At 45.0% G+C, this 121,896-nt stretch overlaps 2 protein-coding genes and 1 non-coding gene across 4 annotated transcripts; all 3 read left to right on the forward strand.

The window, feature by feature from the left end:
• Positions 1–37,164: 37,164 nt before the first annotated feature.
• FAM180A (family with sequence similarity 180 member A) lies at positions 37,165–56,312 on the forward strand. The gene is made up of 3 exons (XM_010374633.2): positions 37,165–37,506; positions 49,083–49,183; positions 51,626–56,312. The coding sequence occupies exons 1-3, from the start codon at positions 37,431–37,433 to the stop codon at positions 51,968–51,970; spliced, it is 522 nt and encodes a 173-aa protein (XP_010372935.1). The 5' UTR covers positions 37,165–37,430; the 3' UTR covers positions 51,971–56,312.
• A 1,406-nt stretch (positions 56,313–57,718) lies between these two features.
• SLC13A4 (solute carrier family 13 member 4) lies at positions 57,719–104,395 on the forward strand. 2 transcript variants are annotated; one of them, XM_010374634.2, is made up of 16 exons: positions 57,719–58,506; positions 64,398–64,526; positions 77,849–77,985; positions 80,113–80,285; positions 80,712–80,766; positions 83,382–83,421; positions 84,505–84,585; positions 87,065–87,249; positions 90,493–90,612; positions 91,734–91,835; positions 93,545–93,646; positions 94,335–94,432; positions 94,647–94,771; positions 99,967–100,128; positions 101,389–101,526; positions 103,940–104,395. In XM_010374634.2, exons 1-16 carry the CDS (start codon positions 58,408–58,410, stop codon positions 104,075–104,077), a joined length of 1,884 nt encoding a protein of 627 aa, XP_010372936.1. In that variant the 5' UTR covers positions 57,719–58,407; the 3' UTR covers positions 104,078–104,395. The 2 variants fall into 2 exon arrangements, with proteins under 2 accessions (XP_010372936.1, XP_010372937.1); XM_010374635.2 differs by having other exon boundaries at positions 83,385–83,421.
• A 15,975-nt stretch (positions 104,396–120,370) lies between these two features.
• LOC115898412 lies at positions 120,371–120,474 on the forward strand. Its single transcript, XR_004058150.1, has one exon. It is a non-coding gene; the product is annotated as a U6 spliceosomal RNA (small nuclear RNA).
• Positions 120,475–121,896: the final 1,422 nt, after the last annotated feature.

A 121,896-nucleotide genomic window follows, 5' to 3' on the forward strand; every position in this document is an offset into this window, starting at 1 on the left:
TATGGTTTGTTCTTATGTCTGAGATACCACAAACACAGGCAAATTTATGAATTAATATCTATGACAACCACGGCTATTTAAGCCATTGGAGCAACAAAGCCTCTTGACCTGGGCTGTCACTCTCTGGGTTAAAATGAAGAAGTTGAGGCATCTGTCTAGTCCTTCATGGATGCCTACTGTTGATTTACCCTACTCATAGACTTGTGTACCACTTCTTCCTTCTCCTGCTCCTCCACCTTCTTTCTTCTTCTTTTCTTTCTCTTCCTCCTCTTCCTCCATCCTCTCTTCTTCTTCCTCCTCTTCTCTTTCTCCTCCTCTTCCTTCCTTCTAGCTAAGCTACTGCTGTGGTTTTTTCTATATTCCCAGCCAGGTGTCCCAAGGTACCAGAGACAAAGGAGAGAGCAAAGGAGGGGCTGGGGAGGCTGGAGTCCTCTTCCACCTTCCTCCCCACTCCATTGCACTCTTTTGCTTTCCTCACCTGCCTAAGTCCTATTCATTCTTAAGATTCAAGAAAGTTGTCACCTCCTTCAAGAAGACTTCTCTGACTCCTCTCCACAGCATTGAGTGCCTGTCATTATATTCCTTCTTCAGTTTCCTGTGCCTGTTTTCAAAGCATTAATCGCCCTGTACTATCACTGTCTTCTGCGTGTCCACTTTCTCCTAAACTGTAAGCTCTTGAAGGCTAGGGGTGCACTTCCTTCATTTGAATCCTTAAAGACTAGAATGTATCACCTGGCACACAGTAGGTGCTCAGCAAACATGCAACACATAAATGATGAGGTGGGAGAGAGGAAATCTGACCAACCAGTGCTTAGGAGGCAACAGAGTGCAAGCCTTTCCTTCTGCCATCAGTTAGCCAATGCAGGAGGCTAATTAGGGAAGCCTAGGAAGCACTTGGGTTGTCCATGAGATGTGAGTTCTGCTAGCAAACCTTTAAGTGGATCATCTTAACCATCCATTCCACAGACAGTTAGGCATGACCAGGAGGAGAACAATCGCATGCTATGTTTTCCCATAAAGCACCTGAGACATAGAAGCTGTACCCACAGGGGCTGAAGGAGCTCGGAGGCAAGCGAGCAGCAGTGTGACTCACGAGGGGGGCCCCTCTGGAAAGATGAGTCTCAAAGAAAGGAAGTTCAAGAGCTGGTTTGTTGCAGAAGTAGCGGGAAGAGGGGACAGGACTAATGGCAAGGTGGCTAGGACCAGCCCCTTACAGGGGTAGGAATGAGCCTCTCTCTTTCCCTACCACCTTTCTTCTCCTTCCCCCCTACCACTATCCTGAGACTACAAGGCTGTAAGCTAGAGGGGAAAGATTGTGCAATAAAGCCCAAATTATGATAGTGGTAGTGAGAATACAGCAGGAGAAGGAGGAAGACCAAGCAGACCTGAGTCAGGGAGGAAGGAATTGTGTGAGCAGAGGTGGAGAATTCAGATCCTCTCCAGACTGTACAGACCCTGAGTAACCGCAAAACAATAAGGTCGCATGGGTAGAGAGCCATCGAGGGGAAAACAGAAGTGGCAATGGGGAGGTATTGTGTGTTCTTAAGTAAGGACATAACAAAAGCAGTGCTTTGATAAGAACAACTTGACAGAGAGATGCAGGGTGGTTAGAACAAGGCCTCTCCTCTTAGGAGGCTGATAGACTGATCGAGGATTCTTCACGCAAGCTGTTACAGTGGTAGGGGTTAGAATAAGAGTTAAAGCAAATGTTTTACTTTTAAGGAAGAAATCATAACTGCCTGGAGGACAGATTCGATATAAGGTGTGATGTGTAAGGAAGAGTTATCATAGAGGATTCCAAGGTTTCTATGACTTGACTGAAAAACCAGAAGTTCCTTTGGTGGGAACTGGGTAATAGAGGAAGAAAGCTGGGATTTGGGATGGGAAGATAATTAAGGAGGTTAATTAATGAGACTAGTGAGACTATGGGGAGAAGCACATTGAGGTGAAGGCAGAATCATCTACAGGAAACACCCTCATGTGGTTCTTTACTTGGAGAAAGGAACCTCGCATGACTCTCTTTAAGGTCAACCATAATGGACTCCCTAATAACATGAGTACAGCATGCTGTCACATTTTAACTCAATGATGACTTTTATTTTATGTGAATTTTTTTTTTTTTTTTTTTTTTTGAGATGGAGTCTTGCTCTGTCACCCAGGCTAGAAGGCAGTGGTGCAATCTCAGCTCACTGCAACCTCTACTGCCCAGGTTCAAGCAATTCTCCTGCCTCAGCCTCCCGAGTAGCTGGGATTACAAGCACGTGTCACCATGCTCGGCTAATTTTTGTATTTTTAGTAGAGATGGGTTTCACCATGTTAGCCAGGCTGGTTTCGATCCCCTGACCTCAGGTGATCCGCCCACCTCAGCCACCTAAAGAGCTAGGATTACAGGCGTGAGCCACTGTGCCCAGCCTATATTATGTGATTTTTAAGACCATTGCATATAAACTCAGAAAAGGTTTGAAAGTTCGCTGCTTTAGCCTCTCAGGCAGTTCCCTACTCACCAATTTGCAAGCAGGTCTGTGTTTGCCTTTTGGCCCTCCCATAATTATGTGTGTATTTGTTTGTACATCTCATATCATACCACTGTTAGGACCTTGACCTTTGAATTCTGTTTCAATCAGGTGCCCAAACTTCATAGAAATTACATCTTTTCTTTCATGGAAGACCAATGCTTTCAAATTGCCTTACTTGGAAGGAAAAAGCAGCTCAGGCTAGAAATATTCTTCCAGAAACACACTCCCTGTCCCAAACCAAGTCAACATGGAGAGGGAGTCCCTGGAAAGCCCAGGGCCCAGGAGAGGTGGAGTAGAGATGGGGGCTATTTTTAGGCCGTGATGTGGGCTCCTCGCGGCCACTGGCATCACAGGATGAAGGAGTGCTGGCCCACTGGACTGTGTTCCTCAGCCCACACTCCAGGAGCTGCTGGCTGGTCATAGGTTATTTTCTGCAAGGAAAAACGCACTGTCCAGATGAATGGTGGGTCTGTCTAGGACTTGCTAAAAAAGGTCTTGGTGTATTTAAAATGAAATCCTGGCTCAGGGACTAAAGAGCTTCACTGGCAGGTCTTCCTGGTCTCTTCGCCCTCATAATCCCCCACTCTCCTCCTTCCCTGTCCCCCAGCACCTTCTCTCATCATCCTCTCTCCTACCCTTCAATATCCCACCAGAACAGGGGATGGGAAAGGAAGGAAGTAGGGGATGGTGAGGGGGAAGAGACCAGGCAGACCTGCCAGGGAAGACTGCCTTGGCAAGAAAAGAAGGGGGACAGCCACTAGAGCTCCACGTGACTCTACTCAATGGACAGCAGGAGCAGCTGCAGCCCATAAGACACAGGATCCCTGCCAATCTTCCCGTGGCTACGGAACGGATGGGACCAGGTTTACTAACATTTGCTCTAATCGTACCCAAATGTTCCCTGGTCTCACATCACATCCTAGATTCTGAAATCTAGGATGGAGTGTGGGCCTGAGCCTCTCTGAGGATGCCTGATGTCTTGACCCGGGTCCAATCATCTCCCAAAAGGGCAGCTAAGGGTCCTCTTGCCCAAAATGGTAGGCATCCAGCAGTCTACCTTATATAATGTGTCTCTTAGGAGGCTTCCCCCAAGTATCTTAGCATTTATTTATGTATCCCTGACTAAAACCCTATTTGGTTTTGCACGTTTGCAAACTTTATATAAACAGAGTCACCGGGTTTACGTTAGTTTGCAAATTGCTTCTTCTACTCAGCATTGTTGGTGAGATTTTTTTCCCAGGTTAATGCATGAACTGTAATTCATTTATTTTTCACTGTATGTAGCACAATGTATGTATTCATTTTCTCCTGTGTGGACATTTGTGTTGTTCCCAGTTTTTCTGTTATTAGCAACAATTCTGCTATGAAAATTCTCGTGCATCTCTCCTGGTGCTCATTTGGGAGAGTTTCTCTAGGGTGTAATAGTGAAATGTCTGGGTCATGCAGTTGTTTTGCAGCTTTCACTTTTCTAGATAATGCCCATTTTTTCCCAAAAGTAATTTTACAGATTTACACTTCCACTAGTAGCACTTTGCTCCTCACCTTTGGTATTGTCTGAATTACTGATTTTTGCCAGGTAGGTGGTATAAAATAGCACCTCTGCTTTGTTTTAATTTGCATTCTCCCAATTAATAATAAAGTTGAACATTTTTTCATATTCCTTTATTCATTTATGTTTCCTCTTCTGTAATGTTCCTATTCACATCTGTCTTTTCTATTTGCACATCATGTGCTCTACCTTTTTCTTAACAATTTTTAGGGGTTATTTGTATATTCTGGGTGATAATTTTTTGTTCATCTGTGATACAAATATCTTCTCCCTCTTTGGAGCATTTATTTCCACTCTTTTTATAGGGTCTTGCGGTAGTTCTTAATTAGGGTAGCAACATTTATCAGTCTTTTCCTGGATGGCTTGTATGGTTGTATCATGTTTAAGAAATCCTTTCTTACCTTGAGGTCTTAAAGATGTTCTGTCTTTTCCAAAAGGCTTAAAGTATATTTTTCCTTTGACTTTTGGGTCCTTAATCAGTCTAGAATTAATTGTTGTGCTTGGTGTGCTATAGGACTTCAGTTTCATTTCTCTCCCATGTGGATAATTATTACATAGTTTAGCGCTTCCCCACTTCTCTTAATGCTTTTTTTGTCATCTATCCAGTTTCCAAATACGCTTAGGTCTGTACCTGCCTCTCTATTTTGTTCCAATGGTGTTTTTGTCTATCCTTGCACTAATACCCTACTGTCGTAAATACTATTGCTTTATAATGAGACTTAATAGCTCGTAGGCAAATTCCTGCACTCTGTCCTTTTTTCTTCTAGACTGTGTTGGCTGTTCTTGGACCTTTGCTCTTCCACATAAACGTTAGAATCAGCTTGCCAACTACCATGAAAACCCATGTTGGTATTTTTATTGGAAATACTTTAAATCTAGAGCTCAAAGTTGGAAAAATGGACACAATTTCTAAGACTGTGAACTCTCCATTTATTTATGTCCTCTTTACAGACTTTCAGTAAAGTTGGACAAGTTTACCAGTGTAGATTTCACACATTTTTATTAGATTGATTTCTAGGTACCTTACATTTTTATTGCTGTTGTAAATGATAGGTTTATCTAATTAAATTTTCCAAATGTTACTGGTGTATAAAAATGCAATTGACTTGTTTATATTGGGCTTATAGTTGACAAACTTGCCAAACTCTCATTAATTCTAACAAATTTTCTATATTTCTATGCAAAAATCATATCATCTATGAATAACAAGTTTTGTGTCTGCTTTTCTAGTCCTTACACTTTGTAAACCTTTTTTTTTTTTTTTTTTTTGCTTTATTATAGACTAAGAAGTGGTGAAAGCAGAAGCCCTTGACTTTCTTTTTTAAATTTTTAACTTCTTTCTAATTTTATTTTTTTATTGAGGTAAAATACACATGTGAAATTTATCATCTTTATCATTTTTAACTGTACAGTTCAGTGGTAATAAATTTATATTCTCAGCTGAGCAAGGTGGCTCATGCCTGTAATCCCAGTACTTTGAGAGGCTGAGGTAGGTGGATCACTTGAGGTCAGGAGTTCCAGACCAGCCTGACCAACATGGTGAAACCCTGTCTCTACTAAAAATATAAAAATTAGCTGGCCGTGGTGGTGCGTACCTATAATTCCAGCTACTCGGGAGGCTGAGGCAGAAGAATCTCTTGAACTCAGGAGGTGGAGGTTGCAGTGAGCCAAGATCACACCACTACACTCCAGCTTGGGGCAACAGAGCAAGACTCCATCTATAAATAAATAAATAAATATTTTCCCCCCTTTATCTCCCTACCCTCCTCTTCCCAGCCTCTGGTAACCACCAATCTATACTCTAGCTTCATGGGATCTACTTTTTTAGCTTCTGCATATGAGAACACGCAATATTTGTCTTTCTGTGCCTGATTTATTTCACTTAATATAATGACCTCCAGTTCCATCCACGTTGATGCAGATGACAGGATTTCATATGTGTGTGTATATATATATATACACACACACACACATATATATCCACATTCTCTTTATCCACTCATCCATTAATGGACACTTAGGTTGATTCCATATCTTGGCTATTGTGAATAGTGCTGCAATAAACATGGGAGTGCCAATATATCTTCAATATATTGATTTCCTTTCTTTTGGATATATACCCAGTAGTGGATTTTGATGGTTGTTCTAATTTTGGTTTTTTGAGAAACCTCTATTCAGTTTTCCATAGTGGCTGCACTAAGTTACATTTTCACCAACAGTGTTCCTCTTTCTCCCCATCCTTGCCAGTGTCTGTTATTCCATCTTTTTTTTTTTTTTTTTTTTTTTTTTTTTTTTTTTTTTTTTGAGACGGAGTCTCGCTCTGTCGCCCAGGCTGGAGTGCAGTGGTCAGTTCTCAGCTCACTGCAAGCTCCGCCTCCCGGGTTCACGCCGTTCTCCTGCCTCAGCCTCCCGAGTAGCTGGGACTACAGGCGCCCGCCACTTCGCCCGGCTAGTTTTTTGTATTTTTAGTAGAGACGGGGTTTCACCATGTTAGCCAGGATGGTCTCGATCTCCTGACCTCGTGATCTGCCCGTCTCGGCCTCCCAAAGTGCTGGGATTACAGGCTTGAGCCACCGCGCCCGGCCTTCCATCTTTTTTCTAAAAGCCATTTTAACTGGGGTGAGACAATATCTCTTCATGGTTTTTATTTCATTTCTCCAATAATTAGTGATGTCAAGCATTTTTTCACATACCTGTTTGGTCATGACATGTCTTCTTTAGATAAATGACTGTTCAGATATTTTGCCCATTTTAAAATCAGATTATTTGGGGTTTTTTTTTTTTTTTTTTTTTTTTTTTTTTGCAATTGGGTTGTTTGAGTTCCTTATATGTTCTTGTTATGAATCCCTTGTCAGATCGACAGTTTGCAAATATTTCCCCATGTTCTCTGGGTTCTCTCTTTACTTTGTTGATTGTTTCCTTTTCTGTGCAGAAGCTTTGTAGCTTGATGTAATCCCAAGTGTCTATTTTTATTTTGGTCGCCTGTGCTTTTGAGGTCTTACACACAAAAAAATCTTTCCCCAGGATCAATGTCCTGGAGCATTTCTCCAATGTATTCTTCTAGTGGTTCCATGGTTTCAGGTCTTAAAGTCTTAAATCCATTTTGATTTTTGGGTATGGTAAGAGACAGGGGTCTAGTGTCATTCTTCTGCATATAGTTATGCAGTTTTCCCAGCCACATTTATTGAAAAGACTGTCCTTTCGCCATTGTATGTTCTTGGTGCCTTTGTCAAAAATGAGTTGGCTATAAATGCATGGATTTATATTTGGATTCTCTTTTCTGTTCCATTAGCGTATGTGTCTGTTTTTATGCCAGTACCACACTGTTTTGATTACTAGAGCTTTGTAGTATATTTTGAAATTAGGTAGCGTGATACCTCTAGCTTTGCTCTTTTTGCTCAGGATTGTTTTGGCTATTTAGGGTCTTTTGTAGGAACTCTTGTCTTATTCCTGCTTTTTCTGTTTCATCATTAAGTATAGTGTTTGTTATAAGTTATTTTATGTATACAGATGTCCTTTACCAGGTTCATGCAGGGTTTTTTAATTCCTGGTTTTCTAAAAGTCCTTTTCATAAATTGATATTTTATTGAACAGTTTTCTGCTTTTTTTGAGAGAATGCCATGTGGATTTTTTCATTTGACTTGTGAATATGGTCAATTATGTCAGATTTCAAGTGGTGAATCAGTCTTCCGTTTCTGGGATAAGCCTCTTTCCAATGTAGTCATGATTGATTGTCTTTTATATGTAAATATTATTTGTTCAGTTTGGTAATATTTTGTTTAGGATGTTCACATCTAGGTTCTTGAGTATGATCAGCCTATAATTTTCCTTTCTCATATTGTACCTATTTGCTTTTGGTATGGAAATTTTTTTACTAGCTTCATCAACACAGTGGGAAGCATTTCCTCTACTCTATTCTCTGCATGGGCTTGTGTAATATTTTAGTAACCTGTTTCTTGAAGTCTGATAAAACCTTCTTCTAAAACTATCTAGGCTGGCAATTTTTTAATGGAAAGATTAGTTATACTAGTCTTATGTATTTAATGATTATGGAAGTATTCAAATTTTCTTTTAATTTTAAATCAGCTTTAATAAATAAATCAGCTTTACTATTTTCCTGTTAATTTGGCTATTTATGCTGTTTCTGCTTTATTGGCGTAAATTTGTTTACAGTAGTCTCTTATGATTGTTATAATCTCTGTGGCATCTGCTACCTGTTCCTTTTTTTATTCCTAATATTGACTTTCTGTCGTCTCTCTTTAGGTCTTTATCAATACTGCCAGAAGTTTGTTAATGTTATTACTCATATCAAAGAACTAATTATTTGTTTTAATCATTTTTATTTTATATTTTAGTCTATATTTGTTTACTGTTTCATTAGTTTCTCCTCAAGTCTTTATTGTTTTCCTCATTCTATTTTCTTCGGGTTATTTTAATGTTCTTTTACTAACATCTTAAATCAGATGCTCAGTTCCTTGAGTTTTAGCCATTCTTATTTTATAATATAAGCATTTAAGGCTATAAATTTCCCTCCAAATGCCATTCTAGTTGCATCTCACAAATTTAGATATGTAGTATTTTATTATTTTACAAATAAAAGTATTTTATTTTACACAAAACAACACATAGTCCATGATTTATTTTAAAATGAGTTTTCAATCCTAGCACTTTGGGAGGCCAAACAACGTGGATCTTTTGAGCCCAGGAGTTCAAGACCAGCCTGAGCAACATGATGAAACTCTGTCTCTACAGAAAATACAAAAATTAGCCAGGTGTTGTGGTATGCACTGGTAGTCCCAGTTACTCAGGAGGCTGAGGTGGGAGGATTACATGAGCCCAAGTAGGTCAAGGCTGCAGTGAACTGTGATCATGTCACTGCACTCCAGCCTGGGCAACAGAGTAAGAGACCCCATCTCAAAAAAAATAAAAATAAAAATAAAAATAAAAAAAGAGAGAGCTTTCAAGTAACTACCAACTTACTAACTAGGTCAAGAAACAGAATATTGCCTGTACCCTAGAAAATCCCTGAGTGTTCCTCTCACTCACTATACCCTGCCACCCTTCACAAAGCCAACCATTATCCTGAATTTAATGATTATCTTTCCCCTTTTTTTTATAGGTTTTTTGTTTTTTGTTTTTGAGATAGAGTCTCCCTCTGTCACCCAAGCTGTAGTGCAGTGGCACAATCTCAGTTCACTGCAACCTCTGCCTCCCAGGTTCAAGCCATTCTCCTCCCTTGTCTCCCAAGTAGCTGGGATTACAGGCACATGCCACCACGACTGGCCAATTTTTGTATTTTTAGTAGGGATGGGGTTTCTCCTTGTTGGCCAGGCTGGTCTCGAACTCCGGACCACAAGTGATCTGCCTGCCTTGGCCTCCCAAAGTGCTGGCATTATAGGCGTGAGCCACTGTGCCCCACCTGGAATAAGATTGTTAAATTAGATACAAAACTGATTCATGTGCTGTGTGCTGCTAGAAACTAAAACCATAATGTCTGATTATCTTTCCTACCAGACAGAAATTATTTGCATCTCTACTGCAAAGGTCAGCAAGTTAACATGTAACTTCACAGAGTCAGGGCCTTTAATAAGTGATAGAAGGCAAGTCAAATAAACACATTCCCCTAGATACTTAAAGAACCCTGAGGGGGACTGGGGGAAGTAACTCATGCCTGTAATCCCAGCACTTTAGGAGGAGAAGGCAGATGGATCACTTAAGGTCAGGAGTTCAAGACCAGCCTGGCCAACATGGAGAAACCCCATCTCTACTAAAAATACAAAAAATTAGCTGGGTGTGATGGCGGGCACTGGTAATCCCAGCTACTCAGGAGGCTGAGACAGGAGAATCACTTGAACCCAGGAGGCAGAGTCTGCAGTGAGCTGAGATCACACCACTGCACTCCAGCCTGGGCCACAGCAATCTCAAAAAAAAAAAAAACCCTAAAGGGATTAAACACCACTCCAACATGACACTGAAAGAAACAAGGCCCTTCTTTTGCCTTATGTCCAAATCTGAGATAATTTTTTCTTAACAGCCAAATCCCTGTCTGCTGAAATGAACCACAGCAGGAATGGTACCACATGACTCTGGCCTGGCCACATTCTATGTCACAACTTTCCTAACCTAGTCTTCTCAGCTTCTCCACCAACTATTGGGTGTTGGAATATCCTCAAGGCTCCCCCTCAAAGTAGGCAGCAAAGTCTACCATTTTGTGGCCGCCACGTTTGTCCCTGCTCATGCCAAGGAAGTGAAAGCTGGTCTACAGAGAAAAAGCAGCAGAGATCAAATATGAAAAAGAGAGCAAAGAGTCCAGGTGACCAAGTGAGCGAGAGAAAAAAGTGAGGATGAAATAACCTCTTGAATAGGTTTTTGAAGGTTTTGCACTCACTTCCTGGTTCCAGGCCTTCATGTAGCTCCGGCTGTAGTTCTTGGCCTTGAGTTTTGTGTGATACTCCAGGACTCTTCCAATAAATTCCCTTTTATGCTTAAAGGAAGTTAAATGAACTTTAAAAACAAACAAGTCCGGGCGAAGTGGCTCATGCCTGTAATCCCAGCACTTTGAGAGGCCAAGGAGGGCAGATCACTTGAGGCCAGGAGTTCGAGACCAGCCTGGCCAACATGGCAAAACCCTGTCTCTACTAAAAATCAAAAAAATTAGCCAGGCATGGTAGCACACACCTGTAATCCCAGCTACTAGGGAGGCTGATGCACGAGAATCGCGTGTACCCAGAAGGCAGAGGTTGCAGTGAGCCGAGATTGTGCCACTGCACTCCAGCCTCAGGGACAAAAACAAACAAGAATAAGCCACCATTTGAAAGCCCAGAGAAGTCAAGACAGAGAACAACGAGAGTTATCTTTCTGATCAACATAGCTCCACAGGTCCAGGTGCAAGACCCCCTTGATATGTCAGAAAACATCAGTTCTGATGAGTTTCCTGTTAACCAAGGGTAAGGCTACTCTGCTATGCAGGAAGTGCCACACAGTACACAGTTAATTAGGACTTGCTTTGAGCCAAGAACTCCACTGGGCTGAGCTCATGAATTTATTTACACAACACACGTGGTAGATCCAGGAACACAGTCACATTTCTTTCCTCTTTATTATGCATTCATCCAGGTTACTGGTGGTGTCTAACAGCCTGTGGCGTGTCCTCCATTGCTTCTATGGATATAAAGCAAGCCAACTACATCTGCACAGCTTGTTAGCTTTATCAGGTCAATCCAGAGGGGTGCAATTATGAAATTAAAACACCCACATTTTAAGTGGATATTTTTCACTTTTATATTGAATATATTTTTAAATATTCAAGCTTCCAATACTAAACACTAGGATAGCTCTAGAAAGACCCAAGGAAAAGGAAAAGGGACCCGCAGGGAGGCGGTGGTAAATAAATGGGAGGTGGCTGCCGATGGGAGGGCTTTTGCGAGGAAGAGGAGGAGGGGCAGAGATAACATAAATTGAACCTGATACTACTAGAACAAACAAGGGAAAGACAGATTTTACCAATTGTTTATCCTGCATAAATCTTTTTAAAATTATCCTGATGCATGTGACAGCAAATAAGAAACAAGAACGAGGCCTTTACGAAAAAGCTTTTTAGAATGTGTGAAATAACAAAAAGCTCTAGTTTTCCATCTCAGCTCTTTTGTGCAATCACATCAAAGAGAAGCTCAGCAGGCCCGAGGGCCACTGCTGCTTCTAATTAAGGCCCCAAGGTAAGGCCTTAGGGGGCACATTAGGGGGCATCATCCCAGCAAAACATAAATTCTACCTCTGTCTTTAGCAGCAGAAGGCCGATCTGGGCTCAGTACGCCGTGTTTGTTCTCAGCTTGCATTAGAAGTGGCAGGCCGCACCTGCCTTCCAGACACCCTACAAGCAAGTTTATTCTGACACTGATTCTCTTGTTCAAACAACTCAAAGCATGGCTAACAGATGGTAAACAGAGGAGGAAGGAGGAGCCAGGCATTCTTCCACTTTGTGTGTACTTTCGTGTGTGTGTGGATGAGGGGTGTTGTACCTAAAAGTTACTGTTTCTTTCCTTTTCAAAAATGAGACCTCATCCATCACACAGGTGTCAACTCTGAAATTTTGGGGGCTGGTAGAGGGCCTTATTTCTGTCATATGTTTCAAAGAGAGTGGTTCTCCAACTGGAGTGATCATTAGCCTCACCTGGTGGGCTTGTTAAAAATTCAGATTTCCAGCCACACCCTAGAGTTTCTGATTCAAGAGATTCAAGAATCAGCATTTCTGACAATTTCCCAGGTGATGCTGGTGCTGCTAGTTCAGGGACCACACTTTGAGTATCATGGTTCTCAGACAATAAAGAGATACAGAAAAGGCAAAGAAACATCAGCTAGCCCTCCAATCCAGCCTTTTTGATTTTTTGAGACACAGCTGGTAGACAAAAAAGAAACAGCTGTGTTTGGACGCGGGCAGATATGCACAAGGGCAAGTCAATGGCAGGCAGAGGAGAGCGCTAAAAATGATGAGCACATGTGCAATGATTTGTTATGAGGCGTGGGATTCACGTTTGCTGCAGGAGGAGGGGCTGTGGGCCCTCTTCAGTCCAGCCAAGCTTCCTATACTTTCAAGGCTCTAGTTGGGGTCCTAGCTCTGCATTTCCTCCCTGGCCTATTATAGAAGCTTTGTGTGCCTGACACCCCTGCTCCTCCCTGTCCCCTCCTATCTCCCCGAGTTGAAAAAACCCAGCTGGTGGAGAAGGAGCTTCCTCAGCTTGGTTCCTAGGGAAGAAGAGCTGAGAGTCAGCACATTCCAGGTTCTGTTGTTTTAGGCCTGAGCTACAGGACACTGTCTCCAGCCCCGTTCCCAGCCTCGCATCCCTCACACCCGGTTAATTCTACCAGAGGATTAGGGCTTATTGTTAATTACAGGGGTTGGGAGTATCTGTTCCTAAGGTCTTTGAGGGGATCTGTCAGACAGAGGGAAACATGAACACAGTATTCAGTTTTCATGTGGTTTGTCCTTCCTTGCTGATGCAGCCTTTCCACCTGGTCCCCAGTGAGATAGTACAGGCTGAACTAATGAAATAGCTGAGGCTCCTGGTCCCATCATACAAGTATGAGTCACCAGCAGGACCAACTACTTAATGTTCAGGGTCCAGTACAAAATGAAAAGCCAGGGCTCCTTGTTCCAAATGTGTTATGAATTTCAAGACAGCAACAGCAGAACACTAAATTGAGCACAGGGTTCTGTGTATGGGGCCCTGTGTGACTTCACTGGTCACAGGCCTATGGAACTGGATCTGTCATGGGATTGTCTGTGAGTGTATAGACTACAAATCTCCTTGTTTAGGCTGGGATGCTGCCCCCAGTGGGGTAGAGGGACCCTCTCTGTAGTAGGCCCTCTAGAAGGAATGGAAAGAGGAGTGAAGCCAGACAAACAGAAAATGCAGTCCTAGACCTCAGAGAGCTAGCTCTCTGTTGATCTGGGAGGTAGACAGACACTGTCGCTAAAAAATAGGTTTTTGGAACAACTTCATATGGACAAGATGACATGGTTGACCATTCATACATCTTACTCTGCTTATGGGCACATTTCCAGTGCGGTTATCCAGGAAAGGTAAACACAAGAGACCCTTCACTGTCAAGGGCAGGGGAGGTAAAGCTGAAGTAAGGAAGCTCCAGCACCTTCTATGTGATTGCTGCATTTTGTGGTCTGTTTCTGGAAGCCTCAGACAATATTCAGAATTCTTATGTGCAAATCAGGGAGTTGAAATAACTGACCTCTAGGTCTCCCTCAGCTCTGTTAACATGTGCCCAGCCTTCTCTACAACAAAGTTCCAGGCATCTGTGACACAGCAAACTATTCTAAACATTGGTAGCTTAAAATCAATGTTAAGGATAAATATATATGAATATAATAAAACCACCATTTTATTATATCTCACGATTTTGTGAATTAGGAATTCACACAGGGCTCAGCCATTCAATTTTTCTGTTCCATATGGTATCAACAAAAGTCATTTGATAGTGGATGGGCTAAGCTGGAGGGCCCAAGATGGACTCACTCATGTCTTCCACTTTGATGCCTTGATGGGGATGGCTGGGAGGCTGAGCTCAGCTGGCACCAATATGTAACCTTTTAAGCATGTGAACTCTAAGTAGTAAACTTCTTGCATGGTCATTCAGGGTTCTCAGCAAGGATTCCAAGGAACCCAGTGGAGAGTTTCAACCCCAGCCATGGAAATTTCAGAATGCCACTTCCACTGCATTTTACTGGTCAAGAAAAAAGCCAGCACAGATTCAAGCAAAGAAAAATTGGACTCCACCTCTCAACGTGAGGAGTTGCAAAGGATTTATTTGTGGCCATTATTGGATCCATTATTAATGTGGCTCATACAAGAAAGAAGAGAAGGAGCTCAAACCAGCATACCTGTGGTCAAAGAAAAAGCCTAGACTCAATATTAAAATATTAGTAGATAAATACACATTTGATGTTTTAAGTTAAAATATTTAAAATATACAGGGGTCATATTTTTGTACTGATTCCTCAACTTTTTCCCCCTTATTTTGACCTATCACTTGACTCAATTGTATGGAATAAAAATCTCTAAATTTTTTTGAAAAAATTCAAGAACTTAGATCCATGACAATACCTTATTTGTCTTTAAGGATTCAAAGCACAGAGTGTGTTTACTAATTCAGTACATACAAACAAACAAAAACGAGGTGCCCACTTTTCTTTGCTCCAGAGCTTCTGGCAACAACCCCTGTGGTTTGTCCTGTGGATTCTTGGTGCTAACTTGCCTTTGTTGTGGGCCATTTTCACCTCTTTCTTCCACTGTCACCTTAGCTGCCTGCCATTTTCCAGGGCGCACTTTGGCCACGTTTCTCCAACACAGAGGCTCCTTTCCTCTGCCTGCTTCTAGATTAAGCTGGGAGATGCTTCTTATGCCATACTTTCAAGGAAAACCAATGTTTTCCTTACGTGGATATCGAAATGCTGGCCATCTGCTAACCCCTCTCATGAAGTCATCCTTGCTCAGGCCCCTGAGAGTTTCCCTAATGATGCATCCCCAGGTGCCATCATCCCCTCATCTCCTACAGACCTTACCAATGCCCATCAGACCCTGCACCTCAGTGGTCCTGGCATCCTTTGTTGCCATAGTAACCATCTCTGGGCTTCCACACACCCTTTCTCATGCCCAGAGTCCCTTCTCCAATGGTCTCTGGCAAAACAGAGTCTATAGTTTTCAACGATTCTTCCCCATTAAGCCTTTTACTGCTCATGCCACCCATAGCTGGCCTTTGCTCACTGAATCCCAGCACTCCTTCACCCTCTCTTTACACCGTCTCTCTCCTGCAGCCCCTGCATCATCTTAGAACTGCTCCTACCTTCCATGCCTGTGTGTCTGGCCACTCCCCACTGCAAAGCAGAGCCTTTGAGAGCACAGATCATGGTTAATGCATGTGTGTGTGTGTCTCATACAGCATAGAAAACAGGACTGGGCTTCACAGTCTATGCTCTAAAGAGGCGTACTGAAATTAAATGTCTAAAAAAGGTACATAACTGGTGCCAGGTGCTGAACTCGGCACTTTATAGTACATGAACTCTTCATTTTCACCTCATACCACTATGGCCTCCTCTCATGTCCCAGTTTAACAAAATTCCACAACAGGAAAGAATTTCGATGTCCCACATAGTTAATTATAATGAGATTTTTTTAACTTTTATTTTTAGATTCAGGGGGTACGTGGGCAGGTTTGTTACCTGGGATATAATGCGATTTGGAATCTGGTACAAACACAGCTCAGAATGCCAAATAAAGGCATAAACATCATGAGGTGGGGTCAGTGGCACAACTTGTTGGCAGGTGAGCTTGGGCTTACGTGGCTCAGACTCCAGGCAGAGAGAATATTCTAGCCCAGAGAAGCCTCAGCCCTAAGAACCAGGCATTTGTGTGTGGTGGGGGGTGAGAAAGAGGTTTCCTGTTCTCGAGGAGAGGAACCATGGTAGGATTTGTGAGGAATGAAGCCGTGGAAGGGAGGGGTGGATCCCAAATCCCACACCCTCAAAAAAGTCAGACTTTAATTCTTATAATATTTTACAAAAATTGGAACCAGTGAGGAAAAGAATAAGCCACAGAAATTCATTCTTGGCTCTTGTCAGACAATGGAGCCCCAAACCATGATCTTAAAATCTGTTTGCTATTGAACAGGCAATTGGAAGACTAAAAGGCACTGACATGTCTGGGGGCTCCTGGCTCAGCTGCCAACTGGAGGGTTGGAACGGTTGCCAGCAGCCTGCTCTGGTACACTCTGTCCCACTCTGTCCCTGCCCAAGTCCACTGCAGTAATTAGCTCTGCTCATTAGTTTCAAGTAAATAATCTCCTTGTCACAGCTGGGATCCTTTATCAGAGCAGTGGACATTAGGGTTTACAGAAGCAAAATGAATTTTTTTCCCTGGAATTCCCTGGAACACTAAATCATGACCCAGTAATCTGAATGAGGCAAGGAAACTTCTGAAGACGTCTAAAATTTCCGAAGAATGGGTCTGCTTAAAAGGTAGAAGAGTTGGGTATTTAAAACAAACAGCCAAAATACAATAGCCACTGCCACGCTTAGAAGTGGATGTTGATTTTTTTTCAATTCAGTTTAATGGCTCAGATCATCAAAATGCACAAAGTATTTGTTAAGGGCTGATACTGAGGTAGTCCTGACCCCAAGAAAGCCTCCAGTCTAGGCAGAGGGAGAATGACAAGTAAATTGATCTAAATGCACTAATGGCATTCTTGCACTAATAATGCATGCAAACAGCAGAATGCACAGAGGGAGGGCGCTTGAAGCCAGCCTTGTTCTTCAGTGATGGCCTCCCAGAGATGTGGCGCTGTTTTGAGAAAGATGAGGAGTGGCAGCCAGGAGTGCCTCTACAAGAAGGCTTCCACGGACAAGGCACGGGCTGGATTCTGAGGTTTTTGAAACAACTGGCAAAATACATTTCCTTATCCTTTTGTCCCTTGGTATCACGTCATTATGCCCACTTTGAAGAAGGGGAAAGTGAGAACAGAAACTTCAGCTCTGCCCCTGGATGACCTGTGCAGTTGGGGCTCAGGGGACAGCTCTGACATTGTGGGGCAGGACCCCTGCCAGCTTCAGGAAGAGCCTCATGGTGACAGGGCATCTCATCCCTGGCCCTTTAAGCTCTGCCCTCCATGTCCCCACCCTAAAGATTGCAGGGGCATCTGCAGCACCCTTAGTCATTGCCAGAGAGGATGCCCAGTCTGCTCACAAGCCTGCATGGGCCACAGCTCAACACCAAATGCCAATCTCCTTCCAGTGTGGCAGAGGCTCACTCTGGAGTTTAACACAGGGTTGCCCAAGAGCAGAAAGGAAACATTGGTAATTCAAGGGCAAGAGGGATATGTTTTCTGGTAAGACTGATTGGAAATTACAAGATGGGAAGACAAGGTGAAGAGGTAAATAATTGTGTGGGGGTTAAGAGGATGAGCTTTGGAATCAAATAGTGCTAGTTTTCGGTCTCAGCCCTGCCACTTCCTAACTGCATAGGAATGTTCCTTGACTTCCCTGAACCTCAGTTTCCTTATCTATAAAGTGGGTGTAATGATAGTACTTACCCCAGGGGGTTGTTATGAGAATTAAATGCAGTAATATGTGTAGCCACTCCATGCTGGGTCTGGCACACAGAGTCTTTCGATGAATATTACCCACTGTTTTTTCTGTCCATTTACATCCCCCATATCAATGCATAGAATACCCAGATCCACCAAATTTACCCGAGTCCTCTGGTTAGTTGCCTTCATTTGGTCATTTTGGAGATAGCCAATGATATTTTTACACTAGTATTTTTTTATTTTTTAACCAGAAAATGAAAAAATACTTTCTAGTAGCAAAGAAGAGTTTCTAGGAAGATGAGTGCTAGAGACAAACAATGGTGTCCAAGTTCTCATGTCCTTTCCTGCAGGAGGGGCTTATGTAGTGAAACTTTGACTAACTGGTACCCATCTCATGCCCTCGGGCACACTTAGTGATATGTGATGTCCCAGAAAGGATAATCCCTGTGAACAGCCTGGCTGAACCACAGTATCCCACGTCCTGGGATGAGCTGAAGTAGAGATGAGAAGGCCTTCACCATTTGTTCATTTGGACTAATTTATGTCACTTGTTCTTTGATTAGCAGCTCTTACGTTCCAAGTGTTGCTTTAGAGACCACTGCCCTCACCAGGGACAACAGAGGCAGAGCCACCGAATAGGCTGCCCTTTCATTAGGAAATTGACACTCTCCATCCACAGCTGTGGTCACAATCGGCAAACTCTACTTATTGACAACTGGATAAAGGCCAGCCTGACCTCCCTATGAAAGAGACAATCCGGGATTTTTACTTCTGTCTTGCAGAGCAGGAAACAATCGTGCTTGTTGGATGCCATTCCACTTGACAAGGAAAGAAACTAGGGCTTGCCCCCTGGTTTTCTGATTCTAAAATCCTTATTGTCACTGAATCAGGTACTTTTGTCACATGGAGGGGGAAAGCTGCACATCCTTTGCCCTTTAAAACCTAGCGGACACATTTCAAGGACAGTTGGCAACAGGCTATGGTCCTGGAACCTCTAAGCTTTATTCATGCCATGATCTAGAGAATTTCGCACTAGTTTCATCATGCTCCAAATTCTGCTGTTACCTGAATTAGAAACATTCAGTCAGCTGGACCAATAGAGCAGAGGGGAAACGCTGGGACTCAGAGAACTTCTAGGAGGACAGAGACAACATGATTCTTTCTCAATGGAAAACTGCATGAGTGGCTCCAGCCAGTCTCCCACTTCTTCCATTTTCCTGAACTATCCAGATCCTTCTACTTCTGGGCTTCCCTTATATTCTCGCTGTATGTGATCAACCTCTCCGTCACTCAGCACCTATAAAAATTACCTGTCCTAGGATCCAATAACGTCAAGACTCTGCTTTCAGCCAAATGTGGGGTTAGAAAAACTCCAACGAACAATTTTATTCTAAAAGGATAATAATATGTTGTGTTTCTCCAGAATATTTGCTCTTTTTTTTTTTTAAGAGAAGGTCAAGGACCGGGCACAGTGGCTCAAGCCTGTAATCCGCAGCATTTTGGGAGGCCAAGGTGGGTGGATCACGAGGTCAGGAGATCAAGACCATCTGGCTAACATGGTAAAACCCCGTCTCTACTAAAACTACAAAAAAAGTAGCCGAGCGTGGTGGCACACGCCTGTAATCCCAGCTACTCGGGAAGTTGAGGCAGGAGAATCGCTTGAATCTGGGAGGCGGAGGTTGCAGTGAGCAGAGATCACACCACTGCACTCCAGCCTGGGCAACAGCAAGACTCCGTCTCATAAATAAATAAACAAACAAACAAACAAATAAAAGAGAAGGTCATTAACCTTAAGACTTAATGGCAGAACTTTAGACATTACAACAGCTAGTGGGGCAGGCAGTACTTCACAGCAAGGGACTCTCTCACCACACATGGGAGGCTGTTGTAAATTTCCTTTCTCCCACTGTCCAGTATGGTCAGCCCTAGTCCCTATTTTTCCTCTGAAATCAAAATCTCATCCAGCTGCTGGGAAGACAGAACAACGCTGCCAACTGATTATTATTCAAGAACAAAGCAGACCATTTATTTTAGCAGGTTCAGAGCCATTATCTCCCCAGGACACGAGCTACAGCGTGTGCCGGCTCTATCTACCCGAATTGCCTTCTGTCCTCAAATCCTTAAAGAGGGTACTGCTCCTCTTGCTGGAGCAAGACAATAGGGAACAGGAGAACGAAATTTCTTACAGCAATGACCTATGAAACTTCTCTCTCCTTCCTTTGCTGCCTGGGCTTCTCAAAGACAACAGGATTTCCTGACTTTTCAAGAAACTGCAGACGGATGAGAAAAGGTGTGAGAGAAGCAGGCTTGGACAGGCATCTTCTATTTGAAATAAGGCAGAAGGCTGAGCATGGTGGCTCACACCTATAACACCAGCACTTTGGGGGGCCGAGGCAGGAGGATCACTTGAGCCCAGGAGCTTGAGACCAGCCTGGGCAACATGGTGAGACCTCCTCTCTATAAAAAAATAGCCAGGCGTGGTGGCGCACGCATATAATTTCAGCTACTCAGGAGGCTGAGGTGGGAGGATCACTTGAGTTCGGGAGGTTGAGGCCTCATTGAGCCATGATTGCACCACACTGCACTTCATCCTGGGCAACAGAACAAGATGCTGTCTCAAAAAAAGAAAGAAAGAGAGAGAGAGAGAGAGAGAGAAAGGAAGGAAGGGAGGAAGGGAGGGAGGGAGGGAGGGAGGGAGGGAGGGAGGGAGGAAGGAAGGAAGGAAGGAAGGAAGGAAGGAAGGAAGGAAGGAAGGGAAGAAGGAAGGAAAGAAAAGAAAAGAAGAGAAAAAATATGGCAGCTCAACACCATCAACCTCACTACTCACTACCATCATCAAGGATTCGGGCTTCTTTTCTTTTTTTGGGGGGGGGGGGTGGGGGGGGCAATGGAGTCTTGCTCTGTCTTCAGGCTGGAGTACAGTGGCACCATCTCAGTTCACTGCAACCTCAGCCTCCCAGGTTCAGCATTTCTCCTGCCTCGGCCTCCCAAGTAGCTAGGACTACAGGCACCACACCACCATGCCCAGTTAATTTTTGCATTTTTAGTAGAGACGGGGTTTCAGCATGTTGGCTTCTTTGAGAGTCTCAAGAAAGAATTGCCAGATAAAACACAGGATGCCCAGTTAAATCTGAATTTCAGATGAACAGTAAATAATTTTTCAGTATATAAGTATATCCCATGCAATATTTGGGATATACTTATACTAAGCAGTCATTCATTGTTCATTTGAAATTTTAATTTAACTGAGTATCCTGTATTTTTATGTGCTAAATCTGGCAACACTATCACATCATATTTCTGCCCAATCTCCATCCCTCCCCAATAGCTGGCTCTGCCCCCACTGGTCCCATACTGGTCACCGGAAGAGCAGCAGAATTCCTTTGTTACAGATGATGATTTGGAGGGGTCCATACCGTAAACACACAGGAATGATATAGATCTGCATTCAGCATTGAACAGCATCAGAGAGAAACCTCACCTGGAGTCACCTCCTGTCTGGCTGCTTCAGACCTTCTTGCCTAAGGTCACACTGAACACCTGAAAAATCAATACATTCATTTTATGCTCTTAAACAGGGACCGTTTTTTCCACAGGAGATAGTGATGTTTTTGAGAGCGGTCTCCCACTTGCGTACAGAGAAGTTTATGGAAAACACCCATCTGTCTAAGCCTCATCTGAAAATTGCACATTTACGCCAAATTCCTGAAGTCCTCCCTGTTCTAAATTCTCTGAGTCCGTGCACCCCCTGGCTCCCCAACCACGGTGCTGCCCAGGCCTGCTCAGTCCCAGGCCACCCAGGGGTCCCACTCCTACCCCAGCTCCTTCTCTCATGGGGGTCCCCGTAGCAAACTGCTTCCCAGCTCTTCCTAAAGCATCTAACACTTCTCTACCTTCCCAGCCTTGCCCTCCCATTCAGAAGATGGGTTCTGCTTGGAGACCCTCACTGCAGTTGGGACCTCAAGTCTTCTCGTCCTCCCCTGGCCATGGTTTATCTCCTACTTCACCAGGAGCAACCAGTTAATATTAACACTCATTATCCCTGATAAGTAGTCACTTATCGGAATTTAGGCTGAAAAGAAATCACACGAATTCTGACGCAGTAAAGGCCAACATGTGGGCTTTACGCTGAGTCCTTTATGCACTTGGTAAAATTCACTTTTAAAGTAACACAAGCCCAAGACCACCCAGTCGTGCTTCTTTTTTCTTTTTCTTTTTCTAGACGGAGTCTCACTGTGTTGCCCAGGCTGGAGTGCAGTGGCATGATCTCGGCTCACTGCAACCTCTGCCTCCCGGGTTCAAGCGATTCTTCTGCCTCAGTCTCGCGAGAAGCCAGGACTACAGGCAAGTACCACCAGGCCCGGCTAATTTTTGTATTTTTAGTAGAGACGGGGTTTCACCATATTGGCCAGGTTGGTCTTGAACTCCTGACCTTGTAATCCACCCGCCTCGGCCTCCCATAGTGCTGGGCTTACAGGCGTGAGCCACCACGTCCCGCCCCAGCCGTGCTTCTAACACGATTATTCTTCCCTCTCACTGCCAAATCTTTACTCATTTTTTTGTATTGATTGCTGTTTTAACTGTGTTCTCTTTCCAAACAATTTGTCCATTTGAATTAATCGACCAGTAAAGTTCATGAAAAGTCAGTCCATCCTTTTATTCTTTTTTCTTTCTTTCTTTCTTTCTTTTTGAGACGGAGTCTCACTCTGTCGCCCAGGCTGGAGTGCAGTGGCGCCATCTGGGCTCACTGCAAGCTCCGCCTCCCGGATTCACGCCTTTCTCCTGCCTCAGCCTCCCGAGTAGCTGGGACTACAGGCGCCCGCCACCGCACCTGGCTAATTTTTTGTATTTTTAGTGGAGACGGGGTTTCGTCGTATTAGCCAGGATGGTCTCGGTCTCCTGAGCTTGTGGTCCGCCTGCCTCAGCCTCCCAAAGTGCTGGGATTACAGGCATGAGCCACCGCGCCCGGCCCCCTTTTATTCTTAAACTGATTCTCTGGTAAGATCTATCTAACTGATAGCTTGTATTTTTTTCTCTCACTCAGTCTCTTCCATTTTTGTTCTGCTCAAAGTACACCCACCCTTTCAAGATTCACTGGAATTTACATTTTGTAATCTAGCATACAAGGTCCTCTGAAGACACTTTGTTTTTCTTTTAAAGAAATGAAGACTCTACCCTCTGAAGCATTTCATCTTCTAGAAAACAGACACAAAATTATTTAGTCATTTCCCTAAAGTCAACATTGGTGAAAATTTCTGGGATTAAGAAAAACAGTATGATAGGATTTGGTGGTAGAGAGGTTGCCTTTTATATTTTACTTGTGACTTTTCCCAGTGCCAAAATTCTATGACTCTATGATCAATATTCTCCCATGGCTCTCATGGCTGCTAATGGTTGTGTTTGGGGGACTTTTTCTTCTAACTGTAAGAGTCTCGAAGCTTAACATTCCAAAGTGCTGGCTACATCCCCGGTGGGGGGAAAAAAAATTCCTACCAGGTAGTACCTATTTCTATTGTTTTATCAGAATGAAAAGAAGCCACATAATTAAGCCTGGACCCCAGGGAATACAGCTCAAAAAGATGCCTTCTGTGGTGCCATGACAGTGGATGACAAAGTAGATAAACAGCAGTCCTTCCTGTCCCCCATATAGAAGGCCATATGAGTCGAGTCATACTGCCGCATCTCCTGCCAGGCTACCCCCGGCCAATGTGCTTATACAATACTGGATAATAGTGAGTGAAAGTTTACATCCCGGCCGGGCGCAGTGGCTCAAGCCTGTAATCCCAGCACTTTGGGAGGCCGAGATGGGCGGATCACGAGGTCAGGAGATCGGGACCATCCTGGCTAACACGGGGAAACCCCGTCTCTACTAAAAAATACAAAAATCTAGCCGGACGAGGTGGCGGGCGCCTGTAGTCCCAGCTACTCGGGAAGCTGAGGCAGGAGAATGGCGTAAACCCGGGAGGCGGAGCTTGCAGTGAGCTGAGATCCGGCCACTGCACTCCAGCCCGGGCGACAGAGCCAGACTCTGTCTCAAAGAAAAAAAGAAAGTTTACATCCCAGGGTCTCCCAGTGAGTCTGTCCTTTCGTTCATTCATGCAAACCCATCAATTGCATCTCTCACATGTCAGGTACTATGCAAGACACAGGAAACATGAAGGTCAATAAAACCCTGTCTGGACCCTCAAAGAACTGCAGACTGATGCATGAGACAGATCCACAAATAATAATGCATCTCAATGTATCTTTCAGTGTTGAACTAAAAGAGTGGGCTCTCTGTCGCAGCAACTCTCAACCAGGACCAATTTTGTGCCCCCCACCCCCGCCCCGGGACGTTTAGCAGTGTCTGCAGACATTTTTGATTGACACAGCTGGGGTGAGGGATGCTACTGGCTTCTAGTGGGTAGAAGCCAGGGATGCTATTAAACATCCTGCAGTGCATAGGACGGTCCCCCGCAACAAGGAATTATCTAGCCCCAGAAGTCGACAGTGCTGAAGTTGAGAACCCTCGTCTAGTGGGATGAAATATGATGTAGTCAGCTCTATCTGGTCATCTCTGGAATTTGGGCTGACTTGATCACTTTTGTTCTTTTCATAGTTGTGTCATTGATCGGCTTTTGCCCCTAAGCAAGTTACTTCACCTCACTTGACTTAAGTTTCCTCATCTATAAAATAGAGTTAGAGTCTCTGATCTCTAAATCCAATCTAGCCTAAGAAGCTATCGTTTTCTTGGGCCAATATTTATGCTTTCACTGAACCCTGCTTCTGAGAAGAGATGCCTTAACCAAAGGCTGTTTACTCCACTCCAGGTCAAGGAGATAAACTAGTTTCGTGTGTTGATCTGGAGTCTCACTCAGGAAGGGCAAGCGCGACCTCTGCCCTGCCCGAGGACCCTGAGTCTTTGGAGTTTTCTCATCAGTAAACAGGAACTACTTAACTGCTCTGCCTCCCTGTGTCCGGAGGAAACCTTTGAGTCAATGAAGACATGGAAAATTACCCGGATGCTGTTCCTGTGACTAGGTCCAAACCACAAATGCCACTTTTCTCCCTTTGGAGGGCCCGTGGCAAGGACAGGGTGGGGAGACACTGTGCTGTTCCTGTGGTGTAGGCTGGTGGGCTGGGCTGGGGAGGGGTAGTGTCTCTTTATATGTCTTTGGGACTGCCTTAGGGAGGACCTTCGTCATTTCTCTCCCTGAGGACAAAAAACTTCGATTCTTAGCCACATATTTTAGGCTCTGGGGACTGGGTGGGGATCTGGTGCCCTCAAATTCTCATTCTCTCTCTCTCTTTCCCCCGCCGTGGCTTCAGGCTTAGTCACCAAACAGAAAGAGCTTTTCTGAGCCAGCCGGCTGGAGGACAAGAGCAGCTACAGAGACCAGTGGAAGCCAGGTCCGCACAGGACGGGAGGCACTCCTGCCTGGGCCTGAATAGAGGCCTCTTCAGAGGCTGCGGCGGTGCTGCTGTAACCAGAAAGGCAGAAAAAGGGAGACTGTGGCAGGGCTGGAGACGAGGGCAGGGCTGGTCTCGGCAGCAACACTGAGTTTGGTGTTACTGGGCTTTCTGTCTTGGCAGAAATGCATCAAGGACTGCAAATGGAGTATCTTTGTGTCCTCTCCCCTACTGGACCAGTGCCCCCTGAGGTAGAAGATCCTGTGTGTGATGAACAAATGAACTGCTGTTAAAAAGAAAAAAAAAGAAGAAGGAAAGAAAAGAAAAAAAAAACCACAACCCAGAGACATTAAGTAACATGCCCAAGTTATTTAAACTGCTAGTCAAGGGGAACTTCTATCAAATTTGCTTCACTGAACTTATCAACAATAAAAGTTCCAAATCAGACAAATATTTCCCACTGTAGATGTTTTCATTGCTTGGGATTTGGGGTTTTTTTCTGGAGGCAGCAGGGTTGATAAGATTTGTATTAAGTAAAATGTGCAAATCTTAAGTACACTGCTTAATAACTTTTATATACATATATACCCAAGAATCATGTTCCCAGATGAAGATATAAAATGTTCCCATCATTCTAGAAAGTGTCCTCGAACCCTGTTTCAGTCGATAGCCACTTCAAGAAATAACCAGGTTTTTTTCTACTTCTGTCACCATAGATTAGTTTTGCCTGTTCTTGAACTTCTTATTATCAACCTAATATTGTTTTCTTCAATATAACGTACTTGGGGTTCATTCACGTTGTGTCAGTAATTTGTCCTTTTTGATTGCTGTGTAGTATTTCACTGTATAAATATACCACATTCTTTTTATCCATTCTTCTGCTGATGGATATTTGGGTTATTTTCAGTTTTGGTTATTATAATATATTTATCCTAAAGATATGAATTGGATAGGGATAATTTTGTGTTAATTTGTCTCAAAACATGTGCCTATTTTAATTCCCCTTCAAACAAACTCTAATAAAAGTCATCCTCCCAAGCTCCCAGAAGTTGAGATAGAAAGAAGTGTTTATTAGATGACCTCAAAGATCCTTTCAGACATGAAGTCCTCTAATCCAACGTCTTCTCTAAGAGCTGCTGTTAAGCACCTACTTGCATGAATTCTAACATTTTCTCTGAACTGTATAATACAGAGAGTGGTTATTTCCATGTAGAAACAACCCCTGCATCTACAAATTCACCGACAAAGACTAGAGAACTTATTCAAGCAAAAAAAACATACTCCTATCACTTCACCAGATGGCACCTATTTCCAAATGAAAGACGTTCTCCTGTTCTGCGCACTGGAAGCAACTTGGGAGTGACCGGAAGAAATGGTGGAATATAAATAAATATAGCTACTGCATTTCAATCCTCTTTTTCCTCCGTGGAAAACAACAGTGGTTTCTTTCTTGAGATAGGTGGGAAAGAATGAAGCTCACAATGGACTATTCACCAGGCCTCCAAAGCATTTCTCAGAATTTTCAGATCCTGCAGTGAATTCCTGCCACCCATTGTATTCAGATTTTCAGTTCATCTAATGCTAACTCTAATGAGTCTATTCCACACCTGGTGAGCTGAACTGCAGTGCACACTGCATCACACCATCCAGCTTCTATTTAACCCAGACAAAGGCTCTTTTATACTCTTCCTGGACATGAAAATAAAAGATTGGAAACAATCATTTAAAATGATATATTTATTTTTTTTTAAAAAAAAACCTTTTCCTTAAGATTTATTCAACACATATTCATTCAGCCACAAGGACTGAACTCCCCAAAGTCGGAATTACCACTATTGTAGTACCTAACATCTTGCATGGTGTCTAAAAAAGGAAAATTCAGAAGAAAATTTGCACAATGGCCCACGATGGCTGTAGTCAGACATGTAGGTAATAAAACCTAGGCCTATAAACTAAAGTTGACTTCTTGATGTGTAACTGGAGTTTGTTACACACTTCACTGACAGGTAGTGGTTATAAACCTGTTTATCAGCTGTAGAACAAAGACAGGATGCAAAGAGTTGCCCTCCACCAGACCCTAAGGCACCTAACCTTTCTCCTACACACTCCACCATATATTTACCTTATCTGAAATGGACAGTGTCACCGAGTACCAATCAGAATCACAAGAATTCAACTACTGCTTCCCTCCTTTCTCCCACCTTCTGTGACATGCCTATCCCCCATTAGGAAATGTATCTATACTGTGCCTCCTGTAACCTACTTAGGGACACATTCTTAGTCTAGACTGAGTCTGTGTTCCTGGGCTTCCATCTTCAAGTGTGGCTCAGAATAAATCTAACAGTGATTTCTCTAAGTTCTAGTGCCTGTTATTTCACTTTTCAGCCAATGATGTATACCATCCAAACACTGAAGTCCTACCCTCATCACACCTAAGACTGCAACAAAAAAATATTATGGGCAGGGCGGTGAGGCACACAGATTCCATCCCATTCCCTTTCTGTCTTCTCTTATCCCTCTTGGCTCAGCCCTGATCTCTCTTCTGCTCTCCCCTCCTCTTCTATCCCTCTTCCTACTTAGTCTCCTGTCTGCCAATCTCCAAGGCTCTTTATGAGTTCACAGAATAAAGAAAAGGGGGTGGGGGAGTGGGGAGAGGACACACAGATGTAGCTGTTACAACTAAACAGCCTTTATACTCAAGCCATTCAGATTCCTGTATCCCGCCTTTAAGTACTATTTGTTCCTCACCTTACCCCACATATACCCCAGGAAGACCTTATCTGCACTCCAGCAGGCCTAATGCACCATTATTTTCCCCAGCTCCTTCACATCAAGACCCGAACCTCCTTCATCCCACCCACTTAGCTTTACCAAGGTAGGGAATGAAATTCCTCCCTGGGATCCTAACGATCAGTGATAGTCCCTGAGCTGCCAATCTCTCATCCTCACAACAGGCAGGGGTGGTGCTTGTCTGTCATTATACTTGACTCCTTTCCCTTCCTTTCCCTAAGCTGGTCTCGCCCTTTTCTTAAAATGGCAACACCGTGTAGAACCAGCTCCTGACAGCCTCACCCACCCCAATCAGCCCCGGCCAGCCAGGGCTCTGGAGGCGTCATCTGAAAACCAGGGTATTTTTTTCTAACCTCTCCCCGCCCTCCACCCACCTCTTGTTCTTTCAAGAACAAATTCTTTCCCCGGCATTTCTAAATTAAGAGGAAAAGAAAAGGAGTTTCTTCCATTTTCGTCGTGGATGAAAATAAGCCAGTTGTCAGTTATTTACCCAAAATCTGATTCCGAAATGACCCAGTCTGAGACTAGATTTAAATTTTAAAGGCAAACCTAAAAAGAGATTCTGAGATATTTTTTTAAAATTCACCAAAAGTGGCCAGGAGGTGAATTTGCTAAGCTGTGGTTATTGGCAAGAAGAACTGCAAAGACAGGAAATTCTCTGCATAACTAGCCCGTCTTCCCGAAGCCAGCCGGGAGCAGGAACAGGAGCTTCCAACTCCTCCCTGACTATTTCCCCTGAGTCTCTAGTCCAGGCACCCACTGGCTCTGGGCACAAGCCCACCAGCCTCTTACTGCAAATCGCAGCATATGTTCACATCCATTCATCAAATCCCATTTGGCACGAGTTGAGGCAAGAAGGTGGGATTAACTTGCAGAGACACCAACCACTCCTTCACTAAAGGCTGCATGATGTCCTCTCCTTCTATGTAATCCAGCCAGACAGCAGCCAAGATGCCCACCCCAGGGAACTTTCCATTCTGGAAAATTCCTTCTGGAATCACCTCCCGTTCCTCTGCCCCACCAACTCCACCTCTCTGACCCAACTCCCACCACACACAGACACAGTGTATTAGTCAGGGCAGGCTGGGTGCTGCAACAAACATCCCCAACATCTCAGTGAATTAACACAGAGGGTTTATTTGTCTCTCCTGTTTAACATTTGAGCAAATATTGCTATGATTTTGAGGGTTTTTTCCAAATTATACTTCTAGACTTCAAGGTCTTAATTTTTTGAGGAACTCTGACTTATCCATGTTCATGTAACAGAGATGTCCCTCTTTATAGTTTGCAGTGTAAAGAGCATACTTCAGGCAGGTCCCAGATGCAAGATTCGAGCCTTCAAAAGCTAGTAGCAGCTGGACATCCTATATTTTTATTTAATTCTATATTTTACAACATTCCAACTCCTTTGCTTTTATATATCCAAAGATACTTACCTTTGGTAAGTAAGTAGGTAAGATAGGTAGGAAATGGGAAGAAAAAATGCAAAGGAAATGAGAAGTCAGAGAGGGATCAAAACTTACTCAGTCCTATCCAGCTCTGCCAACAACAGTAGCAGGCTGGTAGCTGGGCATGTAGTCAAGATAGGCAATACTCCCTGGAAACCACAGTAGTGACCCTCCAGGGCTAGTAGTCAAGCAACTATGCTAAAGATCCAAGCTCCTTTCCACAAGGACTCTTTCAGCTACTCCCCTGGGTGAGCAGACCCCAAGAGACCTGGATCAGGATGGGGTTGAGCAAGTACCTCATGGATCCGGAACCATTTTTCCCTTCTCTCCTGCCTCAGTCAGGTGGATTTATCAGCTCCCCCTGTCCATCTATCCATCAGTCTACCCACCTCAAACCTCCCAGTAACTTCATTCTGGGAATCCAGTTGCCTGTCTGTGCCACTGGCCACAGTTGGAGCCAGCCTGATGCCCATTCACAACAGATCTCCCTAGTTCCGAATCTCAGGGGAGGGTGTACATGCCTCTAGGAGATTGTGTTCCTGTTCACAATGATGCCCTCTTTCCATGCGGTGGAAGAAGTATACATCCCTGCCCTGCTGGACTCAGAAACAGCCCTGTGACTTACTTTAGCCATTAAAATAGGTTGGGGGCAGGGGAGATGGAAATGTGGAATGTGTGTCACTTCTGAGCAAAAATTATGAGAGCCAGAGCGTGGTTTACTTGACCCTTTTTCCCTCTGTCATCATGACCAAGCAGTGCTTCATATAGAAGCTGCTGCATTAGCCCAAGTCCCAGAATGAGGACAACATGGAGGAAAGCCATAGCCAACCCAGGATGAATACGTTGCATGCATGAGAAATAAACCTCTACTGATACTTGCTGTAAGCTCTTGGAACCTCGGGGTTATTCGTTAAAGTGGTAGAAGCTTGTAGGTCCTGACTGATGAAGTGAATGCCCTGCCCTCCCCTCCCAGAATGCTCTGGGACTCCCCGTGTACATCACACCACCTTCTCCTCAGAGCTTTTCACACCCAAAGAGACTTCTCAAAGAAATCATTTTGCGTCTTTTCTCCAGGTCTGCTGTCTGCCTTCTTTAGCAAATAAGGAAGTCTCCACATCTGCCCTGGCACGCCCTTCTAGTTTGGCCTCTATAGAAACTGATCACAGTTCCTTTTGCTAATGAAGGAAAAAACTGTAATCTCTGAGGGCACTGCCACCACCTATGTTTGTCCTGCTGTGGTTTGTGCATGGTAGACACCAGTGGATGTTTGTTATCTGAAGAGAACAGGGTAATTTTGAGGAAGAAATTGGTAGCATCATTAGTAAAGTTTAAACCCTGAGAGGTGGGTGGGACCATCTCGAATGTGTTCCATCTAAATCTCTACCCATACTGTGTCCCTGTTTTAGCAACTTCCCTCAAACCCCTCCCCGCCAAAAAAAAAAAAAAAAAAAAAAAGAAGCACCTGTCAGCAAAGGGTGTAACTCAGTTATTTTTAAACTGAAAATACAAAGATCCAAGGCTTTGGGACAGGTCAAATAAAACTGCAATTTTTATCTCCCTGTCCTCCCCTAGACAAAGCACTTGCATTTGGAGTGGACATTACACAGGCATTCGGTCTATGCAAAGCCCAGAAGCTGAACTGATTGCACTGCAGATGCTTTAGGGACACCTAAACACGCCTTCAGAGGCTCCACCAGGGCAGTTGGTGTTTGCATCAGAGGAAAGACCTGGCCCACTTTGCTCAATTGGTCCGTCCATTGGTGATCCAGCATTTACTTTCCTGAATCACTGGTCTGGCTAGCGGGGCTGCAGCAATAACTCGATATTCAAGCCTTACATAGACAGAGGAACTGAATTGCCCCAATGATTCTTTGATCTGGCACAGAACCTGCTATACACAGTGGACTCCACATTGCAGGTGGATGTTCCGGCCTGGCCCGGCAGAGGCGTGCACGTATCACCGAGACATTTGTGCTGGCAACCCTTGAGGGCCGGATGACTTTTCTGCTTTGGAGGCTGGCACCATAATTACAGCTGTGTTTGTGTTGTCATACCCAATTACCTCACTTACAGCCTTAAAATAGAATCAAGCCAAAGGTGCTGGCTGCACAGACCAAGAGGGAGGCTTCACAGGACTCAGAACCTGGGACTCAGCCAGAGGGGAGGGCTTGAAGCTAGACACAAGCGTCCTAATTGTTAAAAACCCAGGACTCCTTTTCCTCTCCTCGTGAGGGAAACAGAACAGTGCCGCAAGACTGCAAATGAATGAACAGGAGCATGATGGAGACAGAACTCCAGGCTCATCTTGTTTCTAGTTTGGAAACATTCATTTACCCATGAATGAAGTCAACCAAAGAGGGGATCTTAGATGTCCTGTTAGCTGAGGGAGAAAACCCAGAAGAGTTCTGTCCCTGTGTCTGTATGTCCCTCCAATGACGGAAATACTCCAATCCACAAGTGACTCTTCTCTCCAAAAGAATTTCTGTTGTTTGCCATCCCCAGAGCTGCAGGCCACAGCAGAGAACCCAGTGCAGAAGAGAGCCCTCCAATTACAGAGAAAGATCCATTCCCCAGGCGGTCAGGGAAAGAACAGCCGCTTATCTCCAAGGGTAAGGAGGAAGCAAGCCTCTGTAGAAACCAAGTCATAGCAATGCCCAGCACTTGCCTCACTCTCAAGCTTTCTCCACAGAAACTGTAAGCCCCTCTCCTGAGCTCTCCATCTAGACTGGGGACACTTCTCAATTTTTTTTTCTTTTTTTGGAGACAGTCTCACTCTGTCTCTCAGGCTTGAATGCAGTGGTGGGAACACAGCTCACTGCAGCCTCCATCTCCCAGACTCAAGCGATCCTCTCCACTCAGCCTCCCAAGTAGCTAGAACCACAGGCATATGCCACCACACCCTGCTAATTTTTTTTATGTTTTGTAGAGAAGAGGTCTCACTATATTGCCCAAGCTGGTCTCAAACTCCTGGGCTCAAGCGATCCTCCCGCCTTGGCCTCCCAAAGTGCTAGGATCGTAGGCTTGAGCCACCACCTCTGGCCAGAACTTCTTGTCTGCTCCCTCTCTCCCACTCCATCTCCTCCTCTCAGACATCTGCACATTTCTGATTTTATGTCCTCAATCTTTCTCAAATCCATTTCTTCTCTCCTTACCACTGGTTCCTGCCCTGATTCAGGTCTTTATCATCTGTCCCTGGAGCTTGGCATCTTCTTGACTGGTCTCTGCCCTGTCAAATCCACCCTCCACGGCACAGCCAACCATAAAGCCGAGCCCCCCCACCCACCTGCTGGGACTCTCCAGGACTCCCAGTGACCAGTAGGGTGCAGTGCACATGTTAGCCCATGACTCCACCAGGCCCTCCCCTCCCAGCCCACCAGCCAGCCTCCCACTGCTTCCTGGATCCTACCTGATCTTCCAGCAAGGCCAAACGGCATGAGGTTCTGCACCTACATCGGGTTGTCTCTCCCCTCAGTGCTGTTTTTCAGGCTGCCTACTCCCTCATCATTCCTTCTCCCACAACCTAGTGAAATCCAATGCATTTCTAAACACTTAATTCAGATTTCAACCCCTCCAAGAAGCCTTCCCTGACACCTCTCTCCCGCTCATTTTCTACATGAGAATCCTCCAGCATTAAATACAACATCATGTGTTCTGGATATCTGCAGAGGAGTCTATTTCCCCCATTGTTATGAAGATTCTTGACAGCAGGGGATATATCTTATTTGATGTGGTGTATATCCACTGCTGGCACAGACGAGATTTTCAAAACCCAGATGAATGAATGCATGAATGAACGAGTAAAGGACAAACGAAGGGGTATTGACTGAGCCATTTTGTGTTAGAGCCCCAGAGAGAGCAGACTCTTCTCCCACATTACCATGAGAAGGGCCCAGACCAGAATTCCCTCCAATGCATTGCACTTCCCATGTCTAGGAGCCAGAGCCACTTTATTGGTTTTTCTTGGGTTTTGTTTGTTTGTTTGTTTGTTCTTTGTTGTGGTGATGGTTTTTTGTTTATTTGTTTGTTTCTGAGAGGAGTTTTGCTCTTGTTGCCAGGCTGGAGTGCAATGGCACGATCTTGGCTCACTGCAACCTCCACCTCCTGGGTTCAAGCGATTTGCTTGCCTCAGCCTCTCAAGTAGCTGGGGTTACAGGTGCCTGCCAACCACGCCCAGCTAAGTTTTTGTATTTTTAGTAGAGACAGGGTTGCACCATGTTGTCCAGGCTGGTCTCGAACTCCTGACCTCAGATGATCCACTTGCCCTGGCCTCCCAAAGTGCTGGGGTTACAGGTGTGAGCCACCGTGCCCGGCCTGGTTTTCTGATCTTCATCTCAGCCCCTGCTAGGCAGCATATGGGAGTGTCTACCATACAGTAGCTGTGTGACCCTCGTTACTTATCCTTTCTAAGCTTCAGGTTGCCATATGTTAAACGGACTCTATTTTAGTATCTACCGAATAGAATTCCTGTGAAAACTGAATGAGATAAAATGAGATGTGTAATCAGAACTCAGTAAATGGTAGAGGTACCTAAGCTGGAAAATTGACTGAGAAATACAGGTAGGCATAGTGGGAGTTCAGAGTGAAGATGTATTGGACAACTATTGTCTTCAGTAGAACATCTCCCCCCAAAGCCATAAAGTATTCCTTACATAGTCATTAGCTCTCGGAAGCTCCACTGTCATGATTTTAGTGCTCTGCTACAAAAGGCAGTGTTATCCATTTCCTTACCAGTCTCAACCAGTGCACTCAGGATTGCAGCGGGAGCAAGAAAAACATGGGGAGAGAAAAAAATCAGTACTGTATACTAGGCCAGGCCTTCCCAAGACTTCAATCAGGCCCCTTGAGAAGCTGTAAATGTTCGTCTCCTGGTGCCAAGGTGTAGTGGTGAGAGAGAAGGCCTGGCTCATCATCTTAGGAAATGAAATTATTTACAAACACATTCATTTCCAGCCCAAATCCAAAGGCTAATCCTCACCCCAGTTCAGTAATTAGGAGGTGACAGTTTGGAGATTTGAGCCTACAGATTCGAAAAGTCTGGGACTGGAGGTCAAGAGCGTGATTTCTGTTCCTGGATTCCCCATGGCCTCACAAGCCACATCCATCTTCCTCACTCACAAGAGTGTCGGCAGGAGACCAGGGAGGCCTGAATCTCCTTGGCTTCAGCGTCAATCAACAAGTTTTCAGTGGGCAACTGCAGGGTGCTTGCTACCCCGTGCTAGGTCCTTTGGGCAATCCTTGCAGATTTACAAAGTACAAAAAGAAAACATTACACCAGAAGCAAAGATAGTTAGAGCCAGTAAGACTAATCTGGTGAGTAGAGGCCATTGTGTGCTGGAGCCAGCTCTTACGGACTTCCTGAGAGCCATTGTTAATATTTCAGAAATTTTGCAAGCCACTTGTTAAATTATCAGTAGTTTGAAATCAGCCATGAGTATTTTCACCAGAGTATTTGTAGTGGCAGGCACTACAAATCAAGGTTTCTCCCCACCCCTCCAGAACTGGTTTACCAGCACTCCAATAAGGAGTTCCCAAAACATAAGGCTTTAAGGCAGGTGAGGGGAGTGGTTTTGCATGCGGGCTATGAAATCACATAGACCTAGGTTAAAAATCCCAGCTCTACGAGCTGGATGACCTGGGACAAATTACTAAACCCCTCCGAGCCTGTTTCTTCGTGTGTATAGAGCTCACATGTATTCAACGCTTACTATGTACCAGATATTATTCCCAACATTTATACATATTAATGTATTGATTCCTTGAAACAACCCTATGAAGAAGAAATTATTGTTATCCCCATTCTATAGATGGAGAAAATCAAGCCCAAGAGAGATTCGGGAACTCCGCCAATATCACACAGCTAGTCAGGGGCACAGTTGGGATACAAAGACAGGCATCTTGCCCCAGAGCCTGCCCTCTCACCTTCTAGCTCCTCACTGCCCGATACAGAAGCCACTGGCTGCATGGAGCTATCACGTACTTGAAACAGGGCTGGTGTGACTTGAGAAGTGCTGTAAGTGTGAAATACACATTAGATTTCAAAGACCTCATGTAAAAAAATATATAAAATATCTTGCTAATACTGTATCACTTACTTGTAGAAATGATAGTATCTTGGATATATTGAATTAAATGAAAGGTATTATTAGTATTCATTGTACTTGTTTCTTCTTAATTTTTTTCTTTTTTTTTATTTTTATTTTTTTGAGATGGAGTTTCACTCTTGTCACCCAGGCTAGAGTGCAGTGGCATGATCTCACCTCACCACAACATTCACCTCCCAGGCTCAAGAGACTCTCCTGCCTCAGCCTCCCAAGTAGCTGGGATTACAGGTGTGCACCACCATGCCCAGCTAATTTTTGTATTTTTAGGAGAGACGAGGTTTCACCATGTTGGCCAGGCTGGTCACGAACTCCTGACCTCAGGTGAATCGCCCATCTCGGCCTCCCAAAGTGCTGGGATTACAGGCGTGAGCCTCCACGCCCAGCCTCTTTTTACTTTTTTTAATATGAGTTGTAGAAAATGTTAAGTGACGTTTGTGATTCACACTATATTTCTGTTGGAGGGTGCTGCTGGCTAGTGCCCTAACCTCCTAGTTCAGTGGATGCATTAAATCAGTTAATACAAGGAGTACACCTAGCACGCTGCCTGAAACAAATTTAGCACCTAATAGCTATTATTAATATTAGTGAGAGGACTGGTTTTCAAATGTTGTAGTCCAGTAATTTTTTCCCAAAAAAAAAAGAAAAAAAAAAAGGTTTTTCTAAATTTTTTTAAGAGAAAAGTTCTACTCTGTCACCCAGGCTGGAATAGAGCGTTATGATCATAGCTCACTGCAGCCTTGAACTCCTGGGCCTAAACAATCCCTCTGCCTCAGCCACCTGAGTAACTAGGACTACAGGCACATGCCACCACACCCAGCTAATTTTGTTAATTTTTTGTAGAGACAGGGTCTATTTTCCCTAGGTTGGTCTTGAACTTCTGGCCTCAAGCAATTCCCCCACTTCAGCCTCCCAAAGTGTTGGGATTACAGGCGTGAACCACCATGCCTGGCTCGCAAACAACTTCTTATAACAGATTAAAGAGGAGCTTTTGCAGCAGCGTAGAGCTTCGAGGAGCCCTCTCCAGGAGCCCATTCACCCTGGGCACCACCTCCACAAACTGGAAAACCCACAGGATGGCATAATCTTTAAGTTTCCTTCAAGCTTTAGTGTTCCCTATCATTCCAGAGAAGTTGAGAAAGTGGTATGGGAAAGAATTAAGGTGTTCATGGCAGTATATTACAATGATTATGGAAAAACATTCCCATTTTGCTTGCAAAAATCAAAGTGGCCTGGTCCCAGGTCTAGGCACAGCCCAGAAATGGGAGCATCACCAATGCGAATTGGGGGTCACCTGTGGGCTCCTGGATCATTACCTATACACGTTCGCACGGACAATAGCAATTCACCATGTCACCTCTCCACTTCAGCTGGGTCACAACCTGCCAACTCCCCACCCACCCAGAACCTGGGAAGACCAGACACAGGCTCTAGGCAGGCGCCAATGTCCTAGTCTAGCTCGAGGGCTGGGCAACAGTGACACTCAGTCCAGGCACCACAACGATTTTGCTGTCCTGAAGGCAACTTAGGCTCAACCAGCCCTGGTGTCTGCCAGGCAGGCTCCCAACTCTGCCTCCAGCCCTCGCCCCTGGCTCTGGTATCGTATGTGTGGAAGGGGAGAGCAGCCAAGTCTTCGCCGGGCTCTCTAACAAGTTCCGCGGGTCTGTTTGTTAAAGAAAAAATTCCAGTGGGTGCATCCAACACATGGAACTCAAGTACAGAAATTATATTTATCCGCCCCACTGCCAAGGAGATCACATGCCCCGTGAGTCACTCCAGATGTGCTCAAAAACAGAGTCTCTCTGTGGAAGCCCAGTCCCCCAATCCCAGAGAGAGTCAAATGAAGAGAGGTACTGACTCCTGTCCCACCCAGGACGCAGCCTTCAGCCTCCAGCCTTCTGAGGCAGAGTAGGCATTTCTGCACGTCTGCAAAAGGAAGGGAGGGAAGCACTCCATCATCTCGTTGGGAAGAACAGCGTGGGCATACCTGCAGCTACTGGGGTTCCATTGGGCTTGAGGGTCGATTTGTCACCTTTTGAAGGACAAGATGCATTGGAAGATGTTGCTGCTTCTGCTGTTGTATTACAATGCTCAGGCTTCTATGTGCCACAGGTGGAGCAAGGGTGAGTTGCTTTTTATTCATTTGTTTGTTTGATGCTCATTATTCTTTTTTAAATGCAATTCAAAATTTGGAGGGAAGTACCTTAGAAGCCCCGCACTCTCCTTTTATCTAATCTCTGTCAATTGCTTGATGCTTCTTGACATGTTCCCCCTTCTTAGAGGGTGATGGGGAAATGACACTGGAAAAAAATCAAAGCCCCTGGGGGAACTAGGTCGAGGTGGAGAACCCAGAGAGCATCCCTTTCTGGTATCCCAGAGAGAACTCATTTCCTCGACTGCCCCCACCACCTGCAGCAGTTGGGCCAGACCGTCTGGAGAGCAGGTGCTGAGGTCTGCTGCTAAAATGATGGAGTGATGGGGGCTGGGATGCCAAAGGCCTGCTCCCTGGGGGAACGAGAGCAGAAGATCTACAGGACGTTGCCTCCTCACCAGGAGGGGATGCATCTCTGCAGCCAGAGGTGGGCAGGTGAGGAGAGCAACCTTTCAGCCTCCGCCGCACCCACCGGCCCCACCACCTCCTCACAAAGGAAGGGGCCCCAGAAAAGGCTGTTCTGTCATCACTGACTTCCTCCCTCTCAGGATGTAGTTCCTCCTAGCTGGATGGCATCTTTTCTCCATTTCCCTGGGACTGGCTCTGCTTGGTAGACACCGGGAGCACCTCGAGCCCGAGTTTATCACTGTTAGGAAAGGAGGTACCCACAGCACTGCCCACTCTTCACCAATATGAATGGAAATCTTTCCACTGCCTAAAGTCAACTGAGTTCACTCTCCCAGAAAAAACTGCAACAAGAATGGGCTCCTTCAAGTGAGGCCAGTAGGTGTTTCTAGAGATGCAAAATTGGAAGGCAACTGGCATGGTGGCATGGATGCACCTCCTGCTTGCTTCTCAAGGACCGTGTCAGGGAAGGAAGGAGTGGCCAGAGTGGGGATAGAGCAGCGCGAGAGAAGGATCTGAAATGGGAGGGAAACAAAAGCTACTGGACTTATGCTGGGTTTTATTTCCTCACGGTTCAACCTGATATTAGAGACTTAATCTCTAACAGGGATATAAGTCTTTTGAGCTGAGCTGTGAAGTGATCATTGCCCAGAAACAAATAATACAGCATTCTTCATTTTTCCCATAACAACATTGCATACACACGCACATGCACATGTACACCCCTCCCTTTTCCTTTTTTAATGTTTAATGTTTAATTTATGTGGGTACATAGTAGTTGTTTATATTTCTGAGGTCTATTAGATGTTTTGATACAGGCATGCAGTTTATAATAATCACATCATGGAAGATGGGGTATCCATCCCCTCAAGCATTTATCCTTCGTGTTACAAACAATCCAATGATACTCTTTTATTATTTTTATTTGTTATTTCTTTACTTATTTATTTATTTTTGAGATGGAGTCTCAGGCTGGAGTGCAGTGGTGCAATCTCAGTTCACTGCAACCTCTGTCTCCCAGGTTCAAGCAATTCTCCTGCCTCAGCCTCCGGAGTAGCTGAGATTACAGGCACCCACCACCACACGTGGCTAATTTTTGTATTTTTAGCAGAGATGGGGTTTCACCATGTTGGCCAGGCTGGTCTCAAACTCCTGACCTCAAGTGATCCGCCCACCTCAGCCTCCCAAAGTGCTGGTATTATAGGTGTGAGCCACAGTGCCCGGCTCTCTTTTAGTTCTTTTTAAATGTACAATTAAATTATTATTGACTATAGTCACTCTGTTGTCACACCTCCCTGTTAGTAATGTGCACAAACTTTGAGGTAGCACTTGGAAGTAAAGAGCAAAGAGATCTTGGAGCTGGGTTCTGTCGCTCCCCTCTTTGTCACACTGGAGATTTGTTTATTAAACGGGATAATAATGCCCACTCTTCCTAATGCACAGGCTGTTACAAAGCCAAAAGGGATCATCTGATTTGCAATATGGCTTATAAACATAACAGCCACATCATGAGCTATTCTGCAAGGGACCTGATTTAAATTCCACCTCTATTTGGCAGTGTGATCTCAGACAAGTCTCTTAACCTCTCTGAGCTTTAGTTGACTAACAGGTGACATTAACATCCATCACATCAATAAAACTCACCCTCATGGTGTTACTGTGAGGGTCATATTCAAAAATATAGCTGAAAATGCTTTGTAAATGACAAAGCACAATATAAATATTAGCTATTGCCTGCCCATTTTTGAAAAATAAAAATTTTTCATTAAAGGAAGTTTGAGGCTCTTAACAGGGGAATCTAGCAACATTCTGGGAGCAGCTTCTCTGGACCATGTCCTTCCACAACGGGGAAGGTCTTTCCACAGTGAGTTCACGATCCACTGACTCAAAGCCAGCCCATCTGATATCGAGGCCACTATGAGGCAGCAGATGTGACGTGCTAGATTAATGGCTCAAGTCAGCGCTCAGAGTCAACAAACGATATGGAGTCCCTCCAACCATCATCAAATGTCTTCCATGTAGCTGATTTTTATTTTTTCATTTTTAACATTTTCTTCTAATTATAAAAGAAATACACAGTTCTTGCCATCTTTTTTTTAAGACGGAATAGGAGTCACACCCAAATGAATAACAGTTTTTCCAAATGTATTATTCTTTCACCTTCATCCTTCCCCGCACCCTACCTCCAGCCTCAATTCAAAGTACTCCCTTTGGAAAGTCTTAGGGCAATGTCTTCCTGAGATTTTCCTCTTCCACCCCCTGCCCTTCAGACCCCGCCCCACCGCTACCCCATGTCCATCCTCCTACCCTCCTGCTCCAACACGTAGAAATGTAGACGTAAACCCACAGGCAATATGCACCCTGCTGTTAGGACTGTCTTTTTCCTACCATCCTCCCAGCCTTTCCCTAAGCGCTCTCTAGGATTCCACCCTGGGAGGCAGCTTTCCATGCCAGGATCCAGGATCACCCATTCCAGCCCCACCAGCTTGATGAAGACCAAATGACTCACCTGTGGCCAAGCCAGGAAAGCCACATCTACACACACACACACACACACACACACACACACACACACAAACACACACACAGGTGGCCCACGTCCCAGCACATACCAGGTCCTGCCAGGGCACTACTGGAAGGGGGAGGACTAGCCATACTTGAGAAACAAATATGCATCTATTAAGGAATATGAATATCTATGCTTTTGTTGAATACACACAAATTATTTTTTAAGTAGTTTAATAGAGCAGCCCTTCCATTTTTTTGATGGAAATTATGTCATTTTCAGGTGTCCATTTTAGGATTGTGTGTGTCCTCAGTCATGAATGTTCCATGAGGGAAAGGCCTGTGGTCAGTACTCAGTAAGTACTCACTGACTGCCGGGCATGGTGGTGCACACCTGTAATTCCAGTGACTCAGGGGGCTGAGAGGCCAAGAGTTCGAGACCATCCTGGAAACATAGTGGGACCCCCCCCAACCTATGTCTTAAAAAATTAAAATTAAAACAAATTAGCTGGGTGTAGCAGCATATGCCTGTAGTCCCAGCTACTGAGAAAGTTAAGGTGGTAGGATCACTTAATGCCAGGAAATGAAGGTGGTAGGATCACTTAGGCCCAGGAGGTCAAGGATGCAGAGAGCTATGATTGAGCCACTTCACTCCAGCCTGGATGACAGAGCAAGACCCTGTGTCCAAAAAGAAAATTGTTTTAAGTATTAACTGCCCAGGTGCCCCATGCAGAGCCATCTTCTCACTCCACAGTAACTCCATGAGGCAGGTGCTATCCTGGCCATTTACAGGTAAGAAAACTGGAGAGTGAGGCAAGAAGTGAAGTGCCCCAGTTCCCCCAGCTGCAAGGGCAGGGTTGAAGTTGATCCCCGAGGTCCATCTGCTGTCAGAGTGCCCCGTGCTCATTCGTCCGCTCTGCATATTTCTCCATCCCCATGGGCCACTCACCTGCTCCCGGCAACCCCAAGCTCCCCCTACATGGTGGAGCTTTCCAGCCAAGAGGAGCTGGCTGCCAGAGCCCTCTCAGGAGCTCTCCCAGAGGATCCCCACGCACAGGGACGAGACCCTGGCTTGCTCAGAATAGCATTGTGTTTACAGAGGGCTGGTCCAGGAGCCAAAAAGTAAATGACATCCATCAGATCTGGCAAAAGATCTTTTACAAACGAGAGCTTTTTCTTTCCACACCCACTGTCCTTTCCATCGAGTTGCTTCAACTGATTCATTAAAAATACAGTTGTAGTTTGGCTTGAGATGGTCTGCAGCTTGAATCCTTTCCAACAAGCTATTTGCCACAAATACTACACACAGTTCCGGGGAAAGCATGATTAGCCTGAATACTGTGCTACTGAACATATCGGAGGGATGGGAGGAAAGAAGAAAGAGACTTTTAACCCAGATTACAGAAAGTCAAAGAGAAGGTCGGGCTGCCCAACAAAGGCAGGCTACTCCACTGGAGTGCCTCTGGCTGTTTGTCTAGGCAAGAAAGTTTTGAAGGGCTAAGGTGTGGAGGAGGTAGGGGACAGCACTCACTGAGATCAATGAAAAAATAGCTTCTTCCGGGCCCAAACAGGGACTCCTCAGGGATAAGGGGAGGGTGTGGTGGAGACAGAAGTCAACATCTACTTTCTGATCATTAGCCAAGACCGAGAATCACAAATAAACTCTAGATTCACCCTATTAGAAAAGGAAAGATTTTGTAAGGCACTCTATTTGAAAAGAATAGAGCTTAGTGAACAGGGCAGGTAATGTGTTCCTATGGGATTATTTATTCTTTTGATGAACAGGAAGGGGCATGATGCTAGGCACTGGGAGTACAACAGTGAACAAAATAGACAAAATCCCATACCCTCTAGTGAGAGGAAACAGGCAACAAATATATTTATATTTTAAAATATGTGATTTGTTGGATGATAATAAAGTAGGGACAGAGGCTAGAGAGTCCAGAGGGTTGTAATTTTAAATAGAGTCATCACAAAGAGCTTTTTTCTCCAGCCACATTCAGGTGCACAGGGGCAGGTGTGGAATGGGTAGAGCTGGATTGTGCTTTTGCCAAGCGATTGCAAAGGAACAATAAAGGGCCAGGCGCGGTGACTCACACCTGTAATCCCAGCACTTTGGGAGGTTGAGGCAGGAGGATCACTTAAGGTCAGGAGTTCGAGACCAGCCTGGCCAGCATGATAAACAACCCGTCTCCACTGGAGAAAAAAAAAAAAAATTAGCCGGGCATGGTGGCACCTGTAGTTCCAACTACTCAGGAGGCTGAGGCACAAGAATCGCTTAAACCTGGGAGCCAAGATTGTACCACTGCCCTCCAGCATGGGCAACAGAGCAAGACTCTTGTCTCCAAAAAAAAAAGAGGAACAATGAGGGAGAAAAGGAGAATCAAAGCAGGAGAGTGATCCTAAAAGTAGTCCTTTTACCTTGCATATCACATTATTACAAGTCAAAGTCAGAGTTTTGAAAAATATGTGTGATCCATTTAAGAATACATTTTCTACCAAATGCATAGGCATTCCTTCATTCATCACTAACTACCATTTATCCTTTCTGGCATTATTCAGAACTGAAGAATGCCCAGTCTCTGGGCAGAGGTACCTACAAAAAAGAGAATTGTTCACTTATCAGTGAGATTGGGTTTTGCAGCCTTGGAGATCTGGATTTTAATCCCAGCCCTACCTCACATAAGTTGGATGGCCTAGGGCAATTTTCTTAACCTCCAAGTTTCTTCATCTATAAAATGGAAAGTTCATATTTACCTCACGAGGTACCTATGGACAGCACAAGGCACACAGTGGGTGCCCCTGAGCTATTGCATTATTATATCTGAGCTCCACATGTTAAGAGCTTTAGTCTAAGCTCCAGAGGTATCTCTCAGCAGAAGACGTAGACAGAACACGCTATAACACATGAATCATGAACTCTGGATCCAGCTCCCGGACTAACTCAGTCCATGTGGCATGACCTTTAGCAAGTGAGTCACTTGTTCTATGCTGGTTGGTCCCATGTGTCCTAGATGCTCATTTGGGCAGGGAATCGAGGAGGAACTGAGCAGCGCTTGGTTTCCCCACCCCATGGCCAGCCTGGGCAGCCAACTTCCACGCAAGTTGACCATTGAATCTCAGGGCCCTTAGGACAGACACACTGAGTGGCCCTCATGGACACATTCACATCCTGAAGAAACGCCTGGACAGTGGACTGGGCGGGGAGCATTGAATGGAGAAGAAAGTAAACAAATGGGCCCAATTGTACACAAGCAAAAGATGCACAAAGTCCGTGCTTCTAACATACATGTCACACCAACCTTCTTGTCTGAGGTTCAGTGCTCAGGCAGCACCTGGGAGGCGTGGGATCCTCCTGCCAGTCTCTGATCTCCCCATCCCACTCTTAGAGGGGATGCCATTGCTAATGGGCATCCAGGGAGGAGCACTCAGGCCTCCCTCCCATCAGCCTTGCGAAGGCTGGGCTGCCCAGAGCACTTTACTCACAGGGAGCAGGGAGCAGGGAGCTGAACTTTAAGCGACCTCCGTAAGTTTGAGGGATGGAGCAGAAGGAAAAGGAAGAAAAACCAGCAAAGCCCTGAAGAGTCTCCACGGCTGTTGTTTTGGTTTGGTTTTATCACTACCTGGTTTATGTTTTCTTAAATCATTCCAAAACGTATCCTGAGACTGCACCTAGAGCACTGCATTACACACACAGAGAGGTGAGGCAGAGGCTGCACACAGCCCATTCGCTCCCTCCCAGGGCCTGGCAACCCTGATGAAACTTTTCAGGGTGGTGTGCAGCAAGATGCAAAACATGTGGCCTGGATAAAGAAAGATAGAGATAGAGAAGGAAAACAACCCTGTACAGTGGGGTTCCCAGGAAAGTCTTCCGGCGGAAACAGGATTTTCTAAAATGTAGGAGCAAGTCTAGTTTCCAGCTTTGCACATATACATCTTGGAGTTTGCCAGCCCTTGTTTCAGCCATCAGCATTTCTGGTGGGGTCCAGCCTTTGTCATTATGGACAAGAACATCTTGGAGTGACTGTACATTGTGAAATTTGACCTCTGTGTTTTGACATTGATCAGATAGAGCTATTTCTCACCCACCACCTCCAGCCTCTCCAGTGGAGATTCCCTCTAGGTCTTGCCTCACACAGGGAGTCAGATCTGGGCGGCTGCTGAACCACTGAGATGTCTGCCCTAGAGCTGGCTGCACTCCAGCAGCCTAAGGGGCACAACCTTCCCTACCCCTGCCCAATGCAGAAGGTCAAAGCAGCCATAGAAATGCAAGGGGCAGCACTGCTAGGGCTGGTGGACCAGCACAGGGGTGGGGGTGAGGAAGGGAGGGAGAGAGACCCATCTTTAAGATTCCTGTACTTCCCACACATACATTCTGATTTTTTGCTTTTTAAATGGATTGGTAGGACCTCTTTCTTAGCTTCTAGATATTGATCCTTATCAGTTACATTCATTGGAAATGCTTTCTCCCATTTGCTTGGCTTTTTCTTTTTCTTTTTTTTTTTTTTTCTTTTTTTTTTTTGAGACAGGGTCTCATTCTGTCACCCAGGCTGGCATACAGTAGCTAATCACAGCTCACTGCAGCCTTGACCTCCCAGGCCCAATTGATCCTCCTGCCTCAGTCTCCCAAGTAGCTGGGACCACAAGCATGTGCCACCATGCCCAGCTAATTTTTTTTATTTTTAGTAGAGACGGGTCTCACTTTGTTGCCCAGGCTGGTCTCAAATTCCTGGGTTCAAGTTATCCACCCGCCTCAGCTTCCCAAAGTCCTGAGATTACAAGTGTGAGCTGCCGCGCCTGGTACAAACTTACATCGTAAAGCAATAGCCATTCCCCTTGCCTGAAGGCTGAAGCTATTTCTAAGTCTCCACCAAACTATGTTATTATTCAGTAGGATACCAAGAGCTATTGGAAATGACAGAGTTTCCATTATCAAGCTCAGCTTTGAATCAGGAAGTATTTTCTTCTTGGCTGTTTGAGAACTAGGGGTCCACCTGGGGTGAGCATGTTAAAGGCATGTTGCTGTTCGCAGGGCAACAATTGAGTGAAGAAAGTCCAGGTCTAAGATCATGAATAACTTCCAGGCAGGCAGCCACAGGCTGGCTGTGATTACAGGGAAAAGAAAGGGCTCCACGCCCTGACATTCCCTCCCTATCGCCTTCATCTGCTGGGACTGAGGGGTTTTTTTTTTTGTTTTGTTTTGTTTGTGTGTTTTTTTTAAGGGAACAATACCTTTAATTTGGCAATAAGAGATAAATTCTAGCAGAATTAAAGAAGTAAAGTGGCTCTTAGATCCTATCCTAAGAAGGGGGTTTCATCCACCCCCTTTCTTCCTGGCGGGAAGAAAAGAAGAGCATGAAGAAAGAAACAGGCACACCTTGACCTAAGACCAACTCATCTCATACCAAGGAGAAAGCAGAGACAAAGCCCATGCCCTCTCTGTGCCTGCACTCCTCACCTCCAAGAACGTGATGACCTTGGTCTCTTCAGTTGGCCTTGTAAGGCCCCATCAGATAGGCAAGAACTCTGAATTGTTTTATGGTAGAAGGACACCATCGGCCTGTGATGTGGATAACACAGATCTGGCTGCCTACTGGAGCCTGGGAGCTGGAAAAAGTCCCAGTGCCTACGTTTCACTCCCAGAGATGCCCACAGATTGGCCTGGGGTGTGGTCTTGGGTATTCGGGTTTCTAAAAGTGCCCAGATGAATCGAATGTCTAGTCAAGGCTCAGAAGCACCAGTCTAACCAGAGAGCGGCCACACAGCCTAGGGTCAGCGTCTTCCACACAATTTCAGGTCAAGCTCACTCACTAGGACAGTGGTTCTCAACCTTGGCTGTCATTAGAAGCACTTAGGAAGCTTTACGAAATCATAATGTGTTCATTGCACTCTGATTCAGTTAAATCAGAACTCTGGAGCCAGGTTCAAGAAACCACTTTGGTGACTCTAACAGTGTGAACTAGTGGCGTCACAGACACCTCACTCTCCTGCGTTCCACCTGACACTACAGGCACTGGCAGTGGATGAACAGGGGCAAAGGCTTCCTCAAGCCATGAAATCTATGATTCTGTGGGAAACTGGCTCTTTTTTGGCAGAGTATAAACTCTGCTGAAATGCCGGGCTAGTGAATACTGCCATGGAGCTGATGGCTTCTTCCCCGAGCATGGTCTGGCAAAACAGAGCTGGTCACTCTGCTGGCCGAGGCGACCATTAGTGCAGGGATTTGGTCATCAACAGCTATGCCTGGCACACAGTCCAGATGCCTGCCAGGCTCTGCCACGGGTACAGAAATATTAAACTATATGGATCCCAGTCCTTGAGGAACTTGTGGTATCGATCATAAATGAGTTACTAAGAAAGTAATTTACAGCAATACTATGATACATCCATCAGGCTTTTCTGGGACATGGGAGATCCCCACCAGTGAGCTTTACAGAAAAGTTCCTCTAAGTTAAAGATGTTTCCTTTTTTTTTTTTTTTTTATCACTTCTGATGGAAATCCTTCTAAAATGATTTCCATCCTTCTCTGCCTTTTTTTTTTCCTTTTTTTTTTTTTTTTTTTTTTTTGAGATAGAGTCTCACTCTGTCGCCAGGCTGGAATGCAGTGTGGCACAATCTCGGTTCACTGCAAGCTCCACCTCCCGGGTTCAAGCAATTCTCCTGCCTCAGCCTCCCAAGTAGCTGGGATTACAGGCACACACCACCATGTCCAGCTAATTTTTGTATTTTTAGTAGAGATGGGGTTTCACCATGTTGATCAGGATGGTCTCAAACTCCTGTCTCATGTGATCTGCCCACCTCGGCCTCTCAAAGTACTGGGATTATAGGCGTGAGCCACCGTGCCCAGCCTGCCTTCTTTAACTGCGTACACTGAACATAATTTGACCTTTTCTCAGTGGCTTAAGGGCACTATTATCAACTAGCAGAGCTGCCATGTATGATTAAGCAAAATATGCCTGTACAACTTCAGGGGGTGCCAACACCTTATAGTCTCGATTTTTACCGTTATTTCCCCAGTTTTCTGGTAGATCACAATCAAGTGTCTTAAAGAAGCTGTACCTTTTTTATCAGCTGGCGGAGGGCTTGCCGATCATTTCTGCACAGTGCCTGCTCCCCAGAGGGGCCGTGGAGGTGACCAGGGCTATTTGCTCCTAGCCTGACCTGGTCCTGGAGAACTGCAATTTATAATGATCTTTCCTGTACCCTCTGATGTTCTGTCTTCTCCCTCACTTGACCCCAGCCAGTGCCTAATTCTTGCTGTCCTGTGCACCTCTAGTGGTCATTCATCTTCCTCCAGTTACCACTTCTGCATGCAACCACTGGGGAACAGCACTGTCAAGTCACTGACTTTATACTAAATGTATTCCTAAATCAGCCAGCCTTGGCTGGGCGCAGTAGCTCATGCTTATAATCCCTGCACTTTGGGAGGCTGAGGCAGGCAGATCACTTGAGGTCAGGAGTTCAAGACTAGCCCGGTCAACATGGTGAAATTCTGTCTCTACTAAAAATGCAACAATTAGCCGGGCATGGTGGCACGCACCTGTAATCCTAGCTACTTGGGAGGCTAAGGCAGGAGAATCACTTGAACCCAGGAGGTAGAGGTTGCAGTGAGTCGAGATTGTGCCACTGCACTCCAGCCTGGGTGACAGAACAAGACTCCATCTCAAACAAACAAAAAAAAGAAATCAGTCAGCCCTTGGGGAAAGCTCTGAGCTTGACCCCACAATGATGCCCTAGATCCAAGGGCCAGGGTCTTGTGCACTCTCTTCCTTTATTTTGTCACCTGTGTTCAGATTCTTGGCAGCTGTATTTTGGATGAGCCTGAGGTAGCCAGAAGCCTGATCTTCTGATTTAAAAGGGCATAAACCAGCACTTCATAGTGATAACATGCTAAGATGTGTGCAGTGCTATCAGGGAACAGTGTTTTCAGCGAACTCACTTATTGACTTTGGAGCTTTTTGTTTGCTCATCATTTCTGCTTTGCTTTATTTTGCTTTGGTTTAATATAAATTCCCTAAGGCATGTGTATCCCTAGGCATATAGATTTTACAAAACTTTCTCAGATGGTTCTTCCTTTTTCTCTTTCCTTTTCTTTTCTCGTTTTCTCAGATGGTTCTGATGAGCAGCCAGTTTTTCAGCCACTGGTCTGACATGCCTGAGAGCTTTCTGGGCCACACCAGGGGGGTGTGTCACCTCTCTCCTCACTCTGTGTCCACCATCACTGTCAAGTCAGTCCTTTTTTTTTTTTTTACGTGGAGTCTCGCTCTGTTGCCCAGGCTGGAGTACAATGGCGCAGTCTCGGCTCACTACATCCTCCACCCCCCATGTTAAAACAATTCTCCTGCCCCAGCCTTCCAAGTAGCTGCAATTACAGGCACCTGCCACCGCATCTGGCTATTTTTTTGTAATTTTAGTAGAGACAGGGTTGCACCATGTTGACCAGGCTGGTCTCGAACTCCTGACCTCAGGTGTTCCACCCGCCTCGGCCTCCCAAAGTGCTGGGATTACAGGCATGAGCCACCAAGCCTGGCCAAGTCAGTCCATTTTTAAGACTCCCTGACTACCCTGCAGGTGGATCAGAGGGAAAAGGTCTGGGCACACACAGCAGCCAGGAACTCACTGTTTTCTTTCTTTCAGCCGTGCTCTTCCCTGCTGCCCACCGGCCAAAGAGGTCCTCATCACTGCCTTTGAACCCAGTCCTGCAGACCTCCCTGGAGGAGGTGGAGCTGCTCTTCGAGGTAGGCAGAGGGGAACGTGCTCAATCCACGTCACCCAAAAGGCACTGCACTCTCTCTCTCTTTTTTGGAAAAGGAGAAGTGACCTGAGCCCCTGACCATGAGTGACCCCTGCTGTGGTAGGGAATAGCCTAATTTGTAGAGGTCACAGAATCTTGCTCATTCATAAAGTATTCCTCATGCCTCCTGTCTTTCCCACATGCTATAACAGAGAATGATGGCGTTAGGAGTTCAGTTCAGTTTAAATTAAAATTAGATTTGACCCATAGGCATCAATCCTGGTGCCCAGGCAGAAGAATGTGGCAAAATTCCCAAGCAAAGGCCCTGAGGCAGGACTTGCCAGGAAATGCCAAGCCGTTGTCTGGGTGCAGCCATGTCTCCAAGGCCCTGCATGCTGTGACAGCAGTGCTGTCTGGATGAGTTGCCAGCCCAGCTGGGTTTCTGGAAGCCACGGACCACCCTACCGGCTGTCTTCCACTACCTCTCACCTTGCATCACTGAGACCCCACTCCTCCTCCAAACCACAGGGTCAGTTTCCCAAGACCGCCCAGATTGTCTCAGTGTTATGATTCCAGGCTCGAGATCTGAGCTTTAGTCCTGGCTCTGTCACCCGTCTGCTGTGCCACCTTGCATAAGCCATAGTTTCTCTCTGGGCCTGACTCTCCTCATCTGTTAAATGAGAGAATTCAACTATGCTGTCCAAAATTCCCTTCCAGCTGTGACATCCTCTGACTCCATGCACTAGGACTGTCTGGTTAAGAAAGAGACAGCTGGGCCAGGTGTGGTGGCTCATGCTTGTAATCCCAGCACTTTGGGAGGCCGAAGCAGGTGGATCAACTGAGGTCAGGAGTTCGAGACCAGCCTGGCCACCATGGTGAAACCCCATGTCTACCAAAAATACAAAAATTAGCCAGGTGTGGTGGCGTGCACCTGTAATCCCAGCTACTTGGGAGGCTGAGGCAGGAGAATCACTTGAACCTGGCAGGTGGAGGTTGCAGTGATCTTAGATCATGCCACTACACTCTAGCCTGGGTGACAAAGCGAGACTCCATCTTAAAAAAAATAAAATAAAATAAGAGATAACTTGCTGTAGCCATGTAGTTAAGTCAGGGGAGAGATTTCAAATTCTGCCTTGGGAACCAGACTGGGAAATGCAGAGTCTTTGCCTAGTCTTGAACATGGGAGTCATACAAAGAGATCTATATTTCAGAAAGCTCATAGACAGTGTCATGGAGGATAAATTAGGGCAGGGGAAGACAGAGACAGAGAGAAGAGTTAGGATTTGGAGTCATTCCGTCCCTACTGTGAGCCTGGCACTACGCAGGGAAGTGCATGGCAGACCCAGCTCCTACGCTTAGTGGGCAGGTGAGAGACAAGGGCAAATCTCTGTATCCCAATTGATTCCTAACACAATCCTCTGCATCCTTCAAACTCTGAACATTTTTCCAGAGGTCTTATAGTAAATATAAAGAAACTAGAGCTATACCCAAATAAATAGATTGTTTGCCAAGGATGTACTTCTTGACTTTTCCAAAAGCTGCCAAGAAGAATCAGTTAGAACATCAGTCATTTGGCTCCGCGTAGTGGCTCATGCCTGTCATCCCAGCACTTTGGGAGGTCGAGGCTGGGGGATCATCTGAGGTCAGGAGTTTTCGAGACCAGCCGGACCAACATGGTGAAACCCCATCTCTACTAAAAATACGAAAAACTAGCTGGGCATGGTGGTGGGCGCCTGTGATCCCGGCTACCTGGGAAGCTGAGACAGGAGAATCGCTTGAACCCAGGAGGTGGAGGTTGCAGTGAGCTGAGATCGTGCCACTGCATTCCAGCCTGAGTGACAGAGTGAGACTCCATCTCAAAAAAAAAAAAAGAAATCAGTAATTTTATGACCTTTATGTCTGAACTCTTTTTTGAAAGCTGGTTTAACACAGAAGAGAAACAGGAAGGGACCAACAGCCCGATCCAGTCACACCTTGTCTTTGAACAGAAAAACCAAGCTAATGCAGAAAGTCTCCCAGCTTCTGCCTTAAACTTATCCGAAATAGTTGATGCTTTAGATGATCTTTGTTGGGTGGGAGAAAGAAAGGGAAGAAGGAATTTACCCAGGACACTGGAAACTATAATTAGTCCCTTAAATACTGGTTTTGAACCAGGTACTGTATTAGCTCTGTCCATATTTGTCTTATTTACCTCTCACAATACCCCAGTGAAGTAGATGCTGTTACTAATTATTTACACAGAGAAGGAAAGTGAGCCTCGGAGAAGTTAAGTAACTTGTCCAAGGTCACACAGCAAGTGAGAAAGTCAGAACTGGAACTCAGGTCTCTTGGGTTCCAAAGCTCTTCTGGCAGCTGCCTCCCTAAGGGAAGGTGCGTGATAATGAATACAACTGTGTCCTCATCAATGCCCCACTTCATATTTTTGCACATTCACTTTTCTCACCAGTTCCTGCTGGCCGAACTTGAGATCAGCCCTGACCTGCAGATCTCCATCAAGGACGAGGAGCTGGCCTCCTTGCGGAAGGCCTCGGACTTCCGCACCGTCTGCAACAATGTCATCCCCAAGAGCATCCCAGACATCCGCCGGCTCAGCGCCAGCCTCTCCAGCCACCCTGGCATCCTCAAGAAAGAAGACTTTGAAAGGACAGTGCTGACCCTAGCCTATGTGGCCTACCGCACAGCCCTGTCCCACGGCTATCAGAAGGACATCTGGGCGCAGTCCCTCGTTAGCCTCTTCCAGGCCCTGAGGCATGACTTGATGCGCTCCTCACAGCCGGGAGTACCTCCCTGAGAGACTGGCCCACACCAGGACCTCGGAGCAGGGATCAGCACAGTAATCCAGAAAGTCTTCATTCTCTACTCCATTTACAGAGACCAGCAACAAAACACGTACCGCTGACACAGAGCAGCAGAGATCAAACAGAGTAACCCCGATGCTCTTTTCTCCTTGTAGTTTCCTGGAAGACACATCTGATTCATGCCATCATGTGACCTGGAAGGGCTGGAGTGGTAATTCAAGATGCCTCCATGGGCAGAATGGGTTGCCTGTGGCAGGCAGAAGTCCAATATGCTTCAACCCAGAGCACCCGCCACACACACTCACAAGTGAGGACAGGCCAGGCACAGCAGCTCATGCCTGTAATCCCAGCACTTCGGGAGGCTGAGATGGGAGGATTATTTGAGGTCAGGAGTTCAAGACCAATCTGGGCAACACAGTGAAAACCCATCTCTACTAAAATCACAAAAGTCAGCCAGACACAGTGGCGCATGCCTGTAATCCTGGCTACTCAGTAGGCTGAGGCAGGAGAATCATTCGAACCGAGGAGGTAGAGGTTGCAGTGAGCTGAGATCGTGCCACTGCACTCCAGCCTGGGGAACAAAGTGAGACTCTGTCTCAAGAAAAAAAAAATTAAAAAAAGAGTGAGGAATGAGCTAAAGGAGACATCATGGCAGGAAGATGGGGGACAGATTCCTCGGTCCTAAGGGACTAGGGTGCTGGGATGAATGAACATTTTTCCAGAGGTTCTATAGTAAATATAAAGAAACTAGAGCTATACCCAAATAAATATATTATTTGCCAAGGATATACTTCTTGACTTTTCCAAAAGCTGCCAAGAAGAATCCATTAGAAAATCAGTAATTTTATGACCTTTCTGTCTGAACTCTTCTTTTTTGAAAGCTGGCTTAACGCAGAAGAGAAACAGGAAGGGGCCAACAGCCTGATCCAGTCACACCTTGTCTTTGAACAGAAAAACCAAGCTAATGCAGAAAGAGTCTCCCAACGAACAAGGTGGCATGAAGGCCTGTGCCTGTCTGTCTTCATGTGAAAATAATTTAGCATCATCAGAGCACTAAATGCTCCAAATAAAAATGATTTTCAGAAGACAGAATTCTACCCTTTCAAATGCCAAAACTTTCCTTTTAGAGATATTGACTCGATATCTATTTAAACTATACGTACATATCACCTTAAGCTGTTGTTTAGTGTAAGATCATCATTTAAACATTCTTGTGTGTGTGTGTGTGTGTGTGATATGAGAGAGATGGAGTCTCGCTCTGTCGTCCTGGCTGGAGTGCAGTGGCATTATCTCGGCTCACTGCAACATCTGCCTCCTGGGTTCAAGTGATTCTTCTGCCTCAGCCTCCCGAGTAGCTGGGACTATAGGCGTGCACCACCACACCTGGCTAATTTTTGTATTTTTAGTAGAGACAGTTTTTTGCCATGTTGGCCAGGCTAGTCTCGAACTTCTGGCCTCAAGTGATCCACCTGCCTCAGGCTCCCAAAGTGTTGGGATTATAGGTGCAAGCCATTGCACCCAGCCATATCATCATTTAAATATTCTAATGAAGGAGTTGGATAAGATAATCTCTAAGACTCCTACCTATGAAGTTGCTACAATTGTTTAACTGTGAGATGCTATAAGGAGAGCACCTGGACCTAAGAAGTCTGCTCAACTGTTTGTATCGACGCTGAGAGGTCCCAGACTCCTCATTCTGTGTTCAGTTCTGAGTTTTTCTGCTGTCTCCCTCACTGTCAGACTATTACAGCATATTTTTCTTTGTTGCCAATACAACTTGCCCTTCACAGTCTGTTCTTTCTTAGCTGGCCATCGCCTACACACTAAGATAGCCAGGCTTGTTATAATTCTATGTTAAATAAGAGTTAATAGATGAAGGCCTCTGCTAGGGGTCGAGTGTCTGGGTCCTAATAAGGATTCCTCATTAGCTCAGAGATCTTTCTGGCTTCTCCTAAGTTTACAGCTGTGTTCTGCAAGCTAAAGCTGCAATAAGTCTGATCTTTGAATGAGTGAGGATTTATTGGGCTAAATTTGATTCTGAAATGGGTATTTAACAATTGTCATTTGGTAATGATGAGGTCTGGACTCCTTCAAAATCTTTGAGCAAATAAGCTTTGCTTAGCAGTGCTACCTGCATGATCTTTTTAGAGAAATGCTGGGATGCAGGAAGAAGGTATCCATCATCAGAGAAAAACACAGTTTGCATCCTGATATTCTCAGGCTCAGAAGATTGGTAAGTCTCAGTCTCTCTTTCTCATTCCTTGACCATACCGCTGTTTCACCTCCTCCAAATGCAGATTCTGATACATGCTTTTTTTGTTCCATCTTTCTCTTTCTAAATGTGCATGTTCTCTCTGACACGGTCACTCTGCTTGTCTCTTTCTTTCTTTGTTTTATTTTAGTTGGTATCTCTGCTGCTCTATATTTGGGCCCAGTTCCATGTATCTTTGTGTCTGTTTTTTGATGCATCTCCAAGACTCTTCTGCTTGACCTTTGCTCTATCTCTGCTGACCCACACTCTAACACTCACTGTCTGTCAGTCTTCTCTGGGTATCATTGTTTAAATAAAGCAAAAGTCAGTGTACAGACAGTGTTGGGATCGCCCAGATAAACATGGTAGCCTACCTTCACTGTTTGTACTTTTCCTCGATGTCAGGTGGGGAGTGGATGAGCAATGGCCTCAGTCCCTAGACACTGTGCAATACCCTGATAGTCAGTGTCCCGCCCTGAGGCTCCACTCCCTTGACAATGGATCTGAAAACTTTCTTGTACTCAGAATCATCAGATAGAAAGGCCCACCCTTGTAGTCCCTGACCACCATGTTATGTAGATGGCTGCTCCCAGTAGTTAAGAAATCCATGAATGGGAGGATGGTTCCCAGGAACATTCACCCAGCAACAAAAAAATTAAACACAAATTGGGGCCTGAATTTCTGTGGCAATCAATGACTGAAAAAAAATAGAAAAAAGAAGGACATGACCTTTTTAAAGACAGATGAAGACTCGTTTTCAGTAACTAGAATCCTAAAAACTATTTTAATCTGAATGCAGATAATTGTTTACCCACAGTTTTATAACAATGACTTCATTGACATGCAGAATCGAATACTATGATCACCACCAGCAGCCAGAAAACCCTATTCTTTGCCCAAGGAACAGTAGAAATGTAGACTAGACAGACAAACAGGGTCTCCTATTTTGCCTCATTAGTGCCACACTCTACACAACTATAGTCATGAAGGGGTCACATTTGGTTATAGTTACTATTAGAATAATATGGGAGTGTGATGTTTATAGTGGAAACTTGCCCATGACTTATGTAACCATTTCTGCTGACAAATTTTAGGATCTAAAAACTTTGTGGGTTTTTTTGTTTTGTTTTTGTTTGTTTGTTTTTTGAGACAGTCTCTGTCTGTCCCCAGGCTAGAGGGCAGTGGCGCCTCTGCCTACAGGGTTCAAGCGATTCTCCCACCTCAACCTCCCAAGTAGCCAGGACCATAGGTGTACATCACCATGCCCTGCTAATTTTTTTTGTATTTTTAGCAGAGATGGGGTTTCACCATGTTGGCCAGACTGGTCTCAAACTCCTGACCTCAAGTGGTCTGCCTGCCTCAGCCTCCCAAAGTGCTGGGATTACAGGCGTAAGCCATCATGCCCGGCCCACGATCTAAAACCTTTCTACGTTTCCTCCATCGTTGGCATCCTCACAGCTATCTCCAGTGTCAGCGTCACTCAAGAGACATCAACAAACATTTAACTGCTGAAACCTTCATTGCTCTGTCACCTCACCTTGAATCTAACAAATCAAAGTATTTCTGCAGGTCCAACAGTCTAAAATTAAATGCTTGTTAAATTACTTTGTACAACACCCCTTACTTTCCTAATCCATTTCAATATCTTATTTTTTTTTATTGTGGTAAAAAACATATCACATAAAATTTACCATCTTAACCATTTTTAAGCATATAGTATGGCAGTGTTAACTCCATGCATGCTGCTGTGCGACAGACCCCCAGAACTTTCTCATCTTGTAATTCTGAAGCTCTATACGCATTGAACAACTCCCCTTTCCCGCTTCCCCCTGCCTGCCCCAGCTCTTGGCGCCATTATTCTGCTTTCTGATTTTGAGAGTCTGACTACTTAAGATACCTCATACAAGTGGGATCTGGCTTACATTTCTTGAGCATTGTATTCTGGAAAAGTGTTTCCTTCCTCTGAAAAATGGGTAGAGTTCTGAAGGAGAACTACTGGTGTTATTGTATCACTTGCTGTACCTATTTTTATTTAACAAATATTCGTCTATGGTATAATAAAAATGTCATGATTGAGTTGCTCACTGGAATCTTTGTTATCTCAGAGTATCTCACTGAGGAATTTGAAATGGTTCATGGGTTTAACAGTGGATGTTGACTTCCACAGCTGCTTATAATTATCTGGTGTCTTTAATGTTTGCGACCAAAACATCACACGTGGTATTGTTCATTCTGAGTTTCAAAATCATAACCAAAAAACATGAGGTCAGAATGTAGTAAATACAGTAGCCAGTCTTTAACATGCATTTAAAGAGTTGAGTCATCCTAGCCCATCCTACGATGGCAAGATAATTTCAAAGGGGACCTGGGCTGTCCACAGTTGCACCTGCCTTAAAAGTCAAGAAGAATTTGTTTTTTGGGTGACTTCCCTGGTCACTTTACCCTGGGGATCATTTCCAAGTAGTATAGGTGCAGATCTTGGAACGCCATTCCTGTGTTCTGTGAATTCAAGACAACGTGGGTTTTATAACCCTTTGACTCTGCTCAGCATCTCCCAGATCAAGGTAAGGTCATGTTGCCAGGAACCACTACTTACAGAATGTTTGAGCTTTTGCTTTTGCTTTTATTCCTTGCCCCAAATCCACATGTCCGTTGTGAGAAAAGAAGCCAACAACTTCTTCCAAGCTGTAAGCAGGAGAAATTCCAGAGTTCAACTGCAGCTAAGACCTTGTCCCTGAACTCATCAACTTCTTCCCTGCCCTCCCACCCCCTCCTTTTGTACCAGCCAAAGAAGGGCTTTGGTTTCCTTTTTGGAGAGCCTCAGAGAGAAGCATTTGAGCACCTACTTTAGCCAGAGTCCACTGACATGTGGGCATGAGACTGGCATCTAGACTTTGCCAGGGAGGCAGCTATACTTCCCAAAAGATCTGGAGTCTTTCTCACGGGCTCATACCCTCTGCTGGCCTAGACCCTTTATATCCCCCCCTGGTGCTGAGGCAAATGATCTTTGCCAGCAGGGAAGTCTGAAAGGCTTAACTTTGTACACTCTAAGGCAAATTCTCCAGAAGGAATGTTGCATTTTCTCCCTGCCACCAGGCACATTCCCTTCCTAAGGTCTAGATCAGCAGGTGGCCCTCCCAGCGAAAGCTCTGTGTCCTATGATCCGAAACAATAAAGCTGTGCTTGGGTACGTGAGATTATGTTTACGATGATGGTCATCACTCCAGCCGTAGGAAGTTGGAGAAACTGAAAAATAAGCTTAGCAGGCTGCCTAGGTTCTGCGGAATCAGCAAGCCCCCGCTGTGACCAATCAAGAGCGGCCTCGGGGAGAGAAATTAACTCTTTCTTTTCAATTTGCTGATTGGCTTTGAGGAGTGGGCGGAGCTACTGCCTCTGTCCCAGCTTCCCATTGGTGGATGAAAGTTAAAGGTGGGCCTCCAGTAAGTTTTTGTCCTTTGATAAAAAGGAATGTTGTGGGGACTTTTCTTTTCTGCTTTGGAGGCCCAGGCTCAAGGCAAATTATAAGTAGGGAACCAATCTGAGGGAAAGACATGTGAACAGCGTTAAGGTACCAGGTCCTGGGAGCGACCAGCAGCCCCACCTGAAGTCCGCCTGCAACTCTGACAAGCTCAGGTGCTTGTTTTAAGGAAAGGGGCTACTAGATTCTTACCAACAGGGAGCCCAGGTAGGAGATGAAACAAGGACTCCCCAAAATAGGTCATCAGAGGGAGGAAAACTGATGGAGAGCACAACATGCTCTGAGCGTTTTTAATGTTTTTAAGCTTTTAAATGATTTCTTCAAGGCCGAGCAGCAGCAGCAAAGGTGTGGCTTAATGGATTAAGAGGGTTTTTGCTGACACCTAGAATGAAGTTACTCTATTACTAATCAAGCCGAGAGAAGGCCCACTATGCCCCCGTTTATCATCCTTTCCCAGTTCCTTTTTGCGGGTCACAAAACGATGCTCATCAATCCCACCTAAAGCAGGAGGCCGGGAGCCCAGCCTCTTGCAGAAACAGCGAGGGTATAACTGCCCTCCAGTTCTGCCCCCAAGACGACGAGGACTCTTGGAAGCCAAGAAAGGTTTAAGAAGTCTTTCTGGATAGAGAGCAGTGCCCAGGGAGGAAGCCCTTCGCCGGCAGAGCGGGGTCCGAGGACGAGCTGGGGAGGACAGAGGCGCGATGGGCCTGCTGCAGGGCCTGCTCCGAGCCCGGAAGCTGCTGCTGGTCGTCTGCGTCCCACTCCTGCTGCTGCCTCTGCCCGTCCTCCACCCCAGCAGCGTGAGTACCGACCTGCGCCCGCCGGGGGTCGGGGAGTCAGTGGGAGGGCAAAGAGGGGAGGTCGATGGGGAACATGGGGTGCTCAGGCAGTCCCTCAAAGTGGCTTGTGGTGGGTTTAAAGAAATGGAAGGGTTTTTCTGGAGGAAACCAAGATACCTTCTTCCTAAAAGCTGTCATGTTCATCTCCTATCCCAGTCCCAGTGCCCCAACCCCATGGCCTCCACCAGGGGTCAGGACAGAGTAGGGGCCTTGGCAGAAGTGACTGATGGGTGTTGCACCAAGCAGCAGGCCAGTCCGCCCCAGCAGCCAGGGCCAGCGACACCCAGGCAAACGACATGGTGCATCTGTGTTTGTCGGGAATTCACCTGGGACCCTGGTTATCTGAGAACCCCTGGAGACACAGAAAGAGCTCCCAATAGTGGCACTGAGGAGAAGGCTGGGGGAGGAAGAGAACCGTGGGGCCAGTCTGGGATCTGTGGTTGCATCCTGGTGGGCTTCGATGACCACAGTTGAAGCTCTAATCCTGAAGTCTTCTATCAGCTTCAGGGAATGAATGATTAGAGAAGGAACGAAAGAAGAGCTTGGCAGCCTGCCCCGGTCCCATGCATGTGGCCTTGAATTATTTGTGTCTTCTGTGTTTTCTTCTCTGTGCCCTTGAAGGACAGATAAAAAGTGACACGATAAAAAAGAGATGAGAGCCCTCAAACTCTACCCCGCGAGCTCATTCTTCACCTGGTTTGTGTGAACAGAGGAACCTGAGCTCTGGCTCCGCATCCAGCTTGACTGTCACACCCTCCCCGTGGTCACCTGCTTCCCTTCCCTTCCCTCTGCTGTTCTCTTCCTCCTGTCTTTGGCTTGTCCTTTCCTAAAGCACTGCCCTGGAGACTTTAGGAAAAGTAAGCTAAAACAGGTTAATCACGTTTGTAGGAGGGAGAGTAATTCTTCTACTCTGCTCCTTAAGTAACTTGGTAACCAACATTAAGTTAAAAAGTTACACAGAGGGGATTAGGATGGCTCTTCTCAAAACCAAACTGGCTTAAATCTTTCATAGAATAAATACTCCAGAGTGCCAGGGAGATGCCAATTAAAACTGGGCTGGGATTAGCAGACAGTGATTGCTGCTGACATTTTTCCTGGACTGTTCCCTAGTCAATTTTCTGCTTTGTCCAAATGGGTCTGATTTTTTTTTCTTTTTGTGTCTTTTCTTGTTTTTGTTTTTTCTCAATGTCAGGTTGATATAAGGGACTGTTACCAAGAGACATATTAACCTCCTCTCCCAAGCAGTATCAGGAACCTCTCATATCTCCTGGTTGAGTCAGCCCCATCTTTGGGGACCTTGGCCACAGCCCACAGAAGGCACAGACTAGGTGCCCAGCAGGTAGAGTGTCTTTCATCCATCTGTCACCCCTTTCATCAAACTTTTTTTTTGTAGACGCAGAGTCTCACTCTGTCACCCAGTCTGGGGTGCGGTGGCACAATCATAGCTCACTGCAGAGCTCCTGGGGTTAAACAATCCTCGTGCCTTAGCCTCCGGAGTAGCTGGGACTACAGGCAAGCAAGCACCACCACATGCAGCTAATTAAAAAATTTAAAAAAAAATTTTTTTTTGTAGAAATGGAGGTTTCACCATGTTGCCCAGGCTGGTCTCAAACTCGTGGTCTGAAGTGATCCTCCCACAATGTTGAGATTACAGGTGTGAGCTACCATGCCTGGCCTGCATCAAAGTTTTAGATTCTGATATTGAACCCTTAAAATTCCAAAAGGATGTGCTTGCTCTGGGCTGGAGTTGAGAGCAGTGATGCAGTACCTGGGCAGGAGCTCCTGGCCTGCAGTTTTGATGGTTCTTCTAAGCGACAAGCCTCAGCTACATTTTAGGAGGAGTCAAAATGACCTTCCCCCTTTTTCTTGCCCAGCTCTCTAAAACTAGAGGTCCAGACACTATTCATCAGGTTATAGAAAAAGAGGGTACAAGAGAGGGCATCCATAACTAAGCCCTTCCTCAATGCCCTCAGTGGGATAAAAGTTGCATCTCAACCACCCAAGCTAAATTTTTTTAAAAGGCGCCCCCAGTCGTTGATGGTAACAGATAACAGACTTCAACTCCTTCCCGTGAAGTTGGAGTGGGATATCACTGGAGTGGTCAAATTGCGTGGAAAACGAGCAGTTCCATGCCTAAGTTAGTAGCTGACTAGGAAACGTCCTACATAGGGAAATGCCACTTTCAAACTTTCCTTTACTTGTAAACAGAAACCAAAAAATAGTAGATAGCACTGTCCCTTGAAGACATTGTCTGAATACTCACCAATCCCCAACCCCCACACACCTGTTTACAAGGAACCAGTGGTGTTGGTAAAGAGCCTGGGGGTTGCAGAATATTCTCTCCAGATGAGCGAGACCTGACAGCCAGCAGAGAAGTCCAGTGCAGTTCAGCCCACGTGAATTGAGCCACCTGCTAGATGTGGGATAGGCGCCGGGGACATGGGACTCCTTGTAAGCAAACTTTGCAGTATTTTTGGTTGTCTGAATACAAGCTTACCTCCTGAATTCTGGGAAGGTTTAGAAGGGGAAAAACGAAGTTTATGGAGATTCCATGGGTGAAATAAGTGGAAACTATATGGAAAGACTCTCTAAAGGTGTCTCTTGTCCATTCTTCTACTCTAAGGAAAATCCAGGTAAAAAATGATAGTAATCAATCCTGTCCTTAATACCGCTGGGTGAAGGTGGCCTGATGACTTACTTCTTCCAGTAACCTAGTCGCATGTCTAATAATATTTACAACCAAAATGTTTGCCTTATTTTACCCAAATTCTCCTAATTCAAAATTAAAGGTGCCTGGCAGAGGGAAAGTCCTCTCTCTTTCTTTCTCTCTCTCTCTCCTCTTCTTTTTTTTTTTTTTTTTCAAGACAGAGTCTCACTCTGTCACCTAGGCTCTAGAGTGCAGTGGCGCAATCTTGGCTCACTGGAACCTCTGCCTCCTCGGTTCAAGGCATTCTCCTGCCTCAGCCTCCTGAGTAGCTAGGATTATAGGCATGTGCCACCACATCTGGCTAATTTTTTTATATTTTTAGTAGAGACGGGGTTTCCCCATGTTGCCCAGGCTGGTCTCGAACTCCTGACCTCAAGTGATCCACCCACCTCAGCCTCCCAAAGTGCTGGGATTACAGGCTCCTTTCCTCTTTCTCCTTTCCCTTTCTCCCCACCTTCTCTCCCTACCTCCTTCCCCTTAACTTATAACTTGTAACCCTGTAATGACCAGATCAAGAAAGACTAAGGGTTCCAGGAAGAAATAAGGGGTCTCCAGTGAGGGGCAGACATTTTGTCTCTCACCTCTTTCTCTTCAACTGGAATTAAGATCTGCCACTCTGTCTCTTTCCCAGAAAAGAGACGAGAACACGTGGGCTTGAACTCCTTTAGGTAGTTTTATTTCTATAGCAAACAGGGTATTTCTCTAAATTGAATTCATTTCCAAGTGGAGCCTTTTTTTTTTCCACCATTGGTTCTGTTGTCTTATCAGCACTTCCAAAAGTTTTATCTTCCCTCTGATCTTTTGGCCCCAGAGAACATCTCAGTGGGGAACTACAGTCAACAGTCACTGGGCCCAGTTCCCATTTCTCAAACCCCAATCCCGTAATCCACGAATATCAGGAGGGCAAAGGTCCTTGCCAGCCCAGCTGATTTAATCACTCCTGCTGCCCCTCACTGATACAGCGACCTTTTGTAACTTTTATGCAAGAGTTTGAGGACGCGTGTTCTGAACTCAAGGGGCGATAAACAGCAAGATTTGTCAGGTTCCTTGATCAGCAGCCAGCCTCAGGGCAAGTCAGACACGAGTCCTGGTAGTTTAGAACTCTGTAAAAATTGAGGCGCCCACAGCCAACTTGGATTTTCTATAAATGGTCTTCTGAGTCATGGAGCTTGGTGATGTTCCCATTAACAAGGCCCTTGAACTGTAGCCTCTCCCTAGAGCAAGCCAGTAACCTGTCGTAACAGCCTTCATCAGCGCAATTCAGGGCCATCAGCATGACTAGAGGATAAGCTGCTGGAGGGCTGGCTTTTGATAAGAATGTTGTACTTCATTACCCTGTGCACCCCTGGGTTGTCCAGCCAGCAAAGTGAGTGGGCTATGGAAAATGTTGGTGAATTTCCAGGCCTCCCCTTCCAGATAGAAGGCTGTCTTTAGTCTTTGTAGATGGATGTTTTCATGGGGTCAAGCAGGTAGAATGGAGTCCAAGAGCAATGAGAACCAGACGCTGGTTAGGGCAGTGGCTCTCAATCAGGGATCATTTTACCTCCCCAAGGGACATTTGGCAATGTCTAGAGATGGTTTTTTGGTTGTCACAATGGAGGAAGTGCTATTGGTCTTTAGTGGGTAGAGACCAGGGATGCTGCTCCTATACAGTGCACAGGACAGCCCCCTGCAACAAGAAACTGTGTGGCCCTAAATGTCAGTAGTGCCAAGGTTGAGAAACACTGAGTTAGGAGCTGATGCTTCTTCATCCAAAATGAGAGTCCCACGCTCAGGATCGCTGCCTTCCTCCTCAGTCCTCCCTTCTCTCTCCCAGGGAAGGGAGCTCCTTATTAACTCTTACAGAGACCTTTGGGTGAAGGATCAGTCTCTAGATGCAAAACATGATAGAACCTCAGATCCAAAATTGAAGGGGGAATGGTCAACCAGTTCTTGCCTAACAATTTAATTGATTAAAATTTACTACTGAATCAAGTTGTTTCAGCAAATAGTCTAAAACAGGGGGATTTAACTTTGTTTATTCATTTTTAAAGCAGTAAAGCCTTTTTTTTTTTCAAATGAAATTTCACATGTAATGTTTATATATGAATCAAACGAGAACAAAGCTACTCCATTTGGGATGAGGCTGGAGAGGGGGTCCAGATTCCAAGCCTTGCTCATCTCCCTGGGATATTCTTGAGACACACCCAAGACACCCAGGGCTGCAAGAGCACAGTCCAGATATCACCTTTTGGATTGTTTGTAAATCTCACTTCTTACTGATCCGCTTCTCTTCAGTCAGGCACACACCAATGCCACATATCTTCTTATCTTAGGCACATGAGTCAAATTCAGGATGGCTGATCTCAGAGCTTACATGTGAACTAACTGTCCTTTTTTTTTTTCTTTCTTTTTTTCCCGGAGACAGCATCACACTCTGTAGTCCTGTAGTCCCAGGCTGGAGTGCAGTGGCATGTGACCATAGCTCACTGCATGCAGCCTAAAGCCCCTGGGCTCAAGTGATCCTCCGGCCTCAGCCTCCCAAGTAGCTGGGACTATAGGCCTGTGCCACCCACCTGGCTAATTTATCTTTTATGTTTTAGAGATGGGGTCTTGCTGTATATTGCCCAGGCTGGTCTCAAACTCCTGGGCTCAAGTGATCCTCCCACCTTGGCCTCCCAAAGTGCTGGGATTACAAGTACGAGCCCCAGTCCCAACCGCACGCAGTGATTCCTATCTCCAACTACCCCAAGGACTTCTACCACCCAGTCAACTTAACACCAGTTACATCCCAGTTCAAGTTAAAGCTTTGAACTCCACTTGTATGGTTTTGTAATCATGGGTCTGGTCACTTCAGTTAAGTTCAATCCCCACCTTGGCAGTTTCCAGAACCCTCAGAGCTGCCTGGCTACACACCAGTGCAAACCAAAGGCCAGGCATCGGTCCCCCAAGGAGCAGCCATAATGTCACCCACCAAAGGATGGACTCACCATGTATTCCCTATGCTCGCCTGCCAGTCCGGCTTTGGTTCCAGGGCTGTATGCTGGTACCTGCATTAGAGTGCGAGTACCTGCTGCTTCAGATGTCAGGGTTGCATCCGGACGCTCAGTGGCAGTGACTATTCCTGCTATTCCGGTGAATGACTGCCCCTTTCCTTCCCTCGCAGGAGGCCTCGTGTGCTTACGTGCTGATCGTGACTGCTGTGTACTGGGTGTCGGAGGCAGTGCCTCTGGGAGCTGCAGCCCTGGTGCCGGCCTTCCTCTACCCATTCTTCGGAGTCCTCCGATCCAATGAGGTTAGACCACTTGTAGCCCCACCCCCTGCCTGGGTCCCCGCAGGGCCCCTGAAAGAGAGCCTCCAATGAAGGGAGATTCACCCAGCACTTGAGGATGAGGGGGCCTTGTCACCCACTGGAATGACCGCTTAACACTGAGCCTTGGCATCTGCAGTTCTAGACCCTGAATTCCTCTCCTTCCACCCATAATCCTCATCTCCTTCAAACTGGCTCAAAACTTGCCTCTTTCAGGAAGCCTTACTTGATTAAACACACCCAGTTGCTCCCTCCGTCTGAAACCTTTTAGGAGCTGTGTGATTGATGCCGAAAACTCAGCTGCTGTTGACCTTTTCAGTCTCTGGATGTCTGTTTAGATGATAAGCACACAAAGGCAGGAATCCGACCTCCCATTTTGGGGGCATCTCATTAGAAAGCTGAGCCTGTATCCAGTAGGTGCTCAATGAATGTTTGTTACAGAGAGACTTACCATGTTTCCCTGAGCCCTGACAATGTTTTCATCCACCCCTCCAAAAAACAACATTTCTGTTTCTTCTCCTCCGACTTAAGGTTACTGCATGTTCTTTCTTTGCGCCTTCCCTAGAGTGAGCCCTCTCCATTCAGTATCTGTGGCATTCTCAAAAGCTCAAACAGAAATTGTCAGCGGGAAGCCCAGGTTGTGGCAAAATTTCAGAGCAAATGTTTAAGCCTGCCATGAGTAGGGAAAAAGAAACAAAACAAAACAAAACAGCCAGAACCCGGGAGCAAAATGAATGATGATCTCGTTCAGTAACACCTGGTTCCATCCGAACTGTCTGATTATTCACACCTGATCTCTGCTTAGGGTTTCTGATGAAAAAGCCTGAATCATAGAGATGGGGGTAAGGTTATGGGCAGAGGCACAGAAGGAAGACGAAAGGAAGCTCATGTTTGAATGCCTACTAAGCGCCAGGCACTCTATCAGAAGTGCTACATTTGTTATGTAATACTCCCAAGGGCTCTACAAGGCACATGCTAGTATCTCCATTTTACACATAAGCTCAGAGAATTAAGAAACTCACCCCAAATCACAAAGCTGAAAGTAGCAGAATTAGATTCAAACCTGTAGCTATTAGATTTCAAAGTGTATACACTTGATCACTACACCATAAGCAAAAGACTCCATAAAGTGGTATGTGGCTTCATGGCACTGTGAACACATGGAGTTATTACTAAGAACTGTGAGTCTTTTCGCTTCTGTGATATGAGGAAGAACAGAGCTGGGCCTATGGATGCTTTAATAGACAACAGAACTTTCCAAAAATAGAATTAGGCAATTCTCCAATAGTTGTACTTGACTGCAAATGAACACTTTGTCTTTCTACTGGATAGATTTAACTGACTATTTTTTTGTTTGCTTTTAGTTTCTTTTCTTTCTTTCTCTCTCTTCCCCCCCCCCCACCTTCCCCTGTCTCTCTCTCTCTCTTTCCTCTCTCTCTCTTTCCTTCTTCTTTGTATCTATCTATCTATCTATACACACATATATATGTGTGGGTGTGGCTACCTATCTACACACACACACACACACACACACACATATATATATATATATGGTGGGCATTGCATAGCCATAGCCTCAGGCTCACCAAAAAGAATAGAATCCCCAAAGCTCTCAGCAGTGCTTTCATTCCTGGAGATGGGTACAACCCCAATATCCTGGGGACCCATGTAAAAGCTAATCTGTGACCAGAATCACCAGGCAGTTGTTCTAATTGCCCCCCTTCTTTTGTGAAAAAAGAATAGGTAATATGGGGTTTCGTATCTGCCTAAAGATAAAAGCAACCTAAAATGTGACTTTTCTTATGAAAGCTCTACAAGCTTGTTCTCCAGGCTTCTCTTTAAAATTGTGAAATTAAAACCAGCAAGGGCAGGGGTTGAAAGTAGAGGGTAGAGGAAAAAAATGACGTTTAGAAAGAACTGAATCCTAAATAACATTTTAAAGTGAGAAAACTATTAATTGAGAAACCTAATCTTTGTATTTCACTATAGGCAGCCCAAAAGCCAACAGCATGCCTTAGCTTTCAAGCAATGTCTCTATTTCTCCAAGGGCACAGTAGAGATGTTGCCAGGCAACAGTTATCCGAGGGACGCCCCTTTGTCCATAAGGAGAGTCTGCAGAGGCAGTCGCTTGGGAGGGTAACAGGACTCTGTGAGAAGTAAAGGAAGACGGTCCAGGGAGGGACTGTGTGTCACTATTGCTGGGGGCTGAAGGAGCCAGAAAGCATGTCTTATCATTTGAGGTGAAAAATCCTAATCCACCTGCCTGATGACATGGCTTTGGCTGGTGATGATATTTAGTAGTTGGGCTACAGGGAGCAGCTTAGTCCAAATATAGTCTGTTTAGCTGAACTTCTTAGCTCAGATTAGAGGGAAATGCCAGTAAGGCAGAGCACATAGGTTATAGCCCTTTCTGAGCCAGTTAACTTTGCAGAAAAAACATCTATTCCACAACCTTACCTGTGCACCACTGTGACACCAGAAATGTGCCATGGCTCATAGAGGGAAGCTGGGCTGGTGCTCTTTAGGAACCCCCAAATCCTTGTCATTCCCCAAACCCACCTACTTCTTGACCATCCTCTTACTGCGACTTGGGTTATTCTTCCACTTTGGAAAGTTCTCTCCCATTCCTTTGACCTTTAAAGCCCTACTCAATTACTCTCTTTGGTGAAGCCCTTCCAATGACCAAATTCTGAAAGTATTGATCCCTTCTCTTTGAGTCTATTTGATGTCTTTATCTTTTAAATGGTGCATCAGATACACCAGATGTAAACTTTTCATAGACATGTGCTCTCCCCACCAAGATTCTTGCTCTCTGGGATGTACAATGTCTATGGCCTATCTATAGCCCAGCGCCATCCTTGCATCAGACTTCTATTGACGGCTCTTGATTGCAGTGTTTCTTGACAATGTGTCAGTAATGTCATCTTCAGTGAGGGAAGGAAGGCACATGAATAGGATCAGTGTGACTCTGGGACTGTGGCTGTGTTCCCTCATGTTATTCATTCAACATTTAGAAAAAAATATTTTCTGAGTTCTAGATTTACCAGGTGCAACATGGGATGATACAGGTACCCTGAGGGTAACAAAAATAAACAAAATGTCATCTCTCCCCTCTTGAGTCTCATATCTGAGCTCTCACTGTCTGAAGCTAGATATGTTCTGCAGTTTCTCCAGAGAAACAGAACCAAGAGGAGACTAGCGTGTGTGTGTGTGTGTGTGTGTGTGTGCGTGTGCGCGTGTGTGGGGGGGGGAATTGGCTCACTTGATTAATTATGGAGGCTAAGACATCCCATGAGCTGCCACCTGCAAGCAGGAGACCCAGGAGAGCTGGTGCTGTCACTCTGTGTGAGTCCAAAGGCCTAAGAACCAGCGAAGCCAGTGGTGTAGATCCCAGTCCCAGGAAAGGAGATGAGAGATGCACCAGCCCAGGTAGTGAGACTGGAAAAAGGAGGCAAATTCCCACCTCCTCCACCCTTTGTTCTAGTTAGGCCCTCGACAGATTGGATGACGTCTGTCCACATGGTGGAGGGCAGTCCACTGATTCAAATGCCAATCTCATCCAGGAATACCCAGAAGCGACGCTTAACCTGGGTACCCCGTAGTCCACCCAGGTTGACATGCAAAGTTAACCATCACAAGTACATATCAATGGTCCATTTTTACAGTGACGATTTGTCAGCCAGTGGGTATGAGGAGCTGTGTGTGAAGCTCAGACTCAGGTGCCGATAAGAGATACAAAATGGCAGAAGGGCTCCTGACCTGGAGAAGTTTCTATTTCAATAGAGAGAAAGTATAAACCATGTGGAAAAATACAGAACGCCCTATGCAGGAACGCCTCGATTTCTGGCATTGTGGAGGATTTATACCACTCCTCAAGAGGGGATGTTCTAGATAAATAAAATTTACACTGCCAACTGCCCAAACTTCATGTTGACCAATTTTTGATTGCAGTCCTTCTAATGGGTTTTATAATTTCCTTGGTCTTTTAAACAGAAGTTATTAACTCTAATTTAACTTTTTCCTTGGAGCCTTCAAAATTTCCAGGGGGAAAGAAAGAATTTCTCACTCGGAGGAGCCAGAGTGGGCTCCGTGAGAAAGCACAGTTGAGTAACTTGAGGGTTGGGTGAACAGCTGAACCTAAAGAATCTTGAATAACATGTTGGCATCAGACTGGGGTGAGATTGCAGTTGAAACTATAAAAGGCACATTATCAGATTTGCAGATGGCTAAGTTGGATGCGCTAGCTGGCTAATGTACGGTGCTAATGTACAGTGGCAGAATGAGACGTGGACAGGAAGAGACAATGGACTGAAACTGACAAAATGAAGTCTAATAAGGATAAATGCCAGCAGTTCATGCGAAAAAGACCCTTGGCTTTCAGCTAAGTACAGGCTCAGCATGAGTCACCATCAGTCCAACGTGGCTGCCAAATTCCGCGTGTTTACCATACGCCAGGCACCGTGGGAGGTCATTTACACACACTATGTAACTTAATCCTCTGTGAAGGAACTATTATTTTTATCTTCATTTTAAAGAGGAGGAAACTGAAGTTCAGAGGTTAAGTAACTTACTTACCCGAGATTATGCAGCTACTAAGTGGTGGAGCCAGGACTTGAATCCAAGATTGTATGATTCCAGAACTTGAGCTCTTAACCCCTAGGCAATGTGACCAAAATCTTCCGTTGAATTAATAAATTGTGGGCTAGGCACGGTGGCTCACGCCTGTAATCCCAGTACTTTGGGAGGCCAAGGCGGGCAGATCACCTGAGGTCAGAAGTTCGAGACCAGCCTGGCCAGCATGGTGAAAACCTGTCTCTACTAAAAATAAAATAAAAAATTAGCAGGGCGTGGTGGTACATGCCTGTAGTTCCAGCTACTCAGGAGGCTGAGGCAAGAGAATCTCTTGAACCCGGGAGGCGGAGGTTGCAGTGAACCGAGATCACATCACTGCACTCCAGCCTGGATGACAGAGTGAGACTCCATCTCAAAAAAAAATTTTTTTAATTTTAAAAATTAATAAATGATGTGTCCAGTGCATCAAATTCTGGATAAGGAGCTCATCCAGAGGTGGGTGGCCAGGATGTCAAAAAGCTGGAACCTGAGTCACAGGAGGAATGAAGAGAAGACTTAAGGGGACATAAGTCCAGGCTTCCATGAGTCCAGGCTTCCATGGCTCCACACTCCAAGCCCAAAGCATCACACCAGAACCAGAGTCAGAGTGCCATCAAGGAATTCCCCGTTCTGTATAAAGGAAAACTCTGAAATGAGTTGCCACGTGTGGTCTTTGTGTTCCCGTCCCTAGAAGTCTGAGCCAAATGACCATGCCAGATACACTAGACATAGACTTTGTGCCCTGGGAGATGGGTTGGACTCTAAGGTCCCTCTATGATCTTGTGAGCATCCAGCTGATACTTCCTTTGCTGACGCACAGGGCTTAGTCCTACATTTTAGGTTTGTGTTCGTTTGTTTTTGTTTTGGCTCCACTGTGACTCTCACTCACTGTCATTATATCTGCCTCTGAAGTCCTCCAAGCCCCTTCTAATGCATTGCTCCCAAAGTTTATAGCCTGGGCATGATACCTGTGTCAATCAAGTTAGCTAAGATTTACTGTCTGTAGGAGAATGGCATAGAGGTGGGCACTGCAGGGCTCTCTGGTGGAGTAGAAAGCATGGGTTGGATGTTGGGGATTGGGAACACACAGCTTTCCAGGAGGCCCAGGGTTAGGGTACACTTCAGGGAGTAATTGCATGTGCTCTTTATCTCTATCCTTTCCCCAGCGTGCACACACACTCACATACACACTCATACACACTCACCCACTCATACACACTCACCCACTCATACACACTAATACACATTCACACACATTCACAGACACACTCATACACACACACGCTCACACTCATACACACTCATACACACTCACCCACTCATACACACTATTACACAGACACACTCATACACACACGCTCACTCACACGCTCACACTCATACACACACGTTCACACATACATACACACACTCACACACACTCATACACATACACTCCTACACACGTTCACATATACATACACTCACACTCACAGGCACACTCATACACATACATAAGCTCACATATGCATACACTCACACACTCACACTCATACACATGCTCACACATACACTCACATACACATACATACACATACACATGCTCACATACACACTCATGCACACATACACTCATACACACACACTCATACACATGATCACATATATACTCACATACACACACATACACACACTCACATACACACTCATGCACACATACACTCATACACACATACACTCACACACTCATACACACATACATACCCATATATACACATATACACACACACTCACACACATACACACATATTCATACACACATTCACATGCATACACATATTGATACACACATTCACATGCATACACATATAAACTCATATACACACATACACATACACTTATACACACACACATTCATACATACATATACACACACATTCACACACACAAATACCCTCACACATACATTCACACTCATACACACTCACATGTACACAAATACACACACAGACACACATATACACACACACATTTTCACATACACACTGTCACACACACTCTCACCTGGGCCCAGACTGCGGTCGCTGGCCCTGTGCTGCAGGCCTCGGGCCGGTCTCACTCAGCTTCCAGCTCCTGCAGGGGCAGGAGAGGAGTACAGGCTGTGACCGCTGGGATAGCCTGCAGCCTCTGCCGCCCAGTGCCACTGGAGTCGGCTGTCATGAATCCGCTTCCCTGCTGGGTCCTGATCTTTCTGACCCGCCAGATTCCTGCCCTCTGACTCCTTACCCTGACTTTCTCTGTTTAAGCCTGGGGGCATTTCATAAAGCACTCTCAGCTCTGCCTTTCCCACCTTTCCTGCCATGGAGGCTGACCGGCCCTCCGCATGCGGGCCCGTGGGCATGTGGGCTGGACATCCAGCTGGCCACCTGCCTGAACCCCAGGCTGCCCTCACCCTGAGCCACCCAGATGCAACCCAGGGCTGAGCTCCACACTGGGTTTTCAGTGGGAGCCTACAGACCTTGCAGTCTTTCGAGACCAAGCTAATGTTTCTGTGGGGAGGAGCAGCTCCCTCTGAGCCACCACCTGACCAGCAGCCCCTTGGCTCGTGGTTCAGAGCCCAGCCCCCTGCCTCAGCTTCCCCATCTGGGTAGTTCATACAGTCCCAAAGAAGAAACTGGGGTAGGGTTGGTAATGGGTATGAATCAGTGTCTCCAGTCATGCAGGAGTTGGGCCAGCTTCTGGGTCATGCCAGCACCCATCTGGGTCTCTCTACTTTAGACTTCTCTAGGGCAGGATTTGCAAAGAATGTTTTTTTAAGCAACGAAACCTTTTCTTTAAACCAAATCTTAGAAGACTCAATATATAAAACAGATGGAACCAGGAATGCAAATCAGGTGATGAGAAGGGTGTCTGAGCCCCTGCTGGGGGCTTACCCAGCAGAAACAGCATTCCTGCCCCCAGGGAAGGTGGAGAGGAGACACTGCTGGCTTGGCTGCGCTGCTTGGACACTAACTGGAATGGAGTCCTGGGGGGCTTCAGCCCTAGCAGGGCTTAGCCTAGCACTGAGTGGGAGCCAGGCCAGGTATCTGCTCCCAGGGTTCAGAGAATTTCACTGCAAAATTGTTCAGATGAGGCTGGGCATGGTGGCTCACACCTGTAATCCCAGTACTTTGGGAGGCCAAGGCGGCCGGATCACTTCAGGGCAGGAGTTCAAGACCAGCCTGACCAACATGGCAAAACCCCGTCTCTACTAAAAATACAAAATTAGCTGGACGTGGTGGTGGGTGGGTGCCTGGAGTCCCAGCTACTGGGGAGGCTGAGGCAGGAGAATCGCTTAAATCTGAGAGGCTGAGGTTGCAGTTAGCCAAGATCATGTTACTGCACTCCAGCCTAAGTGACACAGTGAGACTCTGTCTCAAAAAATATATAAAATTAAAAAAACACAATTAAAAAAAATAAGAGCCCACCTGCATTATCTTACATGTAAAGCCCATGTCACAGCAGATTAACTATGTAGCATCACTATTGGCCCTTTAAAGAATTGGTGACAGAGGTACAGAGGTTCATTAGCTTGTCCAATAGCAGGTAGCTCGTCTGAACTTCACAGCCCAAGATTGCTATAGCTATTCCTTGTCAGGATGACCTCCTTGAGACCATCTTTCCTATAACACAGTCCAGAAACACCTCTGCTTTCCAAGTTCAGTGATGTGGCATACTGAGAAAAACCACAGAGCAGAAAAGCAGAAAAAGCAATCAAACCACCAAGCAAATGTCCTAAAATCCATGCACTTTACTCCTGGGGAGGAACAGCCATTTAGAATCTAACTTCTCTTTACAAATAACTCTAACAAGCTTCGTTATCTGGCTTCCCAGCTCACAGGATATGAGTCTGGGAAATTAGAAAACGGGGAAAGGAATGCTAATGGCAAGCATCCTCACATCGGGAAACTGCAGCCGCCTAAGAATGAGACGGGAAACCAGCAAAATGCAGACCCAGGGACCAGAGAAGGACCAGCAGCCTGGACAGCTGGTCAAGGGCAAGAGCGATAAGGGGCTCCCTGGGCTGAGGCTATGATGGGGAGAGTTGGCACGTGTCTCACAAGAAGCCGGGGAGAATGCACGGGCTCTGTTGATAAAGGCAGGAAATCTGCAACACACTCTAGAAAACAATTACAGTCATCCTCGAGAATCCTGGAAGTCTGGTGTTCCCTGGGAGGTTCTGAATAACCCAGGTGTTATTGTGAAAGAAAAATCAAGGGGGTAGAAAACTAACAAACAATACCACTGAACAGAATTTTAATTTCTGAAAATGAAAAAGCCCTGTGGCTTTGCTCTGTGCATGGATGAGCCCACTCTGTGTGCTAATGGCCTCAAACCAGGTCAGCCTTTAGATGGAGTACTTCACAGCAGGAAGAGTCACCAGGGATCCTGGCCATCAATGTGGCAGGCCATGCCAGCTGGTTTGCCCGTGTCATTTAATAACCTTATGAGGTAGGGACTCACAAAACCTTCCTTTTTGTTGTTGTTGTTGTTTTTTAGATGAGAACATGAAGCCCAGAGAGGCTGAATAACTTGTTTAGGGGTCACACAGTAGAGTCCTGGCTGACTCCAGAGTCCTCCCTCTTCCCCACTCAGGGATGTTACCTCTGTAATCACAAACTGTATCCTGAGCCCCAGGCCGTGTCTCCCAAGCACATGGTATCACTTACGAGGGAGCAGGAAGGACATGAGAACAAAGCTGAGCCCACCAAACACCCAGCACAGAGCCAATATCCCACTGAAGCTGGGCCTGGAGCTCAGACTGGCTCTGGCCGGGGCATTCAAGGCCAATGTCAGGACTGTGATTATAAATGAAGATTAAAAATGTGTACCAGTGGGCTGGGTGCAGTGGTTCATGCCTGTGATCCCAGCACTTTGGGAGAGACTCAGATGAGCAGATCACTTGAGGTCAGGAGTTTAAGACCAGCCTGGCCAACGTGGTTAAAGCTCGTGCCTACTGAAAAAAAAAAAAAAATCCAAAAAATTTAGCCAAGTGTAGTGGTTTCACTGAGGTGATTTCCTTAGTTTTTCTAAGCACCTGTAGCTCCGGCTACTTGGGAGGCTGAGGCAGGAGAATTGAACTCAGGAGGCAGAGGTTGCAGTGAGCCGAGATTGCGCCACTGTACTCCAGCCTGGGCCACAGAACAACTCTCTGTCTCAAGAAAACAAAAACAAACAAACAAACAAACAACAAGCAATGTGTGCCAGCTCATGCTGTCTGGGAGACCAAGAAAATCCCCTTAGAGTTGAATCAGATGGGGGGTTTCCAGTCGGCTCACGGTGTGGCAGGCTGTCTAGGAGGGTCCGGATTCAGATGGCCCTGGATTGATATCCTGCCTCTGCCCTTACACTGTGACCTGAGAGATGCTCCTTAAACCCTCAGTTTCCTCATCAGTAAACTGAGATATGGATAGTGCTGCTTCATAGGACTGTTGTGGAGTCCAAATTAGAAAGTGAATGCAACATGCAAAATGCCGACACTAGAAGACTCTCCATATTCTTGGTTCCTTTCCTCTGCCTCCAAGGAGAACCCAGAGAAAGTAGCCTACCCATCATTTAGGCACTGAGTCTCCTAAAAGGCCATCACAGCCAAACCGGTGTTCTAGAATGGGATATGCTAAAGAGGCAGAAAACGTAGCTGTTGTCAGTCAGTCCCTGGGGAAAGTAACCCCAGTTGCACTGACTTAAAAAGCTTCGCAGGGCTGTGTCATGGGGCTAGTGGAAAGACCATCCCCCACAACAGTCCTGCATCTTCTGTGGGTTTCTCTCCTCGGTAGACAAGAAAATAAAGCTCCGGTTGCGCCACAAGGCCAACTCCTGGAAGCCTGGGAAAGTAATCAGGCAGTGAGAAAGGCCCTTGACCCCCAAGTTCAGCCGCTTCCCTAGGACAATCCTGCAGCGCCTCCCACTCCCCACCAGGGGGCTGCTTCCCCCCACCACACCCCATCCCCCAACGCTACCCTACCCTACCCCTCACCATGATCACCGCCCTCTTAGCGTGGACTCTGCCATGGAGTCACAAGCTGTCCAGAGCAGTGGGCCTTCCCTGCCCCCAGGGGCCATTCGTGACAGTAGTCCGCTGAGGAATGGGCTTGGAGACAAGAACTAGGTTAACCAGAAGCAGGGGCTCTTCCTCCCAGGAAATGATCACAGCGAGAGCAGATGTCCCTTCTCCTACACAACCCTCATCAACCAGAGGCAATGAAATGTCCACGGTGCAAAAGAAAGAGAGATGGAGCAGCCTGCCTTTATTTTGGTTTTGATGTTATCAAAGTGTTTCGTGCACAAAGTTTAAAAATCAAATACTTTAATACTGAACGCTTACAATGAAAAGTCAGCAGTCTCTTTCTCATCCCTTCCACTTCTCCCCCTAGCAAGTCCCACCCCACCCTCAGAGTCAATAACTTGTAACTTTGTTAACAGCTTCTTCTGTCATTAAGCTCCATTCCTATATGATAGTCTTATATTAGTCCTTGAGTTCTCACTTTAAGCATTTATCAGTTGACTTCTTGTTATAGCAGATGAAGATTTTTTCTTTTTTTTTTTTTTGAGACAGAGTCTCGCTCTGTTGCCCAGGCTAGAGTGCAGTGGCGCGAACTCGGCTCACTGCAAGCTCCACCTCCCAGGAAGATTTTTTCTTTTACATCCCCCACTCTGCCTTCCATGACCATCCTCCCAATATACTCATATCACAATTTTTGTTAATTCAGTAATCAAAATTAGTATGATTATATACATATTATTTCAAATGCTATGTATTTTACTATATATTTCCTTTCCTGTTGAATTTTTATTTTTGCTGCAGTTAAAAATGTTCTTGTTTTCTCACTCCAAGAGGGTTTTTCAATTAGAAGTTAATCTTTTCTATATCTTTTTCTCTCAATTTCTGTCATGGTTCCTCCAGTTGGAAGCAATTCTCATGTATGTGACAAATATTTATTGAGCCTCTACTTTTGCATATTATTCTACTGGGTGTTAAGATGTATAGAAGGGAACCATTCACAGCCAGAAAATTGAGTTGAGAGACAAGAGAGGTACACATACAAAAATAAACAGACAACAGTACAAGCAGAAAGCAATCAGTCAAGCATTGCTCCAAGTGCTCTGTGGTGTGTGGAATTAATGGTGCCCAGGAGGAATGTTCTGGAGTCAGAGGCTAGGGCCACAAGAAAGGTTTTTCTGGAGGGTGCCAGGCCTGAACTGGGCTTCAAAATCTGATTGGAATGTACAGGCAGAGATGGAAAGAGAGAACGTTCCAAGTGAGAGAATCAACAAAGATTTGGTCCATGAACCTCAAACATGTGAAACATCTTTTTAACTATCCTGTGTCTCAACTTCCCCATCATTAAATTAAAAAGTAGAGAGGAGTTTATAATTGGTATTGTGGCTACTAAGGAAGAGAAAATCCCTATTCTTAGAAAATATACCCTGAGCCTGGGAGGTCAAGGCTGCAGTGAGCCGTGATCATGCCACTGCACTCCAGCCTGGGTGAGAGAGTGAGACCCTATCTCAATTTTTTTTTTAAAAAAAGAAAGGAAAATATACACTGAAGTATATAGGGGAAAAGGACCAGTCAAAATGTATGTAACTTACCCTTAAATGGTTCAGGAAAAAAAAAAAGAATGTATAGGTATTCCTTGTACTATTTTCATTTTTGGAATTCATTGGAACTTGAGAATTATTGGGAATTATTTAAATTTTTAAAATGAAGGCTGGGTGTAGTGGCTCCCGCCTGTAATCCCAGCACTTTGGGAGGTCAAGGGGGGCAGATCACGAGGTGAGGAGATTGAGACCATCCTGGTTAACACAATGAAACCCCATCTCTACAAAAAATACCAAAAAAAATTAGCTGGGCATGGTGGTGGGCGCCTGTAGTCCCAGCTACTCGGGAGGCTGAGGCAGGAGAATGGCGTAGGCAGGAGGAGGTGGAGGTTGCAGTGAGCCGAGATCACGCCACTGCACTCTAGCCTGGACAACAGAGCAAGACTCCGTCTCAAAAAAATAAAAAATAAAAAATAAGTGAGACTCTGAAAAAAATGATGAGGATATTATGTTAAATGAAAAAAAGGTAAGATATAAAAGTATACATACTGTATAAATCCATTTATGTGACTATATAGATATAGGAAAAATGGAAGAAACTATAAGTATTAACAGTAGCATGATTAAGGGTAATGTTGTCTGTAACTTTTTCTATATTTTGAAGTTTTCCATACTGAGCATGTATTAATTTTCTAATAGAAATGAAATGAAAATAATTTTATAATGTATTCTAAAAACATTAAAAATTAGGTTTGGGGAGAAACTAGGGTTATTTTAAAAGATCAATATAAAACTATATGTGTTTATTCTTTAAAATCATATTCACATCATATTTAAATACAGTGGTTTTATGTTTTCCAAAATGGAGAAGAATATCTATCCTATAGAGTTACTGGCCAGACTGAATGAAATAATCTTTGTAAAGTGCTCAGCTCAGTGCCTGCCCACAGTGAACGCTCAGTAGATATGACTCTAGGATGGTCGGCTATTTTGATAATCGTCACCTCCCTGCTTCCTCTTCGCCAGCTTCTTTGATTGAGAACAGGTTTTATTGGGTATGGCCCATTCTCCCAGCTGGTGCTGGGCCCTGGGTCCTTGGTCCAGGAGGGTGGCTGACCTGCCTGGCCTCCCTACAGGTGGCGGCGGAGTACTTCAAGAACACCACGCTGCTGCTGGTGGGGGTCATCTGCGTGGCGGCTGCCGTGGAGAAGTGGAACCTGCATAAGCGCATCGCTCTGCGCATGGTCTTGATGGCGGGAGCCAAGCCGGGCATGTAAGTCTTATTTGGGATGCCAGGCTATAGTGCATCCTTCTAGCTCCCAGTGTGCCACCAGGACAGTGGTCTCAGGTCACTGCAGATGTCCACTTCAGCCTGTTTTTTCACCAACAGGGATGGGCTGACATCAGAGCCATAGAACCCATCCAGGGAGAAGGCCATGGAGTAGAAATTTGAACCTGTGACCTTGCTATCATTATCCAAAGAACTTACCCATTGACCTAGGCCACAAGGGGAGCAGCTTACAACATATAGGGGCCCATTAGGTAAAACAGGATGGACCAATAGAAATTGTTTCTCAACCTGATTCCTGTGTATCAGGGAACAGGCTGGAGCGGAAGTGCCTGTCTTCTCCTTTGTCACTGAAAGAGACGTGAATGTTTCCTCCCATCCACCCTGAGTTTCTGTCATCAGTTCAGACCACAGACCCAGTTAGAGACACTGCATTTAACTGTGATGCAGGACGGGGTCCCACCCTTGGGGAATGTGTTACGGTGTCAGGGTTGAGTTTTGTGTTAGCTTCATTGATGCTCCATTTGGATTCCACTGCCTGTGTCTTCCCTTTTGGAATATCCTGCTCACCTTCTCCTAGTTTACAACTTACTTGCTATATTTTATGTAAGCTGCCCTGACTCCTATGGAAGTCAATGTGAATATAAATAAATAATATAGTATTGGTTCTCAACACGAGTCATTTAGATGACTATAGGTTATGCTTAAAAACATGTTCCTGTCTCCCAGATTGTCAAACAGGTCTGCTAACTACAGCTTAATCCACCCCCTAGCTCAGTAATAATCTTGTCCCCACACTCAACCTCCCAGGCACACGGTGGCATTTCATCACATCATATGGAGACTCTGTGGCTCTTTAGAATCTCTGTGTACTCTCTGCAATAATTTTTTTTTCTTCTTCAATTTTTTTTTTTTTTTCCTTGTTGAGACAGAAACTTGCTCTGTCGCCCAGGCTGGAGTGCAGTGGCGCGATCTCGGCTTACTGCAAGCTCCGCCTCCCGGGTTCATGCCATTCTCCTGCCTCAGCCTCCCAAGTAACTGGGACTACAGGTGTCCGCCACCACACCCAGCTAATTTTTTGTATTTTTTAGTAGAGACGGGGTTTCATCGTGTTAGCCAGGATGGTCTCGATCTCCTGACCTCGTGATCCACCCTCCTCGGCCTCCCAAAGTGCTGGGATTACAGGCATGAGCCACCGGGCCCAGACAAGAATTTTTATCCTCTTGTATTTCTACTCCTCCCTATTTACATCAGTCAGCAAGTTGCCACCCCCCGAGGCAGTTACCTGTGTGGGTACAGAATCGGCGAAGTCATGTCCCTGTCAGCTGATGGAGTCCACATGATAAACGCACTGTCCCCAAATTGTGCAAAGTCAGTAATTCCACCTGAAATAATAAACACGGTAGTCTTTATATTGGCTTATCTTATGGAAACTAGGACATGTCTGTACGGGCACATATTGCACAATGTTCTCAAAGCCAAAGAGAAATAATTGGAAGGTTATCCTTGTTAGCGTTTTTCTCCAAGTGTTGACGCTTTACCATGTCAGCTGGAAAAGTGCACACAAACAGTGACACGGGACACTTCTGTGACTTTGGGGGCTATCCCTTCAGCACGTTGACAGGTAGTGGGCGGAACTGTGAGCTCCAAACACTCATCTCTATTGGGTCACTGATAACTATGGTGACTTGGCAGCAAAGCAAGGAGTACTGTGGCACTACAGAATGACTGACTGCAAGGGCAAACAAAGTATTCCCTTCCACACACAAACACACATCACCGCCAAGCTCCAGCCAATGTCTGCGGAGACAGAAAAGCAATGGTGAGTCTACACGCTGTGGCACTACTACCAGAGCTTCACTAAGGACTTTTTTCTGGCTAAGGCCGCTAGTCCATGAAGCGTAATTCATTCATTCAACAAGTATTGCTTTAATATTTATGCTGTGCCAAGCACTGGGAGTACAGAGCTGAATGGCACCCTGCAGGACAAATGCCTGCCTTTCCAGCCACATCTGTCTAGACCAGCCCCAGCAGGTTGGCAGCAGGCCCGCTGTGGGGCCGCAGGGATGTGTGTTCTGTGGACACTCTGCCCCAACCCTCCCTGCCTTCCAGGCTGCTGCTCTGCTTCATGTGCTGTACCACGTTGCTGTCCATGTGGCTGTCCAACACCTCCACCACCGCCATGGTGATGCCCATCGTGGAGGCCGTGCTGCAGGAGCTGGTCAGTGCTGAGGACGAGCAGCTTGTGGCAGGCAACTCCAACACCGAAGAGGCCGAACCCATCAGTACAGTTTGCTGGAGTTCATCCCTCCTTTGCTCCTCCAACCTCCCCTGGGGTCCTCCTGCCTGGCTCCTCTGAAGCTTCCCTTCAGGGAAGGTTCCCTTCAGGGACTCTGTTCCCTTCAGGGACTCTAAAGCTTCCCTGAACTCCCTGTTCTGGCTCTTCCTTCCTCCTTCACTTATGGACTCTTTTCCCCCAAATGTTCAAGGGTACACACTGCTCTTTGCCCCCAAATGCTCAAGGATCACTACAAAACCCTGGGGTCAGTCTGCATCCATGAGCCCCACTCTACTCACAGAGCAAAGGGAAGGAGAAATGTCACCCACTCCATATGCCCCACCCCCGCCCTAAGCCCTTGAGCTATGCTCCAACCCACAGGGTCAGCCCCAGCCTCCACCTCTCACATACTGCTTTTCTTCGCTACTCGTAGGTCTGGATATAAAGAACAGCCAACCTTCTCTGGAACTCGTCTTTGTCAATGAAGAGTGAGTATGACTGCCCTCTTCCCAGACAGAGCCTCTCAGAATCCATAGGGGAGGTCAGAAAAGATGGGACCTGGACCCACAAACAGCTCTTTGAGATGTACGGTCCAAGCTCACCACCTTGCCACTCCCCCACCTCCCCCATTTCCTCTCCACACCTAGGAGCCACCTGTCAGGACCTGGAGGGTCACTTCCTTCACCACAGTGTTGCAGTGATGAGGAAGAAGTAAAAAGGCCACACTGAATCTCCATGGATATATGAACTGTCCACACAGCCACCATGCAGAATCTCATCTAAATTCATGTCCCTTTTAGGAAAAGAATATGTTTAATTTGTTCATGGAAAACCATTCACATATTGATGTCACTGCAGATTCTTGGAGAATCATGAAATGTTTTCTAGATATTAGATAAGGTCTTAGTAGATTTGGTCTTGTTAGATATGGCAAAGAAAACTTAGGTGACAGGTAGGGGATGAGGGGACAGGAGGTGAGAGGGCCATGTGATGATGGGAAGCAGAGCTGGAAAAGGAGAAACAGTCTCAGACATTCCTGGGAGGAAGCTCCATTAACAGCTGATTCCATTTGGAGATTCTGTTTCAAAATGTGGCCCACAGGCATGCCACAATGAATGGTCCACATTTAAAAGCTGGATTTGTAATACAGCTCAGCTCTGTCATTTGCCCTTGTAAAAAAGGAGCACACACATTAGGTGAAATCAGCATTCGCAGTGGGACAGATGCAGAAGGGTGCCATCAGGAAATTGCTTTATTTTTCACCACCACTGTCTTCAATCATAGCATATTGGATTTCTTGATGACATCACCCTTGATGATATCTCAGGCAAATCCCGTAGCTCTCCTGGTTCCTTTCAGGTATTATAACAATCTCATGTTCAGATATTTGGGAGACTAGTCCAGATTCATATCAAAACTTCAACTTCTCATCCAAAGCTTCTCCCACACCTACCCACCCCTCACCCTAGGCCTGCAGAAGAAAGAAGGTGAAAATAAGTGGGGGGAGGGAATTGAGCTTCTTTCTCTCTTCCTCCACCTCCCTCTTCTCCTCCTCCTCTAACCCCATCCTCACTCGGCTGCTTCTGACCTTTCCAGGCTTACGACAGCAGCTATAGAGTACAGGAAAGATAAAGGGGTGAGAAGGGTCTGGACGGGGACTATTGAGGTCTAGGGTCAGGGCCGTCTCTGAGATTTCAGTCCCTGGCTCTTTTGTCTGTGGGGCAACTGCCTTCAGGGGCTTTGAAGCATCGCCTGGTGGCATCCTCTGCAGGGTCTCAGGCCTGATGGCAGGGCCTTGCTCTGTCACCCTCCTGGGCCTGTGCTCTGGCGGTTCGCTCCCCCACAGCCCCTGTGCTGGGGCTGCCTCTGCCTCTGCCTCTGGGCAGGCCTTTCCCAGATGACCCAGGAAAGGGTCATCCTCACTGTGGCCTTTTCTCCTCCCTGTGGCCTCTCTGGCATTACCCTGCTGGCTTCTTGCCTTTGCTCTTTTCCACACAAAAATGTGTCCTCCAAAAGAAAAGCCTGAGTTGTCCCTAGAACTCTAAGCATCTTTTGTGCTGGTGGGAACTGGGTTGTTTGCTGGGCATGCAGACAGCATTCTTGCGGCCACTGCCTCCCATGCTACCTGAGGGTCCTTGCCTGCCCTCCTCACCCAGTTTGGGAAGAAGGAAGGGGAAACATCACAGCACATTTTCCTCCCAGGCAAAGAACTCGCTCCAAAGAACACTTCCCTCTGCACACCTGTCAGTTTCTTATCCTTCCCTGACAGAGCCTGGAGAGGGGCTGTGGCCGCAGGACCCACATCCCGCGTGTGTGTGCCCAATACGCTCTCCGTCCTCACAGTGGCTGAGCTGGTGGCACCCACTGTCCTTGCAACTAAGACGAACTGGAAACATTCACTGATCACTCAGTGTGTCAGTTACACTGATGGCTAAGTTCTCATCTTCTGTCCTCAAGGCAAAGGGACCAGCAGGGGTGGGACAGACTCACCCCCTGAAGTGTACTGGCTGATCAGAAGTTCTTCCCCTCCCCCACCCTCTCCCTCTCCTTCGACTTTCCTTGGGTAAAATCCAGGCCCTCCTTGCTTCTGTCACCTCAGATACGCATATCACAAGTTCCCCTTTCTAGATAGTGGTCTTCCCAGAGTCAGCCAGTAAGAGCATGGTCGGGGGCATAGGCTCTCCAGAGAGACAGACTCCTGGACTCCTACCCTTCTCCACCACTTAGCATCCCTGTGCTAAGTACTGGTGTAAATGGAGGTATGAATGCCAGTACCTTAGATCTGTGATGAGGATTAACAATGTCTGGGGGTTAAAGCCCATATATATGTACTCTATCTAATAACCACTCCACGTCTGCTGTTAGGACGATCGTTAATATCAAAGGAAAGTGCTGCCCCTGCCCTCAGAAGGAAGCCGGCCCCAGCCCCACTAATCCTTACAGCATCTCAGAAGGCAAGGGAGAGATTAGTCTTCTTTGGAGGCTAGAAAACTGGAGTCCAGGGAGTTTAAGTCCCTTACACCAAACGCCTGATGCAGGGGGACCTCCCCTCCCAGGAGTCAGCCTCACTGATGTAGCTCCTGTGTCCTCTGCTTGGTTCCAGCAGGTCCACCGCAGACCTCACCACTCTGATGCACAATGAGGTATGACCTTGGGGTTTTTCTGTGCTTTGGAATCACTTGAAAATCCCTCAGCACTTCTTCATGGAAACCCAAGATTCAGAACCAGATTTTCAACAGCCACAGATCCACCTTAGAGTTCCTTTCACTGAGGATTCCACTGACAAAATGTTATTATTAAAAAGGACACATTGGCTGGGCATGGTGGCTCATGCCTGTAATCCCAGCACTTTGGGAGGTCACGGCAGGAGGATCACTTGAGGCCAGGAGTTCAAGACCAGCCTGGCCAACATGGTGAAACCCCACCTCTACTAAAAATATAAAAATTAGCTGGGATTGGTGACAGGCACCTGTAATCCCAGCTACTTGGGAGGCTAAGGCAGGAGAATCACTTGAACCCGGGAGGCAGAGGTTGCAGTTAGCCCAGATCGTGACCCTGCACTTTAGCCTGGGCAATGCAGCGAGACCCCCATCTCAAAAAATAAAAATAAATAAAAATAAAAAGAACACATTTACAGGGGAAAGCAGAATTTACCTGCACACAGTTACTCGAACTTACTTCACTCCCCCAAGTCTGGTTATACATCTTTTCATGAGAAGTGTAAAAGGCCAATAAAACATTGGACTTCAGCTGGGTACAAAGGTGTGCCCATGTAGTTCTAGCTACTGGGGAGGCTGAGGTGGGAGGATCGCTGTGGCCCAGGAGTTTGACCCCAGCATGGACAACACAGTGAGACCCTGTCTCTAAAACAAACAAAAAAACTGTGGACTTGGTTGTGATGATTTGTTTTTCCTTTTTTTTTTTTTTTCATCTTTTATATGAAGGGTTCTTCATTAGCTAATAAAGTCCCAGAAAGGCTGCCTCTCCTCTAGGGGCAGAGCCATGTTCTGCCTAGTTTCAAAGCCTCTTCAAATGGAGAGCTTGACACCAGGCTGAGCGGGGCAGGCCTGGCTGAGATGCCCTGGTGTGCATGTTCCCCCTGGCTTCTGTCTGGTTCCTACAGTGCTGAGGCATGGGGTGGCCCTGGGATGATTAGGTGGTCCTTCTCGAGGCACCTGACTCACCACTTCCTCTTCCTAACAGTGAGATGGCCTTTGTCCCAACAGAACCTGAATGGTGTGCCTTCGAGCACCAACCCCATCAAAACTGCAAACCAACACGAGGGCAAGAAGCAACACTCATCCCAGGTAATAGAACAGCCCCTTCTGGCCCTGTTTCCTACATGAAACGCTGTGAGCTGCTTCCCAAGGGCACTGGCCTTGAAGTCGTAATAGAGTCAGGCTAGTGAGCTGTCACCAGGCACTCATTCCCCACATACATGTCTGGCCTGTGTGCACCACGGAGATGAGACATCAAGCTCACTTGACTGTAGCAAGACAGTCCACTGCCTGAGCCCCAGAGTCTTCAACTATAAAAGCTGGGGGTTGGCCGGGCGCGGTGGCTCAAGCCTGTAATCCCAGCACTTTGGGAGGCCGAGACGGGCGGATCACGAGGTCAGGAGATCGAGACCATCCTGGCTAACCGTGAAACCCCGTCTCTACTAAAAAATACAAAAAAACTAGCCGGGCGAGGTGGCAGGCGCCTGTAGTCCCAACTACTCGGGAGGCTGAGGCAGGAGAATGGCGTAAACCCGGGAGGCGGAGCTTGCGGTGAGCCAAGATCCTGTCACTGCACTCCAGCCTGGGCGACAGAGCGAGACTCCGTCTCCAAAAAAAAAAAAAAAAAAAAAAGCTGGGGGTTGGTGTAGATCAGAGGTCCTCAAACTAGTCTTCAAAAATGCTTCAGGGACACTGCAAATATTTTATTTGAGTATCCTAAGATTGTAAGGCAACTGATTTTCTGAACTAATAATGATCTTCCTGGCACAATTCCTCTGAAATAAAATGCAGAAGTCAAATGAATAAATGTTAAGGCTTCTATAAAATACCAACTGTCACTTATGACCCTTGATTTCAAATGTCTGGGTTCATCAAAACAGTCTCACTTGTTTAATGTCCATCATCATAAATAACTGCCATTTATTAAATGCTTATTATGTACCGATCATTGCACTCAGCATTTTTTTCTCTGGTCTTGGCTCAATGAGGTAGCGATTTTGAGCTACATTTTTGCAAACAAGGCAAAGATGAAATCATAACCCAAGGCCAAGGAACTAGGTAGGGGAGCATTCTGATTCAAATCCAAGCCTCCTTGACCACATGGAATTAACCCATCCATATACTTCCAATTACAAAATTGGATGCATGCCAGCCAGGTGCGGTGGCTCAGCACTTTGGGAGGCCAAGGCAGGAGGATCCCTTGAGCTCAGGAATTCAAGACCAGCCTGGGAAACACAGCCAGACCTCGTCTCTACTAAAAATAAAAGCAAAAACATTAGCTGGCATGGTGGTGCATGCCTGTAGTCCCAGCTACTCAGGAGGCTGAGGCAGGAGGATCACTTGAGCCCAGGAGGTCAGGGCTGCAGTGAACTATGATGGCACCACTGCACTCTAGCCTGGGCAACAGAGTGAGACCCTATCTCAAAAAAAAAAAAAAAAAAAAAAAAAAAAAAAAAAAAAAAAAGATGTATCCAATTGCTACACTTATACTATTCTGTGTAAAATTTCACTAGAAGAAAGGATTGTGGAAAACCACTGGACCAAGGAATCTTTGAGGTCTCTTCCAGCTCTGATAATCAATGGATCTTTTAGAGGTCTGGAAGGGCCCAGCCATACTTCGGCCCCACGAGGAAGACGGGGCAGTGGGAAAGGGCTTTAGAGATGTGGCAAGGTGGCACTTCCCCATTGGTTCTTCCATGACCTGACTTGCTGACAATTGCACCAGGACTTTCCTAGTCTCATGAAGAATCAATGAAGGTGGCCAGGTGTGAAGGGAACAGAAGGGACTTGCTTCTTCAGGCAACACTTGAGACCAGAGTTCAGCAACCTCTCTGACCCTGAAAGGCCATCATCTGGACCAAGCAGGGCCAGAGAGGACCACAACTAAGCTGAAGTTTATCTGCAAGGGGGAAGAAAAAAGGAGAGAGGAAAAGTCAGGCAAGGAGAAAAGAGTGAGGAAGGGCGGGAGGAAAGAATCACACTTCAACCCTCTTCCCAATGAAGACTAGGGTTTTTATGTAATCCAGGGGTATTTTTTAGTCATTTCTCCATCAGGGCTGGATGGACTTGAATGGCCAGACTTGGGAGAGATTCAGAGGTAGCTTGATGGGTCTTGGTAGGATTAGAAAGGGCCCGAGGGGAAGGCCAAATCCTGTCATTCTAACTCTACAGGAATAACATCTGTTTGTTATTCAAATACAATGTGGAGCGACACCAGTTTTACTGGAGTTCAAATAAAAAGCCATGCTGTCAATAATAACATTAATCACAAAAATCATAATAGCCTACCATTCATTAAATGCCGGGAAGTGTTTTAAGCACTTTACATATATTACTTCATTTACTCTTCACAACAATTCAGCAGAGAAAATACGGTTTCCACCATTTTACAGAGAAGAAACTGTAGCTCTGATGCATGCGCAAGTTGATAAATGGTAGAAACTGTGATTTGTCTTTCTGACACCCAAGCTCAAACCCTTTCCGCTGTACCACGGTGCCGCCTACCTCTCATGCTTCGGCCAGAGAGCCCAAGCTGGGATGGAGAGATTCGCTGATTTTCCTTTGTTAGGAAAAGCCACAAGTCCTGACCCCCAGCCCCAGGAAGCAGAAGCTGAACAGAAAGTACAGGTCCCACCATGACCAGATGATCTGCAAGTGCCTCTCCCTGAGCATATCCTACTCTGCTACCATTGGCGGCCTGACCACCATTATCGGCACCTCCACCAGCCTTATCTTCCTGGAACACTTCAACAAGTAAGTGATTCACTTGGTCAACAAATATTTACTAACCACCACTGTGTGTCAGGAACTGGACTAGGTGCTAGAGATATGGTAGAAAATGAGAATGGAAGAGTTTCTGTAGAAAGAGGGAAAAACAGGCTGAGCACAGTGGCTCATATCTGTAATCCTAGCACTTTGGGAGGCTGAGGCAGGGGAATCACGAGGTCAGGATCTCTAGACTAGCCTGACCAACATGGTGAAACCCCGTCTCTACTAAAAATACAAAAATGATCCAGGTGTGGTGGCGTACACCTGTAATCCCAGCTACTCAGGAGGCTGAGGTAGGAGAATCACTTGAACCCAGGAGGCAGAGGTTGTAGTGAGCCAAGATCGTGCTGCTGCACTCCAGACTGGGCAACAGAGCAAGACTCCATCTCAAAAAAAAAAAAGTCCCAGCGCAGTAGCTCACACCTGTAATCCCAGCATTCTGGGAGGTCAAGACGGGCGGATCACTTGAGGTCAGGAGTTGAGACCAGCCTGGCCAACATGGTGAAACCCCATCTCTACTAAAAATACAGAAGTTAACCAGGCATGGTGGCAGGCGCCTGTAATCCCAGCTACTTAGGAGGCTGAGGCAGGAGAATCGCTTGAGCCCAGCAGACAGAGGTTGCAGTGAGCTGAGATCGCACCACTGCACTCCAGCCTGGGTGACAGAGCGAGACTCCATCTCAAAAAATAAATAGATAGATAGATAAATAAATAAAAATTTTAAAAAGGAAAAAAAGGGGAAAATCAAGTCATTATAGCTAAGTGAGACTGGAGAAGTCTAAGACTCTGCAGGGAGAGCCCTGCTCAGGGAGCTCGCCCATCTGCAGGGAGGAAATGCCTCCCTGAAGAGGCGACCATGTGGAAACCTGAAGGACGGGAGTAAACTAGATGAAGGGAGATTATCCAGACAAAGAAAACAGTGCGTAGGAAGGCTCCGAGGCAGGACAGCAGAGCACATAAAAGAAAACGACAGAGGGTAAGAGGAGGCCAGGGAGCTGGACGGGCAGATCTCCAGGGCTTGGCAAGACCCACTGAGGAACTTGGACCACATCTGAAAGGCTTTGAGATGCTTTTAAAGAATTTTAAGCAGTTAGTGAGGTGGTCAGATTTATAGTTTTGAAAACTCATTCTGGATGAAAAAGACAAAAAAAAAAAAAGGTAAACAGATTGGAAAGGAGAAAGCAGACAGCAGGAAGGCAATTCAGGACACTGCTGCAAAGTTGTCCAGGGCAGCCGGTGGCTTGGCTGACAGCACAGTGGGGAGGAGGAACAGTCAGGTTTAAGGGAAACTCAGAGGTCACTTGCTAGGTCTCAGGAAGGTTAGACAGGGCCTGAGACAGGGAAAGGCTGTGTCTGCCTCTCAGGCTCCTGCCCTCAGCAGGTGAAGGAATAGAGGGGAAAGAGGAGGAATGGGGTCTTGGAAAAAGTGGCATAGAGGCGAGATGTCCAGGTGAAAACAGACCTGTGAATCTCAAGGGAAATATTAATGTTTAGGCTGAAGGCATAGATTTGAAGTGAGTGGCCTGCAGGGCTGGGGCCATGGGCATGCCACCTGTACAGGCACACGGGCCACCATGCCCAGATAGGCGTCACGCTTGGTTTAATGTTCTGCTGTCCCTGCCTGGATATTCATAACCTTTGGGTAAAGGGGCCACATATTCATTTTGCCTCCTAGTAAGGGAAGCTACAGGAGTGGAGGAAATTACCTAGAATATACAGAGTAAGGAGAACAGAGGACATAAATATTAAGCTCACATATTTAACGGACAGAAGGAAACAGTATCAGACAGCAGAGAGGAAAGAGAAATCTGGTGCCACTCTACCCAAGGGAGGAAAGTATTTCAAGAAAAAGGAAGTGCCTACAATATTTAATGTCAATGAATGATGATGCAAAGTAAGGATGAAAAGGTATCCATTAGATTTGGTGACGTGGAGGTTACTGGTGATGTAGGCAAGAGGACCTTGGTCAAGTGGTGGGAGAAGCCAGATTCTGGTGAGTTGAGGATTCTGGTGAGTGAGAAAATAGAAAACTGACTGTGAAGGGAAGGAGAGATGTGGGATGATAATAAAAGTAAAGTAGAGGACGGGCACTGTGGCTCATGCCCGTAATCCCAACATTTTGGGAGGCCAAGGCAGGCAGATCACCTGAGGTCAGGAGTTCGAAACCAGCCTGGCCAACATGGCAAAACCCCATCTCTACTAAAAATAAAGAAATCAGCTGGGCGTGGTGGTGTGCTCCTGTAATCCCAGCTACTTGGGAGGCTGAGGCAGGAGAATCACTTGAACCCAGAAGGCAGAAGTTGCAGTGAGCTGAGATCATACCACTGCACTCCAGCCTGAGTGACAGAGCAAGACTCTGTCTCAAAAAAAAATAATTAAAAAAAAAAAGGAAAGGAAAGGAAAGTAGGGTCAAGAAGGAGTTTTCAAGATGGGAGACATTTAAATGCTGGTAGGGATGATCCAGATGAGAGCAAAGTTAAAGATCTGGGAGAAGGGATCACTGATAGAGGGATGTCTCACACCTAGAGGACTTTTACACCCAGCCCCAAAAACAGAGACCCAAGGAAAACACAGCATAGGTCATTTAGGCCTGAGCCTTGTCTAGGCAAAAGCCATGGCTCACAGCCTGGTCCATCCAGGCTCCACAGGACACAACACTTGGGCTGGGGAGCCACAGCTCTGCCGGCTGATGAATGAGCACTTTGCTATACAAATCCCCTCTACCCTGAGACCAGTGGATATTTAATAAAGATTTGGAGATTGCAAGTCCTGGTTCTCTTGTGGGCACTGTAATATCTAAAAACTTCATTAAGCCCTAGAGCTTCAAATTCTCCAGAACTGTGTCCCCCAGTCAAAACTTACATTCCTGGTGATTTTAGAAACAAAATATACCAAGCTGCTCCGTTTTCTGTTTTCTTGCAAACCAGATGAATAAACTTAGCAGAATCTTTAAGGGCAAATACGTCCTGAGTCATTCTCTTGAGTGCAAAGTAAATACACTTTAATGATAAGAATTTTAGTTGTTTTGATTACTTTTTTTAGCTAGTTTCATGATACTTGTCTGGGCTCTGTACAATTGCAACTGTCAACTAAATGAGTCTGTAGACAATGTTTTACCATATCGTTATCATTATCTCTATGTTTTAGGGAGCATTTGGCATACTACCCCAAAATACTATATGGAAACCCTCTCTTTTCTAATTGCTGACCTGGTTCTTTACCCTCCAGCCAGTATCCAGCCGCAGAGGTGGTGAACTTTGGCACCTGGTTCCTCTTCAGCTTCCCCATATCCCTCATCATGCTGGTGGTCAGCTGGTTCTGGATGCACTGGCTGTTCCTAGGCTGCAAGTGAGTCCCAGGGCCCTTTCAGCAAAGCACTGAGGCCCCCCTGTTGATCCAAAGGCCATGGCATGGGCCCCGGATGGCTCTGTGCAAGGGGGACTGCCAGGTAACCACAGAGCGATGCCCAAGGAGAATGCAGTGGTCTGGACTGAGAGTCAGGCGCTGTCTCTTCTAGACATTCTAAACATTTGTGAACTCTGTACTTCACTCTCAGCTCTACATGAAATGTTCTTAATTCCAACTAAATAGTTAGAGAGCCTGTCCAGTTTATACAAAGTCTAACGTGAAGAGTATTTAATGTCATTTTATTGCTCTCAAAGCATATAGAGTACTTCCAATTACTCCAAGAAATAAGAAATAAAAAATATGACTCTAAGTAGAATTTGCATTAGGTTTAACTTTATAGGCATGGGTGATTTATACTTAGTAGCCTGAATAAAATATGCTCATATGCCTCAAAATAACAAGTCAGTCTACTCCAAATTTGATCAGTTTCAAACACATAAGGGAAGATAATATAATGTTTTGCTATTAGTCCGTATGCTCCCATTGGTCAAGAAATGTTCTCTGACTTTTCTTTTTACTCAGACTGTTGTCAAACCAATGATGTCTATATACTTCTTAACTCCAGTATTGCCAATATAAAACTAACACTGTGTGTTCCATATATGCAGATGTTTGTGTGTTTGTTTGGCTAGAGACAAAGCTTCTCTGAAGCAAAAATGTTAGTTATACATCCAGACACATAGTGGAGTAAAAGTTGTAGTTTATACACCTAGACACATATACCACATTACACTAATTATTTTACTTATATAAAAGACAAGCAGGTAGAAACGACCCTGCGCGAATACACTTGCACGAGTCCTTGAGACATCACTTCACACCAATATACCAGAGACAGACCCAGATGGATATCCCCAATAGTCTAGGGGACAAGGTTGATGAGGGTCTGGATAATGTGGCAGATAAAAGCCGTATGAATAGGTGGGGGATAGAGGGATAGAGCACGTGAAAGAGGAGAAAAGTGACTGCAGCAGGCGAGCGATTTAGTATTTACCTAATATTTGATCTCTGGGCCTCAGGAGTATGTTTTCTTTAATCATTTGCTCATTCTCCCCTCTCAGTTTTAAAGAGACCTGCTCTCTAAGCAAGAAGAAGAAGACCAAAAGGGAACAGTTGTCAGAGAAGAGGATCCAAGAAGAATATGAAAAGCTGGGAGACATTAGGTAAAAATCAGCCATTCCTCTTCTCTCCTCCTCCAGCAGAAACACAGCAGGTAAAGTGAGCACAGGAGTAGCCTTGTTCTTGACAGTCCCTGACACTGGGAGAATTTTCCACAACTCTGAATCAGGCATTTAGAAGATGCTATTTAATGCCAAAGCCAAGCTGGCCCAGATTTCAGGTGGCCACCCTTTCCCTTTGCTCTATTTGGAGACCAAGGTATAGCCGTGGCATGGGGTGGAGTACTGACCATGGGGCAGACGGAGGCAGAAGAAGGGAAAAACAGCACAGTCACCCTCTTGGAAAATGTGAATTCCTTCCAAAGCCAGGCCTCCTCTCATTGCTCAGACACGCCACCACAGTGGTCCAGTTATCACTCCCAGAGATGGGAGACTCTGTGCCATATTTAGGGCAGAAAGCAGTATCAAAGACAGACTTGGAGACAGAGGGTCCAAGAAATCACTAACCAACTCTCAGCCACTTCTATCAGCTTCTCCACAAGGACCCAGCTTCCTATTTAGTGCTATTTCTCCTTTTATGGCAATTGGCACATACAACTTTGCATAAAACAATCCAGGTAGACACTGTCTTATTTAAAGCTTTAAGTTATAAAAGTTCATCATAGAACATTTCAAAAATACAAGCCAGTATAAGAAAAAAATTAAAATTGACTGAATTCTTAGCACCCCATGTTAACAAATGTTAACACTTCTTTCCATGCTTTTTTGTGCAAAACTCTATGTATTTTTGGTAAAATTCAGTCCACACCAAAACCGTTGTATACCTTGCCTTTCTCAACTCAACACTATACTCAACTCAACGGTGTACAATATGTTCCACGTCCTTAACTCTGCTGTGGAAACAGGATTATCACTGGATGCATCTCATTTTGACATCGAGTTGTATCAAAATGTATTCAGTGTATGAAATATCATTGGATATACAGGATGCTTCCATTTTTTAATAGGTAATGAATGTCTCAGTATGCACTTCTGGTTAGATGATGGGAATGACCAACTTTTTTTTTTTTTTTTTTTTGAGCTAGAGTCTCGCTCTGTCGCCCAGGCTAGAGTGCAGTGGCACAATCTTGGCTCACTGCAATCTTCGCCTCTGGGGTTCAAGTGATTCTCCTGCCTCAGCCTCCCAAGTAACTGGGACTACAGGCGCCCACAACCATGCCCGGCTATTTTTTGCATTTTTAGTAGAGAAGGGGTTTCACTGTGTTAGCCAGGACGGTCTCCATCTCCTGACCTCGTGATCCGCCCGCCTCGGCTTCCCAAAGTGCTGGGATTACAGGTGTGAGCCACCACACCCGGCCAGGGAATGACCAACTTTAAGACTTCTGATGTATATCATCAAATGGCCTCAGAAAGGTTGTAGCAATTCCTCTTCCCACCAGCACAGTGTTTGGGGGTGCCTGTTTCACTGCACTCTCCTTGTAGGCTGTATTTGAAAGTATTTTATAAATGTACAGTGCTGTGTTCTCTTGCCCTTTCCACAGAAGTTTCTCCAGGGAACATGGTTAATGTCATGCTTTCTGGGGGCACTCGGTCTTCTCCTCATCTCACTGTCAGCCATTCATAGTGGTTAGGCAGTGAGGGTGTTTTATGTCTAAGGTATTGAAACTCTAAATACAGAAGCTTCCAGAAGCAAAGTGAAAATGCTAGGAGAAATTTCTCAGTTCCTGAGTGGGTCTTTCTGTTTTATTTTATAGCTACCCTGAAATGGTGACTGGATTTTTCTTCATCCTGATGACCGTACTGTGGTTTACCCGGGAGCCTGGCTTTGTCCCTGGCTGGGATTCTTTCTTTGAAAAGTAAGTGATACAATTTCCTCCTTAAGAACAACTCCCTCACCCCAATTCTTCAGGCAACAACTACTGGCATCCTTCATAGACTCTCAGGGGAAGATATGAAGCCAGGAAGATTTCATTCCCTGGGGAATCCACTCTTTTTAGGGAGGCTGCAGTGTGAAATCAGGAAGGAAAAACACCCTTTGGAGTCCCGGTCTGGGGCTGGGATCCAGTGCTGCACGTAGTCTCATTACATAAGCTCCTGGAAGCTTGGTTACCTCATAGGTGGTTATGAGAGTTAAAGGAGAAAACATCTATAAAGTACCAACTGTAAAGAAAAGAGACCAACTTCTCACTTGAGAAGGGAGGCACATGGAGGTGTGGCCTTCATAGGAAAGAGGTCTCATCCTCTTCTATTCTCATCTAACCATCTTCACTCCTGATCACTCCTTCTAGGACTTGCCCCAATTAACGGGCTCACAAATTCACACCAAGACATCTACTCTAGCCAGGCCCTGCCTCCAGACATTCACCACTGCCCATTAAATCCACTGTGGATAGCATGGCAGCAACTGGCAAGAACTAAGGTTAATTTCACCTCTAGACTAAGTCCTAAAAAGAGGCACTGTGTTTGCACAGACTGCCCCGAAACATCATGTTACTCCTGAAAATTCCTGACCTTTCTCCTCAGCTATGCTTGTCTCTTTACTAGGAAAGGCTACCGCACTGATGCCACAGTCTCTGTCTTCCTTGGCTTCCTCCTCTTCCTTATTCCAGCGAAGAAACCCTGCTTTGGGAAAAAGAATGATGGTGAGAGAAGGATCAAGGGAAGAAACTGGGGGTGGCTCTAGCTGAAGAATCCCCAAATCAGACTAATACTCCCAAAGAGATTTACCAAGGTCCTTCAGATTCCCACCCCCCGAAATAGCAGTATCCCAAATCATCCACTTCACCAATTAGGCTCTTATTTCCACAAATCACGCCTATTAGGGTTTATCTGGCTTTACATCTCTCTCTAATCCAGGAGAGAACCGGGAGCACTCACTGGGGACCGAACCCATCATCACTTGGAAGGACTTCCAGAAGACCATGCCCTGGGAGATTGTCATTCTGGTGGGGGGAGGCTATGCTCTGGCTTCTGGTAGCAAGGTAATTCTTGAATTCTGATCTTTTTTTTCTTTTTTTTTTGAGACAGTCTTGCTCTGTCGCCCAGGCTGGAATGCAGTGGCATGATCTCAGCTCACTGCAACCTCTGCCTTCTGGGTTCAAGTGATTCTCCTGCCTCAGCCTCCCAAGTAGCTAGGACTACAGGTGTGCACCATGATGCCGGCTAATTTTTGTATTTTTAGTAGAGACAGGGTTTCACCATGTTGGCCAGGCTGGTCTCGAATTCCTGACCTCAAGTGATCTACCTGCCTCAGCCTCCCAAAGTGCTGGGATTACAGGCGTGAGCCACTGCACCTGGCTTGAATTCTGTTCTTATGGGTGAAATACTTTTCCAGCGTCTTTACCTAATGAATCATTATGGGCATAGGAGGAAAGACTCAATGGAGCTGAGAAGTAAATGTTCACCGAGTCCCTGGGAAGGGAAGCAATAGAGCAGCATGGATGTCCCCTCCTGCCCTAAGCTTCTCAGTTAGCACTACTGGGAACAGAGGAACAGATCAGCTGTGCCACACAATCATGATACATGGGCATTGATACTTCATCTATGGGGCCCATGCTGCTACAAGTAAAAGGTTTATTGGAGTTTGTAGCCATCTCCTTCTGGGATTTGACAGTGGCAATAGGAGATGGTAACAGGAGATGGACATAGGTAATAGGAGTGGTAATAGGAGAACTCTGTAAGGGACCAGAGATATTCCAAGTGACACATGGTGAACTGTCTGTCCACAATACATAGACTGAGCCCCTTTGGAAAATCTAGGCTAAAGCTGATGTAAATACTTCTTAATTTTCTAATTGGGAGGAGTTTGGATGAGATCTTTTAAGTGGGATGGGGATGTGAGGGGATGGTTGAATTTCCTAAAGTGTTAGCCCTCCCTAAAATAGAAGAGAGTCCTAAGAATGAATTAGGTTAAGGTTCAGACTGTTTCTCCCTCCAGCTTGTCTACATGCATTACCCCATGCTAAACTTGGTTCCCTTTTTTTTTTTTTTTTTTTTTTTTTGAGACAGAGTCTTGATCTGTCACCTAGGCTGGAGTGCAATGGCGCCATCTCAGCTCACTGCAACCCCTGCCTCCCAGGTTCAAGCAATTCTCATGCCTCAGCCTCCCGAGTAGCTGGGATCACAAGCACACGCCACCACACCCAGCTTAATTTTTGTACTTTAGTAGAGACAGAGTTTCACTATGTTGGTGAGGCTGGTCTCGAACTCCTGGCCTCAAGTGATCTGCCCACCTTGGCCTCCCAAAGTACTGGGATTACAGGCACGAGCCACTGCGCCTGGCTTGATTCACTTTTGATGGCCCAAAATACTCTTTGCATTATTAATAAGAAGGTCACAGAATATTACACTAAGGAGAACCTTAGAAAACAATGAGTCCTATCTCCTGCCCGTGGTGAGATTTCCCTCCATGGCACCTCTGGCTCAGACACTTCCAGTGACAAGGTACTCCCTGTGCAGGGAACAAAGAATAGTTGTTCCTTATTTTCAGCTCAGGTCTTCTGCATGTTGTCTGTCCACTGTTGGCTCTAGTTCTGTTCTCTGGGACCCTCTCCTAGCTAATAATTATTAACATGAACAAATCAAGAAGTAGTGACCCATACCACCTGCGTCTCTCTCCTCAGGACTCACTACACTTGGCCTTATTCAAACATGGTCCACGGGGTGGCCAGTCTACTGCCAAGCAGAGTAGTTATATTACCCAAGCCCCGTTTCTCACCTCTGATTCAAGCAGCACCCTGCATTTTTATGGCAGCTTTTATAAAGCATCCTTGGCACTCGTCAACAATTATATTACAACTGCAGTCAATTAGAACGCTTCATTCTTTTAACTGTTAATCATTACTAGACTTTCAACCCATCCTATATATATGCTATCAATAGTTCTCATTCCAAGTTCGGGATATTTATGTTTATCTTTATTTAATTTCAGTTGTTAGTTTTGGCCTTTGACAAGATTGGCCTGGCAATGTTTCACTTTTTTTTAACCAAAATTGGGCTGGGCACAGTGGCTCACGTCTATAATCCCAGCACTTTGGGAGGCCATGGCGGGAGGATTGCTTGTGTCCAGGAGTTTGAGACTAGCCTGGGCAACATAGTAAGACCCTATCTCTACAAAAACAAAAATTAGCCCAGTGTAGTGGTGTGCACCTGTAGTCCCAGCTACTCAGGAGGTTGAGGTGAGAGGATCACTTGAGCCCAGGAGTTCAAAGCTGCAGTGACCCAAGATCCCACCACTGGACTCCAGCCTGGGAGAGAGAGGGAGACCCTATCCCCTGCCACCAAAAAAAAAATTGTGCACATATTAGAGATAGTACAGTTATTTCTGTAAAGCCTACTGCCTCTACTAATTTTAGTAATGATTTGGGTAGCATATATGTCATTCCTACTGAGTTTGAAATAATTTCAGTTTTGACATTAGCGAAGAAAATCCATTGTAAAATGTTTTCATAACAAGAGTTTAAAAAATTGAGACTTCCTTTGATTGTGTTTTTTCCTAACTTTGAAGTCTAATTTATTTCAAATTATAGTATAAAATCGTTCTGCTGGAAAAATGATTGCCACTAAATGATTTCACTTTACTAGGCCGGGCATGGTGGCTCACGCCTGTAATCCCAGCACTTAAGGAGGCTGAGGCAGGAGGATCACTTAAGGCCAGGAGTTTGAGGCCAGCCTGGCCAACATGGTGAAACGCTGTCTCTACTAAAAATACAAAAATTAGCCAGGCATGATGGCAGACACTTGTAACCCCAGCTACTTGGGAGGCTGAGGCAGGAGAATCGTTTGAACCCGGGAGGCAGAGGTTACGGTGAGCTGAGATCGCACCACTGCACTCCCGCCCAGACGACAGAGTGAGACTTCCTCTCAAAAAATAAAATAAAATTTAGCCAGGGATGGTGGTGCACGCCTGTAATCCCAGCTGCCTGAGAGGCTGAGGCACGAGAATTGTTTGAACCCAGGAGGCGGAGGTTGCAGTGAGCTGATTGAGATGCTGCCACTGCACTCCAGCTTGGGCGACAGCACGCAACTCTGTCTCAAAAAGAAAAAAAAAAAATTATTTCACTTTACTTACCAGTACTATTTGGATAACATGTTATGTAAAACTCTATTTCTTTATATAATGTATCATTTCCACTCAACTAACTGCTCTTCCTCCCCTGCCTCTGTCCAATGAGTGAGGTTTAATGTGTTACCAGAGGGAACAATTAAAGAGTTCCTGGAGGCCTTGGGGCTCTGAAACAAGCATTAATTGATGCAGTCTGCACAGACTAGGTTTGTAAGCTCTCAGTTGAGAGGAAGAAAAGGAAGAAAAGTTCTACAAGGTGAAGTGGCTACAACAGAGAGAATTCTGAAGGCCTTTGGTTGTCAGTTGTCTATGAGCTCGTCAGGAGGTAGCCAGGGTACTACAGAGATGAAATGAGCTTTTGATGAATTTGGAAGAGAGGAGAAAAAGTAACATGCTGACAGTGTAGGGAAGGAGGTCTTTAATAGTAAAACGTGTAGCAGGACTTAAGAGCTTGAGGACTCATAAATGTCTCACCTTGCTTTCTGCCCCTGCTCTCCATATCGTCATTATATTTGCAGTTTCTACAGTACCATGGGAAAAGGCAGAGCCTGTCAACATAGAAGAGAGAGAGGAAGGGAGGCAGGATGCATATGGCAACCTGGAATTTTTAATACAATACTCAGTGATACCTTTCATTTTGTAGGAGACGGAAATAGCTCTCCCTATTTGCAGGTGAACATCTTCCACCCAAATGAATCATTACAAGTGGGAATATGTATTTATTTATTTATTTATTATTTTTTTGAGACAGAATCTCACTCTGTCACCCAGGCTGGAGTGCAATGGCACAATCTCGGCTCACTGCAACCTCTGCCTCCCGGGTTCAAGCAAGTCTCCTGAGTAGCTGGGATTACAGGCACCTGCCACCACGCCTGGCTAATTTTTGTATTTTTAGTAGAGACAGTGTTTCACCATGTTTGCCAGGCTGGTCTCAAACTCCTGACCTCAAGTGATCCACCTTCCTCAGCCTCCCAAAGTGCTGAGATTATAGGTATGAGCTACCTCACCCAGGCAGAATGTTCATTTATTTAAGTGGATGTGTGTAACTGTTGCTAGTGGAATAAATTTAGGATGGTCAATATGCCTTCATATCTGTGTCTTCAAAAAGCACTGGCAGACCAGGTAAGGTGGCTCACGCCTATAATCCCAGCATTTTGGGAGACCAATGTGGGAGAATCGCTTGAGCTCAGGAGTTTGAGACAGGCCTGGGCAACATGGAAAGACTCTGTCTCCACAAATAAGAAGAGCAGGGCGTGCTGGCATGTGCCTGTGGTCCCAGCTACTTGGAAGGCTGAGGTGGGAGGATTGCTTGAACCCGGGAGGTTGAGACTGCAGTGAGCTGTGATCATGCTGCTGCACTCATCCTGGACCCTGGGCAATAGAGCAAGACTCTCATCTTAATTAAAAAAAAAAAAAAAAAAAAGTCCTGATAGTAGAACTAATGTCAGCCACGATGGGATTTGAACCTAAAACAGGTTGGGGCTGAATGACCAGCCTCCATGGCACTTAGGAGGCACCTTCTCCACTAAATGGAAATATACTTTTATCCCTCTCTACTTTATTACTCCTGTAAAACCTCCAGTGCTCAGCCCTGCCTGTTCGTCTCCCTAAAAAGACAGGAAAGGCTACTATCTACAGATGTTGATACATTTTTCCCTTTTTTAGGTAACAAAATAAACTGATTTCAAAAGCTGAATAAAGGGCTATATTTGGCCCTCTGTGAAGGGCATTGTCAAATCAATGCACAGGGTAAGGATGTCAGAGGCTAGAGAAAGGGTAATGAGATTGAAGTTGAGGAGCAAAGATCTCCAACCTCTGACAAGTTGTCATGGCGAAGTCCTAAGAAGGATCATGGCAATTAGGTAGGTGGCTCTTCATGCCCCATGATGAAACCGAAAGACCAAATGTTGTACAATCATAAAAACCAATTTTCTGAGCTACAAAAATGATCAAATCATGAAAATCATGAACACCTCTGGCTTCATTCAAACTAAAGATCAGAGGATCCCTGGTGGTCCAGCCTTCCAACATCCCTGACCTTCTGAATTCTAAGAACTCTAGCTGGGATGTGTTTCTCCTCCTTTCTTCTTACTGTAACACCTCTTCCTACAGAGCTCTGGCCTCTCTACATGGATAGGGAACCAGATGTTGTCCCTGAGCAGCCTCCCGCCATGGGCTGTCACCCTGCTGGCATGCATCCTTGTGTCCATTGTCACTGAGTTTGTGAGCAACCCAGCAACCATCACCATCTTCCTGCCCATCCTGTGCAGCCTGGTGAGTAGCGCGGGGCTCCCAGATGTCCAAACAGGCTGTCCCAGGGGCCTGGAGTGGCAGGCCTAGCTCAGGGCAGCTTCTGTGGCTGTACCCTCTCCTCTGGTTACTGCCCACAGCCTTCACTGATTGGTGTTCAATTCCTATTTTGAAAAATGAAGTTTTTCAAATAGCAACTAGCAAATAAAAGGATAATAAATAATAAAACTAATAAATCACAGCAAGAGTTCTAGAAATCCTTGTCCAAAAGAGTAGGATTCATTTAGGGGCAGCCCTGAGTAGAAACCAAAGAACATACAAAATAATCTTCAAACCCTATCATTTCAATTCCCCGCAATCATCATCAACCTTTCTCTCCTGAGATAAAACCTGAGAGGGCCAAAGAGGTAGCCACAGAAAATGTAGGTAAAACACAGCTGCAAAGACTGAGATCACAACTCAGACAATCATCACAGCCTCCACTGAGATTCACTGTCCTCTGGGAAGTTCTGAGGATTGGGAGCAAGGTCAGCTTTGCTCCACAGCCTCAGACCAGTTTGTTGTGAATGGAATAGGGGAGGGGAGCAATGGCCAGATCTTAGCCTGGCCAAGCAGCCTGAAAGGTGATGCATCTGACCCAATGCTTCATCTGTCCCATTCTGGGAGGCAGAATTCAGGAGATGAAGGCCCCTCCCCACCCCAGCAACATAGTCTCCTACTGCTCTTTCTAACCCCAGCCCCACACTCTCTGCTCATTGCTCAGATGACCCCAACTTCTCCCTTCCGTCATCTTGCTTGTGTGAGCAAGAGAGTGCAGTTAAAACTTGGCAACATTGAGAGCAGGACCATGGATTCAAATCCCATATAAAACAATTATCTTCCCTAGGAAAAAAAAAACCACCTTAGTTCTGTACCCTAAGACTGAGGGATACCCACTTCAATCAAAGCAACTTATTCATAAGATTTGGGTTTAAGGAAAGGAAGTCTTAGCTAAAGAATAAAGTTTAGGAACCACTTCCTTAGAATAACACCAAAAAAATCAAACATCCCTTCTAGGGAGTAACTCAAAGCCATATTTCCATGTGGAGCAAGTGAGCAGCATCAGCCTATTCAGGCTGCCAAGGGCACTGCATGCCCCCGAGGGCAGGGACCTAACTACCCCTCCACATAGTGTCCTGCTAAGGTTAGCCAGCACCAAGTCATCATTAAAGCATGCTCATTACGTTAAGCACAGGAAATGCAAGCCTAATCTCGTGAAATGTTTCTGTGAATTCTCTCTTCTAGTCTGAAACGCTGCACATTAACCCCCTCTACACCCTGATCCCAGTCACCATGTGCATCTCCTTTGCAGTGATGCTGCCTGTGGGCAATCCCCCTAATGCCATCGTCTTCAGCTATGGGCACTGCCAGATCAAAGATATGGTGAGTTGGGGTGCCTCTCCCTGCCAGGGCCAGCTACCATGAGGACAGGCATGACCAGCTCTGCAGCCTTCTTTCAAAGCTTATTTTGTAGCAGTGTCCCTGGCCTGTCAACACTAACCCAGTGTGGTAGCAAGAACAGCACTTATAAAGAGGTTTTTGGTTGGTCTATAAGCACCAAGGATAGCAAGAATGTGCTCTCCCCAGCCCTTCCCTGGAAAGAAGTGGGTACCTAGGTAGAGAAAGCTGGAACACACAGGCTGTTGCCCAGTTCCAGAAGACATGAGCCTGCGCAAAGTTTTGCCTTCGTTTCTTCATTAGGCCAGTGGAGACATTCATTGAGAAAGCTACTGGTTTATTCACAGAAGATGAGAATGAGAAAGTGTATGAACGTAGGGTGAAAGGTATTTTGAGAAAACAGGATTCTTCTGCTCAACTCACACCCCAGGCAAGAAACCCCTGAAGCAACAATGGAAAATGAAGCATCCATCATTCATTTTCATTTTCAGCTGGGCTCACAAAAGATGGCTTTGAGATATTTTGCTGCTGACTTTAGTATTGGGTCTATCTACCTTCTACTCCTCTACCTATACACTATACTATGTACACTATGCTGCTCTACTTAATATCCAGGGCTGAGGGGGTAGAGGAGAGGATGGAAAACACTGATACAAATTACTGATGGTCTCACAATTTTTTTTTTTCATGGGAGCCAAACGTGTTCTTGCAGCCCTGTAAAGCAACAGAGGAAAGAAAAAGTTTCAGGCTGGTGGCAGATATTCAGGTCCTTTTTTTTCCCTTTTTTTTGGGGGGGGGGACAGAATCTCACTCTGTCACCCAGGCTGGAATGCAGTGGCACAATGTTGGCTCACTGCAACCTCTGCCTCCTGGGTTCAAGTGATTCTCATGCCTCAGCCTCCAGAGTAACTTGGACTACAGGTGTGTGCCACCACGCCCAGCTAAGTTTTGTATTTTTAGTAGAGATGGGGTTTCACCATGTTGGTCAGGCAGTCTTGAACTCCTGGCTTCAGGTGATCCGCCTGCCTTGGCCTCCCAAAGTGCTGGGATTACAGGTGTGAGCCACCACACCCAGCCTATTCAGGTCCTTTTGACTATTCAAACTGCTCATCTAAGTCATCCGTGATACTTCCTGGAATGGGGTGTCCCAGCCATCCCTCTCCCCTCCCATCTTACTGAGTAACCCTCAGTCCGCTCACACTGAGCTCTACTCCAGCTCTCCTGTCTCCCGCTTCTTCCGCTGTGTGCCCCCACCACTGACCTCTGGCTTTCTACACTGGAATCAAATGATTAGAGGCAGTAATTTTCAAAGGTACCAGGTGACAAGAAGTGAGCCAGTCTGGGAATGGTTCTATCCCCAGCTTGGGCACTACCTTGACTTCAGTTTCCTCATCTGCTAAATGATGAGGTTCCAGCTGGATGCTCCATGGGGTCCCTTTCAACTCTAACACTCCTTAATTTAGCCCTGCTAGAACCTGCCCTTTCACCTGTGCGGAAACAATGGGCTGTCCTCCATGCCAAAATGCCCAGGGGGCCCCCACCAGACAGCAGGAGAGAGAGGACATGTCTAGCCATTTGCTTGAAACAATTTCTCAGTATCCATTTTCCCCTTGCAATTTTCCCAACTTAATGCCAGCTAGTGACTTGTTTTGGCTACATGCTGTATGCCTGGTTACTCACTGGAAGGGTGCCAGCTATCCTTACAGGACACATTTTTCCATCTGGCTCTGCCAGCCCATCATCCCTCACATCCCCCCACTTCAGCCTGTGAGTGTCAATGTCAAGGCAGAAGTGAAAAGGGTCAGTCACTGAGGTGTAATTCCCTCAGAGGAAAGAAGCAAAGGCCCCACTCCAGCTAGCACACCTGTGTCTCCTTCCTGAGGAAGAGCTGAGCAGAGGCAGCTGAACTGTTTCCCCAGGTGAACTCAAGGTACACTATTTCCACAAGCTGTTCCTTAAAAAAACGTAACAGTAGCAAAGGCTTCATGTAATATAGCCCCTGCTACAAGTTCCCTGTATTAGCGCATAGGGGCTCTGAGAAGTTTCTGCTTTACAGAGATCTGGCTAGTTTTGTTTAGCACATTTCCCTAAGAGTGAGCTGCAGAAATACCTCTTCACATTCCATTGAGTGGGTGTTCCAAGTAACTAACATACCTTCTAGGCTTCCACTTGAAACCTAGTGAGAGTGCTGTAAGCATGAAGTGGACATGACTCTAATTGTCCCCTTCCCGCCCTACCACAGTCCTGTGCACCCTACAAGGCAATGCTAGAGCACCCCAGACAGCACTGGGAACTAATCTGGGCCACAAGGCATAGGCTGCGGGAACAGAAGGGGGACTTGGGGATCTGTGCTGCTGCTGGTCAGAGTGACTAGGGTGTGCTGGTTTGTGTCCTGTAGGTGAAAGCTGGCCTGGGAGTCAACGTTATTGGATTGGTGATAGTAATGGTAGCCATCAACACCTGGGGAGTTAGCCTCTTCCACCTGGACACTTACCCACTATGGGCGAGGGTCAGCAACATCACTGATCAAGCCTAATGCAAGTACACAAACTGGCCCAACCACAGGAGCTGCCAGTACCCAGCAGAATCTGGACCACAGGCAAAGAAAACCACTGGGACCACCAGGAGCACACAACCCCAGACCCACGCCGGAGGGCATCCCTCCAACAGAAGATTCCACCACCTCAAGTGAACTGCAGGAATCCTCCAACAACCACAAACACATGCTTAGCTGTTAGTGTCTTCTTCTCGCCCTCAGCACCACAGCTCAAGAAAACCTAAAGTTTCAATACAAGCCATAGGCTCACAGAAAAATAAAATAAAAATTAAGTTAAAAAAAAGAAGACAAAGAAAACCTAAAATTGTATCTAGTGTTTGTAATCCATTCATTCTGAAGACAGGAAAAGAAAGCCTGTCTTACTTGCCCTTCAGAGGCTAAGCCTCGCAAACTCACTAGGTTTTATGTTAATACCTTCTTAGGAGTGGAAAGATACCCAAGTCATCCTACCGAGGCAGAGTGAAACCAGTGACATCTTTTTTGGGGGAAACCTCACCCAGAACTGGAAACCTAATTGTCAGCTCCTTTCTCTTGCCTTTTTTTTTTTTTTTTTTTTTTTTTTTTGAGATGGAGTCTCGTTCTGTTGCCCAAGCTGGAGTGCAGTGACACGATCTTAGCTCACTGCAACCTCCACCTCCCAGGTTCAAGCGATTCTCCTGTCTCAGCCTCCTGAGTAGCTGGGATTACAGGCATGTGCTACCATGCCCAGCTAGTTTTTTGTATTTTTAGTAGAGATGGGGTTTCACCATGTTGACCAGGCTGGTCTCCAACTCCTGACCTCAGATGATCCACCTGACTCAGCCTCCCAAAGTGTTGGGATTACAGGCGTGAGCCACCACGCCCGGCCATCAGCTCCTTTCTCTTAAGTGCTTCTATCCTAAGTTCCCTCCACAAGAAGGCTTTCTTAGTAGGTCTTCTTCATGGCAATCAGTACTCTTTCATCACTACTTTGATTCCCCGTTAAGCATCTCTCTTCAATGGCTCCCCTTTACCTTGGCACCAAATTCCCATAAAGATATAGTGTTCCCTTTCAGAAAAAGGCTGGTGTTGTTCTATTAGTCAAAGGAAAGGGAAGTCGCCCAGGTGCGGTGGAGGCAGAGGTTGCAGTGAGCTGAGATTGCACCACTGCACTCCAGCCTGGGCGACAGAGCGGGGCTCTGTCTCAAAAAAAAAAAAGGAAAGGGAAGTCAAGAAAGAAGATACACTGAGATTAACATCTCTCTCTCCACCTGTCACTAACCACAAATCTATTGCCTTGGTTAAGTTTTGGGAGGGAGGGAAAACTTTCCTACCAGTCTTATAAGAGACACCAAAACTATAATTAAGACCACAGCACTATTATTATATTACACTGGCTTGCTTCTGGATAAAATAAGTAGTTTGTTCCTGAGAAAACAAAGTACTAGGTAGTAGCCAACGGTCCAAACACATCTGTCACTTCCTACACATCCCTACATGAGCCCCTTGAGGGAGAAGAGCTGTCTATGCCTCTTGAAATCCCCCAGCAACGTCTACAATGTAGTAAGCTGTAAGTGCTCAATAAACGTGTCCCATGAGAAAAAAGCTGTCTGGAAATCAAGGCTTCTTTCTCCTCCTGAAGATCATGCCATTTTCTCCATGATAGATATCCTTGCTACATGACTGGCTATAGCTCTCAATCCCTCTAGTTTGTTGGCATTACAGATTTTTTTATTTCTACCATCAGTTGCTTGCTAAATATGTCTTAGGGGAAAGGGAGTCCCCTACAATTACTGCACTGTTTTAAGTGATTTTAAGTTACTATTGATAGCACGTGCAGTTTTCCCATAATAATTTATCTATAAAATCACTCCCTTAATTGATCAAGAATCCGTGAGTTGTAAAGTTTCTTTTGGAGCAAAAGAACCTCACACATCTGCTCCAACCACAGAATGTGACTGACCAGGGTTAACAGGAACATTAGTGCTTCTGCCCTGTGAATTAGACCAAAATTATTTGTCCAATGTAATAGTTAAGACCTCACAAGCCCAAATGAAATACCAATGTTAGGTAAGCTACAGCTGATTTGATCCAGCCAACATCTCTGAAGTCATTTGCTTTAAATTTTCAAGAGTCAGGGTGTTACTCTTATTATCAGAAGAGCCAAACATCACATTTATGACCCATCACAGAACGCAGATCCTTTGTCCCTAAGTCAGACAGCAGGACAAAGGTGTAGATAATCAGTAAGATTCTGGGAGTATAAATAAAAAGAGAAAGAAAAGTTGATTTAGAATTAAGTGGACTTAGAATTACTGGCCAGTATTCAACTATGTGAGAACCTGACTCACTCCTGAAGGGAAAGCTGTGCCGGCAACTGCTGCCAGGTGCTCCGAGTAATGAATGCATTCAACCAGCCAATTTAGAAAGAGCGTTTATTTCAGTCTGGTCTACTAACTGCTCTCAAGCACAGCACTGTTCTTTCCCAGAACTGGAGATTCAAGCCAAGCAAGGTTGCCCATTCCAGTGACAGGAAATGGCAGATATGATTAATAACTCCTTATCATCTAAATCACTCCACTGTTGGATAACTTCTAGCCCTCCTTAATAGTCTTGTGTGTCTTGCAAATATAATTTAATTTTACCTTCTAATATTTTGTGGATGATGAAACTCTGAGCCAAAGTCACTAAGTATAGTTGCATCTTATTCTTAAGTCAATTCTTTATCAAATTTGCTTAGTCAAAGTTGCCTTTGAAATTCCATTAAGTCAGACATTAAGTACATGGTACACAATCTTTCACATTAATATTTACATATCACAAACACTCATGTACCATCTTTTAATAAATAAAAAGCAGCTAGTTTTCCTTCCAACATCAGAACAAATCTGTTTGTTCAGCTATACAATAAATGAAGTAGTTGGCTTCACATTTGGGGACCGCGGTATTTGAAAAAGTCTATAAATACCAGAATCACTCTCAGTACAGCAAGAAACTCAAAACCATGAGAACACAAAGGGAACCGAGACCACCTGAGTACACAGGTAGCTGAGTGGGGCTGTCCTCATTGAACGAACACTGAACACAACTGTATGCACTATTTACGTGGCACCTTTTTTGGTACCAGTCCTGTACAATTGTGTAAGATGATACAACTGCACTGTACCTTTCATAAGATCCTCCCACTGAGGCTGTGATTCAGGCAGGCCCAGGACCCAGGGTTTGCAGCGTCCCACCCTGGGAATTTCCAGAAGGTCTCGCTGTTGTCAGTTCATTTTTCTTTCCCTGTGCCTTGCAAAACATGCCATATGTTAGGTCTTCAATGCTTGACTAAATACACTGCAACCAGATTTGGGAAAGGTATAAACTGAACACTTGAAAATCTAAGTGTCACAAACTCCCTATTAAGACCAGGCAAGATCTCAAAATATTTTCCCTTCACCACCCTATTCCTTTCCATAAGGCAAAGCCCTAATAGTCAATAGGGAAAAAAGAACTCATTCATCTGTAAGGAATGGAAATGCTACATGCAAAACCCAAGACTGGAAGTTTAAGAAAAGCCTCATTTGTTTCCAGTACAGTATATAATGTTCCTTCAGGAGGAATAACTCAGAAAGGCATTAAAAATGTGGGAGACCTCAGCAGAAAAACAAATACCAGCATAGTATCTAGGGAGTGAACAGCTTAGTGGAAATGAAAACATTACACATGTGTACATATGCTCTATGAGGCAACATGTATAGACAACTAGAAAAACCACACAGCCTACTTTTCTCTATAGTCACACAAACTCATTGGGTAAATGAGTTAGAAAAGAAGAAATAAAATTGCTCCTTTAAATCAGAATCAGGTAACTGCTTAAATACATAAAATATCAAATCAGAAGAAAGGTCTAAAGATATAATTTTGGTAACTTCAAAAAATGCAGCCTCTTTTGACAATTTTAAATAACGTTTTTTTTTTTTCTTGCTTTGTTTTTGTTTTGTTTGGGAGGATTACAGTTTAGGGATAAGCTTTTCAAGTTCACTGTATTTATTAAGTTTCCAGCACCAATCCTGAAGTCTTGTATTTCACATGTCAGAGTGATCTGCACTAGTATTTTGAGCAACTCTCATTTTATGATCAGATGGGGCAGAAGTTTTCCTACCCATATTAGTAGGAGTTTTCAAACATTTTTTAAAGGAAAAAAAAAAGGCATATCTTGTGGTGCTTCTTCCCACTGCTCCATTGATTTGTGTGGCAAGGGTTCCTACAAAATTCCCAGGGAAGGGTTAACTTTCAGTGCCACAAACCCCATTCACAGTAAGGATTTTCAACTGCACCCTAAAACTATGATGGTTCTGGGTTCCTCCAACATATAGCTCAGTGAAGATCATCTTGCCTGAGAACTCTGAGGTCCTTTTCACTGCTGCCAAGAACATAAAACTAGGACAGGGCATCTGAATGGTGAATGCGAAGTCAGCCTGCACTGTGTAGCAGTTTACATGATGAAGCTGAACTTACGAACTGATCTGCTGGATGGATCCCACTGGTAGAAATGATCTCCTTGGCAAGGTTAAGTGTCACCCCTAAGGGAAGCCCTCAGTCCAAATGAGCTTTGTTTATAAGGTACAATACAAAGAGACCTAACCTTCTAATAGCTAAGTGACCTCCCATCCCAAAGCAGCCACTCTGGGAGACCACACACACCATAGCAATGCTATCATGGTTGGTAACAAGGAATCTCTCTTTGGAAACAGCTTTCTAAGCTTCTAGCATTTTTAATACCCACAAGGTAAACCTTCATCCTTTGGGGTCCTAGTTCATTGTGCTAACAATTCAGGATCAAATCTTGTGAGCCAGATGGTATGATCCAGGTGGATACTGTAAATTTTCATCAGTATCAAAAATAGTGACTACAGAATAATGACAAATTTGTTGTGTGGTTCATAAGCTGATTCCAAAAGTGACTGCAGAACTAGCCAAAAAGCAACAAGTTTGTACTAATAGCTACTATTTATTAGTCTGCAAAGCACTGTGCAACATTACATATATTATCTCAATAATTTTTTTATGAAAACCCCATGAGGTGGACATTTATGTCCACATCTACAGATAATGCAAGGGCTTCTGAAAGAATAAGCTACAAACCTCTCTGACATGCAATTTACCTATTAAATGAACCTAAAAGTTTAAAAAAAGCTGGGCGCAGTGGCTCACGCCTGTAATCCCAGCACTTTGGGAGGCTGAAGTGGGCAGATCACTTGAGGCCAGGAGTTCGAGACCAGCTTGGCCAACATGGTGAAACCTCATCGTTACTAAAAATACAAAAATTAGCCAGATGTGGTGGTGGGTGCCTGTAATCCCAGCTACTTGGGAGGCTGCAGCACGAGAATCACTTGAACCCAGGAAGAGGGGATGCAGTGAGCTGAGACTGTGCCACTGCACTCCAGCCTGGGCAGCAGAGTGAGATTCTGTCTTGAAGAAAAAAAAAAAAAAAAAACTTAAAAAAAAAAAGAACAAAGAATAAGCCACTTGCCGATGATCACGCTGCTAAGAAAAGTCAAACCATAATTTAATCCTAATCTGTCTCACTGTACAAAGACAACCTTGACAGGAATAAAACTTACTTCCATGTAGGAGAGATGCAAGTTGTCAAAGAGAAGCAGAATCACTTTATCACATACAGAATCAGTGTCATTACTATCTGAAAAAAGATGCTCTGAATAATTCTGCCAGTGTATTGATTCTGAACCTGCCATGTCTTCAAAAATGGCATTATTAGTGAAGCTGCTGAACAAGCCCTCTGAAACAAAACAGCTAGTGAAATGGGTATTTATATTTAGTCTAAATTATACTTTTAGGACTGTATCTTATAGCTCTATCCTGAATCGGTATGTTTAATAACATTAGGAATGAGGTTATCATTGTAATAGCAAAAGAACAACCTAAGCATTTACCAGTAGCAGATTAAATCAGTTATGTTGTATCTATTCAAAAAAATATTAGGCAGTCAAAAAAAGAATGAGGTTCCTTGCTACTTACTTGCTGATATAGAATGATCTCCATTAAAAAAAAAGAAAACGAGGGTCAGACCTCTGTGGATAGTTACTATTTGTGTTACACATGTTTGTTTAGGCACAGACTCTTTCTCAAAAGTATAAGGCAAAGTGGTAACAGTAACTTGTGAAAGAGGAGCCAGGAGCCAGAGAACAGGGGTGGGAAAGGCCCTTTACATGAAATTACTTTTGTATCTTGTCCTATGGGAAAGCTAATTATTCAATTTTTTTAAAATTTAAAAACAATACAAGCTGATTATACATTTGACAAATTCAGGGAATTTCTGACTGCAGGAAAAAACAAAGCATCAACTACAAAGAGAAGCAGAAATTTTTCTTGAGCTGCTGATTTTACTATACATTTGGGCTACATTTTTTCTTAAGAGAATCACTACAAAGTAATAGTATAAATACCTTTTTTAATGTGAAAAGGTATAAAATCTCCTTTAAAAACTTTTCACTTATCCATCATATAACATCAAATGTACCTGTAATCCCAAGTATGATTCTTCTGAGAAGGAAAAGTCAGATCAAATACATCATTAAAGAAAAACATGCACACTAAATAGACTACGAACTCTACTGGGACAAAGACCATTATTTTGCATATTTTTTCATTCCCCAATTCCTGACAGGATTCTCAGAATCATTTCTTAGTTAATGAACAGCAAATTGACTCATTGGTTAAATTAGCAACTACGGAGCTGCCTAACAGCAGTACAAAATAAATGAATAATTCACCAAAAACTAGCTCTAGATGTTAATTTTAATTACTTTGCAGCAACATAATTTAGTACCAAATATTTAAAAAGTACCCATTATAACTGCTAAACTGTGAAGTCACTATTATTTGTATCTGACCAGCTATACAAAACTCATCAATTTTTCTCTTGACAAAAGGTAGTAAAAATCGCAAACAATAAAGAAGACACTATTCATTAAAAGTCATGTTTACTAATCTAGCACCATAATTCCAGTCTTAGAACCTCCCATGCAGTTGGAAAGGGAATATGGGAAGAGGTGAGTATGTTGGAAATGTAGGGTAGTTCTCAAATTGGGGCCCCATTTTGCTTGCTCTAAGCAAAAAACACAGGGTCTAGCAAAGAAGAGAAGTGCTGAGGCTGGAGACGAAAACAAAAGCTTTTGGTTCAGATGGTAAAGGAGGCCCTCAAGAGCAGTAGAATCAGTGTATCCCGAAGGCAGTGCTGGAGGCAGTCTCATGCACTAGGGGGTTTCTTCTTGGCATCCAAGTCCTTTTTAATGTCTTCAAGTTTTTTAGCCAGGTTTGGTATCTTTAAAGAGAAAAAAGATTATTATAATTTTGCATCAACCTAATCAATATTCTTGTACTTCTTTTCCTCCAAAGATAAATGGTTTTACAAGCTTTTATCTTCCTCCGAAAGAGATCTGCTAAATAGTGGTTCTTTTTGCTTTCTTTTTTGAGATAGGGTCTCTGTCACTCAGGCTGGAGCGCAATGGTGCAAACATAGGTCACTATAGGATTGACCTCCAGAGCTCAAGCGTTCCTTCCCACCCCAGTCTCGCAAGTAGTTGGGACCACGGATATGCCACCATGCCTGGCTAATTTTTGTATTTTTTGTAAAGATGGACTTTCGCCACATTGCCCAGGCTGGTCTGAAACTCCTGAGCTCAAGCAATCTGCCCACCTTGGCCTCCCAAAGTGCTAGGATTACAGGCGTGAGCCACTAAACCCGGCCGATAGTGCTATTTCTTAGCCTCATAACTGCATAGAAAGATATCAGAAGTTGTCAGATAAGTATGCTCCTCTCTGAAAGCCACTTCTACTTTTGTACACCCACTTCCGCTCGATCTGGTGCCAAGTAAAGGTTGTACGTATAAACAATAAATGTGACATAATATAGCCTTTGCCTAGAAAACTATATGACTCAAACGAAGGTTGACAAAGGAACTCCCTTTGTCATACAAAAAGCTTTACAACAAAACAAATCAATATCATGTTTCCCTTGCTTGTCTTTTTCAAACACTTGTCCAGAATCCCCATTCTTAGGCTGCTGCACCACCTGGTTTTCAACATTGCCATCTATAAAGTGAGGTTAATACAGCTTCACAAAACTCTGTCCTCAAATGTGCTACCCTTAGAATTTTGAAGATGGGATACAGATCTATATTTTTCAGTCCCCCTACCCAGATGCATCTCCAAAATTCTAAGTTATCTCCACTACTGGGTAGTGGGGCTGAAAATATTATCCAATTAATCTTTAAATTCTCACTTATCACATGATTTCCCAAAGAATTTTAAGAGCCCAACTTAATATTACTCTGGGCTAACAAGTCACAGCTGAGGATCATCATGAGCCCAGCTGAACTGAAGGGATTTTTCCCTCTTGTGGTGATATGGAGGACAGATGTTTCATGAGCTGTATTACTTTTTCAAACAATGGCAAACCATTCTACAATATTCAGGAGTTTGCCTCAGCCCTATGGACCTCATTTATGCTGGAAGTCACACCTTACCTCAAACAAAGAAAAGTCACTCTAAAACAGTTACATGGAATTGAGGTAGTAGTCATGGATATGGCCACTTACGTCATAGTTCTGAGCCAGATACATTCCAACCACGTTGCCCAATGTAAATCCAAGCTGAAAAAATAGAATAGTAAGAGTTACAGTGTATACTGAGTCCTGTGCCAGTATGATTCCAAATTAAAATACAAAGACAGTATCTTCCTAAGAAGCTTAGGACAGTTAGAAGACCTTAATGTCCAGTCTAGGGCTGTGTACAACATGAGAGTCACATTTTTCTTCTATAAACACAGAGATGCCCTCTCCAGAGGCTAAAGAGTATACAAAAGAATAAATGGTGACACCAACCAAACATAAGAAAAAAATAAAACTGCAAAAAATAATAAATGGTAACACTGTATAAATCTACCCTAAATTCTCTTATCCCCTCACAACTCACATAAATACTTGACTACAAGTTCTGGAAACTCAAGCCAAAGTTCAGATTTTTCTTGTTGAATGTTGCAATTTTTTGTCTTTTTTTAGTTATGGATATTGTTATTCCTTTTTAAATCAAATAAAAGTTACTCAGTTTTTAAAGTATTCACTCAAGGCTGGGCACAGAGGCTCACACCTATAATCCCAGCACTTTGGGAGGCCAAAGTGGTGGATCACTTGAGGTCAGGAGTTTGAGACCAGCCTGGCCAACATGGTGAAACTTCGTCTCTACATAAAATACAAAAATTAGCCAGGCGGGGTGGCTCACACCTGTAATTCCAGCTACTTGGGAGGCTGAGGCAGAAGAATCACTTGAAACCGGGAGGCAGAGGTTGCAGTGAGCTGAGATCATGCCACTGCACTCTAGCCTGGGAGACAGAGCAAGACTCCATCTCAAAATAAATAAATATTCAGCCGGGCATGGTGGCTCAAGCCTGTAATCCCAGCACTTTGGGAGGCCGAGACAGGCGGATCACGAGGTCAGGAGATCGAGACCATCCTGGCTAACACGGTGAAAACCCCGTCTCTACTAAAAAATACAAAAAACTAGCCAGGCGAGGTGGTGGGCGCCTATAATCCCAGCTACTCAGGGAGGCTGAGGCAGGAGAATGGCGTGAACCTGGGAGGCGGAGCTTGCAGTGAGCTGAGATCCAGCCACTGCACTCCAGCCCGGGCGACAGAGCAAGACTCCATCTCAAAAAAAATAAAAAAATAAAAAATAAAAAATATTCAGCCAACTCATAGGATCTCAGAGAATGAAGGGACTCTTCACAGTTTACAATCTCTTCATAGTTCAAACATAGTTGACTGAGGCCCAGGATGGGAAGGGACTTCTCCAAGAGCATTCACAACAAGGAGGACAAGACAATCTACATTAGCTTCACACTCAAAAACTAAAACATGTGATGACAGTGAAGAAGAGAAAACTCTGACACACCACTGACAGCACATATGGCTTAGCACTCTCCCACAGGTACAGTCTAACATGCTAACAGGTACAGTCTGGCAGGACATTTAAGGTCAGTGGGAAACACAGTGACAAGAGACAGGTGCAACATTTAGAAAACTTTAAATATTTATCCCATTTGCTGACTATTTTCCTAAACAAAAACTGGTTCATGAAAATTTAGATATACCCCAAAGGGCCAAGGCTCCTCAGCTTTGAGTTTTAATGATAATAATTCCTTGTTTTCCTCTGGTAATTAAGAGGCTCCATCTGGAGCTTAGTTTTTCATTTTATAAATTCAAACTAGCACGAATTGTTTTCATCATTTTCTTTAATCAGTGTTGCTTTTATTCAGTCAATACACAGCAGAGAGGTTTTAAAAAAATAAAGTGCAGCACTTAACACCATCAATCACACATGACATGACTGAACCTTATCTTCAAGTTGGAGATGCACATAGGGAACAGAATGCAGCTGGGTTCTTAGTACGCTTTAAACTTACTAAGCTTGAAACACCAAAAGCATAATTTAAATTGGTTTGTTATTAGCAATAAGAAACATAGAAGAGGCTACCTAATCTCTACTCATAGACCATTCTGACCATTTGATTAATCAGATATGGCCTGCAAAATCCTACTTTTACCAATGTTGCACCTTGAAGCAGAATGATTTTTTTCTCCTATGGGATGAAACCAGGTAGGAAGAGGTTTTCCAAATCCAGAAGGAGTATTAAATTTGCTTAAAAGAAGAGAAAAAAAAATCAAATGAAAGTATTAGCTCTAACACCAAAAAGAAAAAACATGGGATTTAAAAACTTTCAAAAAAAATAATCGAGTTCTGGTTCCACCACTATCAGGCGGTGTGCCTAAAGCAAGACACTTAACCTCTCTGGAACTTTGCTGATTTGAGCTTCCTGATTTATAAAACATTATACTCACAATGTAATGTCCAGCTCTAACATTCTAAGATTCCTAGTTCTTACCATATCTGTCTCTAAATAAGGCTTCACTTTGGCAACTTCGCCAGGCATCAGGGCACATGAAAAACTCATGATTAGTTTAAAACACAACACAAAACAAAAACCATAAGCCTCTAAACAAGTCATATCCAATTCCAGTTTCAGAATACTACCAGATCTACCAAAGGGGTATTGTAAGATTAAATACACAAGAAAAATGTCACTAAGAAAAATGTTTCTGAATACTACCAGATCTACCAAAGGGGTACTGTAAGATTAAATACACAAGAAAAATGTCACTAAGGGAAAAATTCATGAAGCCAGAAAAGCATATACAGTATGTTGTTCATGGGATGGTCAATAGGCATGTTTACACACACACACACAAAAACCTAAATCTGAGGAACAGTGACTGAGTCTGAGAGGTTAGACTGGAGTCAGATTATAGGAGGTCTTGGATGAGTCTGAAATCTCTTTGTAGGCCAAGAATGCCTAACTTCTTCCAGGCCAAGACCTGGAAACCTCATCAGTAGTTCTGTCAGGTGAATGCCATCACAATGCCTGCTTCCCCTACATGGTCACCTGTTAGTATTCCCTGTAGAGAAGTCTGTGGCATAAGGAGTGCAATGCTTTCTTCCCAAGCTCAATACTAAGTGCATTACTATCACACCCTCTCTGCAATAATTTTGAGACTTTAGGGGTAAGAAAAAGTAGCTTCTTTTCACAGGAACATTGGGGACAATTAATGGTACAACACTGCAAGTTTGAAAACAGAGGACTGAGATGAGGAAAGCAGTGTACAGGAAAAATAGATGGGCAGAAGATGCTGGAGCTAAGAGACCTAAAAGGGAAGTCTAGACTGGCACAGAGCAGTACACAACAGAAGAATTGCATTGTCAGCTCTATAAATAGAGAGTACACTAAGAATCAGTGAAGCCCCACAATCCATTATCCACAATTCTGAAACTCAACTCAATCCAAACTACATTACATCATAACTCATTTGGTAGCAAAAGCATACCTGACCTGAACTAATAGCAGACTATTTATAGTCATTATCACATTTTAGTGTGAATAATCATTTTTTGCTATAGCAATAGAAATCTTTAAATATAGGATCCTGCCTTAGACCTCCTGACTGGAGATTATGTCTCACAGCAAAAAATTTAATACATTTGATTACAAAGTGCTATCCCAGATGCTGCTGGGGGTGTTAAGTACCAAGGTACATGATACAGCTTAATACTTTTCTAAAATCTAAAAGAAATCTGATTTCCCAAATACATACGGCCCCTAAAGATTTTGATTAAGGGACTGCAGACCTTAATATACTAAAAATCAACTTCATATTTAGCCCCATGAAAGGATTAAAAATTATCTCTGCCCTTAGATAACTTATATGATGAATAGGAAGAAATGCTAGGTAAAATAGTTATATAACAACAGAAGGCAGGACCCTGCACAGGATTTTCAATGTTAACAGATGCTCCAAAAATCAGAACTAGGCCATGCATTAAGTGGCAAAATGAATGATACAGAAGTGATTCTTTTAAGAAATCATACTTGAAAAATATGTACCTCAGGTTGACATTAAAGGCTCTAAATATGCTAAGTGTTCACATTTAAACTGGTGATATGGTTTGGCTGTGTCCCCACCCAAATCTCATCTTTAATTCCTACATGTTGTGGGAGGGACCCAGTGGGAGGTAAGTGAATCATGGGGGCAGGTATTTCCCATGCTGTTCTCATGATAGTGAGTAAGTCTCATGAGATCTGCTGGTTTTATAAAGAGGAGTCCCCCTGCACAAGCTCTCTCTTTGCTGCCATCCATGTAAGACATGACTTGCTCCTCCTTGCTTTCTGCCATGATTGTGAGGCCTCCCCAGCCATGTGGAACTGTAAGTCCATTAAACCCTTTTTCCCATATAAATTACCCAGTCTCAGGTATGTCTTTATCAGCAGTGTGAAAATGGACTAATACAACTGACAAGGGAAATGCGAAGAAAACTGAATGTGGAAAATCAAGGCACAAGATGGGAATGGCGATGTGATGACTGGCAAAAAAGAAACAGGCCTGACTGGAAAAGAGAATTTGAGTTAAAGAATGGAGAGAATTAAGTATGGAAAGCTGGGCAGGGCTAGATGATGGGCTTCAAACAGCAGGTAGGGCAGCCAGGCACAATGACTATGCTTGTAATCCCAGCACTTTGGGAGGACAAGGCGAGAGGATAGCCTGAGCCCAAGAGTTTGAGAACAGCGTGGGCATCATGATGAAACTACATCTCTACCAACAAAGTGCAAAATCAGCCGAGTGTGGTGGCATACATCTGTAGTCCTAGCTACTCTGGAGGCTGTGGTGGGAGGATCACTTGAGCCCAGGAGGTAGAGGTTACAGTGAGCTGAGATCATGCCACTGCACTCCAGCCTGGGAGACAGAGGCAGGGGAGTTTCCTTCACATGTAGTTGTGGTAGGGAGCCACTGACTACTCTTTGCCCGCAGCAACATGATGAAAGCACTGCCTGAGAAGCATTCTCCTGGTACCTATACTCAGAAAAGGCTAAGGAAGCAAGGACCTACTAGATGATGAAAAGATGTAGGAATTAAAAAAGGTAATTTTTTTTTTTTTAAGAAAACCAAGTACCTGTTAAAGAAAAGCTGATTACTGTGGTGGCAAGCAAACAAGACTGAATTGTTTCTATTGATCAATAAAGATCAATGGAATAGAGTGGAGAGCCCAGGAATATACCATAAAGGCTTATTATGGTCAAGTGATTTTCAACAAGAGTGCCAAGGCACTCAATATGGAAAGAACAGTCTTTCCAAGAAATGGTGCTGGGAATAATCTTTTCAAGAAATGGTGCTGGGACAATGGGATATCCACATGCAAAGAATAAAGTTGGACTGCCACCTCACACTATAAACAAAAATTAACTCAAAATGGATTAAAGACCTAAATGTAAGAGTTAAAACTATAAAACTCTTCGAAGAAATCATAGGCGTAAACCTTCATGAGTGGGGCTGGGCAAATAGTTTTCTCAGATATGACACCAAAAGTACAAGTAACCAAAAAAAAAAAAGGACTTCATCAAAATTAAAAATGTCTGTGTTTCAGAGAATACCATCAAGAAAGTCAAAAGACAACACACAAAATGAGATAAAATATTTTCAAATATATATCTGATAAGAGATCTGTATCCAGAATATATAAATAATTCTTACAACTGAATGACACAAAAAACACTCAATTTAAAAATCAGCAAATTGGTCAGGCACAGTGGTTCACACCTGTAATGCCACACTTTGGGAGGCCAAGGTGGGTGGATCACCTGAGGTCAGGAGTTCAACACCAGCCTGGCCAACTTGGTGAAACCCCGTCTCTACTAAAAATACAAAAATCAGCCAAGCATGGTGGTGGATGCCTGTAGTCCCAGCTACTTGGGAGGCTGAGGCAGAAGAAACTGCTCGAACCCAGGAAGGAGAGGTTGCAGTGAGCTGAAATTGCACCACTGCACTCCAGCCTGAGTGACACAGCGCGACTCCATCTCAAAAATAAATAAATAAAATTAAATTACAATTAAAATAGGCAAAGACATGAAAGGATTTCTCCAAAGATACAAATAGTCAACAAGCACATGAAAAGATGCTCAACATCATTAGTGACTGAGGAAATGCAAAGCAAAACCATAATAAGGAACCACGTCACACCCACTAGAATTGTTTTAACAAAAACAATAACAGCTACAACAAATGTTGGCGAGGATGTGGAGAAATTGAAACTGTCATACATTACTGGTGAAAACGTAAAATGGTGCAGCTACTCTGGAAGACAGTCCAAAAGTTCCTCAAAGAGTTGAGCATAAAGTTACCACATGATGGCCGGGCGCGGTGGCTCAAGCCTGTAATCCCAGCACTTTGGGAGGCCGAGACGGGCAGATCACGAGGTCAGGAGATCGAGACCTTCCTGGCTAACACAGTGAAACCCCGTCTCTACTAAAAAAATACAAAAAACTAGCCGGACTAAAAAAATACAAAAAACTAGCCGGACGAGGTGGCGGGCGCCTGTAGTCCCAGCTACTCGGGAGGCTGAGGCAGGAGAATGGCGTGAACCCGGGAGGCAGAGTTTGCAGTGTGCCGAGATCCGGCCACTGCACTCCAACCTGGGCGACAGAGCGAGACTCTGCCTCAAAAAAAAAAAAAAAAAAAAAAAGTTACCACATGATGCAGCAATCCCACCTTAGGGTATATACCCAAGAGAACTAAAATACACATCCACACAAAAACCTGCACACAAATATTTCTAGCAAGATTACTCATCACAGCCAAAAGTGGAAACATATTGAATGTCCATCAACTGGTGAAATAATTAACAAAATAGAAATAAACATAACAAACAAGGTGCAAGATAATTATTCAGAAGTTAATGAAAAGACATGAGACCTAAATAAATGAGGAAATGGATCATAACAGTGAAATAGTGTAAGGCCAGGCACGGTGGCTCACACCTGTCATCCCAGCACTTTGGGAGGCGGAGGCGGGCAGATCACATGAGGCTAGGAGTCTGAGACCAACCTAGCCAACATGGCAAAACCCTGTGTCTACTAAAAATACAAAAATTAGCTGTGGATGGTGGCACACGTCTGTAATCCCAGCTGCTTGGGAGGGTAAGGCACGAGAATTGCCTGAACCCAGGAGGCATTGGTTGCAGTGGGCTAAGATTGCGCCACAGCATTCCAGCCTGGGTGACAGAGGACTCTGTCTCAAACACAAAACAAAACAAAGACATAATAGTGTAAAGGTTTCAGGAGCATAAGTCATCAGGAGGGCCTCATGGAAAAATATCAGAGTGGGACCATGAAGAGTATTCAGGAAGGTAAAAAGGATAATAGGAAAACCAGCCAGGTGCAGTGGCTCACGCCTGTAATCCCAGCACTTTGGGAGGCCGAGGTGGGTAAATGACTTGATGTCAGGCATTAGAGGCTAGCCTGGCCAACATGGTAAAACCCCATCTTTACTAAAAAAATAAAATTAGCCAGGCGTAGTGGCACATGCCTGTAATCCCAGCTACTTGGGATGCTGAGGTAGGAGAAGCACTTGAACCCAGGAAGCGGAGGGTGCAGTGAGCCAAGATGGCACCACTACACTCCAGCCTGGGTGACAGAGTGAGATTCTGTCTCAAAAACAAACAAACAAAAGCAATAAATTACAATAACAGCATCATAGGCAGTGTGCACAAAGCCCCCAGCAGTGCCATCATGTTAGCTTCCCTCCAAAAGCATCCTTAAAATAACTCTAGCTAAACCTTATGAATAAGGAAGCAGTAGCTTTCCTCAGGTAGTGTTGGTTACTATCTGCAAAGAGGTGTCTTTTACTGTGGTAAAAGAAAGGGGGGGTGCTCACTTTGGCAGCACATATACTAAAACTGCAATGATACAGAGATCAGAATGGCCCCTGCGCAAAGATGACATGCAAATTCCTGAAGCAATGCATTTTTTAAAAACAGTCTAGGAGTAGTGGCTCAAGCCCATAATCCAACACTTTGAGAAGCTGAGGTAGGAGGATCTCTTCAGCCCAGGAGTTCAAGACCAGCCTGGGCAATATAGTGAGAACCTATCTCTACTATTAAAAAAATAAGGCCGGGCGCGGTGGCTCAAGCCTGTAATCCCAGCACTTTGGGAGGCCGAGACGGGCGGATCACGAGGTCAGGAGATCGAGACCATCCTGGCTAATATGGTGAAACCCCGTCTCTACTAAAAATACAAAAACTAGCCGGGCGAAGTGGCGGGCGCCTGTAGTCCCAGCTACTCGGGAGGCTGAGGCAGGAGAATGGCGTGAACCCGGGAGGCGGAGCTTGCAGTGAGCTGAGATCCGGCCACTGCACTCCAGCCCCGGCGACAGAGTGAGACTCTGCCAAAATAATAATAATAATAATAATAATAAAGGGGAAAACACTGCAGTAAAAGAAAAGGGAAAAACCACAGGAACAAGGTCTGTTCAAGATAGAGACAATAGGCAAATATTTTAACCTGAGGAGGAATATGAACAATGGAAGGAAGATATCACCAACACAAGCAAATACAGTGGTTTTCAAACTGTGCTCCACAAATCACAACTGTGGGAGAAACATCTTAGAGGGTTCCCAAATGTGTAATGACAATGCACCTGCTTAACTTGTGACTGTTTCATCACTTCTAAACCCTTCCGATCACCTACCCTTCTGTGAGAAGCTAATCCCCACTTCTGAGAAGAAACTCAATCAGGGTTCAAATGACACCCTGCAAAAGAAAAACTGAACACTATCTGAATCCTTGTTGAGTGCCCCTGTTTTTAAGTTCTTTAATGTGTTAACTCATTTTTAATCCTCACAACAAAACCGTGAGGTGGGTTTGCATTTTCAGATGTGGAAATGGGAGCACAGAAAATTTCAATAGCCCACCCACACTACCACAGCTTGAAAATGATGGGAGGCAGGGTTCAAAGTGAGAAGTCTGACTCTGAAGTTTAACCTCTTAAACACTAGAACGTGATGGTCATTGTTTTATAGATGAAATGACTGAACACAAAGAGAAACACTTGCTCAACTTTAGAGTCAGTGGCTCATTTGACAGAGGTGGAATCAATGTGAAAAGTAATGCTATCCACTTATTTAAAAAAAAAAAAAAAGCAGTGAGGTGGGAGACCAGAGGGTGAGAGAACATCAGAACATTCCTTCTGAGCTAGGAATATAACTGACAGCTTTAGCATCTCTCCTGAAACACTGAGAATTCTGAATTCTCAAATCAGAATATGACCAGGCACAGTGTCTCATGCCTGTAATCCCAACACTGTAGGAGGCCTAGATGAGACCTGTCTCTACCAAAAAAAAAAAAATTTAAAAATCAGTCAGGGGTGGTGGTTTGGGTCTGTAGTCCTAGCTAC

Source organism: Rhinopithecus roxellana, chromosome 6, assembly GCF_007565055.1.
Source record: "Rhinopithecus roxellana isolate Shanxi Qingling chromosome 6, ASM756505v1, whole genome shotgun sequence".
In the NCBI taxonomy this organism is placed as follows: Eukaryota; Metazoa; Chordata; class Mammalia; order Primates; family Cercopithecidae; genus Rhinopithecus; species Rhinopithecus roxellana.

What these genes read in the sequence shown, in the direction of transcription:
- FAM180A (XM_010374633.2), top strand. Translation starts at nt 37,431, where the DNA reads ATGCATTGGAAGATGTTGCTGCTTCTGCTGTTGTATTACAATGCTCAG. An exon ending in GTGCCACAGGTGGAGCAAGG is followed by an intron (nt 37,507 to 49,082) that starts GTGAGTTGCTTT and finishes TCTTTCTTTCAG; the next exon opens with CCGTGCTCTTCCCTGCTGCC. An exon ending in AGGTGGAGCTGCTCTTCGAG is followed by an intron (nt 49,184 to 51,625) that starts GTAGGCAGAGGG and finishes TTTTCTCACCAG; the next exon opens with TTCCTGCTGGCCGAACTTGA.
- SLC13A4 (XM_010374634.2), top strand. Translation starts at nt 58,408, where the DNA reads ATGGGCCTGCTGCAGGGCCTGCTCCGAGCCCGGAAGCTGCTGCTGGTC. An exon ending in GAAAAGCTGGGAGACATTAG is followed by an intron (nt 91,836 to 93,544) that starts GTAAAAATCAGC and finishes TTTATTTTATAG; the next exon opens with CTACCCTGAAATGGTGACTG. An exon ending in CTTTGGGAAAAAGAATGATG is followed by an intron (nt 94,433 to 94,646) that starts GTGAGAGAAGGA and finishes TCTCTAATCCAG; the next exon opens with GAGAGAACCGGGAGCACTCA.